At 31.7% G+C, this 114,663-nt stretch overlaps 12 protein-coding genes and 1 non-coding gene across 32 annotated transcripts; 9 read left to right on the forward strand and 4 right to left on the reverse strand.

Annotated features, from left to right (window-relative positions):
- The first annotated feature begins 851 nt into the window (after positions 1 to 851).
- Positions 852 to 3,178, forward strand: LOC8264971 (uncharacterized protein At4g13200, chloroplastic). Its single transcript, XM_002521065.4, has 3 exons — positions 852 to 1,146; positions 1,922 to 2,076; positions 2,721 to 3,178. Exons 1-3 carry the CDS (start codon positions 924 to 926, stop codon positions 2,988 to 2,990), a joined length of 648 nt encoding a protein of 215 aa, XP_002521111.1. The 5' UTR covers positions 852 to 923; the 3' UTR covers positions 2,991 to 3,178.
- Positions 3,179 to 3,963: 785 nt separating this feature from the next.
- LOC8262794 (guanine nucleotide-binding protein-like NSN1) lies at positions 3,964 to 8,202 on the reverse strand. The gene is made up of 10 exons (XM_048376684.1): positions 8,044 to 8,202; positions 7,924 to 7,954; positions 7,594 to 7,838; positions 7,182 to 7,287; positions 6,920 to 7,093; positions 6,526 to 6,743; positions 5,992 to 6,256; positions 5,623 to 5,802; positions 5,261 to 5,472; positions 3,964 to 4,513 (listed from the first exon to the last, which is right to left on the reverse strand). The coding sequence occupies exons 2-10, from the start codon at positions 7,940 to 7,942 to the stop codon at positions 4,133 to 4,135; spliced, it is 1,800 nt and encodes a 599-aa protein (XP_048232641.1). The 5' UTR covers positions 7,943 to 7,954; positions 8,044 to 8,202; the 3' UTR covers positions 3,964 to 4,132.
- Positions 8,203 to 8,300: 98 nt separating this feature from the next.
- TRNAM-CAU lies at positions 8,301 to 8,385 on the reverse strand. The gene is given in 2 exon segments: positions 8,301 to 8,336; positions 8,348 to 8,385. It is a non-coding gene; the product is annotated as a tRNA-Met (tRNA).
- Positions 8,386 to 11,484: 3,099 nt separating this feature from the next.
- LOC8264969 lies at positions 11,485 to 18,497 on the forward strand. Of its 11 annotated transcripts, none has more exons than XM_015720506.3 (9): positions 11,485 to 11,537; positions 11,866 to 12,034; positions 12,671 to 12,987; positions 13,113 to 13,399; positions 14,348 to 14,494; positions 14,596 to 14,720; positions 15,340 to 15,544; positions 16,222 to 16,472; positions 17,447 to 18,452. In XM_015720506.3, exons 2-9 carry the CDS (start codon positions 11,928 to 11,930, stop codon positions 17,613 to 17,615), a joined length of 1,608 nt encoding a protein of 535 aa, XP_015575992.1. In that variant the 5' UTR covers positions 11,485 to 11,537; positions 11,866 to 11,927; the 3' UTR covers positions 17,616 to 18,452. The 11 variants fall into 11 exon arrangements, with proteins under 11 accessions (XP_015575992.1, XP_015575993.1, XP_025013478.1 ...); XM_015720507.3 differs by having other exon boundaries at positions 11,497 to 11,630; XM_025157710.2 differs by lacking the exon at positions 11,485 to 11,537 and having other exon boundaries at positions 11,637 to 12,034; positions 17,447 to 17,625; positions 18,129 to 18,497.
- A 16,925-nt stretch (positions 18,498 to 35,422) lies between these two features.
- On the forward strand, positions 35,423 to 43,578 carry LOC8264967. Of its 2 annotated transcripts, XM_002521061.4 has the most exons (17): positions 35,423 to 35,702; positions 35,773 to 35,902; positions 36,008 to 36,102; positions 36,184 to 36,331; positions 36,437 to 36,575; positions 37,066 to 37,159; positions 37,718 to 37,870; positions 38,443 to 38,543; positions 39,056 to 39,169; positions 39,815 to 40,041; positions 40,862 to 40,920; positions 41,013 to 41,198; positions 41,286 to 41,409; positions 41,731 to 41,786; positions 42,314 to 42,459; positions 42,564 to 42,728; positions 42,940 to 43,578. In XM_002521061.4, exons 1-17 carry the CDS (start codon positions 35,642 to 35,644, stop codon positions 43,243 to 43,245), a joined length of 2,304 nt encoding a protein of 767 aa, XP_002521107.2. In that variant the 5' UTR covers positions 35,423 to 35,641; the 3' UTR covers positions 43,246 to 43,578. The 2 variants fall into 2 exon arrangements, with proteins under 2 accessions (XP_002521107.2, XP_048233138.1); XM_048377181.1 differs by lacking the exon at positions 35,423 to 35,702 and having other exon boundaries at positions 35,771 to 35,902; positions 35,997 to 36,102.
- Positions 43,579 to 45,177: 1,599 nt separating this feature from the next.
- LOC8264966 (probable serine/threonine-protein kinase PBL25) lies at positions 45,178 to 48,528 on the forward strand. Its single transcript, XM_015720453.2, has 5 exons — positions 45,178 to 45,931; positions 46,587 to 46,810; positions 46,934 to 47,123; positions 47,231 to 47,622; positions 47,782 to 48,528. The coding sequence occupies exons 1-5, from the start codon at positions 45,790 to 45,792 to the stop codon at positions 48,151 to 48,153; spliced, it is 1,320 nt and encodes a 439-aa protein (XP_015575939.2). The 5' UTR covers positions 45,178 to 45,789; the 3' UTR covers positions 48,154 to 48,528.
- Positions 48,529 to 55,183: 6,655 nt separating this feature from the next.
- LOC8264965 (thiamine-repressible mitochondrial transport protein THI74) lies at positions 55,184 to 58,096 on the forward strand. Of its 5 annotated transcripts, none has more exons than XM_015720432.2 (5): positions 55,184 to 55,341; positions 55,689 to 56,093; positions 56,175 to 56,356; positions 56,473 to 56,893; positions 57,641 to 58,096. In XM_015720432.2, the coding sequence occupies exons 2-5, from the start codon at positions 55,796 to 55,798 to the stop codon at positions 57,949 to 57,951; spliced, it is 1,212 nt and encodes a 403-aa protein (XP_015575918.2). In that variant the 5' UTR covers positions 55,184 to 55,341; positions 55,689 to 55,795; the 3' UTR covers positions 57,952 to 58,096. The 5 variants fall into 5 exon arrangements, with proteins under 5 accessions (XP_015575918.2, XP_048232745.1, XP_002521105.2 ...); XM_048376788.1 differs by having other exon boundaries at positions 56,175 to 56,278; XM_002521059.3 differs by having other exon boundaries at positions 55,689 to 56,356.
- Positions 58,097 to 58,748: 652 nt separating this feature from the next.
- Positions 58,749 to 62,084, reverse strand: LOC8264964 (desumoylating isopeptidase 1). 2 transcript variants are annotated; one of them, XM_015720426.3, is made up of 6 exons: positions 61,913 to 62,084; positions 61,374 to 61,494; positions 61,164 to 61,261; positions 60,158 to 60,474; positions 59,176 to 59,304; positions 58,749 to 59,108 (listed from the first exon to the last, which is right to left on the reverse strand). In XM_015720426.3, the coding sequence occupies exons 2-6, from the start codon at positions 61,380 to 61,382 to the stop codon at positions 58,861 to 58,863; spliced, it is 801 nt and encodes a 266-aa protein (XP_015575912.2). In that variant the 5' UTR covers positions 61,383 to 61,494; positions 61,913 to 62,084; the 3' UTR covers positions 58,749 to 58,860. The 2 variants fall into 2 exon arrangements, with proteins under 2 accessions (XP_015575912.2, XP_015575913.2); XM_015720427.3 differs by having other exon boundaries at positions 61,374 to 61,405; positions 61,913 to 62,030.
- A 5,807-nt stretch (positions 62,085 to 67,891) lies between these two features.
- LOC8264963 (transcriptional corepressor LEUNIG_HOMOLOG-like) lies at positions 67,892 to 75,749 on the forward strand. Of its 3 annotated transcripts, none has more exons than XM_048376421.1 (19): positions 67,892 to 68,021; positions 68,338 to 68,402; positions 68,551 to 68,632; positions 68,761 to 68,858; positions 69,113 to 69,222; positions 69,337 to 69,632; positions 69,722 to 69,797; positions 69,912 to 70,020; positions 70,992 to 71,041; positions 71,137 to 71,403; positions 71,917 to 71,991; positions 72,148 to 72,372; positions 72,700 to 72,841; positions 72,942 to 73,051; positions 73,665 to 73,814; positions 74,037 to 74,189; positions 74,284 to 74,400; positions 74,557 to 74,754; positions 75,269 to 75,749. In XM_048376421.1, exons 3-19 carry the CDS (start codon positions 68,601 to 68,603, stop codon positions 75,410 to 75,412), a joined length of 2,352 nt encoding a protein of 783 aa, XP_048232378.1. In that variant the 5' UTR covers positions 67,892 to 68,021; positions 68,338 to 68,402; positions 68,551 to 68,600; the 3' UTR covers positions 75,413 to 75,749. The 3 variants fall into 3 exon arrangements, with proteins under 3 accessions (XP_048232378.1, XP_015575986.2, XP_048232377.1); XM_015720500.2 differs by having other exon boundaries at positions 67,895 to 68,251; XM_048376420.1 differs by having other exon boundaries at positions 67,895 to 68,242.
- Positions 75,750 to 77,300: 1,551 nt separating this feature from the next.
- LOC8264961 (E3 ubiquitin-protein ligase PRT1) lies at positions 77,301 to 80,712 on the forward strand. Of its 2 annotated transcripts, none has more exons than XM_015720519.3 (7): positions 77,301 to 77,552; positions 77,800 to 77,828; positions 77,938 to 78,117; positions 78,417 to 78,593; positions 78,794 to 79,003; positions 79,409 to 79,512; positions 80,050 to 80,712. In XM_015720519.3, exons 1-7 carry the CDS (start codon positions 77,470 to 77,472, stop codon positions 80,425 to 80,427), a joined length of 1,161 nt encoding a protein of 386 aa, XP_015576005.1. In that variant the 5' UTR covers positions 77,301 to 77,469; the 3' UTR covers positions 80,428 to 80,712. The 2 variants fall into 2 exon arrangements, with proteins under 2 accessions (XP_015576005.1, XP_015576004.1); XM_015720518.3 differs by having other exon boundaries at positions 77,305 to 77,552; positions 78,417 to 78,677.
- Positions 80,713 to 91,540: 10,828 nt separating this feature from the next.
- LOC8264960 (cyclin-dependent kinase inhibitor 3) lies at positions 91,541 to 95,033 on the forward strand. Its single transcript, XM_002521054.4, has 3 exons — positions 91,541 to 92,554; positions 94,172 to 94,375; positions 94,553 to 95,033. Exons 1-3 carry the CDS (start codon positions 92,109 to 92,111, stop codon positions 94,620 to 94,622), a joined length of 720 nt encoding a protein of 239 aa, XP_002521100.1. The 5' UTR covers positions 91,541 to 92,108; the 3' UTR covers positions 94,623 to 95,033.
- A 4,279-nt stretch (positions 95,034 to 99,312) lies between these two features.
- On the reverse strand, positions 99,313 to 102,316 carry LOC8264959. Its single transcript, XM_002521053.3, has 4 exons — positions 101,999 to 102,316; positions 101,750 to 101,892; positions 101,087 to 101,184; positions 99,313 to 99,615 (listed from the first exon to the last, which is right to left on the reverse strand). Exons 1-4 carry the CDS (start codon positions 102,174 to 102,176, stop codon positions 99,477 to 99,479), a joined length of 558 nt encoding a protein of 185 aa, XP_002521099.2. The 5' UTR covers positions 102,177 to 102,316; the 3' UTR covers positions 99,313 to 99,476.
- A 3,528-nt stretch (positions 102,317 to 105,844) lies between these two features.
- On the forward strand, positions 105,845 to 111,059 carry LOC8264958 (BTB/POZ domain-containing protein At5g48800). Its single transcript, XM_002521052.4, has 4 exons — positions 105,845 to 107,130; positions 107,938 to 108,004; positions 108,731 to 109,897; positions 110,288 to 111,059. The coding sequence occupies exons 1-4, from the start codon at positions 107,066 to 107,068 to the stop codon at positions 110,819 to 110,821; spliced, it is 1,833 nt and encodes a 610-aa protein (XP_002521098.1). The 5' UTR covers positions 105,845 to 107,065; the 3' UTR covers positions 110,822 to 111,059.
- Positions 111,060 to 114,663: the final 3,604 nt, after the last annotated feature.

Consider the following 114,663-nt stretch of genomic DNA (forward strand, 5'->3'; position numbering starts at 1 on the left):
TATCTTTTACTTTATTAATCTATTCTCTTCTTTTACTTTCATTGGTTGCTTCTTTTTCTTTTTTTCTTTTGGTATTGGAACTTCTTATTATTAACTATTATATATATATTGTATTCCATTGCTGCCATCTAGACCTATTCACCAGTTCGGATATCCATCCGGTCTATTTAAGCCTGTAAGAAATTTTTGAATTTGAACATATTTTTTTAAAATTTTAAGTCCATCCACACTTAAAGTCTCAAAAATAGTAAATTTAAGAATATCATTTCTTTAGAACTTCCTAATAAATTTAAAATGTTCTATATTTTTTTTTATGAAGGATCATACTTAATATGACTTAGCTAAATTTGAGAATTCAACCTAACCAAACGCAACCTGATCCAAAATTTGACTATTATCACCTATTCTGTATGTATTTCTTTATTTTCAAGTTAGACAGTAGAGTGATCTGCTCGTTCTCCCATGTGAGACTTGTATCAGACAATTTTTCTTAATTTTCAGTAATAACGATAAGTGCATTATAACAGAACTACTTTTGAGTCTCCCCATGGTCTCCTAGGAGATCCGCTAATCTCTGTTTCTGGGGACCGGTTCCCACTAAGCATTATGACACGATGATATCTAAAATTTTAGGATCTAGAACGAGTTTTTTAATGTGATAATTAGATTTGTTAATTTATTAGATTAACTCTATGCTTTCTGATTTTTGGGTATTTGGTGATTGTGAGGACAGGCCCATCAGAAATATGAAATCCAAACTCAACAAATCTGCTAAAGGAAGCTGGACAGAAAAGGCCAAACCCACTTCTCTAATGTCCAAAGAAAGAAAGATGCTTGTTTTCTTCCTATAAAACAGCCATGGCAAAGTAGAATACAAATGAGACACCCAGATAAAACCCAAGAAACAGTAGAGTTCCAGCAGCATGAGTGGGGTTTTGCCTTCCCCACCATTTATTTCCTTCTCTTCTATTAAATCCAATAACCAAACTACCAACTTTAGCTGTGCTCTTAGCCCTGTTACTAATGGTTTCTCAGATTTAAAGCTTAAAAAGAATTTGGCTTTTGGATTTAGAAATGAAACGACACAGTCTCATACAATCAATCTCCGATGTAATAGCACCACTGGACCTGGTGGCCCTGGTTCCGGTACTATTCTTTCTTTTCTTTTCTTCTGTTTTGAGAGAATCTGTAATTTTGTTTAGTTTGATGCTGTTTACCTCATATAGCAGTATGAGTAATCAAGGTAGCTCAAATGATTCATGATGCACATATATTATTGCAGTTTGGATAATTTAGTACCTTTTTCTTTAATGAGTATAGGACTGGTTTTGTTTTGTTTGATGGAGATGCTTGGAGTCATTTTTTATGTTCCTTTTTTTCTATTGACAATTTTGTGTTTAGAGTGGCTTTTCAAGGTCTGGACATTTTGAGATCTTTTACCTAATTGATAACGATGGAGAAAGCTCAGGGTAAAATATTTATTTCTGAGAAATTAATGAGAAAGAGTATTAGAAATGTTCTTATGAGTTAGTGAATGCAAGGGCTTATGAAATGTAACCCATGGAATGCACTTGGTCCATTACAAATTTATGCAACAATAGGAACCTATGTTCAGGATTTGAGTTTATGGGAGCTAACTGCAGGGTTATTGTTTTTACCCTAATTTCCTTTCAAATTAATATGTTATTGTTAATATGGTAGGTCACAATTATATAATCTTCATCGTCAAATTCACAATCAATGGTTGTGATCTGTTATCCAAAAAATAACTATCCATTTTTTGAGATTTAAATTTAATTTTCTAAAAAGATCTCAACTATTCAATTTAAAATAAAATGTGGAGATAGGTCATTTTCTAGTTGACCATGAGAGGATCTCAATACTTTCCATTTATCAAGGACTGACATATGCAATTATGCAGGTGATAATGAAAGCAGGAGTGTTCTGGATGCTTTTTTCTTGGGAAAAGCTCTAGCAGAAGCAGTTAATGAGCGAGTTGAATCTGCTGTTGGGGAGTTTCTTAGCACAATTGGGAGGCTGCAAGCTGAGCAACAGAGGCAAATACAGGACTTCCAGGTAATGAACCATATATAAATGTGAACCTATATTGGACAGCTTTATTTAAGGTCATTCTTTACCCTCTTACTGCCTTCATATAAGAAAGTACCACTGTACATTCTTCTTTGAGTTAAAGCTTGTAATTTTATTTGCAAAAAGATATTTGCTTGTTATGTGTAGTTTAAGGGAGATAAGAGCTAAAAAGCATGTGAATTTTACTCGTCATTTTAGATACTATCATATTTATCTTTTCTTCAAAGTCAAATCTTTACTTGCAACATCATTTTTTTTGTCGAACAAGCATATGATGACTTACTGGTACATTTGGAGTTGATTCCTTCATGTGCATCCAAGCATTTGAAATCCTTTTCTGCACCATTAGTCTGCATCTATACATTCCTCAAGCCCAAAGAGTGTTGAGTGCAGGTCCTGGCACATTATGTGTTTTAAGATGTGGATATTTGTCTGAGAAAGATGTATACTTCAGTTTGTTAAATGTAACTACTGGTTGTTGCATGCATATTAATGCAAACAGAAATTTAATTCAGATCAGTGTAGAATCCATAGATTTCAATTGATGTTTGGATACGTGAAACCATTCAGCATTTCTTTATATATTCCTTTCATTGCTAGCCGTGTACCGTAGTCCATTGACTGTGCAGGAAGATGTGTTGGAAAGGGCCAGAAAAGCCAAGGAAAATGCAGCATGGGAAGCGATGGAGGCACAAGGACTTGTTTCCAAGCCTTCTACAGTTGATGCAGCATCAACTACATACGGCATTAACTCAGCAACATCATCATCAACAACCACCAATGCTGTCACTCCTACAAATTCTTCCTCATCTCCAAATTCAACCGCTGTCTCTACTGCTCAGACAGGTTCAGATCCTGCTGGGGGAGGCACTGGTTTTGGGGCGTTGAATGATGATTGAGCATGTCATACTTCCCATTAGATAAGTTTAAGGCATGGCTCACCCCTACTAGTTAATGGCTGAATGCCAAGCCTCCACTGCCAATTGGATTTGTTCATACTTCATAGTTGAATGATATAGAGAGGTAGACTGTATCTTCACAATCTCACATGAAGACTTGATAAGTTGTTGGGTTTAATTCTTTCACATATGCTGCTTGGCTTTGAAGAACCATTAATTTCTTGAAGCTTATTTCTGAAAGTTCCCCTCAAAATTATAAACCCTTTTCGTATTGTTGGCCCTTAAAATTATTTGGTACAAATTAAAGAACTCAGGGAGGGAATCTGCGTGAAGAAGCCTTTTGGTCATCAAAATTACTACAAAATCTTGTGGAAAATTTTAGGTGGCACAGAGCCCTAGGTGCAAATTTTATGGTGTCAAAACATGCCTCACCTTATCAAAGAACTAAACTCTAACACTGAGTGCAACATTTTCAATTTCGACACATTCTACTTTTGAATAAATGAAGAAATCATCATTACCCGTGATATTTCATACTATATGGAAAGAATTTACCATTAACGATAAAAAAAAAAAGAAAAAAAAAAAGTGAGGATATTCTATTTCAAGACGACTTACCGTCCAGTCAATTCTGAATCCAATTTTCATTTCATCTAGGCCTGTACGATTTCCTGTCCGAAAAGGGTATCCTCTTTACTAATATAATACTGGACAATTCCTCAAATTGAGCCCAATATTCTAGACTTGAACTGTTCTAGTTCTGTATTGGAAAGCAGCGATAAACTTAAATTCACAATGCATACAGCCTCTATATAATTACCCACATGGATTTTAATTATTCATCCCGGTTTTCTTACTAAATTAAAGTGGGTTTGGACCCTCGCTAGATTAACATGGGTTTTCAAAACCAACTCAAAGTGGTCTTGGTGATATAGAGACGTACTTTTCAGCTCTGACAAAAATTTCCTTACAATTGTAACGAAGAAACAAAATAATTCATTGCATTGTGCAGAGTACATATGTAGATTTAGTCATTACCCGTTGTAAGAATTAGCATAAAACTCAAATTATGATAAGAAGGAAAAAAGTGACTCAATCTCTGAGAATGCAAAACCCCTTTTTGTTCATGGTTGTGCATTCAATCATTCATCATCCAACTGAACACCAGACATTGGTACGGTCCCAATGATTTGGTTATCATCATCTGCTTCCCCATTCCCATCTTCGACATCCATGGCAGAACCCTTTTTCTTGAAGTAATCTACTTTAAAATCATAGTCACCGTCCATTGCATCCACTTTACCAGCTTTTTTCCTTCTTTTCTTCTCTGCTCGTTTCATTTTTGTATTGAGCATGCCTTCTGCTGTATATAGCTTCTCGTTTTGCCGGCTGCTTGGAGTTTTGCCCTTGTTGGCCTTATTCGTATCATTTTCTTCAGAAGCCATAGGCTGGTCTTCACCATCATCACTCATATCTTCAGCATTTTCATCACCTCTAGTTGATGGTTGGGCTTCCAAATCTCCCTGATGGGCAAATAAGTAATTAGGGATGATGTATTGAAAAACTGGAACTATAGATATGAGACTGTTAATTAGATAATTTGAAAACTAAAATCTTCCACAAATAAAAGAAATGAAACTGTGACCTAACATGCATGATTGTTACCAATCCAGGGAAAAAGAAAAGCTTACTGAAAGAGCTGACATCTACACATGCATATGTACAATGAATTCAGAAAGTTCTATTCAGAATTATGCATACAGGGGAAGCAAAAACCTTAATAAGCACTTGTGGTAAAACTGCTTCTAGAAAAATAGTGGTACTAAAATGAGCAACTTCTCCATTTCCATGGAAAAAGAAACTATAGACAGAACTCCCATCCAAAGCACTTCATCATGTAATCCATAATAGAAGCACCCCAAGAAAATGTTTACCTTTTGTAGTATTATCCAACACAAACTCAAATTTTAAAAGCATAGATATAAGCATTATTACAAGTAGCATTTCCACAAGCTCTTGTTGCAACAGTCATTAAATTATTGTCCATAACCATTTAAAAGCAATTCTTGGTATAGTGTTCTTTAGCAGGGAGAACTTCAAAAGAAAGCATCCAGAAGGCCCATAAGGTTGAAAGCACATATAAGAAGATTGATTACAACTGAGGATCACTTGCCATTTCCAAAATTCGTTTTCAAAATTTATCCTTTTGAAAGTTCATGCTGCAATTCAAAAAAGTACAAGAAATCTCAAATTTGTAAGAGATCACAAACCTCTATCATGCTTTCATTGAAACTGATTGGGCAACTAGGGGGAACTTCAACAGGATCAAAGTCGTTAACAGACTTGAGGCTTCCAATGAAAGAGGTTTCACCAGTGTAAACTTCATCAATATTAAATTCCTTTCCGAGCTCTGAAACAATCTTAGACTCTGAAGGTTCCTCTTGATTCCTAGTTGGGGGCATCGTGTAGTATGCAATCTTACCTGAAATGTCAAATAAAGAATTTTAGTTTTTAGAAATGGAATTTCTCTTTCTTACAATTCTCATTCACATCAGCTTATCTTGTATTTCCCTAATAATCTCTTTTTATTCATTCAGATGGAAGATAATAATAAAGTTCCAATAGAAGATACCCTCATTCCAGTCATGCAAAACAATTCTGGCAGCAGCATCAACATCTATGATACCACCCTTCTTCAGTCTCCCCCTGACCGTAGCCACCTTTTGCAAAAAGTCATCAACAGACTCAAAGTTTGGCGTCTTGTACAGGGTTACCAACAGTCTGGCAGGGCACAGTTTGAGAATTTCTTTCACTGTATTGTCCAGAAAGGCAATGAGCATCATTATGTTAATCATGATATAAAAAAGCTGTTGACAAAACCTAAAAGAATCAACTTTGGAATTTCTACCCAGACAAAAGTGCAAACTGACTTTCTTTTAGATAATTCAGAAAACATCTTAGAATCCTGTGGTTAATATATTTAAGAAATTGGTTAAATCACCTGGGCTAATTGGATCATCTAACTTCTCAATCCTTTTACAGTTACGAAGAGCTATAGATGCATCATTCTCCACAGACTTGAGCAGTACAACGCCAGGACAATCCAGCAATTTGACATTCTTGTCTAGCTGAACTTCTTGCATTGATCTTGTTAAACCAGGAGTAGCACCAACATTGACTACATGACTTCTCTTCAAGCTGTTAATTAGACTACTCTTACCAACATTAGGCAGGCCAATAATGCCAACTGTAATAGATTTTTTAATCTGTGAAAAAACAGGGTGTGCAATAGATTATTAGTTGAGAGACAAGATAACAAATTGTCAAAGATAAAATAAAATAAAATAAAAATCAAAGCCTAAATTTATAGTGGCACAACTTCAAATGCAACAATACTCAAAGTAGTGGAAAATCTGATAACTGATAAAATACACCTGGATGGCATAAATTAGACAATAAATCCTTAGAGCCCTGGCATTCCCTTCAGAGAAGGGAGAGAAATAGAAGAGCTCAATAAAGCAAAAGAACAACGTACATCATGACTTCTTGAGTAATTTTTCAACAATTTAATCAGAGTTTCTGCCCCAAGACAATCACTTGTTTGCAGAATATTGCTGGCCTTTGCTGCTTTTGAGGAAGATTTCCACCCTAAGTTTGACCTCTGCTCTTGGGTACTGCACTTGAAGGCAACTGTAGGAAATTCTTCTCTAAGATACTTTAGCCATTTTTCAACTGCTTCGCGAGGGACAAGATCTACAATGCAAGAAAAAAATTACAAAATATGGTAGTAAACAAGAGAAAACTCTCGTAGCATCACATTTTATCTGCCCATATTTGAATAGTTTTAAGTAGCAAGGCGAGAACAAAACACACACATAAAGGGACTTTGTCAGAGAGATATAAAAGGGTGAGTGGGAAAGAGAAAGTACCAATTTTATTTAGAAGCAACACTAGGTGCTTATTGTGACTTGATTTCATCACCATATTTTCCATATCAACACAACGGGTACCAAGAGGATCTCGGGCATCAAGGACTTCCAATATGACATCTGATTCTTCAATGACTTTAACCAACTCCTTATAGAATGCCCTATCTGAATTATCTGTAAGAAAAAAAAAATGCCAGTAAACATTAACTTAAAATGTATAAATTTAATATCTTCCTACAGATAGTATGTTCTATTAGCATACCCCTATTTCTTGCAAGTCTACCAAAATCTTCATTGGTCTTTTGCTCTTCAGACTCTTGCTCCTTTGCTGATGCATCCTCAAGTAACCCCAATTTTCTCTTTTGAGCCTGAAAATGCATACAGAGATCAATTACCAGTAGTAGACCAAAGATATAGGACAGGACCAGCAAAGCCATACAGCAGAAACGTTAAAGAGTGCCAAAAATTACGCCCATTCTAGATCAAATCAATCCACGTCTTCTGATCAAAAGCTATAAAAACTCAATAGTGGTTTCAGGTATGCTCGCTTTTTTCAGCGAAATATGGATTTTTATGAAAACCTCAAACAAGTGAACATCCAATTTAATTATTAAATACTATAACAAGGACATTAAAATAAGAAACAAATCAACTAATCAAAGTGAAATCAATACCCTCTCTTTGCGGGCAGCTTTCTTTTGCTCTAATTCCTCAAGAGCACGAGCCCGGCGAGCTTCAAGAGCCTTAAGCTCTTGTTCCTTAAAAGGCCAGTCATTGGGAATACCAGGATCCTTCTCAACCTTACGTTTATTCTTCAATCCCAGCTTTTTAGCTTCCTTAGCTTTCTTTTTATGATGCTCTTTAACCTTCCTTATAACCTTATATTTCTGCCTCAAGGTTACTCTTTTACTCTTGCTCTCTGCTCATCACAGTACTCATATTAAAAGAAGTCACAAACAAAACAAATGAAAAGAACTACAAATTGAAAAATGGGTTTGGCTTACTTTTGCTCTTCTTCGCCATATTTGACTGCCCCTGAACGTAAAATCATACCCGAAAAAAGAAAAGTTAAAGCAAAAACTGTAAAGAAAGGATAAAAGATAGTGAGAGAGATGATTAATTACCCGGAAGAAAATCCAATTTGATAGTTGCAAGGCTGTTTCTTTTTAAAAATTGAGGTGGTAAGTGAGAGTTTTATGTTTTTCACAGAGGAAAAATGGAAGTTCGGGAGAATCGGTTTTGAATTAGGGTTTTTGAGAGGGGACAAGACAATAGTTGGTTGGGTTGGGCCAGCATTTAGTTACTTTTATGGATAATCTGTTGAAATAGATGGGCTGGACTGAAAAGCATGAAGCCCAGGCTAAAACTGCAAAAAGTATGTTGGGGTGAGAGAGGCTCGAACTCTCGACCTCAGGATAACTCAGAAGCTATGAGACCTACGCGCTAGCCAACTGCGCCACCACCCCTTTGAATGTTGGCTCTAAATATATTCTTTTCTTCACAGATTCATAGTTTCAAATTTATAATTCTTTTTGAACAATTAAGTTCAAATTTATAATTCTAAAGTCAGGATAAATTATTAGAATTTTGATATTTTCTCGAGTGACTATCATACTCGGCTATTATTATTATATAATCATAAAATTAAATTTATAAATAAATTTTTTAATATTTAATACTTAATAATTATATTTTAAAAAAAATAAAAAAATAAATATATTTAATTATTTTAGCCTTTTTAATATCTTAAAATCTTATTAGTTTACAAATATAAAATTATTCTAAGAATATTTATTGACCAATTCTAATATTATATAAATCCATACTACCAATATAATTGATACTACTATTAAAATAATTTTTTCGATATACAAACTATTATATAATTAAAAATTAATTTATTAGTAAATAAAATATTTAATGTATATTAATTTTTAAAATTACATTCAGAAAACTAATTTGTTAGTTAATAAAATATTAAAATATAATTAATATGTTTTTTTTGAAATGATTATTATCTAATTAGAAAATTAATTTATTATTAATATGATATTTCTTAGAATTATAATTGGTGTTTAATTAGGAATATAATTTATTAATCATTAAATTAATAGAAAAAAATATAGAATTATACATAAACTTGAATTTTATGTGTTAAAAATAAGTAAATATGTCAAAATAAAAATAAATACACATGTCAAATAAAATTTTATATGTCAAAATAAGAGACACGTATCAAAAAAATTTAGATCTCAAAAATTAATACATACTAGTTACCCATGCGTTGCACCAACCAGTAATATTATTTTGATTATAAAATCAAGTTGATAAATACAATTTAATAGATTTTTTAATATTTAATATTATTTTATAAATTTTTTAAAGAATAACAAACAAACTATTTTCAAATGTCTTTCAATTTTTTAAATTTTTAAAAATTAATTAATACAATAATATAAAAATTATCTATTAATTAACTTTAATATTATAAATTAACATATCAATATAATTGATATTACTATTTTTAAAATTAACAATTTATTATATAATTAAAATTTTATTTCATTATAAAATATAATATGAAAATAAAATTTTAAGATGTTATTTTATATATTAAAAATATTATCTAATTATAAAATTAATTTATTAGTTAATATAATATCAAAATATAATTAATATGCTGCTATTTTTATGATAGAATTAGTATCATTATCCTGATTAGAAAATTATTATTAGTTAATATAATTAATATATTATCTCTTAAGCACACATATTAAAATTTCATGTGTCAAAAATTAAGCACACATATTAAAAAAATTAAATTTTAGAAATTTATATATATATATATATATATATATATATATATATATATAGAGAGAGAGAGAGAGAGAGAGATTGGCAACTAAAAATTATTTATTTAACTTTATGTCATTAGTATATTCTTAATTATTAGTTACTCTTATAATTTGATTTTTATATATTTATAAATATTATAATGTTTGTTAGTAATTGTTATTACAATTTCAAATATATTTGATGATTAAAATTTAAAATTTAATATTATCGTATTATATAAATTTAATATGAAATTTTAATAAGTTTTAGTAGTTTTAGTTATCAAACAAAATTAACTATACATAACATTTAAAATTTTCATTACGAATTATATTGAATATTTAAAATTAGATATTTCAATCTTTATCATTAAATTTCAAATTCTAAATACAATCTAAACTTTTACATACATTTTTTACTAAATTTAATCATTACTCGTAAAAGACAACAGTATTCAAATACTATTGATTAAGTGCCAAACAATAAACTAATGAAGAGATAAACTAATGATAAAGTTTAATTTTTAAATTATAATAATTAAGAATTTTTACTTATTTTTTGTCCATAATAAAAAAATAGATATTAAGAAATCAAAATAAAATACATTATTCTATATAAATATTTTTTTTAAATATTTTGTATGAAAGAAAAGATGCATTCAATTAAAGTTTTTATAGACTTTTTTTAAGTTATTTATCTTAAAAGGTCAATAGATTTATGAATAACTTTTATATACCATTAAATCTCTACTATTAATTATTTAATAATGAAATTAATTATTTTATTTTTACTATTATTTTATTTTTACTCTAAATATTCTTCTACGTAATATTACCCACAACTCTATATATAAATAGTTGACTTCATTTTATTATTGTGTTAAATTTAGATTCACTTTTAAGTTTTCTATCTCATAATAACAACATATTTTATTATTGTCTTTTAAAAAAATTATTATAAACAATTTATTTCTAATTAAATCACTAGATTCATGCTATATTCATTATATTTTGCTTATTATCTATTTGATAAATAGTTAAACCGACAACAATCACCTTTAAACATTAAAAAATGAAAAAAATCTTGAAATATTTATTTAGATCTTTATATAAAAATTCATTTAAAATACATAAGAATCTATGTCTATAAAATTTGATGACTCTTTTCATACTAATTATCTTTTTAGATATTACAAAAATTATAATTAAATATCTATTGAATACCTCGTAACTTTATATAAATCCTATTAAACTATTAAATACAACTTAATTTTTAAACTTCATAAGAAAATTAATAATTCTCTAAATTTTATACACGTATAAATCTATTATCGTATAAGAATTAAAATATTTTTAATTGTACCTTTTATAAAAATTATAATTTTTATAATAAAAAACATCTTAAAAAATATTTTAATATAACGAGTAAAATATTTTATTTAAATATAATAATTTTTTTTATTTTTTCTATAAATATTTAATTTTTTAATTTTTTCTCATTTGCTTCTTACTTTTTACCAATAGAAAAATAAATTTTATAAATATCAATTAACCACATTCATATAAATTTTTAGTAAATTTATTAAATATAAATTAAAAAGTGAAATTCAATTTATATATATATATATATATATATATATATATATATATATATATATATAAATTGACCTTTTATTTTAAATTTAGAAAATAAAAATATATTATAAAATGAAAAATTTAAGGCATAAGCGCATTAAACAAAGGCTTCAAAGCGGCGAGCCAAGCCTCTCTGAAATCTCAATCAGGTGGGTCACTGTTTTGTTCTAAATAGTAGTAGTGGAAGATAACAACGAGCGACCGATCGTTTACTTACGTATATGATTGACATAACAAACCAGGTGCCCACAAATCCAATCCAATCCAAATCCTCACACACTTCCATTTCCAACCTCTTGTTACAAATAAAAATATTATTAATAATATTCAAAAAAGAAAAGAAAATAACCTCATAACCTAACCCTAACTTTCAGCATTTCGGGCTTCATTAATTTGCCTGTTAAACACTCACTTGCATCTTTAAACGGTAATGTTTGCTTGTTAAGTGAAGTTTATGGCGTCACATTTTTGGTGCAGGAGCTTAATTGAGTTGATTTGATAGGTAGCTGGGAAATGTGTTGATTGGAAATTTTTTAGCAATGGCAGAATATACAGCTTCAACATCATGTGTTAAGCTGCATATGTGGAGAAGCTGTGTCAAGGAGAAAGGCATTTCTTTGATCCAAAATTCACAGACACCAAAGAGGTACTCTCTTTCTTTCTTTTCAACTGTTATATACTGGATTTCAATTTTTTGTTGGTGTGAAACTTGATTATTGGATTCAATATGCCATTAAGTATAAATGGTTTGCAAGTGTCAACTCTTACCATAAGTAACTTATGCTGCTACCATTTTGGTCGGAATTTTTGAATGAAATTGCAGAATCCAAATTATCGACTCGAGCTCTTCCTTTAGCTTACATTTGTTACGGCTTAATAGAATAGGAATATAAATGGATGCCTAGATTCTAGTAATCCTGTTTTAGTTTATTTTCATAAGTAAATATATATTGATAATACTCATAAATGTTAGATGTTATTCCAATTAAGTTTCAAACTATTTACATATGAAGATTCTTTGTTAACCAAACAAAATTAATGGATATTGTTCAGGGACTTGCACTCCATTCCCAATTACGAAACATATCAAGCATGTCCTTATTTTTCTTGCAATGCTAATGATAAAGCAGGGAACAGCTGGCCAGCTGGCCAGCTGCCCACTAACTCACATGCTCTAATATGTATTCACTTTTTCTTTCTATTTGAAGAACTATTAATTCTTTGGCAAGAATGAGGTTGGTACAGCAACTCGGTTGAAATGTATGCATTAATGATTTGATAGCAGGAAGTATTCCCAAGGAAGCTGCAAAGTTTTCCACTTCCCTCCTCGAAAAACATGCAGCACTGGACTTTCATATATGAAAGCAAGTCCCTATACCAGAGAATCTTACTTAAGGTATAGATGCTTGGGATCTTTGGTGGACCCTGATGGTGTGACGGCGTCTGATCTGGTTGCTATTAGTGACCAGTTACTTCTGGTGGCCAGCATAGCGCTTACATACATGGCAGGAGTCATTCCTAATAAGAGTTCTAATTACACTTCATTGGGGAATTTCTTGGATGACGATATGGTCCGTGAAAGTGTAACAATGTCTTCTGGTAGGTAAGGGTAAGCAGATCAAAATATTATCAGATTATTCCACAGATGACATGTTCTACAACTCCTTGAAAATAAGAGTGCAATGTCTTTACTCGTGTTGATTCATTTCTTGTACATGATGAAGGTATTTTTCTCGTTTCCAGTGTTAAGAATAATGATAATCCTGTCAATTCAAAGTATGCTTGGGATGCAGTAAAGGAAAAACTTTTGGATTCTCTTGATACTCTAGAACACAAGAACAATCTGAGAAGCAGATTCCTCGAAGTTGAGCAACATCAGGCTAAGCGGCCACTAAGTTTGTATGCTGTATCTGAGGGTCCCAAGTTGCGATTACTTTGGGCTTCTTTTAAGCATCTTGAGGATGAGGCAGGCACTGTCACTGTTTTCTTTCTTTTTCTTTTTCATTTACTGGTATAGAAACTATAATATCCTAATTATAACTTTATAATCCAAAGGAACACTGGAATTACTTTACTTAATCCATTAGTGTTGAGATACTTGCTAGACGATCCCTCGGGGACTTAAAAGACGCTGTTGTGAAATAATAACTAGAACATTGGTTATTAGCGTGACTCTTTCAGCTGTAATTACAAGATAGGCAGTTAGCTGCATTATTTTCAATCTTTCTTACCAGTGTGCAGGTTGCGAGAATGACATATTCTTAGTGATATTCTGGGTAAAATCTTAGTGGCTGTTAAATTTAGCATTTCTTAGAATATACTATATTTTAAGGGTTTCTTTTTTGTTGAACTTATTATCATAATGTGCCATTCCACATGAAGAATTCCCTAGGCAGTTTATGTTATCCTCGTAGTGGCTAGTTTTATCCTCCTGTGGAAAAAGATTTGAATTTGTACATTATCTAGGAAGCATCTACAATGGAAATATCCACCTGAAATATGGAATCTACTGCTATTCAGTAGCATAACTCAACATATGTGTTGATGGGTATATCTTTTGCAAAGTTGAAAGTCTAGTGCTCACATCCAAGAGGCGTTAGAGCAACTATTCATTGAAAACGAATTAGATAAAAAAGGTAAACTTGATCCTTAGGAAAAAAACATAAACTTGAGAGGTAGTAATGTCTCTAAAATTCTATTAGGGGAACCGATTATAGGGGCTGGCTATGATTAGGTAATGGCCTTTCTATCAAATGATTTTAACCATTTTTTATGACCTAGAAGTTCAGAATATCATTTTTTTCATAGCTTTTAGTTTGCTTAGGCAAAAGTGTTAAGATATCACAGGCATAAAAAATGTTGGAAGGAAGTTCAAGACTATTTGATGAGTGCTGGTATGCATTTTGCGACCGTTCATTAGTTTTTTGGCAATTAAAGGTTTCGTAAATTTCGTTTGCAGGTGAATAATGTTCTAGGTGATTATGAGGCTCTTACTTTGGATGATTGGTTAAATAAGTTTCCTGATATTATTCGGAAGTCCTGTAACCATGTATCCATTTCTTGGCTATTAGAGGAACTTCGCCTTGAAAACAAGAAACAGGATGAGGTATTGATTAAAAAAGCTTGATATATTGCTATATGAGTTCTGTCACAAATTGGCTATTTAAATTAAGCTCTTTTGGGACCTCTTTGTATTTCTTTGTTCAGGCAATTGTCTCTTTGATGATTCAGAAGTTAAAGGGAGATGAAACTATTTTGCAGAACATAAGAAAGTCAGGCAAGGAAGATCTTTATGCTGAATTATTATACTTTCTCAGATTTGGTTCTCTCAGGTAAACTCAGTCATGACTATCTTGTTTTTTCTTTCTTCTAAACCGCATTAAGTTCTTGTATTATTCATCTTGAAAATATAGACAAGGATCATTAAGAATTTGACTTTCAAGATCGCAATTAATTTGGGACAGAGAACGTATTTGTTGCTTGACATGTTTGCTTCATATATTATTATCATTTTTTTTTTTAAATTTTGAACTAAAAATTATTTCTTTTTCTCTTTCTTCGGTTTGAGTTTCTCAAGACCGTTACAATTAGATTGTTTATAATAAAAAATTCAGTGGACTGACTAATTATAGCGAGATACAGAAACAAATTAAGGATATGGTGGCATGGCAATTTCTATCAACATTTGTCTGTCTAACTAGCAGTTTGCTTGGTTGAGCGTGTTTAGATGCTTGTGCAATCTTATACAAATTTCACTTAATTAGCTCAACAATAAAATGAGGGGGCTTTTTAAGTCAAAAATAAAAGTATAGCGGGTGAATAGGTTTGTTTGGTGTCCAAGGGCTCATCTGTGTATCTTTCCTAAAGTTTTATTTTTATGTAAATTCTATAACGGACTTAACCTTGATGTCGCTGTAGATATTTACTGTACTATTACCTTAATTCAAGCAGGAAGAATTGTTGTTATGATCAGAGCTTGTTTTCTGCGCATGGAGATTCCATATTGGAAGATTTGGTGATTGCTTTAGCAGACGGCGTGGCCAGTGTTTATTTGGAGCTTATTTCTGTTGATGGGAACTTGTCAAATGAAATGAGTGACCTGGGCATGATTATGTGTAATTTGTCAACTCGAGCACTTCAGAGATTGCGCAATGAGGTATAATAGTTTTTTTCTATAAGCCCATTGTTTTGATTAGCTGTCTTTTAAACAGAAATTGGTTTACTAACTGGAATGGTTGTTAGGATCTCTCTTGTCCTTGTATTCACTTCTTGCTTCATTACCTTAAAATTGGTTCTTGCTGTTGCATTTGTAACTAATGACAGAGATGTCGTGTTACTTTACCTTTTGCCTTGAGGTTCTGTCTTTCTTGAACTTTTCTTTTTTGTTTGTATTCTCTTTCCTGCTTGATCTATGAACCTGATAATTGACTCTGTGAAATGGTAAAAGATCCTGCTGAACTTCTTTAATGTGAAACTATTACACCTTCAACTCTTGTTTACTTGAGTACTGAATTATTGAAAGAGTAGGCATTATTTAATTGTTTAGAAAGTACAGTTTGCTTCCTTGCATTCTAATGATGCTTAATTTTAATTGAGTTACGCAAGAGAAATCAGTTGATTGAAAGGGGGAAGTCAAGGGGTGACTTCTTTGGATTCTAAATAACACATTATGCAATCTTTACTCTTGTTGGGGGTTTTCTTGTTGTTTTCAAAAATATTTGTTTTCTACAAGGTAGAGGGGGTGTTTACTGTTTAGTTCATTTATAATATTACCAGAGATGTGGACTTTTGGCACAAATATCATTAAGATTTGAAATATTTTATTGGTAGTAGGTGTCTTTGAATCAATGGTTGTATCAAAACTTGGAGGCAGTGGTATCAATGTATGAGGATCGATTTGATCTATGCACTCTACAGTCCAAAGTCGCTAAGGAACCAAGTCAGAGTCAGACTGAAAATTCTGGTTGGTGGCAGAAGCTTACTCGAAGACAATCTGGAACACTACCGTCATTATCATATGTTGTCATAAGCCAGTTCTCTATGCCAGTAAAGCGGACCAGGGAATTAAGGGCTTTGACAGGGTGGTATGTCTTTTTTCTTTGACCCCACTTTTTTTTCTTGCATATGAAATAAGCATGTCCACTAGTTTAATGTGGAATTATGGATGCTCATTTAGAACATACACTACGCCCAAATATATCGGTCTTATATTTTACTATCTTTACATCTTAGATAAAATTTCATGGTTTAAACTTCAAACTATTAATCTCTGCTATACAATTGTTCGATTACTGTTTCCTATAGAATCAAAAGAGGATTGTGGCTTAAGTGGAGCAGTTCAATTGGTGTCACTCTATGCTCCTAATTTAGCTGCATTATTATATTGTACAGGAATCTGGATGATGGGATTTGTAACTTTTAGGCAAAGTGGACGGTTGGAGTGAATTTCATCATTAGATTTGAAATGTTTTCAAGGGTTAATTTCTTTAGGTAATCCATAATAGTTAAGCTGATTGGCAAGTTTGCCGGTAGGACATGAGTTTGGGTGCCAGTGCAGACCTGTTGATTTGGCAGAATTAGGCTAATATTTTTGGATTGGGAGCAATGCCTTGTCAATAAGGAATTAGAGCATGAGTTTATCCCTGAAAATTCAGGGCGAGATCTAGAAGTTAGTTTGTTATATTTGTATAATTGCTAAACAATCTCCTTGAGAATACCACTTCTGTCTGGGTCTCTTTTATTCTTTGCAATTACACTGTGGCTGCACGTGCCACTCATTTTTCTTTCTTCCTTCTTCCCCCTGCTGCTTCCTACACACTCTCTCCCACTCCCTCTCCTGTCATTATTCTTGTCCAGTTTTGTCAATCTGCCTCTGAATTACTTTGGAGTGTGTTTAGTTTAGTTGCTCTAATTTGGAGAATCAATTCTTCTCCAATCTTATTTTGCTGCATTCTTCAACTGCTGTATGATTTTATTTTTTTATAATCCTTTTTGTTATATAATTATAGGCTGAAATACTCTTTTTATCCTTTCTAAATTATTTTTAATTATTTTGCAGGCGATACTACTTCAGTCTATACCTTGAATTATTTGATATTACCATGCCGCTGATTAGAGCTGTCATTGAAAAAGTTAGCAGTGCGATCTCATTCTTTCTAGTTACCTTGATTGGGAGGTCATTAGGACTTATCTATACCGGAATCAGGCAGTCCTTGAGATGGAAGTGAGATGTCAAGGGTACATTTCTGTTTCAGTACAGTTTTGTTTCTCCATTTTTTTCTTTTTTGCTTTGACATAACAGCAGCTACAAGAGGAAATATGACCTCTAAACAGACAGATTGAAACATTCAATTTCGCCTGAGCTGCCTGAGGCTTCTGCTGAATTTTATTAATCAAACTCAGTAGCTTCATCAGTGTCTTGTTGAAACTTGGTTTGATCTGAACTTAACGCATGCCATTGCCAAATGAATCATATTCACACGCCAGTTATCCTGAATATCGAAGTATGCATGGAACCATAGAATTATGCAGCTGCTCTTGAAATAGCAGCATAGATGTTCAATTAGTACTCATGGCCATTTGATGGTGGGATTGTTTCTTCCTTCCACCTCTTGTTTAGATGCTCTCTGGATTGAGGTGGGATGGAGCTCATTCCTTGCTCGGGAAGAGAGGGAGACAGACAGGCCTTTGTATTTATATTTGCACTGCATCATTGAAAATGTTTATGTGCATTGCATCAGGTCTTGGATTCTGGTTTCCAGAGGGAAGAAGGGCATGTTAGATGGCTAATGATTCTTAGGCATTTAAAGCTCATTATCGCGGTACAAGGTCAAAAGGTCAAATCTTATTATCTGCTCGACTTTTGTGGCTTCTAATTCTCTTTACCTAGCATTAAGGGGAGACCATTGAAAGAGCGCAAGGCTCGAAGAACAGCCCTGTAACATGCTTTCCAATTAAGGAAAAATGTGGGTCTTAAATTTTGACAGCCATTATTTGTATAGAAGTTTTAAGAACTTGCAAACACCAAAACGCTATCGCATAACATGCCTTCTTTTTCTGGTTTATTTTTATTCGTTCCGATTGGATAAATTATTATGCTTCATTAATCATATGATTCTACCCGCTTTTAATATATAGTCTTGGTACTTATATTGCTGGATACTGCTTTGCATGTGCAATCCATTTCTGAACGTTGCTGAAGACAATGGTGGGAACACCAAATGTCAGAAAATGACGGGCATAAATTAGAAAATACAATTAAAAAGATTACAAAAAGCAAAAAAAAAAAAAAAAAAAGAGATTGCAGAAAGCAAAAAGTAGAATTAAGAAGATAATCCTTGTGCCCTACCATCTTTACATGATTTATCTCTTTTGCAGAGAAACTTCTTACTATACATTAATCAATTCATGGTGTCCACATCTTTTTTTTATAACGAAACCTTTTCCACTTTATTGTTACATTTCTTTACTGCCCTCAATCCAAGGACGGGTATCCTTTGGAGAACTTTTATTAACTTTCCTTTTCTTTTTTTATTAATTCATTGCAGTCTAATTGAGTCATAAAATTATATGCAAATAAAACTTTACTAATATTCATTTATGACTGGTGGCGAAGAGTCTCAAATTCAAGACACTTTTCTAATTTTTTTATAAAGAAATTTAAACTCGAAATTTTTTTAATTTTCACAATTATCGAACAAAACAGAGTAGAGAAAAAGTGATATTTGAAATGGTGTTGAGTTCAACATCACTACTCAAACCAAAAGGCAAGAATCGAGAAAAAGATGGGAAGGAAAGGAAAGGTCCAAATGCAAGGTTTGATTTATAAGGTATATTTGTTCTCAGCAAACATATAATACAGATTTGTTCACCTTTTACATGCTATGATTAAAAAATTATATTACTATTGTGTGAGCATGAATGAGTGTGGACCACGTTGATCTTGTCCCCTTTCCATTCCTTATTGCCATTTATTTTCTCGATCCTTACGCGAGAATTGCTTGCTAGTCAGGTGCGGGTGGAGCTACATTGATTTGATATAATGGTAATTGCTGACTCCATTGGAGGAACCCTTTTTAAAAGGAATCAAGTAACAGAACTAGTAAATTGATCAGTGTGTTGCATTTTTTAAAAAAAAAAAATAATAATTTAAACAGTTTAGATTTATAATTTTCTTTTTAAATGTCGGTATCATTAATTAATTGTTAATCAGTGAGTGATAAGTGATTAGAGAGTATATTTTGGCTGCACTCGATAATTCCTTTAATCAGTATGTTGATTTTGATGTTTTGCACAGTAGTTAGGATAGAAAACTCTTTCTAGATTCCCATTGTAGATTAATGTACCAAGTCATGTCAGCTAGATTATTAAGTGTGTTAGGGTTAAGTCAGTCAAGGTGATTGCTATACATTTTGATGCTTATATATATAGTTTGCATAAACTCACACGTGAGGGGATAATTATTATCTCATTAGCATGCTATTAGAAGTTTGAATTAATCGTTTAAAATAGGAGTTAACTGAATAATTGAAGTATACAGCTCAATTAATAGAATTATATTTAGGTCTTATTAATATTAAAATGACTAGAATTTTGTTCTGACTTTTTAGTATTTACAAATTATTTGTATTTCTTACTTTTTTTAGTGATATTCTATTCCTTAAGTGTAACTAGAACCGGATCTAGCCGTTGGGACCTAACATCTAGATGGAAAGCTGAAAAATTAGGAAATCGGTATTCTAATACTATATTGGAAATTCAAATTAATTGATTAAAATGAGAGTTAATTGAATGAGTGAAATGTAAATTTAATTAATAGAATTAGGCTTGTTTCCAATTAATACCAAAATAATTAAAACCACCACTTGATCTTTTGGGCTCTGATATTTATGAATTATTTATATTTTTTATTTTTTAGTAATGTGAAATATCTAACACATACCATATTTTTTTAATTAAGTGAACATAATTTAGAGATTTCAAACTCAAACCCAAACTATTGAGGTTAGCTAAAGTTTTGATAATTTCTTTGATTAGAATAATGGATGCTCTAAAAAATCTTGCTTGAAAGTGAGTCCATGCTATAATTGGTAGCTGATAGTTAATGAATAATAAATTAAACTGTTTGATAAATTATTATTATTATTATTATTATTAATATATTAAATAACTATTGAGGTATATTTATTTTGAATTATATTTTACTTTTATCATGTTATTTGATATAAATTAATAAAAATACTTATAGAAGTTATTTTAAAGTTGGTATTGAAGCTTAAATCCATTAATAATAAATTTTCTGATTACAAATGCTATAATTATGAATATTACAATTATTTAACTTTTAATTCATGTTATAAAACCTAATTACACGAGCTATCAGTTAATAACGAAAAAAAACTCTAAAAACAAAATTAATAAAATCAGCAATAGTTGGAAATTAAATCAAGTACCTTAAACACTCAATTATTATGTGTTAATAATAGTACTATCATTACTAACCTAGAAATAAAAAAATAGAGAAATGTCCGAATTATTAATCATGTAATGAGCCTTCTACCTGTTATTTGCCATGTCTTACTACTTCCCTATTGTTCTCTGCTCTGCTAATCATCTATATCGACTTCAAGAAAATAAAAATTAAAAAATCAACAAATGAATTGTTTATAAATACTGCTGAAAATAAAAAATGAAAAGAAAAAAGAAAGAAGAAGACCATTAACAGATTGTTGTTTATAAAAGTTAAGAATCATTTGCAAGCAAGAATATTTTGACTATATATATGCAGAAGCAAGACTTGAAAAAGACAAGAATAAAGATCATATTCACCTACTAATGTCCAATTGCCTTTAATTAATAAGCAATTATCAATCCAACTTCTTTTAACCTACTTTTTGACTGCTGCTAATTATTCTCATTCTATTATATATATATATATATATATATATATATATATATATATGTATGTATAACAGCATCCTTTCTTTTTCTTTTTTGTTTGTCTCTTCCTTTCTCATTCTTCGTAGCTCGCTCTTTATGAATTTCTGTTCCATTTCTCTTATTTTCTCTTTATCCCGGGATGCTTCCGTACACAATAGATGGAAATCACAACATGATGTACCCTTTTAGTTTCGCAGCTCAGCTTTAAATCACTATGCTGAAACCTCATGCGCTGAAAGTTAATCTAAAGGGTTCACTTACAAACAGATGCATGGCGATGGTAAGAACAGACAAAGAAGTATTATAACGTTCTTGTTGCTACGGTAGAGTAGAGATGGATAAACTTTAGGTGAAATGAATTCTTCATATGGCATATGCAAAGTGTTATAATAAATATGTTACTATAGAATGATCCTATATATATATATATATATTTATATATGGCTTCTGTTACTGATTTTCATGGAAATATAATGATTATTATTATTATTATTATCATTTGTATGTATGTATACATATCACAATGGTACCGCAGAATCATTCAATTCATTAACAACTAATATATATATAAGAGCTAAAGAGATTCAGGAGATTAGAGTATAATTGTTTGACTGTTATCCACATGTTTGAAGGGGACTATTATAATAAGAGAGGCAAGCAAAAACATCAGTACCCAATAAGATAAAGTAATAATACATAACTCCATATATGCTTGAAATTAAAGAAAGCTAGCCCTAGCTAGCATTTCTCTTATATCTTTTGGCTTAAAGCAGCCAACTAGATAATTTATTAACACTGCATTTGCTTTTTTTTTTCTTTTGGTGTCTTCAAGTTTTTTCTTTTTAAGTGAAAGAAAGGGCTATCATATATATATGTATATAACTTGTCGAGTAGGACCTTTGTGGATGGTAAAAATATTATTTTAAAAATTTTAACACAATTGCATACAATTATTTCATTTGCACGCTTTCAAATTTGATCTATTTTTTTTTAATTATTTATCAATATTCCTATCAATAAAGAAAGAAAAAGAACTTGTGATAGCTCAATTAGGAACTATACCTATAAATATATTATATTAGACTGATCTATATATATACTCACATTGAAATTAAATTCAAAATTGTAGCAAGGCTAACACAAGAAAGACATTATGAGAACTAAAAGGGAAAATCCCCACATGCCCCCTATTTTAATGTCATCTCAATTGTGGTTGGAGTAGGGTTTGGCATAATGATACATCTCTTCAAATCAAGTCTAACAGTGAAATAACAAAGAATGCTGCCTTTTCATCTTTTCTACTTTAATCCATATGCATCCTTTGCTATTCTTCCTCTAAAGTCATTGTCTATTCTATGTCACTATTAATTGTAGTTGTTTCCTAACAATTCACAATATTCCTATCTACTGTCAGCAAAATAATGAAAAACTGACCCCAATTGAAAAATTAACCGAAACTTGAATTCAGAAATTCTTTAGCTGGACAGATTTTTTTTTTCTTTTTAAATCTTTTTAACTTTAGTTCGATTAACCACCAATTTTTAAGATTTTTTTACCTTAATCTTCTGTTTGCTCTCTTCCCCTATTTCTTTCCATTATATACAAAAGGTGATTCCTCTATTACACTTAATGTAGGTTTGAGTTCAAGGGACTTGTCAGATTCCAGCTTTTAGCACAGATTATACAGCCGATGGCGCCTCTTAGTACACTACACACAAACAAACAAAAACTGCTTTTAGCGACCGACAGTATCCATGGCTAAAAGCAAGAAAATCCGTCGCTAAAGCAATAGATTAGCGACGCATTTAATATTTCATCTATATATATAGTCTCATATTGAAAGACTGAGATGAAGCAAAACCAAATAATGAGGACCCAATACCTGAAACTGAAAGGCAAACGAGGATCTGATTAAAATCCAAGGAGATAGATATATAGGTGGGATGCTGTCCTGACACCACTTGATGTCACCCATTTCTAATCTGATATAAGAATGATGGGTGACCATACAATCTGGTTCTTGTGTGTTGTTCTTGTAGCAGTTGTTGTTGTGGAGTGTTGAGTGCATTGCTGAGCTGAAAATAGATCAAATTTATTTGCATCCTGAGGTCTTCCTTTTGCTATGTACATAAGGGGAAAATGTGAAACACATAAAAGTAATTTGATGTGGAAATAAAGGTGGGTTTTTAAGTTGAGGTCTACAAAGTTGTCGACCATCATTGGAAAATAATTTACATGATATGTACATGTAATTTCAACCGTTAAACTTAATGAATAGTATTTAATTTATTATTTTTTAATAAAATATACTACTAATAAACTTTAATTCGTTGTTATTAAAATCTCCAAGCTATAATATATGAGTTTTGGTATATATTTTCATTTATACAGTCAACCGATAGATGATTAATATATATTTGTTAGTTTTAAATAATAAAATATATATTAATCATCCGATACTAAAGTATAAAATATTTATATATACATGTCAATCTCTTATTTATTATGATGTATAGACTAAATTTAGATAAGAATTTTTTTGAATGAAATATAAATTATAAATAATTATTAATAATTTTAAAGCTGGTTGTATATATTATAATCTGCTTATTAATCATGCAAATGAGAAAAGAATTAATACCAAGAAAAAGGTTGGATTGAAAGAAACAATTATATGCTTTACGTACAATATGATTTCTTAACAAAAACTCCTCCTTTAGAAATTCCATTCCTTCTCAAATTGGGGTATCCTTTCTGTCTTTTCTTTTCTTTTACTCACATGGTGGTTCAGAATGCAAAGAAGGGCAGAAAGTATCATTTTAATTCTTCTATTGGCTAGGTTGAAGAACATGTATAAAATACTGATTGATTGTCTTACCAAGAATAAAATCTCTCAACCCTATGTTCTTGCTCACAATTGAAATTTCTTAGCTATATTTGATATATATGAGAATATATTCCTAATAAAACGCCCATATAAGCAAAAGTTGAAATAAAGTTACTAATTAGAGAATAAGCCATTTCCTTTTCTTTCTTTTTTTTTTCTTTTCTACTTTCAAACTGTTCAAGTTTTTTCTCGAAATTACATAAATCATACTATAATCCGATAATTTCATGTATTATCTTATTATTGACTTGTTTTCCATTCCATATGTATAGTTTTTTTCAAATATTAGACTATATCACTGATTCATCTGTTTACGTAAATAGATAATTAATATTTTATGATTTTTTCAATTTGAATTGAAACTTAAAAAATAATGTTCAAAATAAAGCACAGACTTTACCTCAATGAACCACCAATTATCTTAAGAAAAAAATTGAAAAGACCCACACACACATAAAGAAAAAGAAAAAAAAACTAGCTAGAAGAAACATATATATTGAGAGCTTACCTAAATTAGTTGAATATTTGGCCCACGATAGCATGGCTTTAATTTTGCAGCTAACTTGCACCTTACCCAATACAAGAAAAGACAGCACCAATTTGTTTGATTTTTGGGTTGACAACACCACAAACTAAATGAAACATTTAAATAAGGTCCACTCTTTTGACTTTTGCTACCATATGTTTCTTTTTTCTTTCTTTTTTGGAAGAATTTGCTACCATATGTCATGGAACCATCACATGGAGAATAAGCACGGTTCGAATTATTTTTTATTCAGGCTCTAATATAAATGAAATAAAGTATTCTCTTTCTTTTTTGTTGTAAATTAAATCTTATTAAAGTCGTTGAATTTATTAATATCGACAAATAAAAGGATACAAATTTAAAATCTCTCCATATCTTTAAAATATATTTAGAGGAGATAATCAAATTACTCATTGTCAAAGGAAAAGAATTCGAATTATGATTTTTTTTTTATAAAAAAATTATTAAAGGTGCAATAGATTAGACATGATATTATAATTAAAACTATAGAAGTGATTAATTCACAAAAGATCAATCTGTACGAGCAGAATACTAACTAGGTTTTCTTAACAGCTAGTGTAATATGGAAGATTTGTGCCAACGAAACCTATTATTCTTGCTCTGAAATGATCATTTGCTTTTTCTATATAAATGAAAAGAAATATATAATATGTTTTCCTTTTAATGTCTGCCCTTTACATTTCTTGAGAAGTAAAAACCAGAAAATCATGGTTTTGGTCTGAGAAGAGTAGGTAGGAAGGTTACTTCAATGAGGTCCAATCAATCGATTCAACTTGGTGCATCCTTCATTATGCATGCATGGTATAGCTAACTCTATATATAACTTTTTAGCCAATTCCGTTAAGCAAGCACCTTGCAGCTGTATATTTTTATTCGAGGTATAAGGAAGTGAAATTTCAAGATCCAGTCATCTTCTCTCTACCGGGTAAATTCTTATCTTTATATCGAGTTAAAAAATTATTATTTTTATTATATAATTTACCACTCATTGATCCTTTTATAAAAAATAAAAAAAATCAATGAACTCTTATATCTTTAAACAATTTTAGATCTAGTACTAAATAACGAAGAAGTAACAAATCATAATGTAAAAATGTTACTGCAAAGTGCTAACGAGCATAGGACAAATAGCACACACCAAAGCACTTCCATTATTTAATTTTGTTGGAGGGCATGTATATTACACAATTTCAATAGCTGTCGATCATAATAGTACGTATTTATTTTAGAAAAAAAATATATGACAAATTAAAAGCAATGTCTTAATAATTTCGTACGTAATTCAACTAATATATTTTCTCATATAAAATGAGTTCAAATTGCAATCGCTTGTATATTCAAATATTGCATATTCCTTCTCACTTTGAAGTCAATGGAAATACACAATCAACCAAAATTTTCTTTTTGGACCATCTCAACTTCCCCCGCCAACTTGTTTCCCCTCCTTTTCTTGTAGCTAGCTAAGCAACTCCCATTCCATATTCAAAGTATAGACAAATACGCACACCCCCACTTTTGATGTTTTCTTGCCCAGAATTATATGCAAATTAAACATAAAAAGAAGGCAAGAAGGCAGGCAGGTAACCAGTCAGAGAGGGATTGAAACCCAAAAAAGAAATATATATATATATATATATATCTACGGATGTAATTCAAGTGACAAGAACTTTAATTTTTAATCTTTTCGTTCCAAGTCTTCTCATTCACATTCTCTTTTGATAGTTTGACCTGTAGCTTACATTCATCTCATACTTTCATATTTCTAACCTCTGATGATTCCTTTATTTTATTAATTTACGAGTACATATGTTTGAAGATTGTTGTGCCAGACGTTTGTCTACTGCTAACGATATCTAGAAAAACCTCAATATTGCAGGTAATTAAGCAAGTTAACAGTGGGATATCAGTTTAAAAAAACAAAAGAAGAGAAAATGTACAAAGTTGGCCTTAACGTACCAAAGAGAAATATATATATTATATATATTATATATTACCGAGGTAGTGGGGACCCATGCATCACCCATCATGGGAGACATACATACATGTTTTGGCCTTTCACAATGGAGGAAGCAGCAGTGTGTTGATTTTTCGAAAGAGAATACGATGCTTTGCTTTTCTTGTGTCTTTTCTAATTTCTTATGTTTATATCTTCTTTTCTTTCTCCCATAAAACAATTTGTTGCCTTTCATTTACCTTTAGACCCACTCTCTGTTTTCAGGAGTTTTTACTCACTCTCCCTCCCCATATATTCTTCTATGGTATGTTCTTCTTTTAAATAGTGGGCATTACGACACTACTGTCTGTATTAATTAGCTATATACGTGTGACCATACAAGGATATTCTATGTTCTTTTCACCATCATATATGTTTTTAGTGTTTTTTGTTCCAATAATAATAATTACAATTGATAAAAAATAAAATAAAGCCATTTTGTTAAGATATAACACAGTGTGTATATATAATTAAGGATACACTGTTTCATAATTATTGAAATCTCACTTCCAAAAGAGTAGCAAGTATCAGCATAAATGCCCAAACAAGTTTTTGTCTTCATTTCACTATGTGCACGCACAATGTCGAACCCAGCTTTGTCGAAATTATTGCAGAAAATTAACGTTTGACAAGACTGCAAATTCTAATTTTTAAAATAGAATTCAATTATTTGATTGAATAAGTACGCGCCAAGAAAGGAAGCCAAAGTATAGTTGGCTAAAAAAAGTAACCAAAAGAATAAAAATAAGCACATAATAAATTTCCTTACTTAGGGTTCTCCAAGTCAAAGAAAGATTTCTTGGGGAACCGGCCAAGAAAGAAAAAGCCACCAATTTCTTCCCTTACTCCACCTGTTAATTACTACTTTCTACTTGGTGCCATTGTCTTTACCTTTCAAGATTCTTTAATATTTCATTTGCAAGATGGCCCCATGACTAAATCATGCGTTAATGTTTTGCGATAAGACTATAACACCCTTCTTCAGATTTTACTTGTCTATTCTAGTTAAATTAAAAAAAATTCTTAGGTAAAAGATGTATATATTATACTGTCTGGAAGATGTTGACATACAGTATTATTTATTAAAAATAATGTTTATATTAATTGATTTTTCATGAATAATTTCAGTTTAATAAATAATACCACATGTCAATTTATAATTAATTTTCTTTACGATAATATTAGACATATGATAACTAAATGTTGTACATATTATTGAATAATTCTAAGGCTATCGATAAAATCAACTAAACGCTATCGATCTTACTAATGTTGAATAATTATTTTAGTGAAATCAACATACAAATTGATTTATTTATTGAATAACTTTATGTCGAATGTATATTTTTAGGTATACTTAGGTTCTTAATTAGTTATGTAAGTGAATGCAAATAAACTGAAAAATGATTTGCAGGTAAAAGATTAGGCATTGAAAATCTGCAATAGTATTCACAATCACATCCATCTTTATTAAGTTTTAACTAAAAGGCATTTAAATTTGTACAGGAACAAAAATGAAAAAAATATATATATCCAAGGACATTTTGGTCACAATAATTCAAAAATCTGTATTCATCTAAGCCTAGAGCTATACTAATAATTTCATATCCTCAACAAGGGCTCCATGGTCAATGCACAAACTGATTGCAGCACCTTTCATATATACTTCCATGCTAAGTTGATTCTTGGTTCTTCTACAAAAATTAATGTGTATCGAATTTCAAAACCTCCTTTCCGTTCACTTTTGCTGAAGCTTCTCCTCCTATCATTTTATTTCTTTTTCTTTCTCTATCTTTCTCCTTCTCTCCTCCTTCCCTTCTTAGCCTTGGTGCTGGTTCATGGATATTGAACCCTTGTGGGCTCTTGGGGGGTGGTTTCTTTTCTCTATTTGCATGGCAACACCAAACACACAATCATCAATTGCCCAAAACAACACAAACTCTCATCATTTCTCTCTCTTCTTGATTACCCTTTTCTTCATTTTTCTTCTACTCCTCGTTACCCCTAGTAGCAAGGCCACAAATAACCCATCTGCTCTACCCTCTTCAATTTCTATCAAAAGGCTTCTCTTGGAATCATCAGAATCTGCTTCTTCTACAACCATGAACTTGCACCCGGAACATCCACAGCAGACACATGCTTCTTCATCAGCAAAATCTAAGGGTTCAGGGTTTGGGGCAGAGGCTCATGAAGTTCCAAGTGGACCAAACCCTATATCAAACAGGTAAGTTACTTAATGGAGAAGAGATACAATTTGTACCACCAGCACTCGTGATGGCGGTTTATGATGAAGATGCATGGTAGAGAGAGTTGTAACGGTGAAACTGTTATGAAATTTGTCATCGTTATAGTATAGTTTTAGCCCATCAATTAATACTGCTTGTCCTCAGTGAGAAGTTTGTTAAGTTTGCTGTTATGTCGTCATCCTTAGCCTTACTTCTTTTATTTTTATTTTTTTCCTTGTTTTTTGTATTGGGGGGAAAGGTTATTTTTCTTACTAGAAATGTATAGCAAGAGAGACACTCTATTTTGATATATAAATATATGTATGCATCCCATCTTTTTTCATATATACATATATAATAGATAGATAGATAGATAGATAGATCATGGTAAATTGTTATTGCTGTTTAAAAAAGACGAGCGGTTTAGTTTGGTTTGGCTCTTATATGTGTGTTTATAGAGGATGACCTTTTCCAAGATATGGCCGAAAAGCTTGAAGAGTTAGAGAGTCCCCTGCTTTTCTTTCTTTCTTTCTTTTTGTGGTTCTATGTTTTGTTTGAAGAGGGGTTCAATAAAGTATTCAGATTGGTATCTTTTTTTTTGAAATACTTGAACTTTGTATATAAATTAACCTATCTGGCTGGTCAACTAAATTCTTCATATATGCTTTACATCTGATCTAGCTAGTCTAGAGACTTTATATGAGATAGTGCTTTGTTTATTTTCCAAAATCTCTTAACATCTTACCCTCCAAAAAGAAAAGAAAAATGTCTTGATGGGGCTATTTGAAAAAACCAGCCATGGAAATATAACTTCAAGAAAGGTAAAGGAAGGAAATTAAAAGTGAGGAAGAAATTTAGGTAGTTGCATGGATTTACTACACCTCAGTTGGTTTTGAAAGGTGATGAACTATAAACAAGGAAGGGAAGGAAATTAAGGCAGATAGATAAGAAGAAGGAAGGAGGAATCTAGGCAGTGGTGTCAGATCTATGAATGAACGACTGAGAGTGAGTGGAGATAGGTTATTTTGTTTTTGTTTTTGCCCGAGAAATAATTTTGAAATCTTCCTTTGGACTTTGCTTTTGTCTTCTCAGAAAATTAACGCAAAAAAAAAAAAAAAAAAAAGAACACATCATCCAAGAAAAGCTGAGATGCCAAAGCAACGAACAAAAGTCATCAGCAGTACATCAGTCATGAGAGAGTGTGTAGCTGCCTTTGCTACAGAGCCCATGATTTGGTAATAATAACAGTGTCATTCCCTATTCTTGAATCAGTTGCCACCAATCATATGAATTATGATGGTGTTTCCTGCCTCTAAATTTAAAAATAGCAAAATGATAGAGAGATAGACTTTCTTTTTCTTTTTTAATATGAGTTAAAAAATTCTTGCACACACCCTTTTGACTTGTCTCAGGTTTATGTTATCTTTTCAACCGCAAATTATGGCCCTATAATGGCAGATTTTCCATTACTTGTTTGTTGATGTGTACCTTTTGCCTCGTGGTTTGATCTTTGACCAAAATATAGAAATCAACTTCAACTGCAGTAAAATAAAAAATTGTTACAGCCAACCTTTGGCCTCAGTTTTTCTTCTTTTTTCTTTTTTTTTTTTTATTTTATCTATCAGAGGCTAATGAAAAGTTGGCTGCATAATAAAAATTAATAATTTCTTCTGCACCTGCCATAAAAACGAACATTTATATAGTTGAGAAGTTGAAATTTAAACTCAAAACTTCCATTTTTTAAATGTTGTTATCATTTGAGCCGAGTCTTAAGCATAATTTCTTCTCAAATTTTATATAATAATAAGAGCAACAATGTAATACAACAAATGCCGAAAAAATGCCCTTACAAAAACTAGTAACCTAGAACTAAAGTTATTGTAGAGGCTGTTGAATCCGATTAAAATCATATTTACCTTGAGCTTTTTGCACCTTATTGCCGGGCAATGATAGATATAACAACTTATCACACAAATATAATCATATAATGACTAACTAAATAATTATTTTAATTATTTATGATCATATTATAACTTTAATCAATTTTCTTTTATCTTGTAAATATTTAATTGGTACAACACTATTTATTTAATAGACTGTAAGGCAGATTACTTTCTTTTATATAATTATGTGATTGCCTGGTCTAAGTTAAAGTTCTGATGTATTATCATTAACTAATTGACATGCATGCACAGGAGAAGACACAATGAAATTATGCTGGCTAGGCTACAAACACTTGCCACACTAAGCCTATTAATGGAAGAACTGCAACAACACAGAGAATTAAGTATGGAAAATGAGCTTGCACACAATAACCATATATAGATTAGATTATGAAAGCCCTATACCCTTAGGGCTTAACCCAAAAAATAAAATATAAAATAAAATAAAATAGAGAAATAAGAAGAAGATTTTGAAGCCTTCCAGCTTGCATCCATGTCCATTAATTATTGTACAATGGAAGAGATGCAAAAAGAAGGAAATGGAAGGAAAGCAGTTACCTAGCTAGAGTGAGAGAAGGATTGAACAGAAGCAAATTATTAATGGTACTCTCTTATAAAGTCATGTCAATGACTTTGCTGGAGCACACCTTCATTGCAATCATATATGCTTTTAGCTTCTTTTATCATCAAATTTACTCCATTTAGTATCTATATATATTTATATATATATGTCCTTTCATCAATAAAGCAGACATTAGAGTACTGCAATATATATATATATATATATATATATATATATATATATATATATATATATATATATATATATATATATATATATGCAATAAAAAGTGGTAGGTGCCAAATCCAAACAAGAAAATCTTTGTAATGATTTTATTTTTCTCTGCCTTGTAGTTACTGTGTAATTTTGATTATTGATCTATTCTTTATTTAGAGGCAGCCGTGCGGTGTTTCATGCATCTAATCCAACCATTTTCTAGCTTGGAATATGGAAACATGCTAATTAAATTTGACTCACTTGCTCCTTATAAGATAGAGATTGCTCTCCTCCATAATAGACATCTCATCATCTTTGTAATCAATGTAAATAAGATAGTTATTCTCTATTTTATAATTTGCAATGCATTGAATTTCTATAAATAAAAATAATATATTTTTTTTTACCTAAAATTATTAGAAACTTTAAATATAAAATGATAAAAACATATTAGAGACACAAATTAATAAAATTATTATTTAAAATAGTTTTTGCCACTACAATAGGGTAAGAGAGTGAATATTTTGCTCCGTATTAATTCAATAATGGAATTTACTTAATCCAAGAGTGTCTAGATGATATGATAAATGTATTTTTTAGCTTAAATAAGATACTTAATTTAAATTTTAGGTATGTAGCTGTGTTAAAATTTTTGAGATAGTACTTTACTTCCTACAAGAGTCCTGCCTGACGTATTCTACATTAATTTTAGATATATGTAAAAAATATAGAGTTTACTCATGTAATTATAATAATTAACATCCATGATAGATTAAAAAATTATCAAATATTAAAAGTTCTAATGCAATAAATCTACAAAGATAACAATATAAAATATTATGAGAGCAATGTATTGTAAATAATTCATTTATATAGTATCAAAATTAATAGATTATTAAATAAAAATAAATTATGCTCTACAAGGATGCAAGTAAATACTTAATTAATCTTCTATCAATTGGGATTGGGATTTATATAAAAACCCAACTCCGGCCCGATGTATAATTTAGTTAAAAAAAAAAATGTCATACCTGAGACTTGAACTCGTGACCTTCACTTATAATTAAGTATTATATACCACTTGACTACCTATTATTTCTGTTTATAATTTTATTTTTATTAATAATATATTGAATTTAAAATTTGAATATTTGCCTTGAAATTAGGTTTAGATTTTGAATATTTGTATTGAATTGTCGGTTTGGTCAAGCCAAGCCCGACCCGAGCCCGCCCATGCCCAATCTGAGCCGCCCAGATCCGACCTCTGTTTAATGCCTAGTCGGGCCGACCGGGCCGGGCCGGGCTTTTCATAAAATTTCGGGCTCGGGCTCGGGCTCTAAGATATTAAAAATTTCTTGGGCCTGGGTGGGCTCGGGCTTTTCCAAAATTAAGTCAGGCCCGGTCAAGCCCGGCCCGAGCCCACCCAGGCCCGACCCATGAACAGGTCTAATCACATCCAAGATCTGATACTCTAAAAAAACTTTTTGAATCTTTTCATACCAATGATAATCGAAATTGTTTTTGATTATTTACATCCTAGTTTTTCTTGAAATTTTCTCAAATGAACAAAAGAAACAATAATTCAATGTGATATTTATAATTCTTTATTGTCATCCGAATACCACATTTAATAATTAAATACCTATTAGACTTTCATGAAAACCTAGAAGAATGCAAGTAAATACTTAAATAATATAATCATCTATTTCTATGTATTAATTTGCAAGAAAGCACGAACAAAAGCTGGTGCATTTTGCCATAAAGAGGGACTAGCATTAAGATGAGCTGCTCTTGCTAAAGCATTAGCAATCTCATTGGCTTGTCTCCAAGCAAAGCAAATAGTTACTATTTAGATAGCTCTACGAGATTGGAGAATAATTCCGAGCTCAGAGAAATAAGGAATGCATCAACAATCACCTTCGAATCCGACTCAACCAACACATTCTGAAAATCAACATTTTTTTATTCAATTAAGTGTTTTTTTAAAGCGGAAAGCTTTGACAACTTGAGGAGAAAAGACACCAGTGAAATTTTTAGACATACACACAACTAACCATCCCATATTATCCCGCAAAACCATTTTCATGCTAGTCGTGCAATGGTCCACCAAGATAGAGGCATCAATGTAACATTTAAAACCGTTTTTGATGGATTGTTTTGTTACTTCACTTTTTTTAGATTTTTTCTTATCCTTTTACTTTTATAGATCGGAAATGCATGTGAAATAGTAATATCTAAAATTACAAGGATAATATTTATCGCAGTTGCTATGAAAAATAAGGATTGTTGACTTTTTTATATGCAATTACGATCACCGAATAGGTTAGAGATTAAATATCTCAATAAATATGATTAAATGTAATTAGATATAAAATTACAAGTTTCTAACTTCTAAAACAAACAATAAAGGGAGTTAGACTGTCTTAGATTATTAGCTAAATTGATTTAATTTTACTAAATCTAAGAGATATACCAACTTGTAAATAGAAAGAAATTGACTATTGATTGATTTAAATGCTAAAGCATTATAACAAATGAGTTAAAAGGATTTATGAAAATAAAAACAAAATTAAGCTAATGAATAGGACTTAACTTTAATAAAGGTTGTTAAAACTTAAAGATTTGGGTTAATTAAAAATAAATGAATTGCGATTGAAATTCTTAAATAATTGGTTCAGAAATTGCATGGAGCTATGATAAGTAAGTTAAAAGAGTATTTTACTGTGAATTTAAAGATATGGTAAAGATCTTGAAAGTTAAAGAAATCAGAAGCCACGAATTAAAAGGTGGTGATTTGCATAATTGAATTGTATAAAGTAATTACGATATATAAAGCAAATATTTTAACTAAGAAATCGAAAATGTGAATATTGTTGGAAATTAAATATAAAAGAATTAAAAGTTTAAAAACTACTATAAATTAAAAAATAAGTATTAATAAATTAAAAATTTATAAAAATCTCTGAGTTTTTCATAGAAAATATCTTTCCCTATTTATAGATTTGTTGAGCTTGGCAAATAAGTAGTGATAACACGATTTTGAGGGTTTTTTTAGCTCAATCCTGTAAAAAAATAATCATTGAATAGAAAATACCAGTATATCTCCTTTGACGATCAAATCAGATAGAAAAAACAAAAAAGTCATAAGATTAACGTTAGAATGAGTAACTTATCTTTTATTTTATCCGTCATATTCTTTATATAAGAGATCATATTTTAGAGAATCTTTCCTCCTCTTAGTCCAATCAGATGTTGCCATCTATCATCAATTTATTGCTTTATTTTTAAGTTGGGTCTATGTGTCGAGTCTGTCTCAACGGCTCTTTTTAAGTAATACATTGATAGTGACACATGTAATATGACAAGACACTTAGTCTCATATCTTTATGGCTCGGTTTTTGTTGACGATCAGCCTTGGTCTTCAAAGAGACCTGTCGATATTCTTTTAAAAGAACTATTATGAAGTAGCTCGTAATCTTTGCACTTTGCTTGCACCTAAATATTTTTCACTGCCTTATTAATAACTGCACAGTCACAGGTTCAAAAAAAACTGCATAATCAGAAAATTTATTTCATTCTTCCTTAATTTTTTTTTTAGAAAAGATTTCACTTCAATTAGCTGCGATGCGTTTATAATCACTTTACTATTGTATATTTCATTTCCTTAAGGTGGTACGAAGCCCGACTTAACGTAAAGTTAGACTCGGCCCCTTTTCGGGTTGGTTGGCCCAAATTAGTTTTTTGAGAAAGAAAGCCCGTTTCTGATTCTGAACTCCCGACCCTTTATTGTTTTCGGGTTGCATTTTTATAAGTTGGTTTCAGTACAATTTTAAACCCGACCTGATCTCATGTGGCCCGGTTTGATTTGTGAAACCGGGCGGCTTAAACCCTACTCGCCGATGCTTATACCCATTTGACAGAAAATCTTCTGCTCAGATAAAATGTCTCGGAGATATCAACGTTTCAGACAAATTTCAAAGCTTTTGCCTCGCATTTTACCAGGTCAGCGCCATTTCTTTTAAGAAAAATTTTCATAAACTTATTAATGTTTCTAACTAAGTTATGCTTGCAGGTAATCAATTACATAAATGTAGAAAAGCCACAAGTATCCACTCAGCTTTCTCTACAATTTCAGTGCCTAACTCAGATTATGATGGAATGCGTAGTACGTTGATTTTACACAGGGGATTTTATTCTCAGAGGTTAATTTCAATTTTATCAATTCCTTTTGTCTTTCTTTTTCTTTTTTTTTGGTTTAATAATTATTTCGTAGTAATTAGAGTATGTTAATAGCAGTTACTTTTCAGGTACTCAACAATATCAGAGGTGTCACATGAATCTAATTCTCCTCCAGTTGATGATGTACTATCCTTTATCAAATCCACATTTAATGAGCTACAAGGTTTTGTCTAAAACTATTTCATCTTTGTGTTTTTTTTTTATTAGCATATTCTTTAATTATATTTTTCAATGACTTGTGTAGGGCCAAACCATTGTTGGTTAAATAAGGTTGACCACAGAGATAAGGATTGTCTTAACAAAGATGGAATCTTTTTGTTAATTGCTGGACAATTGATTAATAATTCTCAAATTGTTTTTATGATTGAGAAAATTAAGTCAATCCAACAGAGGTAAGAGAATGTCAAATACTTGGTTTTTTTCTTTTTTTTGGGCTTCGACAAGTTCGGCTCAATAGATTATTGACTTCTAGAATGTTGTTTTTTTGGCTGCGCCAGATTTCCTCAGCTTTGCATTGTGGGTTTTCATTGTGGAAGTTCTATTGGCTCTGCTGATGATCGGACTCGCTTAGTTGAATTGATCATGAAGGAGTTCCTTACATTTCCTGTTCTCTTGTCAAGCAAGAACTTTTTGCAGGTGTGTGAATAATACTTCATTTAAACTCAAAATTGTGGTAATGAGATGATACACATCCAAATCTGCAGTTTCTAGATATCTATAAAGCATCAAATGCTGTGCATGTCACAAAAGACTAGTGGATAGATGTGTGTGTTCAGAATGTTGACAAATTATAAATTTTTTTACAAAGATGGGAAATCTCTGATCTATTAAATCAAAATTTTCTTCTAATATAGAGTGTCATGAAGCTATTCAATATATTGACTTCATTTTGTTTGGACTGAGGCATATTTAAGATAAGTTGCTATGTATCTGGACCGAAGCACATAGTGATACCTTTTGGTTTTGCACAATAAATTATTAACTGATCTTGTAATACGCCTAGATTTGTTTGTTTGTTTATTCATTGGAAATATGTCTAGTTCAAGTCCTTGTTGATGTTATTGTCTCTTAAATCAAACAGTGGGTGGTCAGTATAACTAGCATGTTGTTTTACTGATGCATTTAGATGGAAAATGGGGCATGCTACATTTTGTTCAAGGATTTCAAGAACTCTGTTATTTATCATGACAGGGATTTGGATATTGAAATTCTTAACAAAGGTATGTGTTTATAAGTCTGGAATTTCCATTCTGAAATATTTGTCATATGTAATTATAATTCCCTTTACAGTTGACCTAAAATGCTTCTCCCTACCGTTGCATAAACCATTATTTACACAAACCATTATGTATACCGGCCACTTTACAATTCAATGTACTACAGAAACCCTTTACAGTTGGCCTAAAATGCTTCTCCCTACCCTTGCATAAACCATTATTTACACAAACCATTATGTCCACCTGCCACTTTACAATTCAATGTACTACAGAAACTATATCTTCACTCATATATCCTCTTTTTCAATATTAGTTACTACCTATACCATTTCCTGTTCTTCGTTCATTATTGTTTTAATTTATTTATTCTTTTTCTTAATTTCAGTGTTTTAATTTTAAATATAATACCATAATCTTTGTGTGGATACGACTACCATTTGATGAATTTTGTGTTGAAATTCAGTATCTACATCTCTGCTTAAACATATTTAATGCACAATGTATGTGCAAAAATACAAAGATTCAAAGATGTTTATTTGCTCACTTAATACCCTTTTGCAGCCATTGAGGAGTTACACATGCAACAAAATGGGTATACTAACAGTGGGATTTCTAATTTGCGCGACTTAAAAAGCAGTTGGGTAAAACAAGCTGAGGTCACTAAGGAACCATGCTCGTCTTCTTTTCTGCAAAATCTAGTACTCTACTTCCCAGGTTGAGACTTCCTTGGCATTTTATTTTTGTTGCCTTCCCATGTAGTTTTATCTCTTTTAAGGTATCAAGAAAGTCAACTTTTGTTATTTGACTTGTTCCCGCAAATCTGAAAAGTTAAAATTTTTATACATGCTAGATTAAGATGCAAACGAATGCTCAGACTAAAGTCCTAGTCAAAAGGATCAACTTATAGATTGACTGGCCACATGGTTATGGCTGAATCCATGATATGGAATAAGATGAAAATACGTAGTCTGCCAATTCATGTTGTCCATCCAGTAAAATGACCACGTTTTATCCTACTCTCTCTGGCTCTTTTTTGTTGATGAATGTTTTAAGAGAAGCAAGAAAATTACTGCCTTTTAAGAATACAAAATATGATGTATTTATAAGGTGCAAATACATGATAGGCTCGTATGTAATTTTATGCCTGTAGAGATATACTTCGGTAGGTCTACAATTTGAATCCTATCCATCTTAATCAAGATGGAGGTTGTGTGCAATTTGTCTTTATGTATAATAACAACAAGTACCAGTATTGTTTTTTCAAAACCTGCCATCCCTTTCCACAGGTTGTGTCTCTGCAGATGAAAGTGGTGATCGCCTATTCCTTTCTGATAGCAATCATCATCGGATTATCATATTTGATGGAAATGGAAAGATAATGGACTCTGTATGTATTGAAGTTCTTTCAGTGGAGTTTAAGTCAGACCGCAATAATTTTTCTCTTTTCCTTTTAAACAGATACCTTTTATGATGTTCAGTGGCAAATTTTGCATCATGAACTTCTTTCTGTAAAAAATTGATTTGTAATGAATTTCGATTTATTACTTTCATGTTTGGCCATGGCCATTACCTACAAAATGAGTTTCTAATTGCCATTCCTAATGAAGGTTAATGTGCATGATTCACATTGACTTGTGAAGGGGATCTGAATTCCCATGTTAAGTGTATAAGCAATCCATTATCAATCTATTATATGATCATCCAGTAGATATAGGTTTTTGAAATGGAATTTGGATTCTTGTGGTGAAGGGCTTCGATGGGCTTTCTATGATTTAACTTTCCTGTTTTCCTTTGTTATTAGCCTTATTTTATATGCATTTACAACATTGATGATGACAGTAATTTTTTTTTTAAAAAGAGAAGAATAGATTTACACTTACATTTTTTTTTATATGTCAGATTGGTTCTTGTCCAGGTTTTGAGGATGGAGAATTCGAGTCTGCCAAGCTACTGCGACCTGCAGCTTCCTTTTATCATAATGCTGAGGATTGCCTGTATATTGTGGATGCGGAGGTATTCATTCAGAAACTTTGATAGGTGATATATGATATTGAAACTGATGAATTTTTAAAAAAATTGGTGCCTCAATTTAGACAAGCTTAAGTGTTTAAGTAATCGATTTGTTATCAGAGCTCCTATAGAGGATAATGCTGACACATTTGAATTAATTTGCTGAACCAGCTATCTTTCTAACAGATGTTCCCACTAGAATTATTGTAGGAACAATGATAATTCCAACTGTACTGATATATCTCTGCTAATGATTATGAATTATAACTTTCTCTGATTTTGCCGTCTTCTTGTCTTTTTATTTTAGATATGCTCCTCCTTATTGTATGTGTCTATATGTATATAAGACCAAAAAAAAAAAAAATTCAATAGACTCCTTGTTTACTACCATTTGTTTATTATTTATGGATGAATGCCAACCAACTGAAGGTACGAAAGTTTGTCTAACCTCAAGATGCCAATAACTGTATAGCATGATGATCAATAGAATATTTATTATTCTGAAATCAATAAAGGTTGTTCTTTCCATTTTCTTTGAGAAAAGAAGTTGCTTTTTGTTGGCATCTTTCCAAGTACTTGACATTCAATTATGCAATTTTTAGATGGTTCTGTGACTTTATTTTTACTTTATTGATTCCGGTTCCTAAGAATCAAGCAATCAGGAGAGCGGATATGGAAAGGCGGGTTTTAGAGACTCTCTATCCGACTTGTAGCATCAGTAAAAATAATAGTAGCGTATGGACCTGGATTGTGAATAAAATGGGTTTTGGAAGGAACAGTGATATGAAGTCCAAAGAATTTGATTCCCAGCTGCTGATGTTCCCTTGGCATCTTTTCAAGTCAGTGGATGATAGTTTATTAATTATCAACCGCAGGTAAATGATGACGTTCTTAAATATCTTTGGTAATATGTTGCGAGGTACTATATTTGCTTTTGGGTATAGCATGATAGTTGAAGATTATGATGCATGGTAATCAAAAAGGGTATTGGTATCAACAGATTTTCTGTTTAGGTTATAATATGGTTTGTATGAATTTTGAGGAAGTAGACCTTTTAACTGGATCAGTATTGAAGATAAAGTATTATAAAACATGGATGGTTAAAGGCGAAAGAAATCTGGCCAACTGTGAGGAAAACAATACTAAACCAAAATAAATGGATAGATAAAAGGAAGATGAAGAGTGAGAGAAGCTCAAAATTGAAACTGGTCTTTTGCAGTGAAGTGTCAATGACTTCTATTAAAAGTATGGCTCTGCTGTTCCATCATGCATCCATGTCAGACTTAATGACGACTCTTTTATTCCTATCTTTAGTGTTTCATAGAAAGTTCACGCACTTTGTCATGGTTATTTTGAAAGTTCGATTTGTTAATTAATTTCCGAATGGGAAAAAAAAAAGATTAGAAGCAGACATTGTTATGCTGAATCTTGGATGCCTTTTACAAATATCAGAAATTATGTCCCCATTTTGATGAAGATCATCCTATTAAATGCTTCAATCCCTTTTAGTAATTGCCTGTTCCCTGGATTGCCTTTACTTTTTTCCCCTTCAAACATCTCCATATTTAGACAAAACCAAATAGCTTTAACGTGTCCTACTTTTGATCTTTATATAAAATGGCTTTCCTGGTTGCATTTATATAAGTAATCTGTGACACAAGGGTCAGTATGGTAAAGTTTTGTTTTTATTTGCAGTTTTGAGTCCTTGTGGATCATGGATTTGGCTTCAGGAAAAATAAAAGAAATTATCAGAGGTTTAGAAGTTGTCAAACTTTATCTTTTCCCCTTTATTGTTTATAGGCCATCTACTTATGTCTGATATTTTTCTCATCTAATTACTGAAAAGGATTTCCAAAGATTTTGGAGACCTGTGGACAATTGATCACGGAGAAGGTATCCCTCTTGAAACAGATGCCTAATGATTGGCTGCAACAGCAGATTGATGCCAGTTGCTCCCCAGAGGGGCTTCCATTTGCCAGTCTCCTGTCATCTGTAACAACCTTTCAAAATCACCTAATCATGTGTGACACAGGTTCCAATACATTTACTTATATTTCTCTTTTGTTTTTCTACTATTTGGTTTGGTTTATTGCTCATTTATCCCAATACTTTCTTAAAGTTGCACAGAGGGTGGTGAAACTAAATAGAGAATCAGGAATCTGTTCAAACATTCAGTTTTCGAATTTTGGAATCCTTGGATTTCCTTATTGGTCATCCTTTCCTTTGGAGAGAGTTTGTTCGGAGTGAGTAAAACCTGAAGTTTTGCACGATTGACTTTCTGCAGACTCTTTTCTTTTTAAATGCTTATGATCTTGTTGTTGTAATCAGAGCAACATATGAGAGATAATTAATTGTTCCATTCACTATAATAGTATGTATCTATACATAAATTAGGAGTTCTGGTCTGGAAAGAAATCTATATGAGGAACTTCATCTAATTAGGCACCTAATCAAGCTATACAATTTTCCTAATCTATAATGTACGGGCTGTAACAAGGCCAATATAGCAGTTGTGTGTAAACTTATTTCCTTCTTGTCATTTTCTTCATTTGCTGATTTGACAGAGCTCCACCTGATGGAGGATGGATGGATCATCTACAAAGTTTCAGCTTGTTGCCAGGTATTTTCTTGTTAATTTCTGTCGTTTAGACAGGAAAGAATGTTTGCTGCAAACCAACTTTAGTTGGGGTACAAATAAAACTTGGGGAACATTGTATTTGGCTGGAGATCTATTTTTGTTATCTGATGCATAAAATCTATGTCTGCTTCTATAAGCATGATATCTTCCTCTTGAACTTTATGTAAAATAAAGTTCTCAAACCATTTGTTGATTTGACTTATATCATCAGGATATCCTCTTAAAAATTCTTATTGAAAATGAGTTTGGGCTTGTTTTGAAGACCACACCACTCAGCGAATTGCTTATTTTGGCCTACTAAAATGCTTGAACTACTGTTTGTCCATGCAACTTTATGGACCCTGCCAAATTGTAGTTAATTTCTGATTCACATAACAGAATTATTTCAATAAAAAAGGCTCCCAAACAGGTGGTCGCATGCCACTGAAGTTCCCAGTTTGTTGCTGCTAACATAAAAAAGATTATTCTCGCAAATTTTTAACATCAATTTTTGTGTCTGTTTATAACAGGTAGGATTGACATACGCTTGAATGTAGATATCCCTGTAGATGTTGATCTTGTTGAACCATTACAAGAAGGATGTATATGGCGCCAGGCAAGAGGGGCTGCAACTGAAATTTTGGGACGAGAGGGTGTTGTTGGAACCTCAGAGAAGGTTGAGTTACTCATGTATTTATCCTTTGCATTTGTCCCTTTCTGTTCTTGTCAGTTTCTCTTTTGGTCTGGACTTGTGTCTCTTATTTGTTATTGCACACACAGGTTGGTGTCGCCCAGCAGTGGTACGACGATTTGGATAATCTAGCTTTCTCAACTCCTGAGTCAGAGATGGTTAAAGAAGACAGTTGTGCAAGTTCAGATGTTAAATCTGAAGATAAGAGAGTTCACATTGATTGTTCTGTCAATACAAGTCCAGGAACAAGTGAGGTATGCTTATCTTTCTTGATCTTCAGTTGTTAAGATTTGAGTGTTTTTCTCTATATTGAGGGAATGTGATTGATTTCCTCCCTGTTTGAAATATAAACTACTGAAATTAGTAGTTGAAATACAAAATTGCCTAATTGAGTTTCCGTATGGTCTCACTGTCTAAAACTTAGTAGCAATATCCTTTTTTTCTGTCTTTTAATTCATTTAACAGGTTATTATATATGTGGCGCTGTATCTAAAACTTAGAAGGGATCCTGATTCACAAGAGGTCAGTCAGGAGAAATATGCGGCAAGGATAGCTGATATTTTAAACCCGGCAAGAAAAGGAGGAATTGGAAGGGATTCATGCATTCAACTCCTGTTAAAATCAAATGCCGATTTGAGGGACCTCATCTTTATGAGACCCTTACATGTGAGGATCAAAATGGATTGTCCTGATCACCCAAAATCCGAAAATGGAAAAGACATCATCTTAACCAACGACTCTATTGAAGTTAATGTAATGCTTCAGACATGATTTTCAGTCACTACTAGGCACTTGAACAGGACACAAGAACGTTGGCCTGAAGGCTAATTTCACCTTCAGCTCCAAGCCCCTTCCTTTTCGATTTGATAGGAAGGAGGGAAGGGTGAAGTTCTCCAAGTTTTAACACATCAGATGGCTGTTCAACAAGAAAAATTTTGATCATGTGTATGATTATGAGAACCTTGCAATATTTTTCTCCATACTGCTGTTAGTGTCGGTATAGGAAAAGGATGTAAGGTTAGAATAGGAAAGGTTATTTAATTAATTATATTATTGTATTTTGAGAATAACAGAAAAGAAATGAAAAACAGTTAATTACAAACATTATTGACCCATTTCCTTTTTGTTATTTTTTCTATAAGAAAAACTATGCAAGTAGCCATAATATTATTCTTCATAAAAGAAAAAAAGAATCATTATATCAAACACTCACTCTATATATAGAGAGAGAATTAATCTGCATATTCCCTGAAGGTTTAAATATGTTCTGAAGCTAAAAAGTTAGTGTTGCCTGAATTAGGAAAAGAAAAAAGGAAAAGAATGAAAGAGTTCTCAGCCAAATCCATCTTTATAAATTGTATGGCCACAATTGCCTTTCCGGGAAAAAGAGAAAATGAAAGGAACATGCAAACATGTTCTTCCTGAGCAGAACAGCAGCAGTAGACTCTTTGTATATTCAAGAGTTTCTTGAAAAGAAGTGGACATATTATATGTTAAATTGACCCAATATTGGAATAAAATGCATATCTATTTACCTACAACACAAATGGATTTTCTGATGGTATCTTCCATATAATAAAATAATGATGTTTTCAATCTTTCACTTCTAATATTGATTTATATTTTTAATTTTTTTTGGACATGATCCTTAGACAAGTCCATTAGTTGGAAGGATCTTCATTTGACCCTAAATAAATAGAAGTAAGATTTTAAATGATAAGATAGAATTCTTAATATTATTTTATTTAAAAATAATGATTTTAGATATAGAATTTATTTAAATTATAATTTGTTCAATTTACTAAATTGGCAGATTAAAATTTGAAGGATTCTGAAAGTATTTAAAACCTTTTAAAAAATTTATCTCTTAAATAATACTTTTTATCTAAACAAGAAATGGAGATTTCAAAATCTTATAAAACCCTAAAAAGTCTTGGAAAATCTCAATGCAATTGCTAATATTATATTAGATTTTGTATTCTATAATGTTTCGTAGTGGAATCCGAGTTCTCCATTTCAAGAATGGATCACTTTTACCCTTTTCCTTTCTTTTATTTCTTTTTCATCTGAGGTTACAGCCTTCTGCATAGTCCAGTGCACGTTGGGATCCTCGGAAACAAACTATGCATGAATACTAATTAAGCTATTCCATATATACAATTAATTCTCATTACATGAATAATAGATTTTTCTTTTCAAACAGAAATCCTTAGCTATATTTAATATTAACATTACATATATAAATATTTTATATTTTTAAATTAAATTATTGATATATATTTTAATATTTAAAATCTGTTAATTTAATATTCTAAATAAATAAATTTTTATTTAGTAAATAAGAAATAATTGGCATTGGATTCAATTGTTTGATAGGTAACACTCGTCTGATGATAGAATGAAATAGCAGTGAAAAGAATTGAAAATTGTTAAGAAGTCAGTTGATTTGACAGTGGAATAGGCCGACTTTCTTAGTTGTACAATGTTAGACTATTCTGTTGTTGGCTGACATGCAAGTTTAGGATAAAACATCATGGGAATGGGATTAGCACAAACAAACAAAGATTAGTAATGATTAATTTTTTTATTTTCTCCTTCTCTTTCTTCTATTTTTATGTTACTACAATCTTTAAAATTAAGGGAATCAAGCTTGCACATAACTGTAATATTAGTTATAACCCTCCAACAATGGATTTCCCTCCACAAAATGATATATAGGAAAGACTTTCAAAACCTCCCATTCCATTCAAATTTCTTCTCCAAATTCTACGCTAACTCCAAACAAATCACACCCATTTTTTGTTACTCGCAACCCTCCTTTAGGGCTGCCCTTTTTCTGGGTTCTTGGTTTTTTTTAGAGAATTCTCCAAAGCTTTTTAAAATCTTTTAATTGTTAGTTTTTAGTTTCTAGGTTTTGGCTATAGCTAGCTGTTCCTAAAACCTCCTCTTTCAGTTCCTCATAACACATATGGCATTCTCTTGACGCTCCTTTTGTTTTAAAGTAGATATAAATGCTATGTACATATTCTGTTGTTGAAAAGATCGAGTCTTTCTTTCCTTTTTTTTGGCTTTAGAATTCTGGGCGTGTCTGGTTTTTGATTGAAAGGGGTTTCTGAAAGTGTATTTTGATCGAAGTTTTGTGTCACATAATATATATATCATTGTTATATCTCGATCAAAAAATTCATTCATTGATCATTTGAAGCTAGGCCCATTTGTATCCTTTTCTTCTAAATTTAAAAGTGAATTTTTTTAGAAGAAGAAATCAACATCAAGACACACATTTATTTACTATATATTAACGTTCTTTGAACAATGAGTTGTTGTTCATGCTTTTCGTCACAGAAGAAGAAACCAAAAAGGACAAATAGCACCAAAAGATCAGTGCCGCAGCCTCGGCCTGCCTCTCCTCCTCGTCAAAAAGATGCACAAACACAAGTGCATCCACGGCCTGCTGGTAAGCATTTTTTTGTTCAATTGTTTTGGTTAAATTGAACTTCTGGTGCCACCAGACTAGATTTCCTTTGAAGAATACGTTATAGACATTCAAAATCATCCTCTCCATGGGTAAACTGCACAATTGGTGTCAAATTTTTAGAACTTATATCCATTTGGTATTAATATTCTTTTACCAATATATTTATTTCTGTTTCAATTTAAAATATCTATAATTTTTTTAGTTTATTTTTATTGACGTAGTAATAGAAAATAAAATGTTATTAATTAATTTACTACATCAATAATATGACTCGAGCATAATTTATTATATTAAGCATCAGGAGTACACCTTTGAATATATAATTTAGAGAAAATTTTATAAGTGACTTTTATATGCTTAATAAGATAATTATCGGTGAACTGAAATTGTTGATGCCATGAGTTAATTAAGAATGTCTTATTTCTAATGGTCACATTAATAAAAATAGACTAAAAAAGTGAAAGATACTAATTGAATATTAAATAAAAATTTGATCTAACGCAATAATTTACCCAAATTTTTGACAAATCATAAGGATATTAATCACAATATGATTTTGGAGTAATTGTTTTTGCTTTACTAGTAATAAAAATGAAAATCATGATTGATTTATAGTTATTTATTTATGGTGCAGAAATTCCTAAACCAAAGCCCCCGACTAATAATCATGAGCCTCATGTCCATAAGGATGCCACTAATAATAACAATCACAAAGAAGATGGCAGCAACAATATAGCAGCACAAACTTTCACTTTCCGGGAACTGGCCACAGCTACAAAGAATTTCAGACAAGAATGTCTAATTGGTGAGGGTGGATTCGGAAGAGTATACAAAGGAAAACTCGAAAACACTAATCAGGTAATTAAATGACTAAAATTGGTTTGATGTGTTCATGTCTGCTCCTGTCTTGATGATATTTCCTAAAGTTTTCTTTGTAATCCAAGTAAAAGTTTTATATTCAAAAACTTTCTGTAACTTCAGATAGTGGCCGTGAAGCAACTTGATAGAAATGGGAGGCAAGGAAACAGGGAATTTCTCGTGGAGGTGTTAATGTTAAGTCTCTTGCACCATCAGAATCTTGTAAATCTTATTGGATATTGTGCTGACGGAGATCAAAGACTTCTTGTGTACGAGTACATGGCATCAGGATCTCTTGAAGACCATCTACTAGGTATAACATAATATCAGCCTAGGGTTCCTTTCTAGCTACTTTCTTTATTCTTTCTTTGACATTACTATATTACAATTGACCCAATCCGTTATGCACTGAACTTCCAGAACTTCCACCGGAGCAAAAGCCATTAGATTGGTTCATAAGAATGAAAATAGCACTGGGTGCTGCTAAAGGTTTAGAGTATTTGCACGACAAGGCCAACCCTCCTGTGATATATCGCGACCTGAAGTCATCAAACATTTTGCTTGACGAGGAATACAATGCAAAGCTCTCTGATTTTGGGCTAGCCAAGCTTGGACCTGTAGGGGACAGGACTCATGTTTCTTCAAGAGTGATGGGAACATATGGTTACTGCGCGCCAGAGTATCAAAGGACAGGCCAATTAACAGTTAAATCAGATGTATACAGCTTCGGAGTTGTTTTGTTAGAGCTAATTACGGGAAGAAGAGCCATTGACACCACAAGATCAACCCATGAGCAAACTCTAGTTACCTGGGTAAGTACACTTACTCATTTCTACACCTTTTTCTAAAGAATCCCGAGCAGTAGCAAATGAGCTTCGGCTCGCCGGTGATACTGGAATCACCCCCAGGGTAAATCCCAATCGGAAAGTTCTGATGAAGGTTAAAAAGGACTAACTAGTTTTCCTGAACAGGCACAGCCAGTATTCAAGGATCCAAATAGATACCCCGAACTTGCTGATCCTCTTCTTGATAAAGATTTCCCCGTTCGAGGCCTAAACCAAGCAGTTGCAGTTGCAGCGATGTGTCTACAAGAGGAAGCAGGAGTTCGGCCATTGATGAGCGACGTAGTCACTGCTCTGAGTTTCCTGGGAGGAGACCCTGAAGCAGCAGGAGCTACATACACTACTTTAGCTACTTTAGCTTCTATACCATCATACACAGCTGAAGATGATTGCAGTGAAGATGACATGCGAAAACCCGAAGGAGCTGTTGCAGAAGGCATGGAATGGGGCTCCTCTTCAAGGCCTGGGACATCGCGGAGTGAAAGTGTTTGTTCATCTTAGAATATCCTGCCATTTGTGGCGTTCTAGTATATCAATATGGATAATGGGGTTTCTCCAGGAAGATATATTCTTTAATCCTTCAATTCATTATATACCAACTTGAGGAGTAATATGAGGATGTCAACTGAATTGGAGCGAGCAGACATTTTAACATATACAGAGATGAAGCTGAAAAGGAGAAGGAATTTAGTCCATTTCACAAGTGAAGAAAGAGATGAGTTAATTCTGAGAAAATGGTATTAGGTTTTGCCACTCATCATTAAATGATTATATACATTATTGATTCTATCAAATTGCGCATGTAGTTCACAAAAGAAAAACATCTTTTTTGGGTAATTTCACTTGTTATCCTGTTGTTGTTATTAGCTTAATTGATCTATCAAAATTATCTATTAGTACATTATATATAATTATAAATACACATATATATATATATAATTAATAATTGTATTAATCAATAAAATTTAAAAACAACTTTTAATCATTATTAATTATTATAGAAGATGTTTGGAAAGAATAATAATAATAATAATAATTTATATATCAATTTTTATTGTATTATTATTTAGTGTGAAAAATATTAAATTTTTTTATAAATGAAATAAATTCCTCCATAAATTTCAACCATACTAGTGTTAATTTTAAAATACTTATATAGTATTTGTTGATTTTTTTTTAAATCTATGTTTATGATTTATTTTGAAAACATTAATCTTACACTATTGTATTTTGTTTTTCATAAATTTAATAAATTAATACTTTTAATATTTAGTAATTTTTTAATCTATTAAATATATTAATTATAAGATTCCATTGAATATTATTAGTAAGAATAAAAAGTAATTAACTTTTTAATGACACCAAGTTAACAAAGAATTAAATCTTGAGATTTGCAACCTTTCACCTTCTATCTTCCAGGCATCAATGATACAACCTGTGTCTAGACCTAGAGAAAATATCCCTATTCACTCTTTTCTGTCCTCTGTATGCTGCCAGAAATCTTTGGGTCTATCCTTTACTCCTCCCTGATCTACATTGATGACATTCTCCTATTCTTGGAGACAGCTGAGGAACATCATTACCTCCTGAAACAATTCCTTGCTATCATCCATCCCAAGGATTACTCCATCAGGATCCATAGAGCCTCTCACTCCACCAGAAAAGGTCCTAAATTGGCAGACCTCAAATTCCATAGTTCAGAATTCCTATCTGAAGAAAATAGCTGGAAAATTGGATCAGGCTCTTCATTTGCTCATAAGCTGGACCAGAAGTTAGACACTTTCTCTCAAGAAGTACTCTAACTATATTCTTCTCTAACCGCCAAATATCAAGCCTTGGATAAAGAGCTTCGAGTTCCTCAACCGATTACACCAGCTTTCATCCAGAAGGAAAAAGAAATTACAAGGCTCAAAAGGCAGATTAATCAAATTGAACATGACCTCAGAAAGGATCAGTCTTCTATAATCCCTTCCTTTACATCAGCAGCCTCTACATCTTCTGCCATTGCTCCCTCATATTATTCTTCATTTCCTTTTCTCCCACAACCAGAACAAGAAGGAACTCTTTACCAACCCTTTGGTATCTTTTCACATCTATACCCAAAAGGCTCCATAACCCAACAAAAGAAAATATCTCCTCCTCCAGTTTCTAAAGAAAATAAATTGCCAGACCAATCACTCATCAGTCCGTATGATTCTGATTCTTCCTCAAATACCTCTGAGATGGCTGATATCACAGAAATTCTCATGAATACCTCTACTATTGAACCCAGTCCAGAAGTAGTGGAGCCTGAAGATGGCACGGAGGATGCACAGTCATACTTTGCTCCTACTGGAGCTTCATACCCAAGGCCAAAATCGATAACTGGCACGGGACCTTGGTTCTCCTTTGATGATTTGCCTCCATCAAAATTGAAGGATAAGCTTTCTGAATTTTTGGCATGGATTGATCTCCAAATAAATTTTGATAGTGCCACACTTAAAAAGGTTCTTACTGAATTTGTTACGAGATTCACAGGAAGTTTAAGAGATTGGTTTCAGTCACAGCCTGAGTATACCAGGCTCCAATTTGTGACGCTACCAACTCTATCAGCTGCGGTTACAGTTCTCCATAATCAGTTTCTTGGAAGTTATGATCTTATTATAAGGCAACAAAAACAAGAATACTTTGATCGAAAATGTTGTTCATTGAAAATCAAGGATCTAGAAAGACATTATTCTGCTATGTCCAAATTATATTATGTCATTGGAGGACATGACGGTGATGATACATTGAAATATACTTTCATCACCTCATTACCAGATGAGATACAACCAGAAATCAACAACATGATCGCCGCAACAAAGAAACCAGTCACCTCCATTACCCTTGGAGAAATCTGGCAATTCACTCTCTCTTCCATCAAGAGAATATGTGACTAGCAAGAATTGTTCAGAAGGTTATCTCAGCGAGATTTGATTGTTCAAAAGACCTGTAACAAAAGCCACCTCAAGATTAAATGCAATGCCTCAAATTGCATCTGCTCCAGTCATAAAAAGAAGATCGGACGTCATTTCCAAAAATACCTGCGCAGAAACAAAAAATTCAAAGGAAGAAAGCCGCGCTCAAAAAGCTTCAGATATTTCCGAAAAAAGAGGAATCAAGGCCACAAATCAGACAGATGCTATATCTGCCGAAAGAAGGGACACTATGCTAAGAAATGTCCCTAGAATCCGGAAAAATCAGCAAAGATGATACAACAAGTCAGCATGTCTATGTCTCTCCCATATTCATTTGAAGAGGATATAGAGTCACTCTTATCAGAACAAGACAATCTTACTCCAGAAAGTCTCTTTGAAATAGAGGCAGAATATTCAGACTCCACAGAATCCTCAGAAGAGTCCTCTTCAGACTCTGATGATAGTGAGATTCCAATCCTGATGATCAGTCTCCCTTCAAAAGAATAGGAAGATATCCTGACAAATGTGATGCAGTACCCTTTCTCTCCATATCCACTTCCTGAGTTATCTCAGCTTGCTACCAAAATTCCTCCAGTTCTTTATATTCCTATACAAGTCTTGCCTTCAAAGTATGCAAAACCTATTCCAGTTATAGCTTTCTTTGACACTGGAGCTCAAAGAAGCATGATGAATCCCGAAGTCCTTCCATCTGAATACTGGAAGTCTCATGTTCAGTTTTTCAGAGCAGCAAATGGTCAAACTTTCAAGACTACTCTGATCACAAAGTAAAAAATCGGGATACAGTTTTTCCCTGATTGCGTGGTATGGAAGCACATCATTGGCTCAAATCTCCCAAACAAAGACCTCTTAATAGGGTTTGATGTTTATCATCAAGCTCAAAGGCTTCAAATTCTTTCCAATGGAATAAAGTTCAAGAGGCAATTTCGTCCTTACACAGATACCTCTAATCATTCCTTATAGCGAATCTGAACCACCATTTTTACAATACAAAGAAAAATTCCTTCCTTTTTGTCCAGAATCCCATTCACATTTTCAACATCCTCTTCCCTTGTGGAAAAATCCCTAGTTCTATATCAGCCTCCCTTTCAAGCTCAATGAAGATATTAACCCAACTAAGGCCACTCATCTAGGAATGTCTCCTACAGATCCAGCCCTTGCCAGATCAGAATGCTTGACTCTGTTACAACAGGGCCTCATTGAGCCCACAACCTCACAATGGGCCTGTCAAGCTTTTTATGTGGAAAAAAGGTCTGAAAAATTAAGAGGGAAAAAGAGACTTGTTATTGATTACAAGCCTTTAAACCACTTTCTGCAAGATAACAAATTTCCTCTCCCTCGAATTTCGAACCTAAAAGTCCATATTCAAAAGGCCCAGTTCTATTCAAAATTTGACCTTAAGGCTGGATTTTGGCAATTGGGTATCTATCCCTCAGAAAGATACAAAACAGCTTTTTGCATCCCAAACTCCCAATATCAATGGACAGTCATGCCTTTTAGGCTCAAAACAGCTCCTTCACAATTTCAAAAAACAATGATAGAAATCTTTGGGCCTATCCTTTACTCCTCCCTGATCTACACTGATGACATTCTCCTATTCTCGGAGACAGCTGAGGAACATCATCACCTCCTGAAATAATTCTTTGCTATCATCCAAAAGTATGGCGTCATGCTGTCAGAGAAAAAGAGTATTATTGGCCAATAGGAGATAGAGTTTTTTGGCATGCATTTCAAAGACGGCCGATACACGTATGGTCCACACTTGACAAAAGAGCTTGATTACTTTCCATATGAGAATCTCTCGGTAAAGCAAATACAACAGTTTCTTGGAATACTCAACTATGTCAGGGAAGCCATACCACACATGTCCAGTTACACATGTCATCTTTCTAAAATGCTCAAAAAAAGACCCTCCTCCTTGGGGAACAGAACATACTACAGCTGTCCGGAGACTAAAAGAATTGGCTCACAATCCTCCACCTCTCACCATTCCATCTACAGGAAATCTTATCCTTCAGACGGATGCATCTGGTCATGCGTGGGGGGCCATCCTCCTTGAAAATCTCAACAACAAGGAACAACTGTGTGGTTATGCATCAGGACAATTTTCTCCTTCAGAAAAGTATTACCACTCAACTTACAAAGAGATCTTGGCAGTCAAATACGGGATAAAAAAGTTTGAGTTTTTCCTGATTGGACAACACTTCCTGGTTCGGATGGATAATTCTTCATTTCCAAAAATCCTTGAATCCAACCAAAAGACCTTACCAGAACCTCAATTATTGAGGTTAAAATCATGGTTCAGCAGATATGATTTTGAAGTTCAGCATATAAAAGGGACGAGAAATCTCATCCCAGATTTCTTATCCAGACTATTAAGGCCACAACCGAAATACCAACCTATTGTCCTCCTCACCTCAACAGTTAATCTCCCTATAATCTTCATGGCCTCTTCGTCCTTAAAAAACCCTATGCAACCTCCCTCACCACCAGACCTTCCCACAAATCTCACAACGAGACAGGTCAATGATTTTGCCAGAAATATGATGTTTCATTACTTGGCAACTATCCAACAAACTTTCTCGCTACCCATCCAACCCAATTTCTTTTATCCAGATTACCCTTGGTGCCTAATTTATCACCTTTCTCCTTCCCATCCATAAATTGAAAGTGAATTATGGTTTCTATGGTGTCTTTCCACAGTTTGTTATCATGCTATTGAAATATCGGTCATGGATCTCCTATACTTCTTCAATAGTGAGACAAATACAGGAACATATCCATGGAAATATCTCACTTGGTTCAAAACCCCATGCCAATGGAAAAGGGATCTCCTCAGAGTTATTCATGAAAACAAATTGTTCACAGACAATAACTCCAAGGCTTCAGGATATCATGCCATCTACATTCTTCACAGGCCTTACCTACAGCTCTCAGAAGACACTTATGCAACCTAAAACATCTGTCATTATTGGAGAATGATTGAAATGCCTTTACATCTTGCTCCTCCAACAATAACAAGGGATTTAAAGCACACTCTACAACTAAGAAATGACCTAGGAACGACTGATGTTTCTACACCACTAGTCTGCACTTGCAATGGACATCTATGGACTGAACACTCCATTATTGAGCATTCCACTTTTCCTATTCTACCAACCCCACTAGATGATCCGAATATGACCACTGAACAGAAGGATGCCATTATGCAAGATTCTCAACCTATGGATGATAATGACTATGACAATGTTTTCTGAGTTGGCAATAATAGTGGTTCGTGAGCTGGACTTAAAGACTAGCTTTCTCTAAATCAACATGTGATACCAAATGGATCCGAGAGTTGTTCATTCTATAATCCTCATGCTGTAAACTCAAGGCAGGAGAAATCCTCAAGCTAAGACCGTATAGAGGCACCTTGCCATGAGAGGTCTTTCTGCTCTTTTGAATTCTTATAGCCGAGTTAGCCCTTTTGGATCATAGAAGAACAGATCGTGCAAACAATTAGCTCATAGCCAATGGATCGAGAAGAAGAGATGAAGAATTTAGGATATGGCCACTAAAATATTCAAAGACTATCAATTAATAAAATTTATAAAAATTTATAATGTATTTATTAAATAAAATAAAAAATAGATTTTGATTTTTAAATATAAAAGTAAATTTACTTTTTATTTTATATTTAAAATTAAAAAATCTATTAAATCTTATTTTATGAGAAAATTTTCAAAATAAAAAAGAGAATATTTAACACACATAAAAATTGTATTAAAGACATTCTGATAAAATTCTCCAACAAAAGAAGATGTTCTAATAAACAATTTATTTTTTTATTCTTTATTTTACTATTATTTTTATAAGTATTAATTTATTTTTTAATAAATTTTAACAAAAAAAATTAAAAATTAAAAATATTAACTAATAAAATTTAAAAATAATAAAATTAAAAATATTAACTAATAAAATTAGAAATATAAAAATTTATAATATATTCATCAAATTCAAAAAAAAATTGGTGCTCTACAGAATTAAACTGACATATATTTAAAGAATAAAAGATTAATTAAATTTTATTTTATAATTAAAGTAACTTTTTAAAGTAAAGAGAATTGTAATATATATAAATAGCATGTAGTGGAGACATTTTTTTAAATTTTATCTATAATATAACTCTTTATAATAATCAATTTCATGTATAAAAAGCGTCACCATAATACTTCTTCAATTTGTATGATATTATACTTCATAATATTAATAAAAAATTAAAAATATTCTAAAATCAATAAAAATATCATTTTTTTGTATAAAATTATTTTGTATAAAATTATTTTTTATTTCTTTCAGATCTGTGGTGTAGCCGTGCTTCAGTTGGTTTTTTGATTGTTTTATCCAACATCCAAAATCTTATTTAAAAAAAAAATCATTTTTTTTTATATTTTAGCATAATAAAAAATTATTGTAAATGAGATTAAGAAAAAGGGTATTTTTGTTATTTTCTGAAAAAGAAAATTTAAAATGGGCCCGGACTCGACCTGTTGCAGTTTAAATGGGCTGCAGTGGCCTATTATCAGTAACGATCTCCGTCTACAGCAACGACCGAAGATACCATTTTTAATCCGATGATAAGAGGGAATTACTGATTACTCTCTCTCTCTTTCTCTCTCTCTCTCTCTCTCCTTATCCTCCTTCATTCACAATCAACGACCAGCGGCTTCCAGCTTAGATCTTCTACCATGTGAGTAGATGCAAAGGTCAAAGTTTATTTCAGTTTACTCTTTTTCTCTTTAAGGTTATCTATTTAAATGCGAATGTTCTAACTATACAATGCTTTTATGTTTGGATTTATAACTCGATGAACGTCTAAAGGGTTCAGTCTGATCATCATTGTATTGCGTTTTCATTCAAATTCTTCTTAATGGGTTTAAGATTATGCCACTTTATCTCTGTTATAGTAGCTTTAACAAAAATAAAGAAAGAAAGAAACTTGTCGTTTTCATTTGTTCTGTTTTGAATTTCTTTTCTTCTTCTTTTTTTTCAATTTTAGGTAAGGATTTAATGTGAATTGTTACATGGTTTATGCAGACATTTCCTTATAGGAGTATGGACATGAGGTTATGCTAAGTTTGGAGAATTATCTGAGCTTTCTTGGAGAATTGAGGGTGTTTGTGAAACAATTGAGAGTTTGAAATATGGAAAACAAAGCATGGGGGTGGATTGTAGGTTTAATATACATATTTGCTGTTGCAGCTATATGGATAGCTGCTAGTTTTGTGGTTCAATCTGTTGTAGATGCTGGGGTTTCACCGTTTCTTATTACATACATTTGTAATTCATTATTTGTTATTTACATTCCTTTAGTTGAAATTGGGCGCTATCTGGAGGATCATTATGGTAGTTTATTTTTCTGGAGGAAGACAAGCAGTACTAGCCCTTTGCAAGAATTGGGAGAGTCTGAGCAGGCTATTCTTTTAGGAGAGACAGATTTAGGTGCAAAAGCTGATGAGTTGAATCCATCTATTTTCATAGAAGAGGTTAATAGTAGCCCTCATGGAAATGGTGTTGGTGCAGGAGTGGAATCTATGTCATCCACCCTCCAAAGGATCTTACCTGTTGGAGAGACCAGTAAAGGAGTTGATACAAAAGGTCGATGGACACGTGCTAGAGTGGCAAAGGTCAGCCTGCTGATTTGCCCATTTTGGTTCTTCGCTCAGCTGACTTTCAATCTATCATTGAAATACACTACTGTGACTGTGAGCATCATTTCAAATTTATATTTATTGTTCATATGCTGATGCAATTAAATATTAAAAATGTGTCTTTTTTCATAATGTTGGTGCAAGTAAGTCTTTCCCTTTGTTTTGTGCAGTCAAATACCATTTTGAGCACTGCATCCAGCCTATTCACATTTTTGGTCTCTCTAGCATTCTTGGGTGAAAAGTTCACTTGGCTGAAGCTTGCCAGTGTTCTTCTTTGCATGGCTGGTACTATAATTGTCAGCTTGGGTGACTCAAAAAATGGTATAAGTGCAGTTGCTTCAAACCCTCTTCTTGGAGACTTTTTTGCACTTATCTCGGCTGGGTTGTATGCTGCGTATATTACACTTATCCGTTTAAAATTTCCGGATGATGATGGAAAAAGTGGTCATGTCAGTATGGCACAGTTCCTTGGATATCTAGGGCTGTTCAACCTCTTCCTTTTTCTTCCCGTTGTTCTTGTTCTGAATTTCACCATGTTAGAGCCTTTCAATATGCTTACCAGAAAGCAATTTGGTCTAATTGTTGGCAAAGGTTTGTATTGCACTCATTCTTCCATTGCATTTAAAAGTTTAGTTGTGCTGTTTTAACTTCATGCTATTTTGTGCTTCAACATTGGATGATGAAACTCATTTTATTTCGGGAAGAGGCCTCTCCACCTCGGCACTTTTGTTGATGTTCCTTGTACAGCAGAAATTGCATTGAGGACATGTTATGGGTTGTTTAAACTTATCTTTTACTAGCTTATTAGAGTTGAATAGTAAAAGGAAAACATGGAAGTTGGTTTTTTCTCCAAATCCCTTTTTTTCATGACTCGTTGATTTTCTATTCTGCTATCAGGAGTTTATGCTTTTGGGCTCAATTATGCACTCCAGTAAAACATGACTCGGGCAGAATTTGTTGTAGATGTATCTGAGCAAATTTTGAGATCCGCTGGATTTTATTATTTCCATTCTTGTCTGGCATGCAGAAATTAATGGGTCAATTCTCATATTGTTTATAGTTAATTTTATGGAAGGATAAAAATTGAATGTCTATCCATTTTGGTGGATGAAGAAGCGTTAGATCAATTTCCATGTTAAAGGGCTATAGTGTATCTAGTTACCTTTGTGATCATTTCTTTTCCTGTGGGCCTACTGCTATGATATTACATTCCTTTTTCCATTATCCATCTTTTTTGCTATAGACATTTGGATATGATGTGGATAGTCTTTTCTTTCTTGGCAATTAGTATTCGACTATTTTGTCTCTTATTCACTTACCTTTTTTTCGTCTTTACAGGTTTGTTGGATAATGTACTGAGTGACTATTTATGGGCAAAGGCTGTTCTTTTGACAACCACAACAGTTGCAACAGCCGGTCTCACAATTCAGGTTCCGTTGGCGGCGATTGTGGATACACTAACAGGCAATGCCCCTCGCCTCATGGACTACCTTGGAGCTATAGCTGTGATGATTGGATTTGCTGGAATCAACATTCCTGCTGATGCTTTTATCCAATCAAACGAATCAATTGTTGAGTTTGAAAATCAAAATATTATGTCAGCTCATCAAGATTGCTCATCTCCACCTCAGGGAAACGCCATCCCATAACATACTGCTGATGCTTAAATTAAATCACTATACGTATACTTCAAAGTAATTCACGAATACTCCAGACGGTTTCTTCCACAAAAATTATAAAATATTGCTTGATTCTTTAGCGTAGCTTCAGAAGAAATGCGCGCTGACTCGTTAATTATTGTGTGTTTCTTATTCCTATTTGTCATACAGTATAGGTATTAACTTCTCTTTTCATATTGAGCAGAGGCTGTAGTTGTATTGTATATAACATAGCAGTAACATTCAACAGCTCCTACTCAATAAATTTTCATCCAAAAGGAGGTCCCATTAATCCACTGATTAATTCTCTGGCATGGCTATCAACCAATTGCAGATGGCCACTGCTAATATTTACAGGCTTTAATTCGAAGTGCGAATCCTGCAAAAAGCTGTAAATCATCATCACACATAAAAATAAATTCGCACTCGTTTCTCAAAATTAACTTGTTTAAACAATCCTGGTTGGCACCATTATTTCTTTTCTTTTCTTTTCTTTTCTTTTCTTTTTCTTTCTTTTTTCTGGTTTTGGATTGCAGCCGCGTCTTTCAGATTTTCTTTTTTCTTAAACGGGGGTAAAAAAGACAAAAGTTCCATTTGACATCACTTTTTCCTCCTTAAAAAGAAATCTAACTTGAAAAGCAGACAATTCAGGGGTAAATTCTTAACTAGAAGAATACTACAGAGATTTCACACAAGGCAATGCGCCAATTAGTGTTTCAAATCAAACACGTACGTATGAGAAACCTAGTGGATTCCAAAAGAGTGCATGTGCGAATCAAACACAAAAATGAAATAAAATCTGACTGAAGTTTTCATTGTATTGGTTCTTTGAACCCACATTTGGCGAACAGCAGGTAAAGCACCAATTAAATTCAATTCCTTTAACAATTTCTAACCCTGCTATGCTGCAACATTCATATTCTTGTATCTTTGCATAACTCTCTTAGCTGCTAGAGTTGCAGCCTCACTCGCACGAAATGCGCCAGTACACATGATCTTCTCAAATTCCAGGCTTATCTCCTCCTGCAACTTGCTCCGAGCATCCCCAAGAGGATCTCCTTCAACCCCATTGGCTGTAAGCTTCATTTCTGCTTTTGCAGGTTCAGCAGCAGAAGGTATAGACTCCTTTGAAGGCCCAGACTTGGTGCCTTCAGGTTTCACTTCATAGTTAGCCACTTTAATAATTGTGTCAGTATATGAGTTAAATAACATTACCTGAGGATGAATTAACAGTGGCTGTTGCTGCAGCTGATGAAGGTTGGCTAGTCGCTGCACTCCTGAATTGTGGGACTTGTGGGACAGCTCCTGCTCTCAATGTTGCTTCCAGATTTTGTATCATGGGCACTACAATGCCAGAAAAAGAATAAGAATAATAATAGCATTAGACAGTCAGCCAAAACAAATGAAAACAAAGAAAAGCAACTATTCAACACTAGAATCAACTAAGCCAATCAGCAATTCATCAGAAGGCATGATGACAAGCGCAGAGTTGTGAACAAATTGAATTCCCAGAATGTATCTTTAAATGCAGCATTTGGTTGGCAGTATTTTTAAAACACAACAGAAAATATCAGGAGGGGCTGGCCTCTATACAAGAATCAATTGGTTCAGTTTACACCCAGCGTAAGGTTTCTCTAAAAGAGATGGGAAGCATCTGATGGCCGTCGCTAAACCATTAGAGAAATTCCAGAAGATTTTTCTAGGGGTACACAAAATGGCAGTGATCTGCCTCTGTGCCAAAAGCACTCATCAGCTTTTTTATTTATTTTCCTTTCTTTTTTCTTTTGAAAGTATAGTATCCTGTGAGTAACACAGTGAATATCTTGATACCAAATGAACACCATTAACTTGTGATGATGTAGCTCTGACTTGCCATGGATCATATTTTGAAAATATGCCTTCCCACTGAGCAATTCTGGAGCCCATATCCAATCAATAAAATAATATTAAAATCATCAGCACATCATTGTAAGTTAAGAGTGTTAGGGTACCAAAGTGTCACGCAAGAAAACCACAGACCGGTTTTACCACCAGAGGCAAACCACAAGGTCTTTTTTGTAAATTGTACTATCCCCTTCTTTTTACAATCATAGAGAAAAGTAGAAAGCATAAAAGCACTTTCAGATTTTATCTATACTCCCACAGACAACTCCAATAGAGCAACATAGGCAAAGAATGAAAGCAAGCAGTGACTTACTTATAAGAGCACCCATTGGACTGTTCATAACTTCAGTAGGGAGCTGAATAATATAATCTGGAATAGCTGCACCCACTAGAAACTGGGCAACCTCATTGCTGAAGTTGTTGCAGTTGTGAGTAAGCAAACTGTATGTCTCAGCCGTATAGCGGGGGCTAATTTCTTGCAAATACTGTTCAAATACATCCTGGGGGACATGTGTAGTGCCCAAATCTACCACCTTGATTGGTGTTCCATATGGAGTTCTTCCAGCAGGGTCATGCTGTATGCCTCCCCCAAAATAATATTCATTGCCATATACAACTATGCCTGTGTGCCTATATATTCAAGAAACAATAAATCAGCCAGCAATCTTAACGAAAAGACAACCTTAAAAACAAGGAGACACACTAATGACTCGTGAAATTTCTAATCTCATTAACTCCATTAGAAAAATTCCAATAACAGTCCATATCCCTGTACTATCATGTTATTCCTACTGATATATAATCAAACAACAACCTGGGAACTCATCTCCATTTAGCAGAAAGACACCAGAGATAACACTAAACTCATGTACTCCCATATCAACTAGATTCTATAATCGATAATTAAGTATAAATATTAATAAACAAAAAATACTCATCCGCTAGCATATTTCAACATGTTGATGCTTCTACTAATAGAAAGGAGTTACCCCATTAACAATTCTCAATAATGGGAGATAAACGTGTATTTTATCAGGCAAAACCAATTCATAGTCTCATTCAAACGCACATACAGCAAAAAAGAAAAAAAAAAACCATTTGTAACCAAAAGTTAATAAATAAAAGCACTCATGAAGCATGCACAATGCAAACACTCCTGTCAACCTGAGATCCGAACTCTCCACCTTGAACCACAAAATTCCACGGATACAAAAAAATTACCAGCAGAAAATGATAAAAGGTTGAGTTTCCAGGATTCTGAATCCCAACAATAGACATTAAGGAACTAATCAAATATTTTCCTACTTGTATAAACTTACCAAATTCCCTCAATAGCTTTACCCAAGAATGTTGTAGATAGCTGTCGTGCCAATCCTTGGCTAAGATCATATACATTCAAGGTAACCTTGTGACCATCCTGCCACCAAGTTAAACTAATGAGCATACAATTACAGTAATAATTGAATGCCACTGGCACACGGATCACTAATACACCATGCTTAGACTTAGAAACAGAAATTGAGTATTACCTCAGCCATATCTCCAGATGTAAAAAAAACTTCTGCAATTGCAAGTTTAAGTTCAGCAAGAATATTCAAATGATGAAAATGCCCTTTCCGGTATCCAAATCAAGTAGATCAACAAAGTCACCTTCATATCACAAATAAACAAAAGCTACCAAACTTAAAATAATAAATTTGCACAAACAACAGAATGTATCAATTCAAATTGCACATTTACACAGACTATAAACAAAAAAAATTGCCCCAAAGCCTCAGACTTTTTGCATACAATAATTCTAATAAAAAGCAAAATAGTTTCATTCAAGCAGCAACATAAGCATGAATTGCATTCCTAATTAATCAGATCTAATTCAAAAATTTAATCTACACGCACAAGAAAACGCAAAATTCTAACCACAAAATACATTAATCAAAGCACCACATAACCTAAAAACATAACTTGAACTAAAATCTTTTTGAGAAATACCTTAAAACATGCAAACATAAAAGAAGGAATTGAAGGGAAAAAAATAAATTAAATATATATAAGAAGGACAAAAACGCACCGTTTAGCGAGGAAAGATGGTGTTTTCCTCTGGGCTGGAGAAAACGTCCGCTTGAAAGAAGGCGAGGGAAAAATGAAGCGTTGTTTTTATAGTTAGAGAGTGGGGCCTATTGGTTCTCTTTACTCTAACAAATTACAAAATTGGCTAGCGCGACCAGAGGATTGGAATCCATCCTACTCTTCTTCTATGACCTTCTAGAATACCCCGTCCAGTAGTTTCTCGACACGTATCTTACTCGGTTCTTGTAAATTCTTGTCTCTCTCGGTCAGCCATATTTTTCTTTTTTCTTTTTTTATGTCATTTTCTTATATGTCAGAACCTTTTCGCATCTAATGCATTTTATATATTTGAATTAGTATAAATATTCGTACTTTGTGCGGTAATCTTAAATAAATTATATAATTATGCAATGCACTAGCAACATAATGTTTAATAATTATTATTTTAAAGATAACAGTTTTTTAATTAATAATTTAAAAGAATAAATTTTTAGGTTATTTATCATTTAATTTAAACTAAATGTTTGAATTTTGATTTTAATGTCAGACTATTAATAGGTGTTTGATCAAATACTAAATTTGGATTTTAATTTTTTTTATCTGTATTTAATATTTTACATGTGTCATATGGTTGTTATTATTATTTTGATTATAAAATTAAATTAATAGATACAATCTAATTAAGTTCTCAATTTTTAATATTATTGTATAAAATTTTAAAAAATAATAACAAACTAAATATTTTTAAATGTCTTTTAACTTTTTATAAATTTTAAAATTTTATTAGAATAATAATATAAATATTATTTATTAATTAATTTTAATATTATAAATTAACATATTAATATTAATATTACTATTTTTTAAGATTAAGAATTTATTATATAATTAAAATTTTAATTTATTATTAAATATAGTATTAAAAATATAATTTAGAATATCTTTTCTAAATCAAAATTATCATCTAATTAAATTAATTTATTAGTTAATATAAAATTAAAATATAATTAATATACTAATTCTTAAAATAAATTTAAAATTATTATCTAATTAGAAAACTATTTACCAGTTAATATAATATTATAATATAATTAATGTATTATTATTTCTTATACTATAATTAGCATCAGTTCGCAAGAATAAAATTTAAAGGAATTGGCGAGAGCTCGCATAAATAGAGGAGCATGTAGTTTAATTGGATGCGAAGTAAAGAATCTTACCAGGGCTTGATATGTCACAAATTCTCTTGAAAGAGAAGGGTGCCTTTAAGAACGCTGACACAGGTGGTGCATGGTTGTCGTCAGCTCGTACCATAAAGTGTTGGGTTAAGTCCCACAACGAGTGCAATCTTTTTGTTTAGTGCCACTTATTAGGAAATTATTTATTAGTTAATATAATATTAAAATATAATTAATATTCTATCTCTTAAGATTATAGTATGTGCTTAATTATGAATATAATTTATTAATTAATAAATTAATAGAAAAACTATAAATTACATATAAACTTGAATCTCATATGTCAAAAGTAATATACATATCAAAATAAAAATTCTATGTGTCAAAAATTAAACACACATATCAAAAAAAATATTTAAGATTCAGAAATTAATATATATATATATATTAGTTATTAAATATCAATTAATTATTAAAAAATGACTGTTCTCAAAAATTAATTAACTTATAAAAAAATGACTCTCCTCAAAAATTAATTAACTGATAAAACACCCAATAAGTCTACACATGATGCTACTGCTTTACATATTAAGAATTTTATTCAATTATTTTAAGATTTCAAAATAAATATCTAATGTTTTGATTAATTTTTAAAAATATTTTTTGATAATAATTTTTAAAATTTTACAATGAAAAAAATGACGTAAGAAGACAATTATACTTACTAACATAAAAATTAGTAAGTTAAAAAAATATTTATTATATTTAGATGTAAAATATGTGATGTAATGTACATATATGAGATTTTTAATGGTCATATATTAATAAATATAAAATAAATTATTTTTGCTAATTCATAATTATTATTCATTTAATAAACACAATCGACTTCTTATATTATTATTTTTGCTGTAATATTTTAAAAATTATCATCGAAAAATATTTTTAAAATAAATTAAAAGAATTAGTATTTATTTTAAAATTTTAAAAAAAAATTGAACAAAATTATTAAAAAGTATAAAATTTAAGAATTTAATTTAGAATTAAGCCATAATTAAAAATAATTTTTTGAATTATCCTAAAATTGTGGACCAAATAAAATACATGTATTGTTAAAAGAAATACTTTTTTTTGAAAAAATAGATGTCATGCTTTTTACTAATTTTTCAAACATTTTGTCAAGTTTCTCAGGTAGGCACAATAGCGATGTTGTTTTTCCTGCGCCAAAAGGATCAAGCAGTAGCATGACCAATAATCAATGTAAAGTTATTGCAAGTATTAATTACTTCAAATAAGACCATAAATTAACATTTTCTTTACTTACAAATAAACATTACTGTTTTGCCTATATTCTGTTACTAATCACACTAGCATTATAATTTCTTTATTACACCTTCTGAATATTAATTTTCTAGACATGCTTTGATGGTAATATCTAGAAGAATCTAGAATTTCTTTACTTTGATGGAGCAAACGCCTAGTCAATTTATTGATATTGTTGTAAAAGAAAATTAATTTAATGTCGGCCCTTTAATTGGAAGTCATTTTATTATATAAACTAATTATTAATTTCTGTAATATTATTAAAAAAATTATGTATAATTAAATGAAAATATTATAAAGTAAATTTTAAAATTTTTCAATTATTATCTATATTACTCAACTTTCTATCTTCTCTATTTATTATATTGATTTTGTGTCTCATCGTAAATGAATGTCACTGTATTATTATCATAATTAATTTTCATAAATCACCATTTTGTATTCATATCGTCTCTGAAAGAAATCGAAATACAAAATAAGCAAGAAAGTTAATAGAAGTGTTGTTTTTATATTAGAAAAATGTATCACTTGTGTAATACATATAATATGATACTAATAAAATAAGTAGTGCAAATAGTCTGACTTGGTAATAATAATAATCTAAAAAAGTGACATGATTTATTTCTTTTCACTTTTTGTATCACATGGTTTCATAAAAATATGGCATATAAAATATTTAGAAAATATATTGTATATTATATATAAATAAGGTCAATATTCTATCATCACTAGATGGCTAAAATATATATTCTCGTTAAAAGTATATAAAAAAAAATATTTCGAAATTGATAAAATAAAATATTAAAATATTTTTTATTTTATTTTATAATGTTGAAAGAATAAGTTTTAGCCAATGCCTAGAAATTTAATAAATTATTATTCGTTTAACTATAAAGTTGAAACATTTTAAGAAAATAAAATGTGAATGAGAGCAAAATCCTATCGAATTATTTACAGTAATAGATGAGCAAAACCATCATAATACTTACTAAATTTGGTTTTTAGTTCTTTTTTTTCTATGCACTTAGTATTTTATTAGTTATTGAATCTATATACTAATTTCTGAAATTTAAATTTTTTTAACATGTATCATAGCATTTATAATAAATTTTAAAGTTTTAATATAATAAATAAGCAAAAATATGAAAAACTGATTTTTATTTAGTACGTGAGAATAAGCAAAAGAGTAATACGCCAATTACCATTTTTTTCTAACTCTTGTACAGAATATATATAAGAGATTAAAATATTATTAGACAATTTTATATAATTACAAAAACTTGTAAGAAAAAAAAAACTAAATCCACGAGAGTGTATATACAAAACTTTGATGCCCTGTTAATATTTCTCTTTAATTTAATTGTTACTTTTAAATATATCTTTATAAAAATTTAGGTCATGAATTTTAAAGACTTTTAAGTAATAAATTTTTTAATATCATTTAATATATCTTTTTAATATTTATGTAATTATTTTTTAATGATTTTTTACAGTTTAGAATTCACCATAATTTAAAAAAATAATTTAAAAATCTCATAATAGTCTTTATAAAAAGAAAAAACAAGTTATGACCTTATATATATATATATATATATATATATAAATCGTGTAAATAAGATTAATCATATAGGAGGTCACCAATTAATAGTTTATATTTTGAATTACCATAAAATAAAAATAAAATCAATTGTGGTTTGATTACTCAAAGAATATAAAATATTAAAAGACAATAAAGTATTTAAATGTAAAAGAAATATATATTGCAGGTATGAAAATAAAAATCATAAAATTTTAAAAATTAAGTTAACAAATATTAATTTGAGTAATTGTTTATGTTTATAATAGAAATTTAATGGGGTAATAGAATTGACATTTTCAATATAAGGAGTTTGGCAATCTTATTCGATGCAATATCCTGCTATAATCAAATTAAAACTCTAAATAATATAAAACAATGTTATTTTAATCTAATAAAGAAAAGAAAAAAAAAAAGATGCTCTATTGAAAAAGCAAATATTACTGCAAAAACTATAATAAAAAGGGTCTTTATTTATATATATTATTATTTTTTAAAAATTAAATATTTATTGATATCAATCATAGATCTCACTCTCTACTCAATTAAATAATATTTAAAATATAATATAATATTGTTTTTTTTCTTTTTTTGATTTCGGATGTTGAAGTAAACTAATCTGGCCGTTAATAGTACATCTTACTTGTGGCGGTCCTTATCTCAAAATGTGAGAAGTTGGGGACCTTTTCTCTGCCTGCCAGTAAGAGGAGTTAATTTTCAGGATGCTATGTTAATTCATGGGCCTTACAATGTTGTGGCAATTTCCACTTTCTAGTAATTAATATTTGATTGAATTAATTTCATTTTTCTTTTATTCTTTTTGTATAAAACTATTTTCAAATTTACTGTACACTCTAAATATATGCTTCCACAAGCCGGCCTAGAAAAATTATTCCATTTTTTTTTATCTTAATTTAATCTATAAATTATAATGTGCGTATTTATAATTCATTAAAATTAATTAATATTTACATTTGAAGTTTAAATCAAGTAATTTCTAATAGAAAAAAAAAATTCAAATTTTAGGGTTCAAAAATGACTTTCCTCCTTTAATATAAGTAACGGCGCAACTTGAAAATTTCTCCCCAAGTTCGCATTCAGAGGGGGCCAATATACGGAAAGCATAATGCCAAAGCGTGAGCCAATTTATAACTCTCGGACTCCCCCTCCCTGACATGGCTTGCTTCCTACGTGAAATCCATACATACAAACACTCAACATTTACACCTCCCAATCGTCACGGGATGTTACTTTCTTATAACTATCCTTCAACCTCCCTCGCCTCCTTAATCTTGACATAACTCGCCTGTGGGAATGACAAATATCTAGAGTAACCGTTCAATAAAATAAATACTATTATTCTATTTAAAATATTGTTATTTGAAACTTAAAAATTTAATTTTATTATTTGTGTTCAATTTAGATTTAATTAGTATTTTCCATACACTAAAATTTTATTATTTTTTATATTTATAATATATTTTATGAATATTAAATTTAATAATGAATATACTGTCTAAAAAAATTATTTATATAAATAAATTTAAATAATAAAATCGATATCTGTTTAATTGATTAATTTAATGTATACAAACAAAAAAATAAAAGTTAAATTAATAAAATAAGCTATTATAATAAAATAAAAATACTAACTAGATAAAAAATTAATAAAATCTAGATAAATTAAATAAATTTAATAATTATACTTATCTTTAAAATATAAAATATAAATTTTTATCTGAATTTATTAGGAATATCAATAAATAAATTTAAATTCATCCAATTTAATTATAAAATTTCAAAAACCATTCTCTTTACGATTCTTACTTAGCACCTCAATCTTCCAAATTTGATGAGCTGTCTTTCTTCTCATATAAATTCTTAACTTGTTCGAGACTTGATCTTTCAACATCGCCGTGACCGCTTTAAGCCCCCGTTACATAATATCTAACACTTTTCATCACCCGAACCTAACTCCGAACCACACGTGTGTATATATACCAGCACCAAAAGCAGCGACAGAGACTTCAAAGGTACCCAACTATAATGGGCTTTCCGCGAATGTCACTCCATGCTCCCCGATTCACTGCTTTTTCTGCTTCTTTACACTGTTAAACACCGAACAGTTCTTCTTCTACTACTGCTGCTGCTTCAATTACACTCAATACAAGCATCTTCAATTGCTCAATTTCCTTTTTCTTTTTTATCAGCTCAATCAGTTATTATTTAGGATTCTTTATCTCTTTTGGAATTGGTATAACTTGTACGTTATTTCCGTTTATTTAGTAGACTCTTTTATTCATTTCATTTTCTCGGTTGAATTTTGGCTAATCTTGTTTGGAAATTTAGGGTTTTGTAATGTGGAGATCTTGTGAGATTACGTTGTAGCTGTTACTAATTTTGAGCTTAGTCAGGTATTAGTAATTACTAACGTTAATGAACTAATTTTTGCTTCTTAAGGAAATTTGAATATAGATATTATTTATACTAAAGTAATTTACTTTTGCTTACTTTGGATTACTTTTGTGTTAGAGATCTGAAGTAGTTCTTTCTTTCTTGCAGATAAGAGCAGTGATTGCTTATAATTCCCTAATCTGTTGCGAAACAGAAATATGGCACAGAATAATTGGGAAGCTGATAAGATGTACGTGTTGAATCCATACTTTTTTTTTGGTCTCTGAGTGTTATCAAATATTAATCTTTTTTTGAGTTCTGTCTGCGCCTTTACAATTATTCCAGTGATAATTAGTAAGTACCTTTTCCTTTGTGCAGGCTTGATGTGTATATTCACGATTATTTGTTGAAGAGAAAATTGCATAATTCTGCCAAAGCATTTATGACTGAAGGGAAGGTTGCCACAGATCCAGTAGGTAATGTTATTAGCTAATTAGCAATTTTTCTTCTTATTTTTTTTTTTTTAAAAACATTATTACTGCTATTCGAGTATCCCAGTGTTCATGATCTTTTAATTGAACAGTTATTCCGCAACATGCTACAATTATTAAGCCAGTTTAACTGTTGAATGTCCCTGTCATGGCATTGCTTGTTGCGTGGCCAGATTGTATATTTTAAAAGTTTAAGCGTGGATTGAGCTTGGCATCTAAGCTTCAATTTGTTTGTGCAGCAATTGATGCACCTGGAGGATTTCTATTTGAATGGTGGTCTGTATTTTGGGACATATTTATTGCAAGGACAAATGAGAAACACTCTGAGGCTGCTGCAGCTTATATAGAGGTGCCTTTAATTGTGGTGTCTGTTTTTTGTTCCTTTGATCTGATGTTTTCCTTGGTAGATAAATTATCTGGTGTCTCAGTCTTCTTTTGCAATTTTAATTTCGGTGGAAATTAGGCACAGCAATTGAAGGCAAGGGAGCAGCAGCAGCAGCTACAAATGCAGCAGTTGCAACTAATGCAACATCGCAATGCTCACTTGCAACGAAGGGACCCCAGTCATCCAGCTCTTGCTGGTTCTATGAATGCTATGAATTCTGAAGGAATGATGGGACAGCCATCAGCCAGTGTCTTGGCTATGAAAATGTACGAAGAACGTATAAAGCACCCTCATTCTATGGATTCAGAGACATCTCCAGCTCTAATAGATCCTAATAGGGTGGCCCTTTTCAAATCAGCAACTGGTCATCAGGGGTATATACTGTTTAATTTTCAACTTGATATGTGTGTAGTTTTGTCCTTGTTGTATTCAGTGTTAATCTCCGTAGTTCTTGTTGATTCAGCCAGCTCGTACAGGGCAACTCTGGAAACATGTCTGCAGCTCTGCAGCAGATCCAGGCACGAAGTCCTTTGACAACTGTAACTACTTGGACCATACCCTTTGCTTCCATTTTGCTACTTCCTGCTATTGTTCCATACTTCTTGTTGTTGTCCATTTCACCGATTCTGACATGTTTCACATGGAGTTTTTAGGACATCAAAAGCGATGTTAACTTGGCCTCAACTCAGAAGAGTTTGCCTATGGACCCCTCAATTTATGGACAAGCAATTTTACAATCAAAATCCGGACTAGCTGGTGCAGGTAATGAGGGAAGGAGATTGCCATATAAATTTTTGTAATCATTTTCACAAGTAGAATGAACTCATTCTTCCCCCTTTTTTTTCAGAGGAAGTTGGAAATTAAGATTGGCAGTTTTGTTTATGTTGCAACACTGATACTGAGACATAGCATCTGAATTAAGTAAATGGTTTCTTGGTGAAACATGGGATTGTATAGTAGTGTCAAACTTTCTAGTCAGGATATTCTGGACTATTTCCCAAATTGAGGCTGCTTATTCTTCATAATGTTAAGTGTTCTGGTTCTGAGTTTTATATCTGACCAAGCTGGTCTTATCGGAAGTTGTTATATAAGTTGATATGCGTGGCTGGTTATTAGATACCATATTATAGTCTATTGTACACGTCCATAAAGATGGATGCTATCCAGGTAAGATCCGTATAAATATTTTCAGTAGATATTTCCAAATCCTGTCGAAAGGAAAATATAGGTTTTATCTTTAGGGAGAGAGAGAGCTGTCAGTTTCTATAACATTGGGTTTAGCCAGAATTTAATGGGTTTGTACATCCATGTTGCTGAATTTTCATTGTCCAGCTCAATCTCACAGGTTCAAGCCAAAAATGTAACTTTACTGTTTGAATTTGAGACATTCACCATCTGTCTATTTTTATCTATCTAATATCTGACCTGCCATTTGCTTAGAACAAACCAAAAAGTTTGTTTTAGAGGAACATCTCTTCTGTGTCGGTTGCCAATTGGACTGCTGATTCATGCACAGCATTTCTTGCCTTATCTATGTGTTTTAAATGCTATTATAATGTTAGTTTTCTAGACATATATGGTTTTTATTATTTCTTTCCCTTGTCCTTTTCTTTTTACAAAGGAACTCATACATGGCATTTTCTTCCCAAGGGACTCTGTTCAGCAACCTTGTTTTGAGATAATTTTTATATCTGAAATATAGGGATACTGATTCTCTTACTTCCTTTATTTAGGGTTAAATCAAGGTGTAACTGGTCTTCCATTGAAGGGTTGGCCATTAACTGTAAGTTATATGTGGTTTTCCTTGTGCTGGATATTTCATGTCTTTTATTTGCATATGGGAAAATTCTTGACTATAGAGCATATCTAATGTTACAGGGAATTGACCAACTACGGCCAGGTTTGGGAGTACAAATGCAGAAACCTAATATGCCGACTCAAAATCAGTTTCTTTTGGCTTCACAACAACAACAGGTCTTGGCACAGGCTCAAGCACACAGCAACCTTGGAAATTCAAGTAACTATGGAGATATGGATCCACGAAGGTCAAATCAGTTGCCTAGGGGTAACTTGAATACAAAAGATGGCCAATCTGCAAGAAATGATGGATCAATATGCTCTCCTGTACAATCAAGCTCACCAAAGGTCTGATACTTCCCATTTTGAGACTTGAACCAAATATTTTGCTGCTTGTGTGTTTGTGTGAGCTGGCTTGTCTGTGCATCCTCTGGTCAACTATTAGCTTCTGGAATCTATTAAGTTTTTAGGCTGAATACTGCCTTGTAAGTTTTATTTATTGAAAACTTGTATTTCTTCTGAATAATTTGGTTATAGTCTAAACAGAAGATCTTAAAAAGGAAATGTGCACTGAACCAACCATGATTGTGGATGCTTCAGTGTTAGGCTGTTTAAGTGCATACGTTGTTAATGTTCTTTTCTCATAATAGTGTTTATGTAGTAAAATGAAGTATGAGTTTGTGTACTTTATTTTATGCCTGAGTTTTTTGCCCCAGCATGAGTTTATCTTTAAGTCTTATATGGATCTTATTTTGAAGTTGTTCATTATTGCTTATTTCCCCCCTTTCTAGAAATACTAATTCATGATGTAGGAGGCATTGCAACATTCCTTATAACTCTTCATTTGGTGCCTTTATACAGATGAAAATGGCTCAGATGCAGCATTCTTCGTCTCAACAGCAGGACCAGTTGCAGCAGCAGCAACAATTGCAACAGGTTGTACTTGTTCCCAAGCTCATTTCAACTCACTTTATGAGTTAATTGTCAGTGGTATTTCCAACTGCAGTATAATTACCACTAGATTGTATGTTTTTAATTAAAGGAGCTGCAATAAATGTATTAGGCTAATAATGATCCTGTGGCCGGTTGCAGAATAATAACAGAAAAAGAAAACAACACTCTTCTTCTGGACCAGCTAACAGTACTGGTACAGGGAACACAGTGGGTCCTTCGCCTAGTTCTCCTCCATCAACTCATACCCCTGGTGATGGAATAACAACTGCAAGCAGTATGCAGCATGTTAATAGTGCGTCAAAAGGCTTAATGATGTATGGTCCAGAGGGAACAGGAGGTCTTGCATCGTCTTCCAGCATGCTGGTATACTAATTACTTTATTTTCTTATGTGATGATCTAATAAATTATACATTAGGTATTTTGTTAATAGTGCCAAATCTGAAAATGAGCGTGCTCTATCTATTTCTCACAAATGTACCAGATGCTTTGTTCTCCTATAAGTAATGAGATCATATTAATGCAGATCAATCAGATTTACTTCCCACTATTGTATCGAATGAACTTAAGTTGTGGAAAATGAAATTCTTTCAATACAGCTAAACTGTGAATAGACTGAATATGAGTTATTTTAGAAGTTACATGAAGTGAACATTACCATGCTTCTAAGGACATCATTTTGTTATGGGCAGGATGACATGGATCGCTTTGGAGATATTGCTTCTTTGGATGATAATATGGAGCAGTTTCTTTCACATGATGGAGGAGATGGAAGGGATTTATATGGAACACTAAAGCAAAGTTCCTCTGACCACCAAAAAGAGTCTACTAAAGGTAATCCATCATGGTATTATCTTTTATTTTTTTTTCTGCCTTTACAGAATTGGAATGAACGGCGGTTCTACTTTACCCATGGCCACGTTTTAAATTTCAGGTTTTACCTTTGGCGAGGTTGGTTGCATACGGACTAGAAATAGCAAAGTCACTTGCTGTCATTTTTCTTCAGATGGAAAGTTGCTAGCCAGTGCTGGACATGACAAGAAGGTACGATGTGTAATATTTCAAGGTACAATCCATTATTAAGCCCTTGAACTTTTCAATTTTATTCTATTGAGCCCCTGAATTTTTATTTTGTTCTATTGAGTCCTTGTTCTTTAATTTTTGCTTAGATTAAGCACTTCTTAGACATATTTCATGAGATTTTTTGTTTATTTTATTGAGCCTCTATTTTCATTTTTAAAATAGAAGAACAAGGGCTCAATGAAACAAAGTAAAAATTAAAGGGCTCAAAAAAATAAAACTGAGAAGTTTTAGGGCTTAAAAATGCATTTTGCAATATTTAAATGGTAAATCTGTGTTTGAAGAAAAATTTACCAGAATTGTAGGTCCTTTGTTCCATTTTGTTTTTGAGGTGTGACATAATAAGCTGTTAGAGTTGACTTAGGAAGCATAGCCAGCATCTCGTGGCTCCTGCTGAACCTGAACAATTTCAATACAACCAGCTTGTCTTGGCACTATGCTCACGTTACTCATTAATGACAAACAGATACTCTGCTTTTAAAATCATCTGTTAAAACTTGTGTATGTGCTAACATGGTCATGTATTGGAAGTGTTAATATATGTTTCAGTTATAAGACCTTTTTTTGTATGTATTAGGTTGTCCTATGGAACATGGACACCCTGTTAACAGAGACGACCCCTGAAGACCACAAACTAGTTATCACAGATGTTCGTTTTAGGCCAAATTCATCCCAGTTGGCCACAGCATCCGTGGATAAAACTGTGCGATTGTGGGATGCAACCAACGTAAGTACCTTTTCTACTCTTGATACTACCAGTTTTTTTCTTCTTGAAGTCTTTCATAAGGTGTGACCTGCCATTGGTAATATTGATTGTAACAGCATTTGGATCCTCTGGTCTTGCTTACTGCATTTAGAGCATTCTGCTAATTATGCATGATTCTTGGCATTAATTCAATGCATTCTCGTTCCTAATATAATTGCTTATACTTATATGTCCTTGTCGCAGCCAAGCTATTGCCTGCAGGCATATACCGGGCACACACCTGTCATGTCCCTAGACTTTCACCCCAAGAAAACTGATATTTTCTGTTTTAGTGATAATGACAATGAAATCCGCTATTTTAATATCAATCCATTCTCATGCACTCGTGTTTCCAAGGTTTGTTACTTAATTCTTTTCACCTTTCCTGTTAAGTGTCTTTTCATTTATAAGCTGTGATTAAATAATTTTTTGGTTTCAATCTTCTGCTCAGGGAGGCACTGCACAAGTTAGATTTCAACCAAGAATTGGACATTTACTGGCAGCGGCATCAGATAAAGTAGTGTCTATCTTTGACGTCGAAACTGATAGGCAAACACACTCCTTCCAGGTATTGCATTTGAATTAACTGGCTGTTATTGTTGGTAATCCTTGCTGAGCACAAAGAATTCTATGGTTACCAAAATAAGATATGTATGAACAGTTGCTTTCAGAATTTTTTTTTTTAATCTTTTGACCTATTATTCTTTGACCTCTTTTTTTGTAGGGGCATTCTGAAATGGTGAACTACATCTGCTGGGATGCAAATGGAGATATTCTGGCATCTGTTAGTCAGAACTTGGTGAAAATTTGGTCTTTGGCCTCAGGGGAGTGCATTCAGGAGCTCAGTTCCAATGGGAACCAGTTTCATTCCTGTGTTTTCCATCCAAGTTACTCAACTCTCTTGGTGATTGGAGGAATCTCGGTAGGTCCTTGCTATTATGACTGTGAACGCGAGCTCTTGTGATTATAATGGCTGGCTGGTGATTATTATAGTAGATGGCATGACTACCTGCATTTAGTCTTGCATAGTTACATGGTGTCGCTGTGAAATACTGAATATAGCATATGTTGTCCAATAAGTATTGATATTGATACTTCTCAGCAACAAGACTAATAATGGGCTTTATGAACATGTTGAAATTATCGTTTTAGCATGTCCTAGAGGGAATTGAACGTGAAATTGGTTTCAAATCAAGTCTCAGCTTCGCTTATTATATCTTGCTTTGATCTTATTTTGTTAGTCTGCATCATCTTCACTTTAGGAAGAATTGATTCACGATTCAGGTTGTTTCCAATGAGCAAAGCAATTCTGCATTAGCATCAGAGATAACATTCATATGCAGCATTGAAGTCTGATTACCCTGTGGTGACTTTTTGTACTAGATGATATTAACTTCTCATTTTTTCTTTTGATTGAAAAAACAATACGACTGCAGTCATTGGAGCTGTGGAATATGGCTGAGAATAAGAGTATGACTATTCCAGCCCATGAGAACATAATCTCAGCCTTGGCACAATCTCCTGTCACTGGAATGGTAGCTTCCGCAAGTCATGACAACTCAGTTAAGCTATGGAAGTAACTTCAGATTTGAGTGTTGAATTTTGCAGAAAGGTGCGAAGCTATGGAGTCATTGGGTGAGACCAATTTTTCTCTTTGAAGTATTTATCCTCTACACAAATGTATCAATTGAATGTGTAACCTGTAGTGCAATTTTTGTTTTAAAAATGTGATTCCATTTTATGATGATGAAGAAGCATAAGGAGCAGTTTGTTTGGCGGCAGATTGAGATTGATAGATTCCTAGTTGTTGGTACCATATGTTTGTACATAAACCTAATTCTGATCTTTGTACTGTTTCAGCCTGGCTTGGTTTGTATATCTTCCAAAAGGATGTTATCAAGTGAGATTGTGTTTTCATTTTCTCCCATTATATAGCTATTGGAACAAGTATGTGCCAAGAAAAACTAGCTAGGAATTTGATTGTAGAAAGCGATAGTACCGAAACTATTAATTTGGTTAAGAGTGAAAAATCAATCTTTAAAATCGGATTAATTGCTAATGGTATTTATTGCCTTGCCAGGGAGGCTGATGTGATTAATTTTCAGACTGAAAAAATAGAGGTTCTCATTGTTAACTGTACTGATAATTAGTTTTTCTTTTTAATGGATTTGTCCAAGTAATAAATAGGTGACGGTGGCAGTGTGTATTATGAATAACTCTAGATTCTAAATTTTTATTAAATAAAAAAGAGATTTACCAGGCAAAAGAACTATAGCTGTAAGATATAGAAAGGAAATAAATGTTTTTTCTTTTTCATTTTTTCATTTATGAATTTTTAATGAATTCACCTCGTTTATCGATTCCATTTGATCTAATATTTTTATCAAACATAAGTTCTACTGTGACAATATTAATGGTTTTTTGTTAGTTAGTTTTGGTGATAATGAAAAGGTTTTTGTTCTTTCTTTTCTTAAGAAAGGCAACTGGTAATATTAAACAGAAGATAATTGTCCTACATCTTGCAAAACAGAAACAGAAATGGAAGGAGGAACGTCCTCCACCCAAACAAATTCACTACTACTGTCTAGCACATAATGAGCTAAGTTATGGGCCATCGAGTTAGCTTCTCTTCCGATGAATTTATACTGAAGAACTCTAATACTATTAGCTAACTCCTGGATATCATAAACTAAGAGATTGTCAAGAATATTGGAATTGTAATTCCATTAATAATGTCCATTTTACACTTACTGTCAGTTTCTATTTTCAATCCTTAAATACCAGTTTCCAGTATTACCTCTATTGCCCACCTAATGGCCTTGCCCTCTGCCACTGTGTTGGCTCTCAAGCTGATTCTCTTTTGCCTCTGTTAATAGCACCTGCCCATTATCATCTCGAACAATAAATTCCAGACCAGCAGTACCATCCTCATACGATGCTGCATCGGTATTTAGTTTTAGAGACCCTCTATCAGGTACACTTCAAGAATGAGTTTCCATCGATTGTGGGGAATAAAAAGGTATTAAGAGTGGCTTTAATAAATTATTTTTTTATTGATAATGGTACTTTAAAGAAATTAATATTTATTATTCTTTTAATCTAATGAACTTAATTTAACAATAAAAAAAAATCTAATTTGACCCTTTAATTTATTGTCTTGGATTCAGTTTACCTTTTCTATTGCAGTCTTGTTATAGTTTTTTTTTTTGCTCTTTCCAAAAAAAACAAAATACAGAAGTGAGTCGAAAGTACCAAAATTTTGGTTAAAGTGGCAGCAAAGTTGAAAAATAAGTCAAATTGAGCTTATTCACAAAGTTTAGGGGCTAAATTGACTCCTCCTTCTTTCAATGAATGTATCTTCATCCAGGATATTATCTATCAGTGCTTGCTTGTTTGACACAAGTTATGTCGCATTCACGTGTTAAAAATCAATAGATATCAATCTTTTCTTTCTATAAGAAAAAGAAAAAGAAGAAAAAGGAGATGAGCGGTGCAGATGTCGTACGTGATTTAATGGGGAATAATAATATTAAAAAAGAAAATTCTCTGCTTTTTCACATCCAAATATCTAGAAGGAGAAGGCAGCGTGGCAAACTGCAGTAAGACTGTAAAGCAGCTGCCCTCTCTCTTATTTCTGATGGGCAAAGGTGAAACCACCGATACCGCTGCCATGGTTGAATCGGAGAAAATTCCCGATTCTTTTCTCTGCTGCATTTGTCTGTAAGTTGTCTTTTATTCATATGATTAGACTCATAAATACTTTTGTTCGCGATGTTTCCTTATCATAGGACTGTGTGACGATTTCATGGAGTGAAGGAAAAAAATAAATTAGATAAGCCACTTTTCTCATTAGGCAGTTGCTGCTATTACCATTATGATCAAATGACTGTATGTCGATGACTTGTTCTTGTTAGTCATCTGTTATTTGTTCCTGTATTTATGAATTATGTTCTTCGCTTTGTTTCAGGGACCTTCTATTCAAACCCATAGTTCTCGGTAAGGCATTGGGAACGCCAGTTACTTTGAAAAGTATCAAATACAGACCTAAATAATTTGTCTTTTTCTTCTTCTTCTTCTTCTTCTTCTTTATGCTTTTCGGTTGCAGCTTGTGGTCATGTTTCCTGTTTCTGGTGTGTCCATAAATCCATGAGTGGTCGACGAGAGTCCTGTTGTCCAATTTGCAGGCATCCGTACAATCACTTTCCAACAGTCTCTCAGATGCTCCATGCCTTGCTCTTCAACATCTATCCTATTGCCTATAAGAGGAGAGAAGAACTAATTCTAGGTTAGCTTTATATTCTTTTGCAAGTGCCTTCCCTTTGTAATTCCCAGTGTTTTTCGGTTTACGATTCGGTAAAACTATACTATATTGGATCGCGAATGATGCTATGATTCATGACCGTAATTGCAATAGCTATTAGACAGAATTTGTAAGGTCTGTTAATGGTTCTGCCCAATTATTACATTCACGTTTTGATCGAATCTCTCATCTTTAAACTGTAGAAAGTGGCAAGGTTAATTTGTTATTTTTCTACCTTTCCTGTAAAACTTAAGGATGCCATACTGTTATCTTTCATATTCCAGCGGAAGAAAAACAGATGGGTTATTTTTCACCTCAGTTCGATTACACTGCATGTCAGTCGCCTGAAAATCAAGAATATGATCATCTAAAGGATCATGAACACCTCTCAACCACTAGTTTGGAGTCCGACTCATGCTCAGAGACTTGCTCCACAAGGGAAGGAGAGCCTAAGGGCAAAAGTAAGCGATTATCGATCACTGATGTACTCTGCGCTGCATGCAAGCAACTTGTTTTTCGTCCAGTCTTCCTTAACTGTGGCCAGGGTAACCTTTTGCTTGAATTAACGCAATGATGTGCTGGCAGGTGTTTTCTTATGTCGTCTCAAATTCAGATTGATCTTTATTCATTAGGTTGTTTTGCTGTTTTCATCATATTTCAGGGTATTGTGAGAGTTGTATCTCATGTTCAGTTGATGAGAATGGGATGCTTAGATGTCAAGTTTGTCATTCTTTGCACCCAACTGGTTTTCCAAAAGTATGTCTGGAGCTTGACCATTTTCTGGAGGACCAATTCCCCAGAGACTATGCCATGAGAAGAGATGCTGTTGAGCTGAAACAAGCGAACATAAAGATTGAGAACCCTATTAGCTGTACATCTGCACTTTCTCTAATAATAACTTCTCAATTCATTTTACTGCTTCAGTTGTGTTCATTGTGTCATCTCTTAGTTAAATAAGATATCCTGCTGCTTAATTACCCTGGCTGTTAAAGGAACTGTGATATGCTTAGCCTAATGTATAAATATTAGGCCACCAGTGGCACAATATATGTCAGAAGTTCATAAAAATGCATGCTCTCAAATGGCTCACATGCCTATAATATAAAGTCATTTGGTTATACTCCATAAGGCAACTATCATGCTATGTTATTCTGGATTTATATCTAATCATAAAAATAAATCATCTTCTATAGCAATCCTTTACTGCAATATCATTCTGCATCAATCATTTTCTTAATATTTGGGACACTATAAGTTACCATATAATTTGCTTCAGGTTCTGCAAGAGCTGGTAAAAAAGGTTTTTCTTTTTCTTCAATGCCGAAGGAAGAGCTTTCTCACTTAAAGCTTCATTTTGGTGTTGGTTGTGATTTTTGCGGGGTAATTTCTAGTCCTTCATTACATGAAATTTACATAGATGCCCTTATTTTAGTCATATAGCATATTTCAGCATCAAGTGCACCTTAGAACTTGGTTTTATGTATTTTTTCATCTGATATTTTTAGCTATCAATGACTAGAATGTTGGACTTACATTAACGCCTATCTCTATTGTTGTGTGTCTGGAATGAGCTGAATTTAAGCATTACTATTACACATTGAGAAGGTATATATTTATTTTATCAGTTACTAATTAGAATGTCAGAAAACCATACAAAGACTGCAGTATCTTGACAATACATGATATAAGTTAAAGAACTTTCTCTAGTCTCTAGTACTAGCAAATGCAAATACATTCATATCACTTGCTATAAATTAGACAAATGAATCTCCCTATTTTAGGATATTGTGGGGGAATAGGTTGACCATTTCATAGATCATTGCAACTTTCAAATGTATTGACGCTTCATATTGATGTTGTTTTATTAGCCATACATTATCCATAGCACTATAAATAATAATGGGCTTGTATGAACAGATTTATCCTATAATTGGGGATAGGTACCGATGCAAAGATTGTGTTGAGAAAATTGGTTTTGACCTTTGTGGCGACTGCTATAACACTCGCTCTAAGCGTCCTGGCAGATTCAATCAGCAGCATACCCCAGAACACAAGTTTGAGCATGTTGATTCTATCAACGGACGTAGAGTAATTAGGAGGTTGATGAACGATCAGTTTGGGAATACTTCCCCTGTTCTTGCCAATCCTGGTGATCTATCGGATGTTCCAGAAAATGAATTCCCCAGCTCACTTATATCTGTTGGTGCTGATGAAGGAACCAGAAACACTGCGATGGCTACTGTTATCCACACCGGAAGCGCAGATGATCAAAATGAGTCCCAATCCACCGGTTAATCTCTTTCTGCCTTTTTTTGTTTATGGTTGCTGTGTTTGGCTGTAGTGGTGGTTTCCTGGGATTTTACCAAAAGAAAAAAACTGAACGCTTTGCTGCATTTGATCTATTGCTGTCTGGTATGTTCATTGCATAGTGTCCATGTGAAGTTTTGTATGTATAATCTTGGCATTTGCAGTGGCATGCATTACTTGTACAATACATACTTTTTGTACAGGGTTCCTTTGCAGGGCCAACGTTCCTTTCTTTTTGTTCTTGAGATAATAAAAGCAGCTTTATTTAAACAAGATCGAACTCTTCCATAAAAAACCTGTTAACTATCAAAATTAAGGGACCAACGAGCTACCTTGTTACCTGGGGATTGACACAGGAGAAGCTAACAGGTCTAAATGCTTTTGACTTTTTCTAGGACATTAGCATGTATTAAAGAACGTAGAGAAGATCCTACCTACCAGTCCACGTTGGAGAGCCTGAAAAACCAGCAAGGAATCAGTTTTCAGTTATTACATCATTTAAACCAGCGTCTCAGGCTAAAGTTAGGCCGTATAGCACAGCCCTAGCTTCTGAGAACTTTGCAGCTGAAAGCAATAACTTGCACATGTTAATTTCGAATGACCACCCGCGAGACAACAGTACCTGTTTGCACGGAAACAGCAGCATCTGAATTTATTTTATACACATCACCTGCTGGGGTGTGCCAAGGAGTTCCTCTATCAGCATCAACAGTTTTTGACAGGAACCTGGATTGATCTGAATTCATTCAAGTAACTAGCAGCTAGATGTGGTAATTAAGCAGACATTAAAATTTATTCCTTCATTAACAAGGTTAATGGGCGCAAAGCATATGTACTGACAAATCATTATGAAAAGAAAAAAAAAATAAAAAATCCATATTCACAAATTACACAAGAAAAGGTATTTGTACCAGCATACATGGTGTTAGTGTAGTGGCAGTTTGGCTACACTTGAAGATGTTTTATAGCCGAAGATTACGAGATTGAATCTTTAGAATTTCACTAATTGAAATGATTTGCATTGTTTACAGACCTCGAATAGAAGTAGTCCCATACACCCTCAGTATAGAGCAAAAGAAATAAAAAAAATGGTATTTCTATTTTGAAAGACAGAACTAGATTGAATCTTATTTGTATTAATCTCATTTGAATTGTTGATAAAAAAAAATTTATTTTTAACATACAATGTTATCATGATCTTCTTATTGATAGTGAATTTTTTAATTTGGATCTAAATTATTTTACTAGATTAAAACATGATTGTTTAGTTTAATATTTATTTTTTATATAATTTAACTACATATATAATAAAAATAATAATAGAATGGTATTATTTAATTATAAATATTTATTTTATATTAATAATTAAAATTCAATTATATAGTAATATAATAATATTATAGTAAATATAAATAGTTTTAAAATATTTAAGTTTCCTTAATTTATTAAATTTATTATTTTATTTAGACACTAAAATTAATTTGTGCTAAAAATAAAATTTTATTTTAATTTGATAATAAAATTAATTTTAGATGAATTTGATACTTGATAATAAATTTAAAACTTAAATTATAACTTTAAATTACTAGTTTAGTCTTTAAACTAACATAAAAAGAATAGTAAATAATTTTATTAAAATTATAAAAAATTTAACAATAAAAAAAATATAAAAATTGAATTATATATTAAACCAAATATTAAAAGATAAATGTCTCTTACTTTTTCATGGGTACAAAATTGTCAATGATTATGAAATTGTCGTATTTGAAAAATAGGATTATCATTCAAGAATAAAATGATTAATTTAAAACGTAATTCTTACCCCTCCCGCCAAAAGAAAAAAGAAAAAGGATGTGAAAGGCACGCGCCACTCTTTCTTGGAGCAAGTACGGGTAAACGTGCAGGTGACGAGTGTTAAAAAAGAAGAAGAAATAAAACAGAAAAAGCGCAGCACTAATGTAATCATGGTTAACTGTGTCATTTGGCGGGTGAGTTAATGATTCTCACCTGATAATTAAAAAACGCGGGAGGACGTGAAAAAACTATTGTATTTTGTTAAATGATGAAAATATTATATAGAATAAAATAAGAATTAAAGAGTTCGGTCGTGGAGATTCGAGCAGATTCGTGATTGGCTGAGTGATACTACTTCACACGTTGCCATTCTGTACGGCTATTTTTTAATTTAAATAAAAAAATTTAAAAATCAAATTATATTTTTATTAATTTAATTTTTTAATTTATAAAAAATAATTTATATATTATATTAAAATCAAAAGTTAAATACTATAAAATTAAATTTAGTTAACAATTGTTTAATAGAAATTCTGACTGAATATAAAATTATAAAATAAAATAATAAAAGTATAATTTTATTAGATATTAAAAAATAAGTATTATAAATAGTATTTTCTTATTAAATTTTATAAAATCCTTTCTCTGCTCAAAACTCTAATTAATTAATAATGAAATATAACATAAAAGGTGAATTTTGTCAACCACATTTTAATAAATAAAAAATATCTCAAAATTTTTATTTTACATACATAATTAAAATTTATTAATTTAATTGCACATAGAATAAGAAAAGATATCTAATATTTTTAATTAAAAACTTATAAATTACTAAGTTCTTATCATTTCTTACTTTCAATTTCTTTATTTATTATTATTTTTTCAAGGAATATATAATATAACCATTCTTATTTTTCAATATAAAACCTAGATAATTACGTAAATAAAATTAAATAAATATAAAATATACTTATTATTAGCTTGAATTTTGTTGGCAAAGAAAGAATCAAGTGAAGAAGTTCATAATTTTAATTGTATTGTTAGAATTTTTCTAAAATCTTTAAGTTAATGATTTTTAATTTTCTCTAGATTTCACTAATAATTTTGTGGTAATTTGAAGAGGGGAAAGATTAGGGTAGGGTGGGATAGGCTTAGGGATATAGGAAGACGAGAGAGAGAGAGAGAGCCACCACCACGAGGAGATTCCTTTATAAGAGTTTGGGGGTTTCGGGTCGGGTTATCGTAAAAAAAGGAGATAAGAATCCAATGCAAATGCTCACAACTCTGTAATGTGTGAAGGACTTACACCGTGTCAGCAATCATTGACAATTTGACGTTTCTTTGTGACTTGGGTTCTGATCCCTCCGCCCTATCGTTTACCCCTTTTTTTCATTCTATTAATAATATATTACATCATGAATAAAAAATTTAAAAATAATTACTAAGTTTTGATATCTTTTTATCCTACGCTATTTATTTTTTTATATTTAAGAATTCTTTATATTAAAAAGCCTATTCTATCAATAATAATTAATTTAATTAATTGTGTACTTATATGTTGTGTTGCACTAATTCTGAAATGTTGATATTATCCGATTAGTATTTTAGTATAACTTTAATAATGACTGATGAATAAATGGAGGTAATTAGAGCATTTACCCTTACAATCAATCATTTTAAATTGGAAAAATGTGCATTTTCACCCTTAATGATCAGCGGATTAGCACTTCTACTAATTCAAATGCAATTAAACTCTCAACTTTTGAAAAATCATTAATTCGAGCCCCTCATTAAATGGAAATATAAACTCTCGTTAATTTAGGGTGATGTGTCAATTTGCTTTGACTTCTAAAAGATGTAGGACCGACACTGGGCCACGTCACCCATCCTTTCTCATTAATACATGCCACTGCCTCAACACCTTCTCATATACGATGAGAATCAACCACTCTAGCTCCCTCAAGTGATTCTAATGCGAGCCCATCCACATCTTCTGAATAGATGCCGACCAATCATGAATGAAATTGCAAGGCAAGTCAAATCATGGAGTTATAAAGACGTCGACTATTCTCAATCAAGTATGGGAGAAGGTGTTGGCATCACTGTTTAGAGCTATTTAGTGAAGATATTCTCTCCTTCATTCCAGCTCCTAGAAGAAGGTGTATCCGATGACGGCAAGGAGGTTCAGCTGTTGGCATCACTATTTAACTATTTACTTCATCAATTTGATTATTTTATCGGGAATAATATAAAAATAAGAGGTTAAGAGAAGTGATAAAGTTATGTGAAAGTTGTTTTTGATGTTAATCAGTTGAATGCTTCTAGTGTTTCGAGTTGAATGATAATTACACCACCGCCTTCATCGTTAACACCGCCTTCAAGGACCACAACAACAATTTGTTATTCCCAGAGTTAACTTCTCATTATAATTCTTTTATTCAATCTTATTCAATACCCAATTCAAAAGCCAAAGACTGTAATAAATTAAAATCTAAATAAAAAGCTTAATACAAAGTGGGTTATTTCGAATCATAAGCCAAAGACAATTGGGTTCATCAATATAATTTGATCTTTGCATCTCTCTTTATTAAAAGAAAAGGCATTGGTTCAAGCAACAAGTTTATCAACTTTGTGCAAAAATAGGAACTTTTTTAATGTACTGTGGTGTTAGTGGTAATGAATTATAATTGAAGATTACAGTGACAGGTTGATCGTAAAACAGTTGCGAAGAAAATGATTTTGTCATCAATGATGGTAATATGGTCCTAATGGTTTTCAATAAAGACAAAGGTGATGATGGATCTTGGGTTCGATGGTTGCCATTACTGAAAGAAGTTGGGATGAAAGCGGCAGTGAAAGTGATGGTGAGTGCAGTAATAGTGGCGTTGAAGGAAAGAAGAAAGATAAATGCCACATCATATACTCAAATTAATGAATGTTTATATTTCTGTTAATAAGATGCCTGAATTAATTGTTTTCCAGAAGTTAAGAGCTTAATTGCACTTAAAATTAGTTGAAGTGCTAATTCGCTTCTACCACCAAATATTGGGTCAAAATTACACCTTTTCCCTTTTAGATTCTACTAGTTTTTTTACTCACGGTATATTGCACGTAAATAATAATAATTAACCTCATTTACAATAAAAAATAAAATAATACTAAATTTAGAATAATAGATAATATTAAAAGTTATATAATCTCTATGTCATAACTAGTTAATCTAAATTCTATTTTTAAAAACTAATTAATTAATCCATTTATATTTATAAATACATTAGTTGAATTAATTTTTAAATAATTAAACTCAATATTTTTATAATTAAAATTAATCTTAAATTAATATTAATAGATTATCATTAATATTATTAATACGTAAAACTAAAATTTTATTTCTCCAAGTATTTAATCAATGTTTATTTAAAAATATAATTCTTTCAATTTAAATAGCTATAGTCTCCTAAATTAATATTTATCAAATAATATATTGTGTATTTTCCAGTTATTTATATTACATGCGATAATATTTACTATAGATAACCCTATCACATCTTCTTACAATGTATAAGTAGAAATAGTTCATATAGTGCTATTTCACAATAAAAATATATAAATTTCATTTATAGCTATATATATATATATATATATATATATATATATATATATATATATATATATATTTCATTTTAAATTTAAATAAATATTTAAATATTAAATAAAAAATAAATATTAATATTATTAAATAAAAAAATATTGAAATTCCAGTTGATATCAATTTTTAATGCACAAATTAAAAAAATTATGAATGAAATTAATAAATTATTCATTATTTTAGATGATGATAAATTTTAATTTATTTCTAATTATTATCTTTTCTATTATTTCTAAATCAAATAAATAATTTAATAATTTTAATTTTTCATTCACAGATTTTGCATGTCTTATATTATAATTATATAAATTTAAAATTTTACTAAATTACCCCCGATAAAAATTAAAGCAATTAAAATTTAAATTCGCGGGTATTACATTCTCCCCCTCTTAAGAAAATTCATCTTTGAATTTTGAAGGAAGCAACGCTTACCTCAAGATTGAAATAAATGAGGGTAGAGGTCCCTCATCTCCTGATCGGTTTTTCAGGTACACTCCTCTGACGAATGGTTCTACCACAACACCTTAACCATTAGTATAATCTTAGCACGCAGTTGGCGAACTTGAGTATCCACAATTATAACTAGCTACTCCTCGTAAGTCAAGTCTTCACCCCTCAAAATCCATGCTAAGGTTCACAACTTAACCTTATTCAACATATAAAAAATGAAACACAAGTAGCTAAAGAAATCATACACCTTCAATATAGCCCTTTTAAGATTGTTCATGGTCTTATTCCTTTGAGTTTATTAGATTAATCTCCTTTGCCTTTACATATGAGAGTTGATTTAGATAGTTAAAAGAAGGTTGATTTTGTTAGGGCATTACATGAAAAGATGCGCTTGAACATTGAAAAAAGGAATGATAAATTTAAATTGTCCTGCTCAAGTCTAAATTGAGTCCTAGAGACCGGCAGGAGGCTGTTTCAGCGGCGGCAGCTGGGGAGGAAACTTCATCCTCGCAAACAGCTCCTCCTCGACAGTTAAAGGCTGCGCAAACGACGGTGACAGGCTGGTGACGATGAGGAAGCCCATGGCAAGCGAGGAGCGAAAGTATAATGATTTAAATAACTATTCTTTAAAAAAAATTAAATGATATAAAAATAAACAGTTTTAATAAAATAATATCAAAATATTAACAAATTAAATTGAGAAGAGTTTTAAAATCATATATATATATATATATATATATATATATATATATATATATATATATATATATATATATAAATTTCTGAAATCTAATTTTCTTTTTGACATGCGTGCTTAATTTCAGGAGATTTAATTATTTATCTCAATTTTCTATTTAATATAATCTAAAGTAATTTTAGGATTTTAACTATTTTAAGTAAAGTTAATGATTGAATTAACATTTTAAAATATTGATTCAATTTTTTATTTTTAAAAAAATAAATATTATAAATTTTTTATATGAATTATTAGCATTATTTAAGTATCTTTACAAACTATGATTGATTATATAACTATTTTAATGGTCAATGTCTATATATTTGTCTAACTCAAAAGAATTTAAAATTTTGATGCTAGTGAAATTATAATTTCATTGATATTTTATCATATAAAATTAATAATGAACTTTTTTTTTTCAAAAAATTAGTTTTTCATTTAATAAATGTCAATGGTTCAATTTTTAGTGAATTAAAAAGTCTATCTAGTTTGTAAGAAAATCTAAATTTATTACATAATTACTTTACTGATAGTTTTCATTTATAATTTTTTATAAAATGATTTATATTTTATATTTATATTTGTAATTGTTTTAGATAATTAAATTTTACATTTATAAATTAAATTATAGCTGAGACTTATTATTTAATTTTACTAAAATAGCTAGACTTTTAGCTAATTAATTTCTATTTAAATACTTCTAATCTATTAAATTAAATAAGCACTCTTATTCTATCTAACAATAGTTGGACTTGTTAGTTTCACATAATAAATAATAAAACAATCATAAAATCTAGAGTGAATTAATATAAAGATATTTATATAATTTTATTTGATAAAATTTAGATCCATTTTGATAACCAATTGAACATTTCTAATACATATTATACTATAAACCAAATAATTTAATGTTTATAATTTTTTTTTCTTTTTTAGAATAAAAATCTCAGACTTTTCCTTTGTATAAGATTTTAAAATCAAGTTATTTTTACTATTAGTTAATGCCTGACATATTATTTTTGTTTTTCTTCATTTCTTTCCCTTTTACACACACACATATTCAATTTATTAAATTTGATATAAATAGAATTCTAGTTGTTTTTTATTTAGTATCCTATCTCTAAATAATAGTAATATAATAGGACACTAAATTAAATTATATTACTATTATTTATTTTATATTACTATTATTTATTGTACTACTACTATTTATTGTTATTCTATTAAATTTATAAATATATTAATTTATAATATTTAAAATTCATTTAATATCTATGTTTAATTTTTGACATATAAATTTTTTTATTTTGATATGTGTATTAAGATTTGACACATGAAATTCAAATTTATGTATAATTTTTATAATTTTTTATATTAATTTATTAATTCATAAGTTATAATTCTAATTAAATATTGACTCTAATTTTTAAAAATAACAATATCATATTTACTAGATAATGATACTAATTCCATTCTAAGTAATGACATATTAATTATATTTTAATATTATATTTAATAATAAATTAATTTTTAATTATATGATAAATATTAATCTTAAAAATAGTAATATCAAATTATATTGATATGTTAATTTATATAATATTATAATTAATTAATTAATGAAAGTAATTTTTATATTATTACACTAATAAAATTTTTAAAAAATTAAAAATATTTAAAAATAATTAATTTAAAAATAATTAATTTATTATTATTTTTAAAAATTTTATAAATTAATATTAAATAGTAAAAAATTTATTAAATTGTAACTTAATTTTATAACTAAAATAATAATAACTACCATATAAAGCACATGTAGACGATTAGTTATATTAAATTAGTAAAAAATCAAATCAGTTAATTTTGACAATATTAATTGAAAAGTTCTTTCAATAAATTTATATTAAATTTCCGATGTTTTTGAGTTTTTATTAAATTTATAATATTTTATGTTTTTATTTTCCTATATTAAGATATTAAAAATATATATTTTAAATTTATTTTTAACTTTTTAATAAAAACAATTATATCTTGAATTTTAAAAAATCTATAAAATTATATATTTTTATAAAATAAAAATAATATATATATATTGATTTTAGTATTCTATAAAAAAATTTGAAAAAAGAACTACAACAATTTCAAAGAATATAATATATAATATTGATTATCTCTTTATTATGTTCAACATAACAAATTCAAAATACAGCTGCTACGTACAATTTGCCCGGGAGTATGATTGGGGGTAATAAAAAAAGGAAAACCAAAATGGCGGGTCACAGGGATTTTTTTGGCGGGAAAAATTAAAATATAGAAGTCGACAATCGAGACTCCTGAAATTAACTGTTTTGAATTAAATAATCAGTTTATGCAACGACGTTGACACTTGTCCTTTAAACATAAAAAAATGCCTGAAATTGGTGAAAAGAAAACACTATTAAGCATCAAAGGGCACATTCAGTCTTCCAAGGAACTAAATGTTTTATAGATCTTGTTTGTATTTTTTCTTAGAAGAAAGGAAATTCATTTTTAAATTTTTATACTAATATAGCATAAAAATTAATTTCACAAACTAAAAAATATTAAAAATAATTTTCATAATTGAAAAACATTTTTAATATAACATCAAGCAATACTAAAATCATATTGGTTGGATGTTTAGTTGATGAATTGATTTTGAGAATTTAAAAGCTCGTGCATAATATTATCAAAACTGATAAAAAATTATAATTATATAAAAAACACAGTAAAAATCAAATATCTTTTTTATAAATAAATTAAATAAAAACACACCCGTTAAATTGATCTAATGTATTTTTTTTTTAATTTATGAGAGAATTAACAGGCTATGAACTATATAATTCTTTACAATTGTTATTAAAGTAAACTTACTTGGTGTCTAAAAGTAAATGTTATTGTCACTGAATTAAAACTCAAATGCGATCTAACATTTTAATTTAAAACAAAATTAAAAGCAAGAGTTGCTCTTGGAATGACTAACATCGAAATGGGGAGTACATTGGTCTACAACTAAAGATTATAGGAAAATTAATTATAATCAACCATTTAAAATAAATAAAAGGATTTTTCAACTTTATTAAAACCAATCACCCAAGAGGTAATACAATAGTGAAAGTAAAGTTAAATTCCCTTTTATATCATGTCTAGCCTAATTATTATTGAACTTGAATTTATGAAGCTCAACTCATAGAGGTATGAGGTTCGGACATCTTAAAATCACATGAATTAATTTAGTCAAATACTATATTTAGTTTGATGAAATTATATAAAACTAACTTTACTTGAACTTAATTATTATTTTTAAAAAAAATTAATGATAAAAGTTGAGTTTAAAACTCAAAATCACAAAAAAAGAAGACTTCAAGGGCCAAAGAGTAGTCTGTTAGGCTAAGATGCGTTGCGGAGCAACCCAGTGGAGATAAGGAGCAATGTCACCACTGCTACGCTTGCATTGGCTCGTGTGACCTGGCGAAGAGAAGAAGGAAGCCATCCCCCTATCGCTCTCACACAGGCCCGTGCAAGGTTACAGAAGCAAGCCACACTGTCGAATAAAAAGACCGTATAATAAAAATAATAAAAAAATCTAGCCCAACGTTTAACAAGGGCATTAAAGCTAGTTAAACGAAAAAGAATTAAAGTAAAAAGCAAAGAAAGGGAAGATTAACCATTAGGGAGGATGCCGATGGACAAACTCATCAAGAGCCGCCCGTTCTAAAACCCTAATATGGGAAGGCAAAGAGTTAGAGAGAAAGAGTTTTCTAATCCTTCTCCTCCTCAGGGTTGTTCGTTACATGTACTTGCATCCCACCTTCTTAAGTAGGGATGAAACTTCAAATCACTATTACAGAAGTGCTCACACATCTTTTATTTATTCACTTTTTGCAATAACTCAGTGCTAGCCACGGTAGCATACCGTTTTAGATTGGTCCGTATAATATGAAAAGTACGCACATTCGTCTTAATTAATGTTGAAACTAGGAAATTACACCCCCCACCTCCAACCCAAAAAAGAAAAAAAGAAAACTTTCATAATTGGAGCATATAATTAAAATATTAAATTGAAATTTGTCTGTTAATTAGGCCGATTATCAGGATTTAAATGTTGTTTGATTGCTGGGTGGGGGTGGTTGGAGCATTTTTAAGTACTAACTAAAGTATGAAAGGTTCATTAATAAGTGTGGCAGTGCAGTCTTTTTATCTTTTTGTTTGCATGAAACATCCCTTCATTCCTTCTCTTATATATATTTTTTTCTTTTCTGAAAATGACAATTCATGGTTATTGCAGAGATGAGCATAGAAACCAATTTTCTTTTCAATGAAGGAGACGTTAAGATTTCACCTCAATTACAGATTTGGGTTCTAACTTTTATGCTCAGCAAAGAAACACTAATTAAAAACACTGACACCCAATTAGTGATTTCACCATTGAATTAGACCATCCAAACCACTTTCATTTAATCAATTCTATTATTGATCAAGGTCTGTATAATACTTTGTTAAAAAGAAGAGATCAATATAATACGAATTGTTTCATTTTTGTGATTTTTGATATAGACGTCGTTGCACTTGAGCCGCTGAAGGGTTGTCAAACTTAAATGTTAGCAATGATGTGATGCAAAATAGAAAAAGAATTAGAGGTCCCACATGAGTTTGAAGAATATTTATCACATTGTATTTTATTTTAAATATAAGAAAGCTTGGGGAAGAAAACCAACAAAAAGAAAAAGAAAAAGAAAACAACAAAATATCACAAGAAAGAAAGAAAGAAAGAAATGTTTCCCTATTCCCAACCCTAATAACTTTTCTCTTTCATCTCATTATCCTCCACTTTCAGATACAAAATTGGTCCCTCCTCTTTCCCTCCTTGCAGTCCTTCCTTCTCCTTCTTCTCCTTCTCTTTTATGTCCCTTTTTTATCTAACAAACCTTAAATGACCCAAACCAAAACATATTGTCATACTCAATAGCATAAGAATCAAGAATCAAGAATCAAGAATCAAGAAAATCAAGAATCAAGAAAATGGGTAAGTACATGAAGAAGTCAAAAATCACAAGTGATGTCACGGTAGTCATGGAATCTACCACCTTAGGTGTCCGGACACGAGCTAAAACCCTAGCTCTTGCTGCCGCTGATTCCTCCTCCTACATCCAGCTTAGGAACCGCCACATTGAAAAGCCTCCTTTATTGCTCAATGAAAACAACAACAAACTGCTTCAACAGCAACAGCAAAAGAAACAGCTCAGAGAAACTCAAGATTCTTGTTTTAACAAGAAATTGAACTCAAGAGCGACTTCCAGGCTGACTAGAAGTTCAGTTAAAGGGAGTAGGGATTGTGAAGAGGAGGAAGAAGTAGAAGGGTGTTTTGGGAAGAAAGGGGAAATGTTGGCTTTGAAGTGTGAAGCTGACGATTTTGGTGTTGAGGTCTCTTTTGGAGAAAACTATTTAGATTCTGATTCAAGAGACAGGTATATACATTCTTCATTTTCTCATCTTTTTACAAAAAAAAAAAGAGTATTCTGCTTTTCTGGGTATTAAGTTCCAAATGTAGCTCCCTTTGCTAGGTTCATTTTGTTTTTGGCTATATAACCTTTTCAGTTTCAATTTTTTTTTTCCAGTCTGTGATTTGTTTTGGTAGCTGCATGTAGCTGTGTCCTATAACATTAATTTTCTTTTTTCTTTTGTGGGGAATTTTTGAGCTTTTTGCTGTCCTATGCTTTTTAATGTTCTATTTTTTTTTTATTTGAAGTGCTTTTCAAAGTGAAGCAAGAAAAGTAAATTTCCATGCACTGAAATGCTCATTTAGTACTTGCCTAGCTTGCTATGAAGGGTTTTAGATGTTTTACTCTTTTTTTTTTCTAAGGAAAGAAAACCATGCATGGTTGCTTAATTCTTTATTTCTTACACTTTTGCTCAAGTAATTTTAATGTGGTGTTATTCTGGGTATTGCTAGATAAAAATCCTGTCTTTTCCCTTCAGATTTTTGTATAGTTGTCAAGTGTTGTTTCTGCTGTCTAGTTCACTTTCCGTATGTTTTAGGAGAACTGGGTTGGTAGTGCAACCCCAACATGGCTCAAGAACTTATGCTGACAAATGGATGCTGTAAGAAACTAAAAAAAAGAAGTGTATTATTATTTCTTTTGGAATTAGATAAGGCATATAAAAAAAATTAAAATGAAAAAAGAAAAGAAATTTCTTTCTGGGGTTGTGATTTGTTTCAGTGCTTTCACTTTCGTATGATACATTAATATTGTTGCTACTGCCTAAAAATTGCTTTCGCAAAAGGTTAGCGATGTTTATGACTTGTGGAAGGTGCTTCTTTTAATTTATTATATTTTACAAGTTTCCATTTTCAACATGTGTGCCCACAAGCAGAGTTATTAATGTTGCTAGTTGCTTTTCTTTTGTGTTGTTGAAACTGATTTATGCATTTTTCCCCTGTCTTTCAAGGGTACCACAGAAATAGAATGAAGAATATCTTTTCTGATTTGTAATCTCTTGTGTCCTTAAACAATCTTTGGTTACTTGTAATATTAGATCATGAATCCTTTTTGTGTTGAGACCATAAGCTGTCATCAAAATATATTATTTTGAACTATAAAATATGTGAGCAATATGGTTTTAATTAGTTTATTAATACATAGTACTAGAACTTGAAAAAAAAAATTGCTATCATGAATGTGATATCCTGGGTTTGGATTTCCTCGGTAAATTTTTTTCTTCTTGCAATAGTGGTGCCAGTAACTCTTCTGCTTCATTTGTGTTAGCATGTTAGTGGATAATGATATATCATATTCATGGGCCCCAGTCACAGAGATACATTTATGTGGAATACTCTGTTTTAGGGCTATCAGTACGTGACAAAAAGTTTCAGTTTTCTTGCTTTCATTGTATGGCTCCTGATTTCCAAATTGGTTGTTGTCCTTGTAAATAGTGAGACTTACTTTCTTGGCATAATTGGGATATCAATTTATATTTTTTTAGTTTGATTTTCTTTTTTATTTTTCAGTTGGAAAAGAACTTCATTATGAATTTTTGCATAAAAATGAATTGGCATTGTTTTGATCTAATATTTTGTTAAGCAGGAGCACTAGAGAAAGCACTCCATGCAACTTGATAAAAGACTCAGATGCCACTGGGACTCCTTGTTCAACAACAGGACAGGCGAGCTCCACTGCAACTAACCGAAGAGTTAGGAATAACATACAGAGAAGTATACCGACAACACATGAAATGGAGGAATTTTTTACCTGTGCCGAACAGAGGCAACGGAGATTATTCATTGAGAAGTATGATTCTATACTTTCCTGCACAAACTTTTGATGTAGTCCGTGTGTATTTATTAAGATAGGTAGCATAAGGGTTTATTGATCCTGGAAAATAATAAATTCACCGACATTTCAGCTAGATTGCTCACTTCCAATTAACTTGGCAAGTCTTCTGATTTGTTTACTAAAATATTGCAGGTACAACTTTGATGTTGCGAATGACTTGCCTCTCCCTGGACGCTATGAATGGGTCCAAGTGATTCCTTAGGCAGTATTAAATCATTTTAGGACTTTCATCCCCCATAACTTGTTTGATTTTCATGCAGAAAGGGCTTTAAGAAGGTGGTGATATCAGTCTCTGACATGTTCCATCATCCTTCCAAGCTCCAGAGACATGCATGGAAGATGCATAAATGAAAAAACTCATTATACATTAGCCAGATACCAAATTAAAACATTGTTGGCGTAGGCGGAAAAGCGAGAGTCGTTGAAGATAATGGGGGAGAACAGATAGTGTAGGGTTTTAGATGTTTCATTATTGTAATATTCAGGAGGTATATCTAATATAATTGTTAGTTTTTTTTTTTTTTTTATTTCTTCTAATTTACTTTTGTCTATACGTAGGGATGAACCATGAATATTCTCTTTGGTAATAAATGTAACTCATTTCTCAGTTTTACATTGCTTGTCTTTTCCTTTGTTTTGTACCTTGAATTTCTGATAATGCATCTTAATTACACAAGAACACATAAACTGCATTCAGTTTAAGTTTTGATGGTGATGTTTCTAAGCTTGTAAATCTAAGATAAGATTGTTTTGTGCCCTACTTGTCTTGGCGGTATGTGAGGTATGCTGATTGGTAGTGGTGGCTGTGGACCGTGGCCGTGGCCGTGGTAATGGCGGTGGTCAATCCTGTGAAGGACAGTTGGACTGATCTGTTGAATTGGACTATTTTGGTTTTGGTGGTTAAAAAACTTTTCTACCAAATATAAGTGTCCTTGATACATAAGTATGCTGTATAGGACCGCCCTATTATTCAAGTTGGCTGTACTATTCACCCCCTTACTCCCTTTCTTCTTATTTCGTCTCATAGAAATGATAAATCTCTATCCTTGTCCTTTTATTTATTTTATATATACAATATATATACATTTATAACGATTTAGAATTAATTCACTTGATATGCTTTTTTGATATATTTTACTATAGAGTTAAAAGAATTATAAAATTAAACATGTAAAAGTAATTCAAAATTACTGATGTCTTGGCTTGAATTCAACAAAAAAAAAAAAAAAAGATGATGTGATTTTCAAATCCTTACAGCATTTTTTTTCTTTCAAATAAATTTTATTGTTTTATAATAAACTGCCACTTGAATAGGGAAGTGGCCCCTCATTATGCTTAGGACATTTAGGTTTGAAAATCACTGGTGGTGGAGGAGATGGTGGTGCTGATGTTGGTGTTGGTGGGGTTCTGGCAGTCTTGGATTGTTCTGTAGAATCTTACTTCAGAACTTCAGGTTCTTTTTGGCAGTGGAGAGTTTTTTCTTTTCTTTTTTCCTCTTGATTTTTGCTTTTTAAAGTCTTTGGCCCCCTTTTTTTTTTTAAATGTTAAATTAATATATTTTTCTTCTCCAGTCTGTGGTGATAAAAGTTGTTGAGATTGTCAAGTGGGCATTTATTGAATGTGCTCAGAGTGTTGCATTGGTGAGTTTGCCTATTCACATGGGACATTGTACGGTTTCTGCCATAGTTTTGCATCACAGGTTGCATTGCTTTGCTACATCTTTCCTTCAACTTCATTTCAAAATGTTCTGTTTCGTTTCCTCCAATAAACAAAAAATTCCTTTCGAACCCATTTCCATTTCTTCTCTTTCTTAATTTCTTTTCTTATTAATAGTAGAAAGAACATTAATTAGAACATGCAAGGGTGAGATTTAGATGAATGAACCCTAAAATTATAAGTAAGCAGATTCGGAAATGGCTTATGGGATTGGAATGAAGTTCTTTGGTTGTTCAAAAGAAGAAAAAAGATATAAATTTATTTGTGTTTCTCATACTTGTCAAACAGACAAACATCAATTTTAAGTTTGGCTTCTTCCTCTGTCTTATAGATAGGCACCTTGCTAGATTTCCGGAAACCTGATAACCTATTATTGTCTGATTTGGGTAGATAACCTTTTCTATCTTGTTCTTGGCTGTAACAATTCTTTTATCTACCTTTTTCTTGTCAAGTTATAGTAAATTCAAGATTTCAATTATTGAGTCATTCAACCGTGATCAAGATGCTATTTAGATATGCAATATAATTCTTGATTCACTTTCTTGTTAAATTCTTATCATATTCATTGTTTGGAAAAAACCCTGGCCGAATAAATATTTATATCTTTTAATTTCAGTCAATTTAATAATTTAATTTTTTATTAATATTTTTTATATGTGAATTGTTCAACATTGACGTATATTATATGCAAGTGTATAAATACTATAAAAAAAATATAATTCAGCCGTGTCAGATTAATTGAAAATTAAAAAAAAATTAAGTATTAAAAAATTAATATTTTACTAAATTAATTAAAAATTAAAATATTAAATTGATTAACTATTATAAATTTAAAAATAAAAATATATACATTTAGCAGAAAAAAAAAACGCATTAAGGAATTGCTATTATACATTTAACCTTAGAAATTTGAGTCATATGTATATAAATAATCTAATGTAAAAATATTAACATCAATCGCATTGAAATTTAGATGTTAACTTTAGTTTCAAAACAACAAAATTTAGAAGATATATAAATTGGTAAGAAAGCAATTGCCTAAGCTTTTTCTTTTTGGCTTATTCTACTTTGAGAAGACAAATAGAAACCACACTCTTTCTGAAAGTTCCAACAACCTCTGGGGAAAAAGAAAATCAACATTTAAAAAGACAAAGTTACATCTCTTTAACCATTACCACAGATAAAAAGAATTTTATTAATTATATTTTCATTTCATCCGGGAAAAACCATCTTTTTCTCAACAACGCCTTTGTCATTTGATCCAATAGCATTTCCGTTAGATAGGAACAAATTTGATAAATACTGATAACTTAAAAATAGAGCTAATAATATTAAAAATTTCATTTTCCTTTTGGTGTAATTTTGGATTTTCTTTTACCACAAGTGGTCTAACTTTACTTTTTATTTTATTCCATTTTATACAGTTTTTTAATATGCCAAAATTAAACTGATGCGATATAATAATATTATTTTTATCAATTTAAATTAATTCAAATAATAATGAAGTCAATAATAGATATTTCACCAGTTTAAATTATGATTTTTAAAGTCTATGTGGAGATTATATTAACTTAATTTTGACCAAATAGATAAATTGGCTAAAAATTATACTTAATTAATCAAATTGGACTACTTTGAAAGAAAAGAAAAGCGCCAAACTGTACCAATTAAAACCGTTTGGATGAAACATGAACTAGACTTCAAATTACAACTCAGTTACTCTAAACATCTATTTATTTATATATTCCAATTTCAAAACCAACATAACATATTTCTCAGTACATTTTGATTAACAAAAATCCAATAATCAAAAGTATAGATTTAATTAAAAAAGGACAAATACATATTCATGCATATGGATTTTAATTATTTAGTCAGTTTAACATTTAAACTTTTGATGTAACTTAATAGACAAATGAACTTTTTTTTGTAATATTTTAATATTTTTTAATATGAGTTTTTATTCAATAGCACAAAAATATTTAATTATTACTTAAAAGTAAAATTTAAATGTATGTTAAATTAAATTGAAAATTAAAGGTGTTTATATATTAAAAAAATATGTTAAATTAAATTAAAAATTAAAATATTAAACTGATTAATAAATATAAATTCATGAATATAAATATATATTTAGCCATTAAAAATTGTGTAAACATTTCAAATATTATCCAATTAACTAATCAAGATTTATGATCCTCACAAAAGGTAGCTCCCATTAGCTCACCATTCAATTAGTGACCTCCTCATGGACCAAAAGAAATTGTTCAATCATGTTAAAATAAAAAGAGAGGAAAAGTTTAACTCAAGAACACAGCTCACAGTGCTAAAATAGGGCTGCATTCTTTCATCCTTAAAAGTGTCAAATTTTGGAAAAAAATTATATCCTAAATCTGTAACTCCACATCAGATGTTTACATGGAGTGAAAAACCAATAGTAAATAAACATGGACACAATAGATTTTAAATTTTGAATACATTTCTCTCTCTATATAAGAACACGAACATGCGTTTATAATTTAATTTGACAATTTTTTTAACAGTAATACAAGATATGTCTATCTACTATTGATTTTTCACTCCAATTAGTTTTCCGACAAGTTAGTTTATCCAACAAGCTTTTGGTTCATGTGCTTCACATGGGTAACCTCTCTGCAGTATGTCCAAGAATGGATAGGCTTAAATGAAGATGGATAACAGCTGAGCTCTTACAGCATATTAATTGGTTCATCCTCAACACAAATGCAGATTCTTTTATCTATTCCCATTTTGTCATCTCAGATGATGCCAAAATGCATAAATCCAAACCAAAATATATCAAGAATTTGAGCATCAGACTCTCTGTTATATGCATAAACTCAAAGCAGTATCCCTTTCAGCCATGACATGTCTACCCCAGATATACTTTCCACAATCCCAAATCACATAAAAATGAGTTTCATGTATAGCCTAATTCGTGATTTCCCATCTCGATTAAAAGGGTGTTGATAGCCCATGAAGTATTTCATCTATGTCACTTTACAACAACTTATGAAGCATTTGAATTAAAAACAGATAAGCAACTTCTGTGGGTGAAACCCGTGTAAGCCGCATGGTTTGCAGGATTGATTCATGAGACGTTCACATCTCAAGGACTAAAAATAAAGCATGTCATTAGCAGAACGTTAGCTTCGATGTCGTATAATAACTGACTGGACTGATCATTTGCATTAGTAATTAGCTTCAGCAGGTCTTGTTTCAGTAGAAGGAATACACAGATACGAGAATGGAAATATTTCTCTTATGAGTACAATTAGACTAACACACCTATGCTTCCTTTCAAGACTAGGCAGGAAAGATCTCAAGGATTTGAAGGTTCTGAACTTGCTGCTTGCTTTGTTTCTGCCATTTCAACTTCAAATTCACTGGTATTTGAAGATTCTTCATTCCCCATTGCCATTCTCTTGAGTTTTGCTAATCGTATAGCCTGTAGCTCATATCTAAAATTTAATGTAACAAGTTAAAACTTTTGTGTGGATGTGCAAAACTATATGCAGATATATTTGTGCAAGTGAGAAAGAGAAGATGGAGTAGGCAAAAAACAATCTTATGCAACCAAAAGAGCAGGCAACCAGCACCATGACTCTTATTGGTATTCAGGAGGTTAGGCTCACAATATTCATGAGATAATGCAATTGCTTCTTGTGTTAACTCGTTATTGCAATTACAGTAATGAGACTTGTTAAAAAAGGGGAAAAGGTGACCACATTTATAATTGAAATGGAGCTAATTTGCATAAATATAAAACAAACATCCAAGGATCTAACAATTTCAACAAGAACAAGGCAACAAAATAGTTCAGAGTTTGCAAAGTTAAATAAAAACTCAAACCAGAATTCAGTTAGAGGCTCACATAGGTAAACATATGACTAAGAGAAGAGGCAAAAAGCCATAATGTCTTGCTTCATTGGAGATGATTAGACTCATCCCAGTTAAGGTTTTCCGAAGAGTTGGCCTAAAATACAAGTTTTTTACTCAGGTGCAAAGATCAAACAATAAGGTAGTTATAAACTACAGCTTTAAATGTTTGAAACAGATGTTCATTCCCTAACTCTAGTTTCATTATTCAAAAGAGTCCCATTGTGACAGAACAAACCATGATGTTCTACTTGTGAGAAAATAGAGCTGTGTTTGTCCATAGCTCAGATTATCATGGATTGATGCTGCTCCAATGGAGTCTGCAATGTCGTTTATTTTATATTTCAAGTCATGCAACTCAGTGATACCCAGAAACCAGTATATTTGTTATGCTATGCCTTACCACTAAAGAAAAGACGGTAAAGAGTTGGACTACAATAAAATTTTCCTTCTCCTAAAGGTGGTATAGACTTTGCCTATAAATGATTATATCCTGTTTTAATCATGCAGTTCTTCCGCACCGGGATAAAGGGGGGGAACTGCAGTGCATGACAGGCATCCCAAAATTTATATGACAGCTATTTTGTGAACATACTCTACTATCATAGAATAGATAGGTTATATGATAGTCATATTTCTACAAATTTATATATCTAGAAGAACAATTCATATTACAAGAGAAACAATTGCCTCCCAAAACAATGTCCAACAGTCAGCTCTTGCACCAAAGGACACTGGCAAACAGAAACAATATGTCTATATGTGTACTGCTTTCTCGCTGCAACTTCCCGATAAAAGGGAGGTTAATACGAGTTGTATAATACGGTGCAAATCAATGGTTCAACAATAGGGAACCAACTTAGATAGAATCATAATGATATAGGCACTTAAATGCTTTTATTCTTCTCATAGAATCAAGCCTTTGTCAACTCAAACAAAATAGTTTGGGCATAGGTTCCAAATTCAAAAAAAAAACAGCAGTGTAAGAACAGCTTATATTGCTACAAATTTCAAATTATTATGATTGAATTACTGCCAACTTGTAAAACTTACTCAGCTATGTCGTTTCTGACCAGTGTGAAATAAATTCTCCAAAACTCTCGTTCCTTCAAGTGGCCAGGACATAACTTAAATCTAAGTTGCGAAAGTTCCTGAAAAACAGTATAACGCAATCACTTCAAGAAACTATTATCATCCTTTTGCAGTAGCTGCCATGCCAGCAGATAAAAGTAGATGATAATAAAGCGAACAAGTCTACAAGATCAACAAAAGTAGAAATATTATTTATACAAATTCTCAGTTAAAAGATGTGAAGGGGTATTCAACATATGTAACATGTCGTTTCATGGTCATAGGTAATAATTAACAAAAAAAAAAAATTTAGATCTCGGAAATGCTCCGGATTGTGCTGACCTTCATTTTAGAAAGAACACATATATGTTGTCTTTTCATTGTTAATGGATGGCCTTATACAATGGTGATTGCATGCTTTCAGAAGGCAGAAGAAATTGAAAACCACCAGTCCTGGTTTTAAATTAAATGACTACATATTTAAGAAACCCTGTTTCTTAACGATTAATATATGATTAAGAATTCAGAAAAATAGTGAAATACCCTGCATAAACGAAATAGCCTCACCAAAGCTCCTAAAAAGAATATACCACAAAGCTAATTTCTCAAGAAATCCAAATAAATAATTAAAACAAAAAGAAAAACCTTGACTTTGGAAAGAACAAGAATAGCATGCCGCTCCTGCCATTCAGAGAGATCTTTTTGAACATTAGCCGATGTCGAAGTAGTACTAGTGGCAGCCAGAATTTCATCGCTTAAAGTAGCTCGAGAAGAAGCAGCTTCTTCATCTATCAAGATTCAATCACAAAACCCACAACTGTATCAGACAAAATCCTGGCTCAGAATAGACTCTTATTAAGAAAATAAAGAATGGGCCTCCGAATAGTACGAGACCTTGGAGTGGGAAATTCTTGAAGGTGTCAATAGTGAAAGACTTGACACGATCGATTAATTGGTGGGTAATTCCAAGCAACTCCGCTTCTCGTTCGTTTTCTTCTTGTGCTTGTCGCTGTTGATTAGAGTTACGGGCGGCATCGTTATTACTCCGTCGAAACCAGGAAGACCACTCCATAGTATCATTCAACCCTTTGCAACCTCAAACATACGCTTTTGGATGACTGTTTATCAGAATATATTTTGTTGAATTATAGTTTGAATCCATTTATATACCTCGGACTCATGTCCCATGATCCAGTTACGTTTTTTCTGGTCGAAATCATCCAGTTAGTTCAGTTAATACTGGGCTGGTCTCAATAAGAACACCTTTTGTCTCCAGACTTTAGGCTTTTATACTCCAGTGGCTTGCTCTAATGCCCATGAGCCCATTAGAGATTTTTCTTTTCCTCTCTGTATAGCTATAACAATTATAACCAAAAAATAAAAGAACATCATAGGATAACTCAGGTGATGATTGAATTCATTCTTCAGTGACATCATTTTGGTTATTTTTAGTCGTATTCTTTTTACCTCTTAAAAAGAATATTTCATTAAAATCTCTCATTAATAATAAAAAAATGAGAGATGCGACTATTTACTAATATATATTTTTTTTTCCTGAAAACAGAGAGGTTCAAACGTACGAGAGAAGTAACTTTGAGTGTAGTAGTAGGCATGTAATTTACATAGGATGCTTTTATTGTTATTAATAAGAATAAGTTGTCTGGAAATAATGAATACAAGGCGCGTGCGATAGAGCCATTGATGGGTACTTTCGGTTCATTCTCCCACCGCCATTGCATATATCTCTCCTTCCTGCTACTTAATTCCCCTGTCTTCCCTTTTTTTTTTTATCATTTCGGAATCAAAGATTTGAGACTCTTTGGATCCTTTAGGATATGACAACAGTCCAATCCTGTATCATATGATAGTTATAATTATATAGTTATTGTTAGATATTATCTTTAGAAATTGAGAGGCCTGAAAATTAGAAACGACAACGGTGTGAATGAATTAAATTTTAATTTAAAATTAATTATTAACATAATTTAAATTAAATTAATAGGTTTGCTTCTTTTTTTTTTTAATTATAATTTCTTTTTATATTTATATATATATGATGTTAGATAATTCATGCATCCTTCAACAGTCTTTAAATGATTAATGATTTTATATGCTACATGATTATTTTAATTTTTTTTAATGAGATGAAAAAAAAGGATGCATTTGTATGTTTATACATTAAGAAGTTTCCTTGTCAATGTAATTAACCATTATGATTAATGCATTCTCCCTTGCTTATCAATCATTTTTTTTCTTATCTTTTTATTATTTAGAGTTTAAGTAAATCCTAAACTATACATGTTTTTTTACTACAGACAATATAAACTTTCATTAAGTTTGATAAATAAAAAATAAAAAATAAAAATATTTAAACTTAACGTTCTCATAAATAAGAATATCAACAAGTCAATTCCGTATTGAAGATCAAATTTATTTTATAAAGTCATATTTTAATCATTCTAATGCTATGTATATAAAAATTGAGACAATATCTCAAATTTGAATCCGCATCTCCTGTTTGTGTTCGATAAAGGAAAAAGGAAGATCAAATTTTTGACTTTTGAATAATGTTAGGCTTAAAAACATACACACACACTCATAGTTCACATGAAATTAAGGCCGTATGTGACAAATTAATAACCTCAAAAAACTTTATATAAATAGGAATCTTTTATCTTTATCTTTCCTTTCCATGCATGCTTGTGTACCTTGGCCATGCATGCCAGACATGGTCTCAATACATTGACTTGGAACCAAGAAAATATATTTGTTCCTATCTACATGAAAGCAATGGTGGTGGTAGTGGAAGATAACATATCAAATTATATCCTGTAATAATATAGTTGTGGAACCCATTTTGCAATAACCTCTATATATTATCATGACCCACTAGAGGTGGTGGGCAATCATATTTAATTATTATAAAGTTCCCTCACACCACCTCCTTTTGCCCTTCCCCCCTTTTCTATAGTTTTTGAGTGCTCTTTTTATATATATATATATATTTTTTCCTACTTTTTTTGACCTTTTGTATTGTTTTAACATCCCTTCAAGAAGAAAAGTGGTAATAATTTCATGATGGGGAAAGCAAAAAGAATCTTCAGCAGATGAATTGATTATATACATTTGATACATGGTGTATAATCAATAACAAAATTAATTTAAAACGTACATTAATGGAGTCAAACATTCAATTAAAATCCATAATTATACACAATTTTTTGTCTTGTTAATGCTGGTCTGTGGGTGAAGAGGATCGACTGTATGCCCATTATTCATAAAGGAGCAAAGAGGTGGACATAATGAAATTATTTAAATTTTGGAAATTGATATTAGAAAGTGACTTATCCTAGGAAGAAAGGGAAAAATAAATAAATGAGTGAGATTTATTATCGTTGAATAAATGATATATCAGGAAAAGTAAGAATTTTTTATTTTTTTTAAATAGAGAAAAATAAAATAAAATAAAATAAAGTTAAAAATCAAAACCCTTTTTTTGTTTATACACAACTTAAAATTTAAATTAAAAGTCATAACTTATTTACTTCGAAAAAAAAATAAAAGATGCTAATATCAAAATATATAAAATTATGCTTCAAGGTCATAACTTATTTGCTTTTAGTATTGTTTTATATATATAAAAAAAGAGCCAATGATGTTAATTTAAATATTAAATATAAAAGAATTATTCATCTCATTAATGAATATTATAATGATTTCATAATCTATATTAGTTAATGTATGCATAAAACTTATCTATACATTACTTTGGTCTTAAATTTAAATATAAAAAAAATTGACAATAAATTCTACTCCGCAAAATTCTACAGCCAATAAGAAAGGTCCAAAAGAAGAAATCAATCCACGTGCCCAGCTCGAAGAGGTTTACTACTATAATCAAATTAACAAATAAAAAATCAATTCTATGAAAATCAACCCATACGTGCTAAGTTGATAAAGTTTGAAACAACAAAAAAAAATTAATAAATATAATTTTTTTAAGAAAATCAATATGCATTTAATCATATTATTTAAAATATATATCAGCGGATCACAATATATTACACAATATTTAAAAATAAAATGATATGTTAAAAATAAAATTTAGACGTAATTAACTAAAAAATAAAAAATAAAAAATTAAAATTAGAGAGGGCTTTCTAGCTTAAATATACAGTCACCCGGATACTATCTATCTATAAAGATATAATTTTTAACGTAAAAGATATAATGACATTCAAGTGATAAAATTTAGGTAATTAAATTCATATAAACATAATTGCATATAAAAAATTAAGACTCGAAATATCATTTAAAGTAGAAAATATTTTTATTATCTCATCCGCACGCTCTTATATCAAATAAACTCAAAATCACTAATAGTTAACTCCCTGGATATAGAAAACATGCTATATAAAGATCAATTAAAATAATAAGAAATCTTCCTTATAATTATAATTAATAAAAGAGTAAATAATTTAGAATGGGGCAATAGCGGTGTACCTAAAAATTCAGTCAAAATAAGAAATGGTTCACGGGCGACAAATTGATAGAAACTTTTGATCCACTTCTTAAACTCAATAATTATGATTCATGCGAATAAGCCCCACTCACCTCCTTATTCCTTACCAATTTTACATATGAGTTACTATCTTAATTTGGAAAAAATAAAAAACAATGCCCTTTTTTTTTTAAATATTATTATTAAGGATTCCTCAATTAATCCATCTACAGCTATAGGGTTTTACTTCAAGATTTATACAATTCTTAGGAAAGATAGTATCATCCAATTAATTTAAAGCTTAGGGGTACTTTGTCTAGTTGAATTTTAAGTTTTTATAGAAATAATAGAATTGAGATAACATCGTATTGCTTTTCTTCTTATTTTGTGTTATTTTCATTTTCAATATAATAAATTTTAATTTTTTGATTTAGAGTTTTTTTTTTATCATAGGAAGATGATATGGAGATTCGAACTTTAGACCTTTACCCGAGCCGCGCAGGGCTTTTCCATTTCAAAATATACGAGCGATCTCACTTTTTTTTTTAATAATTATTTTTTGAGTTGAATTAAGTTTATTTTTAAATTTCAGTACAAGATTATTAAATTTTTCAAGAAAAATAGTATAATCAAGTTAAATTAGCTAAAATTTAAGTGTTCATAGAAGTAATAAAGTCGAGATGATTGATTTTGTACCGATCGGACTGCATTTCTTCTTATTTATGTTATTTTCAATTTGAATGCAATAGGTTTCAACTTTCTGATTGGTTGCGCTTTTCTGATGTTCCAATTGATGGTTACGGGGACAAAAAGTCGGTTTAACTGCAAGAAAGAGAAAGGGTAAAATGAATGTGCAAAATGTCTCAATGTAAACAACTCATTTTGTTCCCGCTTTTTTTTTTTTTTTTTTCTTTCCTTTCTTTCTTTCTTTCTTTCTTTTTTCTCCTTTCCTGCTTTCTTTTGACTTTATCAGCAAAACAAAAAGTTAAAGGACGAAAGCTGAGCCTTTTTTTAAGCTTAGCCATAGTAATGGCCAAAACCCAAAAACCAGCAATAAGTAACGTAGGCAATAGAGACAGTTCTTTCACTTTTCTTTTCTCTTTTGTAGTATAACAGAATGATTTGATTTGGGTATATAATAAATCTGATTGAAAAATCACAATCACAGCAAGAAAAAAAAGAAAATGAAAGGAAAAGAAAGGGGGTAGTATGACCCACAAAGGGAGAAAGCAGGGGAGGCCCATTGCCTTTGGACAGTTGCAATCTATTGTTTTTGTAGATCACTTGTGTTTGGCAAAAATGGCCAAAGAAGAAGTTCAACTGCAGCAATATCTCCGACTGTGTCCCTTTCTCTCTCTTCATTTCTTTCCCTTAACCCCACTTCCTTTCTCTCCTTTCTCCTACATTCACATTCTAGTTTTCCTTTCTCTGCTTTCGTTCTTGAGTTTTTCTTCACTTCCATGGAGAAACAGCAGCAGCAACAGCTGTCATTAGCTAAGTGTTCCAGGCAGAGATGCAATGAATGGTTTGTTTGTTTTTTTCTTTTCTTTTTTCCTTTTTGTGCAAGTTACATGCTTTGATGTTGTGTGTTGCTTTCTCATTGTTGCCTAGCAATATTTTGGTCTGGTTTGATTCCATCTTCTGTTCTGCTATTTCATCTCCAATCAAAAGATTCTTTTCTTTCTTTGGCTTTGCTTAGAGTGCTTCTGCTAGTTGTTTCGTATATTACTTTGTTTCTGTTTTTCTTTAGAGTTCTTAATTACTTTTAACTTCAAATTTTTTTCCTCATCTCTTCAATAGCTTTCATGTGTTATAATAACTCTTTCTGTTGTTTTTCCAAGCTATAAACACATTCTCTGTCCAGCGTTTCAGCATCAAAATTTCTGATTCTTTGCGTTTTTGGATCCAATTGTTTGTCATGTGCATAATATCCTGCACTCTGGTAACCTTTTTATGACATATGCACTTTGGTTTCTTGTTCTTTAACAGGATTTTATATTCTCTTCCAGATGATTTGAAATATTCTGAACTGATTGATTAATTGAAGTCATGAAGGTGGGAGTGAAGTAAATGGGTGAAATGTAGAACCCAATAGTAGAACTAGTCTTGAGTTCAATCGATACCAAAACGACCAAACTAGTCTTTCCATTGTTTGAACCTTAGCATTAATAAATTATTTATTTTTCTTGCTCTATGGCAACGTGGCATCTCTAACAGAGTAGTGTACTTTGATTTAACATAAGGATTTTGTATTGTCCATCTGCTGATGTCTGGTGTCTACATGCAGTTGTAAGTGTTTCTTTTGTATTAATTGGCAATCATGTTGTCGTAGGATTTTTCGAGATGTCCCAAGTGATATTACAATAGAAGTGAGTGGAGGGACTTTTGCGTTACATAAGGTAAGTTCTTGCAACATTTGATGTCTTAATGTGTACGCTTCTTACTGATTTGTCACGTGATTTTATTTTAGATGAAGATTATTTTTCACTTTGCACTGATTAATCGGTGTAGTGCCAGAATATATACAAAAAGCATAATCTTCCCTGGAAAACTTTCAGGAGTAGACTTGTAAGAAAACGATAAAAGGAGCATGCTTTTTGGAATTGTGGAGTGTGCTTCCTGCAAACTTCACAGAACCTTGCATGTTTTCTGGGATATTTCCGAATTATCACAAGTCAAAACATATAGAAACTGGTTACCTACACGTAGCGACAAAAAATAATTATGGATGAAGATTGGTGGCCGGAGTGATTCTCGAGTTACATATAGAAACTGGTTATCACAATATTCTACATCAATTATCAATAAGAAAATGAAAGCCTATGTTACTATTGATTTTCATGTTAATTAGAATCCCAAACCTTTGATCTTGGATTTATGAGTACCAATTTTGTCCAGCTTCAGGTCTCAGCATAGGATGTACAATTTTCTTTCAGTAACTTTACACATCTTTTTTCTTATAAATTATGAGGTCAGAATCATATAAACTTTCTTCAGTTTAGTTTGTAACTGCCACTGAAAACTTATTATCTGCTAACTTTAGTTAGCTGCTCTAACTGAGGCATCTCTTTGGTAATATATTTGATGCTTTCGAGAGGCTTCTGATGATTTAATTCAAAATGCAGTTCCCTCTAGTCTCTCGCAGCGGAAGAATACGAAAGTTGGTAGCAGAACATAGAGATGCTGATATCTCAAGGGTGGAGCTTCTTAATCTGCCGGGAGGACCAGAGACATTTGAGTTGGCTGCAAAATTCTGTTATGGAATTAACTTTGAAATTACATCTACAAATGTTGCTCAACTGTGTTGTGTTTCTGATTATCTTGAAATGACTGAAGAGTTTTCTAAAGACAATCTTGGTTCTCGTGCCGAAGAATACGTGGAGAGTATAGTTTGCAAGAACCTTGAGATGTGTGTTGAAGTTTTGCAGCAGTGTGAGAATCTGCTCCCTCTTGCTGATGAGCTGAAAATTGTTAGCCGTTGCATAGATGCAATCGCTTCAAAGGCTTGTGCAGAACAAATTGCGTCGAGCTTTTCCCGTTTAGAGTATAGCAGCTCTGGGAGACTTCACATGAACAAGCAAGCCAAATGTGAGGGTGACTGGTGGATAGAAGATCTCTCTATTCTTCGGATTGACCTGTATCAAAGAGTCATGACAGCCATGAAATGTCGTGGGGTTCGTCCTGAGAGTATTGGAGCGTCACTTGTGAATTATGCTCAGAAGGAATTGACAAAGAAATCCAGCTTATGGAACCCATCTAGTGGGACAAAAGTTGATCTGGTTTCAACAGGGCATGAGAGGCTTGTGGTCGAGACAATTGCTAACCTCTTGCCAGTTGAGAAACTTGCTGTTCCAATCAGCTTCTTGTTTGGTCTTTTGCGAAGTGCAGTGATGCTTGATTGCACCATTGCTTGTAGACTTGATCTAGAGAGGCGAATTGGTTCGCAGTTGGATATTGCAACTCTCGATGATCTTCTGATCCCATCCTTTCGGCATGCAGGAGATACCTTGTTTGATGTTGACACAGTTCATAGGATCTTGGTAAATTTCTCACAGCAAGATGATAGTGAAGATGACATGGAAGATGCTTCTGTTTTTGAATCTGATAGTCCTCATTCACCATCTCAAACTGCATTGTTTAAAGTGGCAAAATTAGTGGACAATTATCTTGCTGAAATTGCTCCTGATGCCAACCTCAAGCTTTCCAAGTTCATGGTCATTGCAGAGACTTTACCATCGCATGCACGTACTATACACGACGGACTATATCGAGCAATCGACATTTATCTAAAAGTATGTGTCTCTGATATTTACTTTTGCTTTTTAGTATATGGAAAAAAAAATTATCAACAAAAATTAAACGAGGGAATGAGTATATCTAATTCGGTAATATTTGATTTTACATCACTGAAGGGCTTTGTGGCATATCTCAGACATTAGTGATTTTAACAACCTGGGTAAGCAATCCTTTCCAGGCTAGAGACAGAGCATGTAAAATTTACAAGCTCTTGTTTTGAGATTATCAGGCTAAGCTTCATACTAAAATGTAATCTGATGTGGTCAAATGGCTCTATTTTTTGTTATTATGGCTAATAATAGGGGCAGATTAGCTTGTCCGTTCTCGAGGTTGATTATAAGTATATAAGATCATCTAAATTTCTTTTTTCAACTTTATATGTACAGGCTCATCAGGGTTTATCAGATTCTGACAGGAAGAAGCTATGCAAGCTGATCGATTTCCAAAAGCTCTCACAAGAAGCTGGGGCACATGCTGCACAGAATGAACGCCTCCCCCTCCAAGCTATTGTTCAAGTTCTCTATTTTGAACAAATAAGACTACGAAACGCACTATGCTGCCCCTATGGTGATGAAGACCACAAACCAATGCATCAGTCATGGAGGATCAGCAGTGGTGCACTCAGTGCAGCAATGTCTCCACGGGACAACTATGCATCACTGAGGCGAGAAAACCGAGAGTTGAAACTTGAGTTAGCTCGATTAAGAATGAGATTAAATGATCTAGAGAAAGAACATGTTTGTATGAAGAGAGAGATGCAAAAGTCTCATTCTCGAAAATTCATGAGTTCTTTCTCAAAGAAAATTGGTAAACTGAGCTTCTTTGGGCATAGTTCTTCTAGGGGATCAAGTTCTCCCTCGAAGAATTCTCATAGAACAGATTCTAGAGTGATTGAACGAACATGTGCCAGCACTGATTAGGCAATTCAAGCTATCCCAGATTTTTTTTGATCAGCAACTACGAGCCATGATCTTGTTGACTTCTAAAAATGTTTCCTTTAGGCCCCTTTTACATGATATATGATGGTTGTTTAGCACCAGTAGGGGGTTCTTGTTTGTGAGTCATGGCCTTTTGGAGAGTACAACTTTGATATAATTTGAAATGTTATATGTAAGATTTGTTTTGAATCTTGTATATATGAAAGAATTGTTAGTTTTAGAGAACGTGCATATAACTTCATAGATATACCTTCTGGTGTAGTGATTTTGTGAGCAACAAGGAATTCTGACTTTGGCAAACAAGTCCGTCGAGTTTTCATGAACTAGTTTCTTCCTGTCGGTGACGATAGACAACTTCTGTAAGCATGATAAATGCTTAATGTGTTCTATCAGGTCATGGGCATTTGATTGCTGCAATTTTGTTTGAGAGAAAAAAAAAGAAGAAGATGAAGGACGTGATAATCGAATCAATTAAAAGGATGTAAATATTATGTCAGTGCTATCAAATATTATGATGGCAGCAAGACATGATCTTCACATGTAGGATAGTCATCAGCATTGAGGTGTAGATTATCTGTAATTCTTTTGAGGTTATCGGTTCCAAAAAGTTAAGGTTATTTGATCATTGAGCTATGTTTCATTGCCATCATTCTCCAGCATGCTTGTTTGCAATTATAATCTGAACATATATATCAAGTAGTCAATAAAAATGTTTTCTGTTTCAGACAATACATGGTGACAGGATAGAGAGAAACTTAGGATTCTTCCCCTTTTCCTTGGTTTTAGGTATGCAATGGTGATCTCAGTGAGAGTTGACAAGTTTCTCTTTAAAGGAAAAGGGTTCAAATATTGCCTTTAGTTAGAAGCATAGAATGAGAAAGAACAGGAGAAAGAAATGATGATCTGTTGTTGTAACTAGGCGGGATAAATGCCCCGCAGGTACCAAACTTCAGTCACTTATATCCATTTGGTATCAAACTTTCAATTTATTTTTTTTGATATCCCTCTTATTATTTTTGTTACTTCCGCTAGTACCAATGAGGAATTCGTCAGTTATTTGCTGATGTGGCTGCAGGATTTATAAAGGATCACAGACTACTTGTCACATCTGTTGTTGAGTCATTTACTTTATTCAAGTCAACAAAAAAATTATCTTTGAGACAAATTAACTGCGGATTATAAGTGTATTGCTTATAAATTTATTTACTTTATCCACATCTGTTTGCTTTTGAGAAGAATCTGGATTTACCTTTACATAACCCGCATCATGAAATACTTCTACCCGGCCATCTACCATAACTCAACTAATTACATTCACATATTTGAGTTAAAACAAGCATTAAAAAAATAACAATCATCAATTAAATTTAATATTGCAGTTTGTAGATATGAGACACCATAGTTAAAGAGTAAAATGCAGATATATTATTCTACATTTTAAGCAGTAGCTGAGGCGCCAATAAAATTGGGGATACGATGGTGAATAGGTCACGGGTTCTGGGCTATATTTCGGGCCACCATGAAATCCCAAATTCTCTTTCGGATAACCCATTTCCAAGCTTTCGGATCAAGTTGCATCTCTAATTTAGAAGTCTCCACCATGGATTCTCGCGCCTTGGGATTGAGTCATAGCCTTTCTGCTTCAACGGTGTCAGGAGCTCTTCTGTTGCTGCTGCTTGTTTCCAAGTTTGGATTGGAAGAAAACAGTCTTTGAACAGAGAGTTCTCAGAAGAGGAGAGAATGAAAATTTCAATAATTGCTGAAGCTGATGCTTTGTTAAGCGAAAGTGGAGCTGTAATTCGGGTCAGAGTTGAATCCATGTAGTAAAAAGTAGAATAGAGAGTGAATCGAGCCAAATACTAAAAGCTAGAGTTCAAAATTAGGAATTTTCTTGATTTGGGGTTATATATTTGGAGGTGAGATTTGCTAATTGCTGACTAGGATAAAATAAATAAATTATCAGCACACGTGGCAATTGTGATGTGGTTCTTTGTAAATTTGGCAGTCATATCAGCAAATAACCGTCAGATTCCTCATTGGTACTAGAGGAAGTAACAGAAATAATAGGAGAGATACCAAAAAGAAATAAATTGAATGGTACCAAATGGATATAAATAGCAAAGTTTGGTACTAGCTGGTCATTTAAACGTAACCAGGCAGAATATGAAATGAAAGCATGGAATCCCAGTCTCTCTATTTCAAATGGCAATCTGAGATTTGCAAGGTCAACATCTTAACTTGTGAAGTATAATAACATTTTTGGCCCTGGATTTTTCTTATTTTAGGATGCTTCTAATCATCTCCCTAGTGAAACAGTAATATTTGTTAGTTTGAAGAAAAGTTATTCTGACCTGGAACAACCTCATTTCAATTCATCCCAAGTTTAACAAGTAACCACATGCCAGGTACGAACTTGTCTCCTGAAACCAAGTTCTTGCAGAATTCCTTTATCCCCTGTACAATATTTTCTTCTATTCAGGATGCCAATGAAGCATGTGGATTTGAACAAAAATAAAATTCTCACGATCAAGCCTAGAGAAACATGTCTTCACAACAAATGTAGCATAAGCTTTATGTTAACTTACATCATTACTGAACATGTGTAACCAACAGATGCAAATAAAAGCACCTTCACCCTAGCTAATCATACGTATTTGGGAAATTTGGATAATCTATCTATGTTGGAATAATTCTTGCAGAATGAACAAGAAAATCTGCGAAACTGCAGGGATAATTTCCTGCAAACTCATCTCCAGATACTTTGCCTCTTCTTTGCTGCACCTTATATTTGGATGGCAAGAGAAAAGTAACCTTAAGTTGAAGCGACTTGCGAACGCTGTCTGATTTCCTTAAGCAAGACTTCAGTGTAGCAACCTCTCTGCTAGGTTTAAACTCAACGTCATAATAATCATCATCATCATCCATTTCAGGAAATTCTGCAGTGATGTCAGAGTCTATAGTATGATACTCTTTATGAGCGGAAGATCTAACCTTAATTCTTGAATCCTTCACTAGGTTCTCTTCAACTCTAAGGATGGTACTTTTGTTGACAGTATGATACTCTTCATGATTGGAAGATCTAACCTCAGATCTTGAATCCTTCACTGGTTTTTCTTCCAGTCTAAGTAGGGTACTTTTGTTCTTGGACATAACTTCAGGCCAAGACCCAACTTTGTTTCGTTTTCTAGTTTTCAAATCGCGGTCTTGATTTAGGAAAGGTATCCACATACAGGAGGTGGTAGGAGGTGATAAATTAAGCTTTTGATGACGGTTTAGATGTTTTGGTGTTGAACCAGCATTAATCTCACGAGGGGAATCTTGATTTTGAGCTTCTTGTTTGTCAACAGTGTTCTTCGGTGACTGGTTTTGGCTCGGAGAATGCTGGTGTTGCTTTTTGTGAGCTTTCAGCAATTTATAGATAGTATAATTAGGAACAATGAAGAAAACTTTTCCAGGATTCAGGACAGCCTCAGGTTTAACTACAATCCAGGGATACTCGAAAACATCGGGCCGGGTGACAGAGTGCCTGGGATAGTTTTTCAGTACTTCAGCAGCCGTTATAGGCTTTGTATGAATCTCCACACACCTACCTGGAAGCACTAGTTTCAGCGCATCATATCTTGCTCCGCTACCCATTTTGGTGCTGCTTTTATTTTGTTCTCTTTATTCCTTAGTAGGCAGATACTGAAAAATGTTGAGGAAGAGGGGAAACAATTCAGCAACTACATGACTTATATACTAACAGTTTCATCATGGGGACAAAAGTTGGCGTTAACTACTAGGAACTTGTCTTTGGAGAAATGGAGATTATTGGTTTTTTTTCT

Source organism: Ricinus communis, chromosome 7, assembly GCF_019578655.1.
Source record: "Ricinus communis isolate WT05 ecotype wild-type chromosome 7, ASM1957865v1, whole genome shotgun sequence".
NCBI lineage: Eukaryota > Viridiplantae > Streptophyta > Magnoliopsida > Malpighiales > Euphorbiaceae > Ricinus > Ricinus communis.

Coding starts and splice junctions, on each gene's coding strand:
- LOC8264971 (XM_002521065.4), top strand. CDS start 924: ATGAGTGGGGTTTTGCCTTCCCCACCATTTATTTCCTTCTCTTCTATT. Junction 1,147..1,921: donor ACCTGGTGGCCCTGGTTCCG/GTACTATTCTTT, acceptor GCAATTATGCAG/GTGATAATGAAAGCAGGAGT. Junction 2,077..2,720: donor GGCAAATACAGGACTTCCAG/GTAATGAACCAT, acceptor TTGACTGTGCAG/GAAGATGTGTTGGAAAGGGC.
- LOC8262794 (XM_048376684.1), bottom strand. Junction 7,288..7,593: donor AAGCTGCCCGCAAAGAGAGG/GTATTGATTTCA, acceptor ATGCATTTTCAG/GCTCAAAAGAGAAAATTGGG. Junction 4,514..5,260: donor TCAATGAAAGCATGATAGAG/GTTTGTGATCTC, acceptor TTTGCCCATCAG/GGAGATTTGGAAGCCCAACC.
- LOC8264969 (XM_015720506.3), top strand. CDS start 11,928: ATGGCAGAATATACAGCTTCAACATCATGTGTTAAGCTGCATATGTGG. Junction 12,988..13,112: donor AAGTGTAACAATGTCTTCTG/GTAGGTAAGGGT, acceptor TACATGATGAAG/GTATTTTTCTCGTTTCCAGT. Junction 16,473..17,446: donor TTAAGGGCTTTGACAGGGTG/GTATGTCTTTTT, acceptor ATTATTTTGCAG/GCGATACTACTTCAGTCTAT.
- LOC8264967 (XM_002521061.4), top strand. CDS start 35,642: ATGTCTCGGAGATATCAACGTTTCAGACAAATTTCAAAGCTTTTGCCT. Junction 37,871..38,442: donor TCTAGTACTCTACTTCCCAG/GTTGAGACTTCC, acceptor CCCTTTCCACAG/GTTGTGTCTCTGCAGATGAA. Junction 41,199..41,285: donor CCTAATCATGTGTGACACAG/GTTCCAATACAT, acceptor ACTTTCTTAAAG/TTGCACAGAGGGTGGTGAAA.
- LOC8264966 (XM_015720453.2), top strand. CDS start 45,790: ATGAGTTGTTGTTCATGCTTTTCGTCACAGAAGAAGAAACCAAAAAGG. Junction 46,811..46,933: donor AACTCGAAAACACTAATCAG/GTAATTAAATGA, acceptor CTGTAACTTCAG/ATAGTGGCCGTGAAGCAACT. Junction 47,124..47,230: donor TCTTGAAGACCATCTACTAG/GTATAACATAAT, acceptor CTGAACTTCCAG/AACTTCCACCGGAGCAAAAG.
- LOC8264965 (XM_002521059.3), top strand. CDS start 55,796: ATGGAAAACAAAGCATGGGGGTGGATTGTAGGTTTAATATACATATTT. Junction 56,357..56,472: donor TGAAATACACTACTGTGACT/GTGAGCATCATT, acceptor TGTTTTGTGCAG/TCAAATACCATTTTGAGCAC. Junction 56,894..57,640: donor TGGTCTAATTGTTGGCAAAG/GTTTGTATTGCA, acceptor TCGTCTTTACAG/GTTTGTTGGATAATGTACTG.
- LOC8264964 (XM_015720426.3), bottom strand. Junction 60,475..61,163: donor AAAGCTATTGAGGGAATTTG/GTAAGTTTATAC, acceptor TTGAATATATAG/GCACACAGGCATAGTTGTAT. Junction 59,109..59,175: donor CACTGTTAATTCATCCTCAG/GTAATGTTATTT, acceptor TGAAACCTGAAG/GCACCAAGTCTGGGCCTTCA.
- LOC8264963 (XM_048376421.1), top strand. CDS start 68,601: ATGGCACAGAATAATTGGGAAGCTGATAAGAT. Junction 69,223..69,336: donor CTGCTGCAGCTTATATAGAG/GTGCCTTTAATT, acceptor GGTGGAAATTAG/GCACAGCAATTGAAGGCAAG. Junction 71,992..72,147: donor AGCAGCAACAATTGCAACAG/GTTGTACTTGTT, acceptor GGCCGGTTGCAG/AATAATAACAGAAAAAGAAA.
- LOC8264961 (XM_015720518.3), top strand. CDS start 77,470: ATGGGCAAAGGTGAAACCACCGATACCGCTGCCATGGTTGAATCGGAG. Junction 77,553..77,799: donor TTTCTCTGCTGCATTTGTCT/GTAAGTTGTCTT, acceptor GCTTTGTTTCAG/GGACCTTCTATTCAAACCCA. Junction 79,513..80,049: donor TTGGTTGTGATTTTTGCGGG/GTAATTTCTAGT, acceptor TTGTATGAACAG/ATTTATCCTATAATTGGGGA.
- LOC8264960 (XM_002521054.4), top strand. CDS start 92,109: ATGGGTAAGTACATGAAGAAGTCAAAAATCACAAGTGATGTCACGGTA. Junction 92,555..94,171: donor GATTCTGATTCAAGAGACAG/GTATATACATTC, acceptor TTTGTTAAGCAG/GAGCACTAGAGAAAGCACTC. Junction 94,376..94,552: donor CGGAGATTATTCATTGAGAA/GTATGATTCTAT, acceptor AAAATATTGCAG/GTACAACTTTGATGTTGCGA.
- LOC8264959 (XM_002521053.3), bottom strand. CDS start 102,176: ATGGAGTGGTCTTCCTGGTTTCGACGGAGTAATAACGATGCCGCCCGT. Junction 101,893..101,998: donor CAAGAATTTCCCACTCCAAG/GTCTCGTACTAT, acceptor GAATCTTGATAG/ATGAAGAAGCTGCTTCTTCT. Junction 101,185..101,749: donor TTGTTCTTTCCAAAGTCAAG/GTTTTTCTTTTT, acceptor ACTGTTTTTCAG/GAACTTTCGCAACTTAGATT.
- LOC8264958 (XM_002521052.4), top strand. CDS start 107,066: ATGGAGAAACAGCAGCAGCAACAGCTGTCATTAGCTAAGTGTTCCAGG. Junction 107,131..107,937: donor AGGCAGAGATGCAATGAATG/GTTTGTTTGTTT, acceptor ATGTTGTCGTAG/GATTTTTCGAGATGTCCCAA. Junction 109,898..110,287: donor CAATCGACATTTATCTAAAA/GTATGTGTCTCT, acceptor TTATATGTACAG/GCTCATCAGGGTTTATCAGA.